Source organism: Canis aureus, chromosome 33, assembly GCF_053574225.1.
Source record: "Canis aureus isolate CA01 chromosome 33, VMU_Caureus_v.1.0, whole genome shotgun sequence".
NCBI lineage: Eukaryota > Metazoa > Chordata > Mammalia > Carnivora > Canidae > Canis > Canis aureus.
This window is the reverse complement of record NC_135643.1, coordinates 6,612,125-6,734,020: the sequence shown is the minus strand read 5'-3', so window position 1 is coordinate 6,734,020 and position 121,896 is coordinate 6,612,125. Positions and strand designations below refer to the sequence as shown.

Below are 121,896 nucleotides of genomic sequence, written 5' to 3'. Positions count from 1 at the left end.
TAAGGAAATGGGCTCTCACCAGACAGTGAATTTGCCAGCACCATGACCTCAGACTTTCCAGCCTCCAGAACTGTGAGACATAAAATTTTGTTGTTTATAAGCCACCCAGGTCTCTGGGATTTAGTCAGAGCAGCCCAAACAGTCTACAGCACTTCCATCTCAATTCTCTATTGGCTACACACTGAATACCCTCCTTTTCCTTTAATTTTTCTTTCTTTTCTTTTTTTTTTTTTTTTTTTTTTGTTAAGTAGGCTCCATGCCCAGCACAGAGCCCACCATGAGACTCATAACCTTCAGTGAGATCATGATCTGAGTGGAAATCAAGAGTCGGACACTTAATTGACTGAGCCACCCAGCCACCCCTAATTCCTTTTAATCTAGGCTCTGCTGCATAATTTTCTCTCATTGCTTCCTTATTTTTCCAATTATTCCTTTACTGGCATCAAGAGACACCTCTTCTGGGATGCCTGGGTGGCTCAGTGGTTGGTTGAGCATCTGCCTTAGGCTCAGGGAGTGATCCCGGGGTCCAGGATCAAGTCCTGCATGGGGCTCCCTGTGGGGAACCTGCTTCTCCCTCTGCCTATGTCTTTGCCTCTCTCTCTGTCTCTCATGAATAAATAAATCTTTATTTTTTTTAAGATTTTATTTATTTATTCATGAGAGACACTTTCAGAGAGAAAGTAAAGACACAGACAGAGAGAGAAGCAGGTCCATGCAGACAGCCCGATATGGAACTTGATCCCGGGACTCCAGGATCATACCCTGGGCCAAAGGCAGGCACTAAACCACTGAGCCACCCAGGGATGCCCCTGAATAAATAAATCTTTTAAAAAAAGAACACCTCTTCTATCATCTTCCCATGAGTTTTTTCAAAGAAAACTATAGGAAATTCATTCCTTTATTGCCATTTATAGCTTTATGATTTATAAATTACTACCGTTTCTAAGATTTACTTAACTCATTTCCTTTTTACTATTACTATCCTTCTATATTTTCATAATCCTCAGATTTTTTACTTACTAAAGATAAAAATTATCAACATAAACTCTTCTATATTCTCTGTCCTCTCTAATCTGCAATACTTCTTCATACTCAAAGCATCCCCAAAATTATTCCTTCAAGGTTCATTACAGCTTTTCTTGATTAATTAAGAAAATTAATTGCCTCCTTCAAACACTATATATCTCAAATGTAAGATTCTCAAAAATCTAAGAAATCCCACTCATAACATGAATGCTTCCTATCCAAGTGAACTAATAACCACTCTATATGCATATATAGAGAGGTCATATATGCATATATAACTCTATGTCAATGATTTTCTACTGGCATTGTATTAAAACACACACACACTCACACAAGATTAAGGCAAAACTAAAGTTCTTATTTTCTCAATCTCTCTTCAGTTTGTCTTTTGCTAATGACAATAGGTGGTATGGTTCAGGAACCTATGTAAAACTGAGTGAGGAAGAAAAAGTTTTTATTAAGCACAATGTAAAACTGACATAACATTCCATTAGGATTGAACCAGGATAAATAATGCTGTTATAAAATTTACACTCTTTGCATCCATTTCAGAGGAAAATATTACATTATTAGGGCTCTTCTAGAAGGATCTTATGGAAGGATTTCAGTAAATCTTTTGTTTTTCAATAGTAAATAGCAACATATATTCTCAAACTGTGCTAAAAAGTAGTTAGAAAGGCAACTATAAAATCTATAATGGTAACAACTGGCAGGATTAGGACTATTCCATTAAACATTAAGAATCACATTCCTATTTTAGTTGTTATATCAATGCACCATTTTCATTGGTAAGGCAACCACCGCTTGCTAGGGGTGCCATGATGATTATTAGCAAGTTTCTTTAGTAATAGGTACTTGCTTCATCAAGACTCAAATGAATTTCTTTTCCCAATTTTGCTCTCTTTTGGAACAGAAACAAATAGCTTTGTCTATTGTACACCGGGAGGCTAAGATTTTGAAATTCAGCTGTCACAATCTTCTAACTCATAATTTAAAAGGAGAATGAATTATTAGGAATAAGTCTGTGATATACTTCCAGTTTTTAAAATAACAAGGCTTCTGAGTAACTTCTCAAACCTACCTTTCCATTTTGGTACACAACTTGATAAACCTAACACGTGTGACCTGAATTGAAGTAATTCTTCTATCAGCTTTGTTTTGCCCTCAGTAAGGGTTAGAGTCATGGTTTCAATCAATTTCTATGTAGAAAGTATCTTTAAATAAGTTTCCTTTTCACTGAACAGAGATTTTTTTTTTCACTTGTGTGCCTGTGAAAGGCAACTGAAACACACCGATATATACACTTGCATACCTGTGTGTGTGTATATATATATATATTTTAAAGTAAGTTACTTTCACCATTAGAATAAAACTAGACTATAGAGAGAACTCTGCGAGGATAGGCTGGTCTTCCTTCCAGCGCCTGCTCTAGCTTGAGGAGGGCAGGTACAGCTCGCTGAAGGATGTGATGAGGCTGTAGTAAGTCTTCTCATCATCCGTCAGCCCTGCATTGCCAGGTCTCACCACCACAGCGACATGCACGTCTGCTTCCTCGGCAGCACTGGCCTCTATGAAAATCAAAGTATGTGTCAGATACATCAAAATGTGATGTCTGAGATTTGCTTCAAAGTAATCCGGGGGATGTGGGTAAGTAGAAACCCATTTAGCCCCAACTGGATCATTGCTGAAGCTAGAAGATGGGCACATTGAGGGGAGGGGGGGGGGGTCTGACCACATTATTCTTAATGGAAGCATAATTCTTCCATTATGAAAAAAATTTTTTAAGATTTTATTTATTTATTCATGAGAGACACAGAGGAGAGAGAGAGAGAGAGAGAGGCAGAACATAGGCAGAGAGAGAAGCAGGCTCCCTGCAGGGAGACTGATGTGGGACTCAATCACAGGATCCCGAGTTCATGACCTGAGCCAAAGGCAGATGCTCAACCACTGAGTCACCCAGGTGCCCCCATAATAAAAAATTTTTTCAAATACATTAACTGTACCTGACAGACCAGAATGGTCTGGACTTCCCTCCTAGTGTAGAGTGTATAGCATATCTAAGACTTCTGAGCATTTATTGAGTACTTATGAATGCAGAAGAGTCAGTTCTGTCCACAACCCTCCTCCATTCTCTCCTATCAATCCCACAGAAAACTGAGTGTTTCCTAAAAAGTCAGGCGGTCAGTAATGATATCAGTTACGGAGAGATGGGACAAATGGAAGCCCATGATCGAACCAGGCCAAAATTCCTGCTGTCACATCAGGAGCCCAAATACGTCATACTCCCCTGGCGAAGAGTGTCCATCTTTTTTGCCTGGCAAATCCCTACTCTTCAAAATTCAGCTCAAATATCTTCCAGAACTACTGCCATGTGTATTACAGCATCCTATGTGCTCCTTTAACACTTTGTATTTAGCTCTGTCACAACTATATGAATTGACACATTATTACCTGTTGTCTCTCTTCTCATTAGACTTTGAGAGCCTTAAGATCAATGACTGCAGGGCAGCCCCAGGGGCACAGCAGTTTAGCACCACCTGCAGCCCAGGGTGTGATCCTGGAGACCCGGATGGAGTCCCACATGAGGCTGCATGGAGCCTGCTTCTCCCTCTGCCTGTGTCTCTCTCTCTGTGTGTCTCTGCCTCTCTCTCTCTCTCTCTCTCCTCTGTGTCGCTCATGAATAAATAAGTAAAATCTTAAAAAAAAAAAAAAAGATCAGTAACTGCATGGTGGGTAAAGGAAAAATAAGACTAGTAAAATTAAACTAGGGAAGCTAGGGATAGCAGGGGTATCTCTAATATGCCTTGGGTTACAGTCTTCTCCCCATTCTGCTTCCATGTGAAAAATAACAGCTAATACCTCATATTACTTTAGCATCTACTATGTGCCAGGTATTACTTATTCTAGGAATAGACATATAAAACCAAAGTTCCTGCCTTCGTGGAGCCTTCATTCTCATTTAGATCTTCACAACAACCTTGAGGTAGTTAGTATTACTATCCCCATTCTATAGAAATGGAAGGTGAGCGAGCTGGTGAGTGGTTGAGCCAAAGTTTTAAAGTGTCAACCTGACTTAATGTCTGTGCTCTAGAATAAGGGTGAGCAAATTATGACCTGCCATGTGCTTTTGTAAATAAAGTTTTATTAGAATACAGCCATGCCCATTCATTTGTATATTGTCTGTGGCTGCTTCTCCACTGCCAGGACAGAGTTAGAGTTGTGACAGAGACTGGAGGGCCTGCAAAGCCTAAAATACACTATCTGGCCCTTTACAGAACAAGCTTGCCAGCTCCTGCTCTAGAACAATACTATTCCAAATACGACCTATGGACCTGTAGCAGGGGAATCACCTACAAGCTTGTCGGAAATGCAGAACCTCTGGGGTACCTGAGTGGTTCAGTAGGTTAAGTATTTGACCCTTGATTTCAGCTCGGGTCACGATCTCAGGGTTGTGGGACTGTACCTCACATCAAATTCTGCACTCGGGAGTCTGCTTGAGATTCTCTCTCTCCCTCCACCACCACCACCCCCGAATAAATAAAATCTTATTTTAAAAAATGCAGAATCTCAACTCTCCAACATGGAACTACTGAATTAGGATCTGCAATTTGACACATGACTTCTCAGCACAGAAGGTAAGTCTTGACTAGAAGTTTCAAGGGGAAAAAAAATGGCAAGAGAGGAGGCATTCTGGGCAGACACAAAATACATGTATAAATATTGGAAGAATGGAGCGAGTGAGAGTGGGAGACAGGACATGGGTCAAGGGGGCATATGTGAACAGAGCAAAACTGCAAAGACTCTGAAACACTTTCTATGGAGTTTAGACTTGGTGTAATAAACCTCCGTGGCTTCCTAACCTTTGGAAAATAGTCACAGCATCCGAATGGGTTAAAGAGCAGCAGTGCTGAGAGAAGTGAGTTCCCAGAGGGAGTTAAAGGGGCAGCAGTCTTTTCCACCACCCAAGTGTGTATGTAGCTTCTGCTCTTCCTGTGAAAGAGCTGTCACCTTCCCAGGCCAAACAATCCCCTGTTCCTGTGGAAACCCCATCCTCCAGGCAAACTCTGCAGGCACCTTCCATTCATCCCTAGCTCCCAGCCTGACTGCCTCAGGCACAGCTTTCCTCCTAACTAGCAACCTTGGATCCCAACCAAGTTGAGCCATCACAATCCACATGGACTGGACACTGCCTAGTGGCTCTGCCACATTCAACCCCAGATAACCAGCAGGCAAGTGTTGCTTCTAAGCATCTATTTGCCCTGTTGGCATAATATTGACTTAAAATCCTGGACCTCCTTCCTTTCCTCCAAGAGCATGAAGTCTTTCAGGTCTCTCTTCATACTTGGATGTTATTTGGGATCTCAACTTAGTCTTCCATTCTGCCTTGGCAAAGCAGTCTGGGCATGTGGTATCAAAAACTCAGGATCAGAAATAATAGGGAAGAACGTAGCACGCAGCCAGCCGCCTGGCCCCAGCCTAGCTACCCATGAGCCCAGTTCTGGCCCTGCCACCTAGATGGGTGTACAGCTGGCAGAAGACGAGGCGCAAGACAAACCTCCATGCAGAGACCTTGGAAAAAGCCAAGTTTGTTTTGAGGCCCATCTGGGGATTATCTCTATTCACAAAAGTTAAGAATAGTTTCTGGGACTAGAGCCCAAGGAAGTGGCTCAAGTGAAAAGAGGAAGACATAAAATTATAGATGTGCTGTGTTACTAGAAAAAGAAAGCGTGGTTAAAGACAACAATATAAAGAACCTGTCGGTGATCTTACTAGAGCAGAGACTGTAATTATTAAAAGTAACCAAAAAGTGAGGAATGGTGCGAAGATCTGGGCATCACAACACATTTGATCCCAGAACACTCGGGACAGGCTAAGTACATGGGGAGCTCCAGCCACAAAACCGTTCTGTGACTCTAAGCCTGCAGAAATTTATCATCCAAAGTGCTAGGAAATCACAGAGAGGGCAAACCACGGATTTGCATCTCCAACAGCCCCTCTCATATGAATGATGACACAAAAGTAATTCACAGATTAAAATTAAAGCAGCTAATCTCAGCAGAGCGAGGTCTATCTCCTTTCCATAAGGAACAAAACTAAGTGAAAGGTCTTCAAATTATCCTTCCTCACAGAAACTTCTGTGGCCTGGCTACCTTGAAGTAGTGTGTCCGTGCAACTGTCTATCTGTTCCTCTCCTTCGGTGCAGTCAGAAAGCAAATGTATCAAGCTTTCTGGAATGTAGAAAACCAAGACCACAGTTTGTAGAAACCCTTGGACTTTGAAACTGACCCAAGCCAGGACATGTAAGACATACAATCTGCTGAGTTTTCAAAACTCAAGATAACAAATGGCTGTGATTTGGCACCATCTACCTGGATCAGAAATTTCAGTCTACATTCACCGTGGCCTGAAATTTAACAAAGACGTTAACAATTACTGGATATCTACTGTATGTCAGGTAAGTCTTTCTTTCTCTAGAAAACATTATTACACTTTTTGAAGGCATTATATGATCTGTGCCGGTTAAGATTTTTTTTAAAACAACTTAACAAATCAGTACTTGCTTATATACCTGAAACTCTTGCCTAACATAACAGACCAAGAGCCCAAAGATCAGCAGCAGAGAAAGAATACAATTCATACACATTACTTCTGGTAAGATCTTTGTCAGCAGCTTGGATATGCCTTTGGGCCCTATATCTGAAAGTCCCAGTGGTTGGGGGTGACTCTAGTTCCCTGACAAGATAGGAAGGACCAGAGAGAGGGATATGGCCTACAGGCTCCAACGGGCCCAGGAGTCAGTGGAGCCAACCAGGCAAGAGAACATCCAGCCCTCCGCCTCCTTCCCTAATGCCCTTCCGCAGTCTACCAGCCCAGACATAGTAAGTCAGGGCAGCAGCACAATACACGAAGTCCTGCTCTGAGGTATGCAGAAGATGAAGAAGGTGAGCAGAAGAAACAGTAATATAAAGAACTGCCCTCAAATACACATGCAATTATAAACACACCAAAAGCAGGCGCCCCCAGGAGATGCACAAACTCTAAGGACAATGGGCATGCCACCCAAAGCCAGAGCCAGGTAGGTGTGTGGGAAAGCCTTCCCAAGTAGAGGCTGTCAGAGAAAAAACAGAGCCCAACTTTCCGCCAGCGCCAACCACCTCTTCATCTGCTGCTGCTTCTTTCCTCATTCGCGATAGTTTCCTGCTATCATTCTCTAGAGGGTCAACATTCTTACGTAGGAGCTGGACTGTGAGTTTTACATTTGGTCAAAAGTATTCTTGAAATCACTTAAATTACCAACACAGTACAGTATGTGCTGTTATGTGCGCTCAATCTTTAATAATGCATCTGCTAATGTACCATATGTAATAAAGACAGCCATTCTAGGTAAAAAAAAAAAAAAAAAAAAAAAAAGATGTCTGTCTTTAAATAGGTACACCCTGCATGACAAGGCAAGAGGTTCAGAGCATGAGTGGTGCCCAGGGACTGAGATCACCTGAAGGAAGGTGGAGAAGAGGCTCCCACTCACTGTGCAGCAGTGCTCAGAAACTGGAAAAATGAGGCAAAAGTGCTCTGATCATTTAGAGTTCTCCTCCCCTACAGTTTTTTGTTTCTTTTGTGCTTTTTTAGCTCATCTCACTGTTAAATACATACGATTGGTCCACTATAACTTTATGTCCCTAGCCAACCATGCACCTACCCTCCTTTGTTGCCTGCATGCTCCTTCCCACAGTGACACCCCTTAAACTGTCCTTTGTTATTTTATAATTTCATCCGTGTGTGTGTGTATGTGTGTGTACAGAAGGATGGGTAGGGAAGCACAGATAAGAGTTACAGTGAGAAGATCTAGTCTTTCCAGGGCCACTCCCCCACGCACAACCCCCAACGATAGGTAAAAGGAGAGAAACCTGAATCAGCTGACTCATGGCTTCTTTTTATAAACCTGTTTCATTTTTCAAAGGTCCACACAAACTTTCTTTACAGAGGTCATGCGTCTGCAGTCCCAGGAGTATCACCTACCTGCCCTGGAATATCCAATATAGGAAGTCAAATTACTCACCTAGAGTAACGTCTGTCAGAAACAAGATGTTGTTGGTTGAGCACCCAATGCTGTTTGCAATCTTTCGGTAACTCTCACTCTCCACTTTGTGTCCAATCTTGGTATCAAAGTGACCATCAACAAGCTGCACACAGGGAAAGAAAAGACTGATGTTATAAATACCCTTGCCACCCAACCTCTTTGCCTCTCCTCCATTTGCTCTGAAAATACTTGACAATCATATAGTGATTTCATCCCCTCAATAAATAATCCCTGAAAGTGTACTTAATAGATAACGATGCAAGCTACACAAAATAAAGATTTTATAGAAATAAACATTTGGAAGAAAACTACCAATTCAATGTATATAAAATCATGTTACAGTTTACTTCGTTTTTTCTGTGATTAGCATTAATTTTATTTGTTTTTTGTTTTTTTTTAATTTTTTTTTATTTATTTATTTATGATAGTCACACACACAGAGAGAGAGAGAGAAGCAGAGACATAGGCAGAGGGAGAAGCAGGCTCCATGCACCGGGAGCCTAACGTGGGATTCGATCCCGGGTCTCCAGGATCACGCCCTGGGCCAAAGGCAGGCGCTAAACCGCTGTGCCACCCAGGGATCCCCTAGCATTAATTTTATATTCAAAATCTTTTAGGGCAGCCTGGGTGGCTCAGGGGTTTAGTGCCTGCCTTCAGCCCAGGACGTGATTCTGGAGTCCCAGGATTGAGTCCCACATCGGGCTCCCTGAATGGGGCCTGCTTCTCCCTCTGCCTGTGTCTCTGTCTCTCTCTCTCTCTCTCTGTGGGTCTCTCATGAATAAATAAATTTAAAACTCTATAAAAAGGGCAGCCCCGGTGGCATAGTGGTTTAGCGCCACCTGCAGCCTGGGGTGTGATCCTGAAGACCCAGGATCGAGTCCCACATCGGGGTCCCTGCATGGAGTCTGCTTCTCCCTCCGCCTGGGTCTCTGCCTCTCTCTTCGCTCTCTCTGAATGAATGAATAAATAAATCTTAAAAAAAAAATCTATAAAAAAACAAAATCTTTTAAAATATACATATCCTGCTTTTTATTCTTAAAACCCTATTTGCATTCAAACTACTTATTGGACTGGGTTTCACTCCTAAAGACAGGTCCTAAACATTGTCCTTTTGATCCCAGAATGAGATTTCTCTAACCTGCCTCATTAATAAGCTGCTTAACTTTCAAGAAACTTTAATTTAATTATTATTATTTTTAAGGGTTTTATTTATTTATTCATGAGAGACACAGGGAGAGAGAGAGAGGCAGACACAGGCAGTGGGAGAAGCAGGCTCCCTGCTAGGAGCCTGATGTGGACTAAATCCTGGATCCTGGGATCATGTCCTGAGCCCAAGGCAGACGCTCAACTGCTGAGCCATCCAGGCGTCCCAAAACTTTTAAATATTTTTTTTTTTTTTATTTATTCATGAGACACACACAGAGAGAGGCAGGGACATAGGCAGAGAGAGAAGCAGGCTCCATGCAGGGAGCCGGGATGTGGGACTCGATCCTGGGTCTCCAGGATCACGGCCTGGGCTAAAGGTGGCGCTAAACCGCTGAGCCACCTGGGCTGCCCCGAAACTTTCATTAAAAAAAAAAAATTTAGGGTCCCTGGGTGGCTCAGCAGTTTAGTGCCTGCCTTCAGCCCCGGGGCATGATCCTGGAGTCCAAGGATCGAGTCCCACATCGGGCTCCCTGCATGGAGCCTGCTTCTCCCACTGCCTGTGTCTCTGCCTCTCTCTCTCTCTGTGTGTCTCTCATGAATAAATAAATAAAATCTTAAAAAAAGAGATGCCGGGTGGCTCAGCAGTTAAGTGCCTGCCTTTGACCCATGGAGTGATCCTGCAGTCCTGGGATCAAGTCCCACATCAGGCTCCCTGCATGGAGCCTGCTTCTCTCTCTGCTTGTGTCTCTGCCTCTCTGTCTGTGTCTATCATGTATAAATAAATAAAATCTTTAAAAATAAAAAAATCTTAAAAAAATAAAAGTATTTTATTTAAATTCAATTAATTAACATATAATATATAATTGGTTTCAGAGGTAGAGGCCAGTGATTCATTAGTCTTACATAATTCCCAGTGCTCATTACATCTAGTGTCCTCCTTAATGTCCACTGCCCAGTTACACTGTTCCCTAACCCCTGAAACTTTCATTTTTTTATTTATTCTTATTTTGTTTTTGTTTTTTGAAACTTTCATTTTTTAATGAAAACATTTTGAAATTCTACTCAAGAGCTAGTATATAACCTTGCTGTTTTAGAAATAACTGGGATCAAATATGTAACTTGCTTATTTACTCAACATTAATTAAAATAAGTCCATTTTTAGAATCAGCTATTACGATGTGATCTTTTGAATATTTTCAGAACTTTCACAAACCAAAAACAAGCCTAAAGATAACTCAAAAACAAATTATGGTAACATTAATATTATAGATTTAACTTTTAAAAAGTTAAGATTGGTTTTATATATTCTTTCTTTCTCAAGTCTGCCTCTCAGTACATTTTTATCATTGAATTCAGTAGTTATTATTGTATAATCTATCACCTTATTGTCTGTTCCATTAGAGAGAACAAAAAAGTGTTTACATCTGTATTCAGAGGAGATACAAATATTTGTACACCAATAGTTAAAGGGTTTTATTCCTGATTTAAAATTTGATTTAAGCTAAGATAAAACACAGGAAAATACTAAAATGAGAATATGACAATCTCCAAAGCCAAAGTGTTCTCTGTACATGGCAGAAGTTCAATAAATATTTATTTAAAAGATAGCTGCCTGAGTGACCTACTGTACATCACTTAGTTGTGCCTGTATTTGGTTGGCATTTCTTCAAGTCCTAAATGCCTTCCCTTTTTGCAGTGCCTGCCCCATCCTCCAAAGGGCGCCACAATGGTGGGACAGAGGAACTAGCAGGAATTTTTTCATCTATAAGATTAACAGGTGGCCTTAACGTATCACCATTTAATAACCGCCCCCAGTGCTCTTGTAGAAGAGTGAGGTTTCCACTAAAATAAAATTTGTTCTCTCTCCAAAATCTCAGAAACAAATGAATCTACCCTGTACTCAGCTTCATTAAAGAAGTTTATGTGTGCATGTTTGGATGGAGTATGTGCCACTACTGTACTGCTAACCTGCTACTTTAAACAACCAAAAGAAGTGGGCCACTAGTTCATCTGAGTTGACAATTTTCTAATGCTGGCAAGACAGCTGATTTATAAGCCAGTTCATATCTTATTAGCTGTATTACATATATCTATATGTACATATATTACATTTACATAGACACACACATATATATTCCTGACCCTGCCCCTCCTCCTGCCATTCCCAGACCTGCCAATGCAGCTTTGCTAGGAAGCAAGACCCAGGGAGCTATACTTTTAACACACTCCCCAGGTGATCATTATTCACAACGGCTTAAGAACCGCCAATGCCAAAACTAAACATTTTACCCTTCTCCTTCAATGTATTCCCTAGTTTATTTATTTCTCTTTACCACCTCCTTAGCATACATAAATGCAATGATCTGAATGTTGATTTGGCTTATAACTGTAGGATATCCCTTTAAGATTCATTATTTCATGCTTTGATAGCGTCAGAAAAACAAAGTAATCAGGTGACCTACCTCAAGAAGATCTCCTTCCGTAGAATGCCCAAATAATAGCTTCTGGGCCTCTACACTCCCTGAAGAATAGATATACACCTTCATTCCAGCCTCTCTCCATTTCCTGACTGCTGGAACTACATCTTCAAAGAACCTAGAGGAAAGACCACCAAGTTCAAATGCAGGAACACGTTATCTAGCCAGGTGAGAACCAGTCAAAATAGTTCTAACAGGGTTCTTTTATTTGTGCCCAAAGGGTGACCATGGGAAGCACCTCCAAGAGACTGCAAACTGCTGCCTATCGAACAAGCTTATCATCACTGGAGTTCCAGGATCCCCGCAGATTAGAAGCAACAATTTAGGTGGAGGGGAGAACAGTTTTTGACAGGCAGCCACACTCATGACAGTAAAGAGTGGGTCACAAATAAGAGATGAAATAAGTGGTTATTGAAATTCCCACTAGAAAAAAAAAAGTAGCAATTATATAATTTTCCATGTAATTCATGATAAGAGGTTAAATTATGTCTGGTGTGCCTTCAGAAAGCATGGAAATACCTTTAAAAAGATTTCCTCACAGACAATGAAAAGAAAACCATTTGAGGGTTCAAAGCTATTAATGTTTGATTAGCTAGAAAATGGAACTACATTTCTTGAGAACCAAGAAAACCTAAAATTTTACAATACAGAAATAAATGACATAACAAATCTATTAGAACACTATGTCATCTCGCATTAGCTTACCAGCAAACAGGGTCTAGCTTTTCTGACTCCTGACACTAAGGCCTGCTTCCCAGTTCTACAGGGTCTTCCATATTTGGTGGTGAAACTGTCGCAAAACAGGTGAAAAGAGAAGCACAAGGAACTTGGAATGTGGAACCAGTCATCTTTAACAGATGAACTGGAAAATGTCAGCAAAGTCTCCTACTGGCTAAAATAGCTTAATATATTCCACTAATTGAAGGAAAGAAATCAACTAGTTTGAAACCAGCACATACACCTGTGGGTTACTCTGTGCGTTTTCTGCAATCACAGACAGGATTCTTCCACGTTGAACTGTGCAGATTTTTTTGTTCCAATGCAGGGCTTAGAAGTCCCTGGTTTTGTGATTAAGGAAAGTCTGAGAGAAGGAAGGACTGACTAGTCCGAACATCCTCTCTTGCCTCCACCCTTTTGTGTTTTACAAAGTAAACTAGCAGATATTACCAGATGACTGGCCTATCCTGAAATCCTAATGCAGCCTTTAAAAAGTGGAAGCCCCCTAGGGCGTGTGGGTAGCTCAGTAAGTTCAGGTCACCCAGTCCTGGGATGGAGCCCTGCAGAGTCAGGCTCTGTGTTCAGCAGGGTGTCGGCTTATCCCTCTCCCTTTGCCCCTCCCCCTGCTCGTACATGCGCATCCCTCGCAATCTCTCTCTAATAAATAAATAAAATCTTAAAAAATATATATATGTATATATATTAAAAAGGAAGCCCCTTGTAAAGTACATAAAGGAATGGCATCTCATTTGACAGGAAAAGAAATGCAGCAACTAAAAGTAGTCTTGAATCTTAGGGTGTACATCAGGCAATGGCTTAAAATACTTAGTGGCACTGTCTTATTAAGAATTTCTGAGGGATCCCTGTGTGGCGCAGCGGTTTGGCGCCTGCCTTTGGCCCAGGGCGCGATCCTGGAGACCCGGGATCGAATCCCACATCGGGCTCCCGGTGCATGGAGCCTGCTTCTCCCTCTGCCTATGTCTCTACCTCTCTCTCTCTCTGTGACTATCATAAATAAATTAAAAAAAAAAAATAAAAAAAAAATAAAAAGTTTAAAAAAAAAAAAAAAAAGAATTTCTGGGCAAAAAAAAAAAAAAAAAAAGAATTTCCGGGCAGCCTAGGTGGCTCAGCGGTTTAGCACCCCCTTCAGCCCAGGGCATGATCCTGGAGACCCGGGATCGAGTCCCACATCAGGCTCCCTGCATGGAGCCTGCTTCTCCCTCTGCCTGTCTCTCTCTCTCTCTCTCTCTCTCTGTGTCTCTCATGAATAAATAAATAAAATCTTTAAAAACAAAAATTCTTAGCAGGGCACCTGACTGGCTCAGTCAGTAGAGGATACAACTTTTAATCTCAGGGTTGTAAATTTGACCCCCATGTTAGGTGTAGAGACCACTTAAAAATAAAATCTTAACAAAAAAAATTCCTTAGCAATACAGGACCCATGAGTTTCCTTCAACAGGAGGGCTCCCAGGAACACCACAACCAAGAGTCAGAGGGTCTGTGGAAGTTGCTGTAACAGCACAGGACAGTGATACCCCTGACATTTTGAGTAACCCTAAAAGGACACGTAAATAATTTCAAAGCATTCTTACTTCTGCAGCAGAGCAGAAAGCAGGTAATCTGACAGTTCTGAGAAACAGCTGAACAGTGCTGTCACTTGGCTATTAAAGATCAAATATGGGCAGCCCCGGTGGCGCAGCGGTTTAGCGCCGCCTGCAGCCCAGGGCGTGATCTGGAGACCCTGGATCGAGTCCCATGTCGGGCTCCCCACATGGAGCCTGCTTCTCCCTCTGCCTGTGTCTCTGCCTCTCTCTCTCTCTCTCTCTCTCTCTCTGCATCTCTATGAATAAATAAATAAAATCTTAAAAAAAAAAAAAGATCAAATATGACCAAGCTCAAAGAAGTCGCCATTTTCTAGGTAGCTGTTTTAAACCGGGCTAAAAGTCCTCATCCACCCCACAAAGCCAGGCACGCTGCTCTGGGGAGCTTAGCTGGGTGGAACGCTTTATCCTGGCTTTGAAAAAAAAAAAACAAACACCTGCTTATTAAAATAAAAAGAATGTTGATTTTATCTATTTTACTAATCACACAAACAACATTGGAGAGAGCGAGCCAGTGGAAAAATGTATTTGGTTTCAGGGCTGGTGGAATGTTTAGAGTTACTTGAGCAGCTACATACTCTGCTTTCATGCGTCCAGCTGCGAATGCTGCCCTCCACATGTGGCCCTGCAGCTGTTTCAGTGCTGTGGTCTTTCGGTCCAAAGACATCTGCCAGCACACATTATCCACCACAGCCTGGATCATCTGCGGCAGGTCATCTGCTCCATTCCCAGATGCGGCAGGGATGGGAACAGCCCCATCCAGGTGGGAATCCTCTTCAGCCTTTAAGTCACAAACAACACGAAATTTGTTTACTTGTTTTTTATAAAGATCACTTAAGATCTGAAAACCCAGCCGATCAACTTTCTCCAACTATCATTAACATCTAGCCCTGTTACTTACATTTTGGGGGGCTGATATGAATGCTTCCTAAAAGAAAGTGACTTATAATTAATAAATTACTTTGCTTTTCCTATATTGTTATAGCTGAAATTTAAATGGAGAGGCAGGGATCCCTGGGTGGCGCAGCGGTTTGGCGCCTGCCTTTGGCCCAGGGCGCAATCCTGGTGACCCGGGATCGAGTCCCCCGTCGGGCTCCCGGTGCATGGAGCCTGCTTCTCCCTCTGCCTGTGTCTCTGTCTCTCTCTCATCTCTCTCTGTGTGACTATCATAAATAAGTTAAAATAAATAAATAGGCATGTTGTACATGAGAAGAGACAGCATACAATGATAAAATGATATAGTAAGACCCAGTGTGTCGATTCACTTACTAGGATCAACAAACCAGGACTTTAATTAAATCTGGTCATTTTCTCTGTCCTATAATGAACTGAGGAATAAACAAAGAAAATGTCAAATCAGTTTATGCCAAAGATGGCAGAGGAGTAGATCTTAGTTTCGTCTGGTCCCAAGAATTCAACTAGATAGCTATTAAATCATTCTGAACACCTGCAAACTCAACCAGAGTTCTAAGGAAAGAATAGCTGCAACTCTACACATAGAAAAGAGACCACTTTCGGCAAGGTAAGAGGTGTGGAGAAGTGAATCCGAGGCGATATATGGGAAGATTAACTGCAGGTGGAAAAGACTCCGGCAGCTGGCACTGAAAAGTGACAGAGCAGTCGGGGTGAGGGATGTCCCTGCCAGAAAGGTGCTCAGGTGCCAAGCGGAGCAAAATCCTAGGTGGGACAGTGTGGCTTCAGGATCCTCGGGATCACAGGGGGGCTGGGAAGGGGGGAGAGGGGGAGGGAGGGCGCCTGAGTGTGGCATCGCAGAGTTCCCAGGCATTGGACCAGGGAAGCCAGCTGCAATCAGCGAGCCCAGGAGTGGGCCCTCAACTCCAGGTCTCCATAAACATCAAACCACAGCAGGGTTGGCGCAACTGCTCCCAGAGCAAGGGCCCAGGCAAGTGGCAGAACCTTAAAACCCTTCCCTTCCTTCTCTGGGAGGAGCAGCACAGCAGCATGCCAGAGTTTGGACACCTGAAAGGGGGTTGCGCATCCCTGAGACAGAAACGCTCAGTCACAGGCGAGGTGAGCAAGGAAGGTGGACGGGGAACACGCAGACAGGGGCAACTGATTCCTTTTCCTAGAGGGTGAATTGAGGGGTGGGGGGTGCGAGCTTTCAGCTCTGGGGCTGGAGAATGGGAGGCCGCCATTTTCACTCACATCCTCTAAAGTGGGGTGGAGAGCCTTCAGGGAACCAAAGGCACTGTAGAGCAATCTGAAGCAGATTACAGAGCCTGGCCCCTGTCAAGCGCAGTTTCACATGGGGCAGACACCTGAGAATCAGTGCAACAGGCCCCTCCCCCAGAAGATCAGTAAGAACGTCTGGCCAAGACCAAGTTTACCAATCACACAGAATTGCAAAACTCCAGCACTAGGGGAAAATAGTATACAGAATTAATGTTTTTTTTCTCCATGATTCTTTAGTTTTTCAGTATTTTTTTTCTTCTTTCTTTTTTCAACCAACTTATTTTTATCAACTTTTTAAAAAAATCTTTTTTAATTTTCATCTTTACAGTTACATTTATCTTTTCACTGTATTTAATTTTATTTTTGTATATACATAAAAGTTTTTCCTTCTTTACAATTTTGGGATGCAGTTTTTTCTAACAGACCAAAATACACCGAGAATCTAGTATATGGCTCTGTTCTCTTCACCTGTCATTTCATATCGACTTTTTTTTCCCCATTTTGTTAGTCTTTTTTAATTTTCATCTTTACAGTTATATTCTAACCCTTCAATGTATTTATTTTTTTTCTTCAATGTATTTAATTTATATTCCTTTATTTTTGTCTCTTAATTTTCATTTTTACAGTTTCATTTTATAGTCTATCCATTCATTGTATTTTATTTTTTTTGTACATATATGTTTTTCTTTTGTTACAATTTTGGGATCTAGTTTTCTAACAAAAAGACCAAAATACACAGGATACAGTATGTTGCTCTATTCTGTTCAACTGTCTGATTATATTCTCGCTCTCTTTTTTTTATTTTTTGGTTTCAGGTCTCTTCTGATTGGTTTAATGTATATTTCCCTGGAGTCCTTTCCATTTTAGTATTTTGTTCTGTCATTCATCTATTCTTCTCTGGACAGAATGACAAGACAGAAAAACTCATCTCAAAAAAAGAGAAAAGAGGAAGTACTGATTGCCAGAGACCTAGCCAGTATGGACATAAGTAAGATGTTGAAACTAGAATTCAGAATAACTATTATAAAGATACTAGCTGAGCTTGAAAAAAAGTAAAGAAGACACTTGAGAATTCCTTTCTGGAGAAATAAAAGAACTAAAATCCAATCAAGTTGAAATAAAAAAGGCCATTATTAAGATGCAATAAAAAAATGGAGGCTCTAATTGCTAGGATAAATAAGGCAGAAGAGCAAATTAGTGATATAGAAGACAAAATGATAGAGAATAAAGAAGCTGAGTAATAGATAAATAACCACTGAATCACGAGGGGAGAATTCGAGAGAAAATTGATACCATAAAGCAAAACAGTATTAGAATAACTGGGGTCCCAGAGGAAGAGGAAAGAGAGAGAGGAGCAGAAGGTATATTGGAGCAAATTATAGCAGAGAACATTCCTAACCTGCGGAAGGAAAGAGGCATTCAAGTCCAGATAGCACAGAGAACCACCAATAAAACCAATAAAAATAGGTCAATACTCCAACATATAATAGTGCAAATAGTTACAAATCTCAGAAACAAAGAAAATCCCGAAAGTAGCCTGGGAATAAGAGATCTGTAACCTAAAAGGGTAGAAATATTAGACTGGCAGCAGACCTACCCATAGAGACCTCGAAGGCCAGAATGGACTGGCATGATATATTCAGGGTACTAAATGAAAAAAATACACATCCAAGAATACTTTATGCAGCTATGATGTCTTTCAAAACAGGAGAAGAGATAAAAAGCTTCCAGTACAAACAGAAAGAAAAGAATTTATGATCACCAAACAGCCTTACAAGAAATATTAAAAGGGATCCTTCAGGAATCCCTTGGGTGGCTCAGTAGTTTAGCACCTGCCTTCAGCCCAGGGTGTGATCCTGGAGTCCTGGGATCGAGTCCCACATCGGGTTTCCTGCCTGGAGCCTGCTTCTCCCTCTGCTTGTGTCTCTGCCTCTCTTCTGTGTGTCTCTCATGAATAAATAAATAAAATCTTTAAATAATAATAATAATAAAAGGGATCCTTCAAACAAAGAGGGAGCCCAAAAGTTACATACACCAGAAAAGTAGAGATAATATACAGAAACAGTGACTTTAATAAGTAATACAGTGTGGGATCCCTGGGTGGCGCAGCGGTTTGGCGCCTGCCTTTGGCCCAGGGCGCGATCCTGGAGACCCGGGATCGAATCCCATATCAGGCTCCCGGTGCATGGAGCCTGCTTCTCCCTCTGCCTGTGTCTCTGCCTCTCTCTCTCTCTCTCTCTGTGACTATCATAAGTAAATTAAAAAAAAAAAAAAAAAAAAAAAGTAATACAGTGGCACTAAATTTGTTATCTTTCAATAGTTACTCTAAATGTAAATGCACTAAATGCCCCAATCAAAAGACATATGGTATCAGATTGATATGCTGTCTGCAAGAGACTCACATTAGACCCAAAGATGCCTCCAGATTGAAAGTGAGGGGGTAGAGAACCACTTGTCATGCTAATGGACGTCAAAAGAAAGCTGGGGTGGCTTTTAGATTTTAAACAAATTAGATTTTAAACCAAAGACTGGGGATGCCTGGGTGGGTCAGTGGTTAAAGCATCTGCCTTCGGCTCAGGGCGTGATCCTAGAGTCCTGGGATTGAGTCCCATATCGGGCTCCCTGCATGGAGCCTGCTTTTCCCTCTGCCTGTATCTCTGCCTCTCTCTGTGTGTCTCTCATGAATAAATAAATAAAATCTCTTAAAAAAATAAATAAATAAATAAACCAAAGACAGTAATAAGAGATGAGGAAGGATACTACATCATAATTAAACAGTCTATCCAACAAGGAGATCTAACAATTGGGGCAGCCCCAGTGGCCCAGCAGGTTTGGCGCTGCCTTTGGCCCGGGGTGTGATCCTGGAGACCCGGGATCGAGTCCCATGTCAGGCTCCCTGCATGGAGCCTGCTTCTCCCTCTGCCTGTGTCTCTAACTCTCTCTCTCTGTGTCCCTCATGAATAAATAAAATCCTAAAAAGAAAGGAAGGAAGGAAGGAAGGAAGGAAGGAAGGAAGGAAGGAAGGAAGGAAGGAAAAAGAGGAGAGAGCACAACCAACATCAAAGAAATACAAACAATTATAAGAACATATTATGAGCAACTATATGACAACAAATTGGGCAATCTGGAAAAAAATGGATACATTCCTAGAGACATATAAACCACCAAAACCGAAACAGGAAGAAACAGAAGATCTGAACAGACCCATAACCAGTCCGAAAATTGAAGCAGTCATCAAAAACCTCCCAACAAACAAGAATCCAGGGTCAGATGGCTTCCCAACAAAATTCTACCATTTATTTTTTTTAAGATTTTATTTATTTATTCATGATAGACATAGAGAGAGACAGAGAGAGAGAGGCAGAGACACAGAAGGAGGGAGAAGCAGGCTCCATGCCGGGAGCCCGACGTGAGACTCGATCCCGGGACTCCAGGATCGTGCCCTGGGCCAAAGGCAGGTGCTAAACGGCTGAGCCACCCAGGGATCCCAACATTTATTTTTTTATTCATGAGAGACACACAGAGAGAGAGGCAGAGACATAGAGGGAGAAGCAGGCTCCTAACAGGGAGCCCAATGCGGGACTTGATCCCCAAACCTGGGATCACACACTGAGCTGAAGGCAGACACTCAACTGCTAAGCTATGCAAGCATCCCTCTACCAAACATTTAAAGAAGAATTAATATCTGAAGTTGTTTCAAAAAACAGAAATGGAAGGAAAACTTCCAAACTCTTTCTATGAAGACAGCATTACTTTGATCCCCAAACCAGACAAAGACCCCCACCAAAAAGGAGAATTACAGACCAATATCCCTGATGAACATGGATGCAAAAATTCTCACTTAAATACCAGCCAACAGGATCCAACAGTACATTAAAAGGATTATTCACCACAACCAAGTGGGTTTATTCCTGGGCTGCAAGGATGGTTCAACATCCACAAATCAGTCAACGTGATATGCTACATTAACAAAACAAGAACTATATAATCCTTTCAATAGAGGCAGAAAAAAGCATTTAACAAAGTACAGCATTCGTTCTTGATTAAAACTCTTCAGTGTAAGGAGAGAGGGAACATACCTCAATATCATGAAAGGCATCTACAAAAAGCCCACAACAAATATCATTCTCAATGGGGAAAAACTGAGGCCTTACCCCTAAGATCAGGAATATGACAGGAATGTCCACTATCATCACTGCTGCTCAACATGGTATTAGAAGTCCTAGCCTCAGCAATCAGACAACAAAAAGAAATAAAAGACATCTGAGTCAGCAAAGAAGTCAAACTCACTTTCTGCAGATGACATGACACTCACTAAAGACTCCACCCCAAAACTGTTAGAACTCATACAGGAATTCAGTAAAGTGGCAGGATATAAAATCAATGCACAGAAATCAGTTGTGTTTCTATATACTAACAATGAGACAGGAGAAAGGGAAATTAAGAAATCAATCCCATTTACAATTGCACCCAAAACCGTAAGATACGTAGGAATAAGCCTAACCAAAGAGGCAAAGGATCTGTACTCAGAAAACTACAAAACCCCTGAAAGAAATTGAGGAAGATACAAAGGAATAGAAAAACGTTCCATGCTCATTGGTTTGGAAGGACAATTATTGTTAAAATGTCTATGCTACCTAGAGCAATCTATACATTCAATGCAATCCTTATCAAAATAGCATACATTTTTCACAGAATTGGAACAAATAATCCTAAAATTTGTATGGAACCAGAGAAGACCACTAAAAGCCAAGATTGTTAAAAAAGAAAACCAAAACTGGTGGCATCACAATTCCGGACTTCAAACTCTATTACAAAGCTGTAATCAAGACATCATGGTACTGGCACAAAAATAGACACATAGATCAATAGAACAGAACAGGGAACCCAGAAATGGACCCCCCGACTCTATGGTCAACTCATCTTTGACAAAGCAGGAAAGAATATCCAATGGAAAAAAGTCTCTCCAACAAATACGGCTGGGAAAACTGGACAGCTACATACAGAAGAATGAAACTGGACCGTTTCCTCACACCATACACAAAAAACAGACTCAAAATGGGAAGAAAGACCTAAACATGAGACAGGAATCCATCAAAATCCTAGAGGAGAACACAGAACGCAACCTCTCTGACCTCGGCTGCATCAACTTCTTGCTAGGTATGTCTCCAAAGGCAACAGAAACAAAGGCAAAAATGAACTATTAGGAACTCATCAAGCTAAAAAGCTTTTTGTACAGAAACAGTCGACAAAACCAAAAAACCAACAGAATGGGAGAAGACATTTGCAAATGACATATCAGATAGAGGGCTAATATCCAAGATCTATAAAGAACTTATCAAATTCAACACCAAAAGAACAAATAATCCAATCAAGAAATGGGCAGAAGACATGAACAGACATTTCTCCAAAAAAGACACAGAAATGGCCAACAGACACATAAAAAAAGTGCTGAATATCACTTAGCATCAGGGAAATACAAATCAAAAGTACAGTGAGTGGGGCACTTGGGTAGCTCAATGGTTGAGCGTCTGCCTTTGGCTCAGGTCATGATCCCTGGGTCCTAGGACCAAGTCCCACATCAAGCTCCCCACAAGGAGCCTGCTTCTCCCTCTGCCTATGTCTCTGCCTCTCTCTCTGTGTCTCTCATGAATAAATAAATAAAATCGTAAAAAGAAAGTACCATGAGATACCACCTCAACCAATCAGAATGGTGAAAATGAAGAAGTCAGGAAACGACAGATGTTGGTGAGGATACAGAGAAAGGGGAACCCTCATTCATGTTGTTGGGATCACAAGCTGGTGTAGTCACTGTGGAAAACAGTATGGAGGTTTCTGAAAAAATTGAAAATGAGCTACCCTACAACTCAGCAATTGCACTACTGGGTATTTACCCCAAAGATACAAATGCAGTGATCTAAAGGGGCACCTGCACCCCAGTGTTTATAGCAGCAATGTGTACAAGAGCCAAATTAAGAGCCCAGATGTCCATCGATAGATTAATGGATAAAAGATGTGGTGTGTACACACATACATACACACACACACACACACACACACACACAGAGGAATACTACTCAGCCACCAAAAAACCAAAATCTTGCCATTTGCAACAACATGGATAGAACTAGAGGATATTATGCTAAATGAAATAAGTCAATCAGAGAAAGACAATATGGTATCACTTATATGTGGAATTGAAACAAAACAGAGGCTCATGGGGGCAAAGAGGAAACATAAAACACAACAAAATCAGAGAGGGAGACAAACCATAAAAGACTCTTAATCATAGGAAACAGACTGAGGGTTGCTGGAGGAGAGGGAGGTGAGAGGATGGGGTAACTGGGTGATGGACAATAAGGAGGGCACGTAATGAGCACTAGGTGTTATATAAGACTGATGAATCACCGACCTCTACCTATGAAGCTGATAATACATTATATGTTAATTAATTGAATTTAAACAAAAATTTTATTTTTTTTCAAGTTTTTATTTATTTCTTAAAAAAAAAATTTTATGCGATCAAAATGGCTCCAGGGAGAGGCAACTATAAAGACAGTAAACTGCCATGATCTTGTCGTTTAATGAAGTAGTGTGAATCCCTAAGCAGGTAAGTCGCTACCACTTCCACGTCCTGTAAATCCAGAATGCTTATTTTACAATATGTTTAGAGCACATTCTAAGTCTCTAGGCATCCTCAATTCTCAGACACATGGGAATGTAGAAGCAATGGAAGAGAAATGGCCCAACCTGTTTCCTCAAAAGACTGACATCCTGCTGGCACTCCTCTTCTTCCCAGTGTGTCTGCAGATACTCTTTAACATTTTCTTTGATGTAAGGAAATAAAATGTCCTAGATAAACAAGTTAAAAAACAAAACAAACGATTAGCTTTAGTCATTTAAGTTCAACAATCTCATTTTTGCTAACTGGAGCAAGTAAGCCACTGAAAACTACATTGGGAATATGAAATATCTGCTGTGCATATATGAGTGAAACAGAATCAAAGGGCAATAAACAAATGAACTAGGTCAAGAGTCAGAAAACTATGGCTTGAGGACCAAAATCAATCTACCTCCTGCTTTTGTAAATGAAAGTTGTTTTTTTTATTTTTTTTAAAGTAAGCTCTACACCCAATGTGGTGCTTGAACTCACAACCCTGAGATCAACAATCACATGCTCTACCGATTGAGTCAGCCAGGCATCCCCTATAAGTGAAGTTTTACTGGAAACAGCCACACTCATGTGGTTACAGCATCAGTGGCTACTTTGGGGCCACAATGGTAGAGTTGAATATTTGTAACCAAGACCACACGGTCCATAAGTCTATTTGTTTAGCCCTTTATAGATATAATCGAGACTCCTAAACTAGGTTGCTAGACCACAGGTCCTTGAGGGCTGGGATCAAGTACACCTCGCTCATAGCTATATCGTTGATACACACAGTATTTGGCATAAGGACATGACTCAAATATCTGCAAGAGTGGTGTCCATGCACAACAAATGCTTTAAAAAAAATTTAGCACCATGATTCTTTCTTGTTAATCAGACTACCTATAGAACACATATAAGACAGTGACGGGCAAGACAACTCAAAAATAAATACCCTGTCAGTAATCCATACATTGGCAAGGTGATTTCTTTTAGGTCAAAATTTTTATTTACTTACAATTGAGCATATGTACCTTTTCAGATCAAATGTGGCACACTCAATAATTATTTCAGTGTCCACTAGAGGGCATGGAAAAGAGAATCAAAAAGAAAAAAATAAATCTGAGTCCCTTTTCTCAATAAGCTTAGGAATCTAGTGGGGGACAAGAAGATGGCAGGCAAATGAAGACTTGCAATGTGGTGCAATGGGTGAGACAAGCAGAGGAGGAGCAGAATGTTGTACAATCCTAGAGTGTGATGACTGCAACAGTCTTAGCAATAACCCATCTAAAAAAGCAGAAAATGAATACACTAGGAGTGTAGACCCCAAGTATACAACTCAGAGGTCTTATATTTTAAGGAAAACCATATAATCAAGTAGAGCTCAAGGAATCTGTGTATTTAAACTCATTCACTTATTTATTTATTCAAATATTACTGAATGCCCTTTATAACTTCCAGTTACAAAATAAATAATTCACAGGGATACAAAGTACAGCAAAGAGAATATAGTCAATAACACTAATAACTTTGTATGGTTATGGATAATTAAGCTTATTGTGATCATTTCCTAATGTATATTGTATATGTCTCAGGTTCCAATGTCCACCTGAAACTAATATAATAGCGTTTGTCAACTATATATCAACAACAAAAAAAGAAAAATGAATGAATAAATAGTAGGGCTGAAGCATTTACCTCTCTTCATAATACATTATTCAAATTTCACCTGCCCTAGTAAAAATAAAGAAGTCATTCAATTTTGCTGGTTCTCATGCGGCATCCCAGTAAGTAATGGATCATTCCCCATGTTCAATAGTATACAACAAGTAAACTGTTCGGCGTACTTGACAGAAGAGTCTTGTTTAAGCTCAATAAAAACTCATTCCTGATCTCAAAGAAGGAAAATGAAGAGCTGAGACTGACAGCTTGCTTTTTCTCTAAGACATTCCTTTTCCATACTGATATACTTCTGTTTTTCTTTAAATACTTGGTTTTCTCATCCTGCCCTACATCGTTACCCTCCTTATCCTTCCTTTCACCTACTTACTCTGCCCCACTCATGTACTGTGGTAGGATGAAAGCTGCTCCCCCTGCCCCACTCAAGCATGCCCTCTGAGAGGATGGAGAAAAACTGAAGATTTTGTGCACACACAGCCAGTCCTCTCCTCAGCACATACCACAAACTCTAACACATGTGCACAAAAAGTAAAGTAGAAAAATGTTTATTGCAGTACTGGGTGTAACAAAAATCAATGGAAGCAACTTAAATCTTCATCAGCTAGAGAACAGATAAACTCAGGTATATTCATTCATATTCTAAATCAATATATAGCGGTTAAAAATCAATGTACTGAAATTATAATAACAAACATGAATATAAACTCTAATATAAATAAACTAACAAAATGAGAGGTACTCAAGAATCTGCTATATCTAATATTTCATTTCTTTAAGATCTGAAACAAAATAATATAAAATCTAATTAGCTTTGTGGTGGGTTCATGGTCATTACATTAATCCTTTTTCTTCCTTATTTAAAACGTCTCACAATTAAAAAACAAGCCAACTTTGATCCCTCATCCTCTACCTGCTTCTTTCTCACTTGGTCATCCTCCTCCAATGTCCTATCTCCATTCCCCAACTCTCAACTGGAAACATTCCAGGGAGTGGGGGATGTTGGTTAGACTCAGGGCCTCCCAATAACTGAAAAGTTGAAATACTCAAAAGGTATAAAAACACAATGGGGCATCTGGGGTGGCTCAGTGGTTGAGCATCTGCCTTTGGCTCAAGTCATGATCCCAGGGTCCTGGGATCGAGTTCCACATTGGGCTCCCCACAGGGAGCCTGCTTCTCCCTCTGCCTGTGTCTCTCCCCCCCTCTCTATGTCTCTCATGAAAAAATAAATACAACCTTAAAAAAAAATTTTTTTTAAAGAACCTTAAAAAAAAATGCATGCAGTGCTACAGACTACCTTGTGCTTCACAAAGCCCAACTTCCCATATCCAGTTTTACTAGTCCCAAAAACAATTTATGAAGAGCCTGTGAATCCTGAGAGCCCAAGTCCTTCACCTCTGGGGGAGAAGAGAAGAGTACAGACTCTAGGCAGTATGCTAGACTGGGTCCTACCTTTTGCCTTCTATTGCTGTGTTCAACTTAACTTCTCCAAGCCTCTGTTTTCACATCTGCTAAATGGGAATGATAGTACCAAGCATGGTCATTGTAGCAATCAGAGATAGAAAGCACCTAGATCTTACCACTTACTATATTCTCCAGCACAAACAAACATTTAAACTGGGCAAGGATCACCTTTGACCCAAATTTAGTAATAAATAATAGCAGAGAAGTTCCCAGAGGATAAATCACAAGGACAATCAATTCATACGTTCAACTTTTACTGAGGACCTACTGAGTGCCAGACACCTCTGATAACTAAGTTATGAACACAGCCTCTCTCCTCAGAGGACTCACAGAAATAAAGGGTGCAAGGTTTTAAATAATTGTAAACTTTTAGGAAAAGCTTTAAAACTTAGAGATTAAGGCAGCCTGGGTGGCTCAGTGGTTTAGCACCGCCTTCAACCCAGGGCATGATCCTGGAGACCCGGGATTGAGTCCTGTGTCAGGCTTCCTGCATGGAGCCTGCTTCTCCCTCTGCCTGTGTCTCTGCCCCCTCTCTGTGTCTCGTGAAGAAATAAATAAAAATAAAAGTTAGAGATTACTTTAGAATTCCTGATCATCCAATTTGCCCCTTTCCCCTAGACCTAAAACTACCATCTGCACTGAGTAAACACACAAGCTTGGCAATGAAGGCAGAACTTAGTATAACCTGTGGAGTATCAAGACTACTTGGGACTGACATGATAGCAGACTTCGACTTTAGTGCAAAAGTGTTATTGCATCATATAAAAGTACATGGCGCAAATAACTAAATCATGAAGATTTTATCCTCTTCTTTCAACATACTTTTTGAGCAACTTTTTTTATAAGATAAATAAAATGCCTTCAAGTTGCTTATTTTTTAAAGAACCAATAATTATATGAATTGTATGTGTTTTGATAATGCATAAGAATGCTCTAATAAAAACAGACTTTGTAAACCTAATGTTTATCACCCAACCCTACCCATTGAACATTTTCAGGCTTTAAAAGTAATTCCAGGGAACCCTGGGTGGTGCAGCGGTTTGGCGCCTGCCTTTGGCCCAGGGCACGATCCTGGAGACCTGGGATCAGGTCCCACGTCGGGCTCCTGGTGCATGGAGCCTGCTTCTCCCTCTGCCTGTGTCTCTGCCTCTCTCTCTCTCTCTCTCTGTGTGTGGGACTATCATGAATAAATAGAAATTTAAAATAAAATAAAATAAAATAAAATAAAAGTAATTCCAGAAAAAACTGTGACGACAAATGTTTTAACTTCAGTCATAAGCCATCTATGGGTAATTCCAGAATATTATAGTATTAAAAAATGCTGCAATAAACCCAGGGTTCTATAAATGTGTGAAATACTTTGGTCCACCAAGCACCTAAGGCACTGATATGGTTAAGTAGTACACATAACAAAAGACCATAAAACTAAATAAGAGTATTCATCTTTCAGGAGACTATGGTCAAGGTCCACTAAATGCTGGAGGGGATACTATAGAAACAGGAATTTTATTATTCCACGTAGCTCACTGGTAACTTTCTGAAAGAGCCCCATTAAGGCTCCTGAAGGGCCACAACATTTCTGAACATCTAATTAAAGAAGGCACCTCATTAATGTTTAGAAGTCCAAATATGGATCTGCTCTACGGTCAAGTGATTGTTTCAATAAAAAGGTCATAGAATCAATAAGAATAAAATAGTTGCTGTAATGTTTACCCAAGTCTCCTTTGAGGAAAATGGATAATAATAAAAAGGCAATGGGTAATACTTAGAGTACTGCTATTTAAAGAAACTATTTTAAAAGCCTTCCACCGAACCACTACAGCATAACAAATGATTTCAAGTATTTGAGAACTTCAAACTTTTTTATCCAGGGGTGCCTGCCTTATTTCAAATAAAAATGAAATAAAATATTTTTAAAAGTAAAAATAAACAAATAAAACTTTTTCAGCCAGAAGATTAAACAACACAAAGGCAGTATTGATGGACTATTTTTCTATTAATCTCAGAAGTAGAAAGCAAAGGAAAATTAAGTGGCTTGATGGGTCTTAGAAACAAATCACATTCTCTAAATAAGAAATAAAACAGGTTACAAATATACTACATAAACCCATCCTAGGGAATATCTAATGCACAGAACGAAATCGAGGGGAACATGGCTATTTACAAAGTTTCTCGCTGGGTCAGGAAATTGCAAGGAAAAAACTTTTTTGCATGACTATTTTCTGCAATGACAGTATATAATCTTTGTAATTGAGGTATAACTGACATATATTAGTTTCAGGTGTACAACATAGTGATTTGTTATATGCATATAATATTGTGAAATGACCATAAGCCTAATTAAACATCCATCACCACAAATTTTTTCTTGTGATGAGAACTTTTAAGATCTACTTTCTAAGCAACCTTCAAATATACAATAACAGTATCATTAACTATAGTCACCATGCTGAACATTACAAGCCAGGGCTTAATTATTTTATAATTGGAAGTTTGTACCCGCTTGGACACTTTCAATGATGGGAATTTGCTACTTCTTGGAGTGGTCCAATGCCATCTGTCAGACACCTTCAGCAGTTGTGGTATTAAAATTGCTCCTTAAATATCCTTCCTGAAGACCATACTAGCAACTACCAGAAGTTTCGTGCTCTCATTGCTATATGGGGCCACAGAGGCTCTATCTTCAATGGGGCAAGTAGGGACGTAACCCTTCCCCTTGGAAAGCAGAAGCTTTTAGGAATGAACATTAGATTTCATCATCTACATTGAAATTGAATTAATAAATGCATTGCTAGATAAGAAAAAATTATCTTCTAAATCCTATTAAGGAGATCAATTTAAGAAAGATAAACTATAATTAACTGCAATGAATCACATCACACAAGGAAAGGTTATCATTACAAGGGGCTAGTAGCTGGGATATGGTTTTAAAAAGAGGCACAGGGACACCTGGGTGGCTCAGCAGGTGAGCGTCTGCCTTTGGCTCAGGACGTGATCCCGGAGTTCCGGGATCGAATTCTGCATCGGGCTCCTGCATGGAGCCTGCTTCTCCTCCCTCTGCCTGTGTCTCTGCCTCTCTCTGTGTGTCTCTCATAAATAAATAAAATCTTTAAAAATAACAAATAAATAAATAAATAAATAAATAAATAAATAACGGGGGGGATCCCTGGGTGGCGCAGTGGTTTAGCGCCTGCCTTTGGCCCAGGGCGCGATCCTGGAGACCCAGGATCGAATCCCACATCGGGCTCCTGGTGCATGGAGCCTGCCTCTCCCTCTGCCTGTGTCTCTGCCTCTCTCTTTCTCTCTCTCTCTCTCTGTGACTATCATAAATAAATAAAAATTTAAAAAATAATAATAATAATAATAATAATAAAGAAACACAGAGACAGATATCAGTATCTCTGGAGTTTCAGAGAAGGTAACCTGATTGCCCTAGAGTTCTAGCCCCTAAGCAGTGGAAGGCAAATGGAAGGAACTGACTTGGTTTTTTTTTTTGTACCCCAGAAAGAGAGCAGGGAGAGAAGCTTAAGCAGGCTCCACGTCCAGCAGAGAGCCCAACGCAGGGCTCAATCTCATAACCCTGAGATCGTGAATCATGACCTGAGCCAAAACCAAGAGTCAGAGGATTAACCATTGAGTCACCCAGGCACCCTAACAATTACCTTTTTGAATCCACCTGCCATCCCTATGAGGTGACCCCTCTGAACACATGAAGAAGCTGAGGTCCAAAAAAGGTTTCACTGCTGGTATAGAAGTAAAGGCAGGATTCAAATCCAGGCTATCAAAACCCATGCCTAAGCCTATCCAACTCTGTGGATGGATGACTTCAGGGAGCACTTCTCACTGGGACCACCCAATTCCCTGGATCTGGTATTCTCTACAGAAATTTCTAATAAACCTTTGGTTTCTCAAATACATTTGTATTAAGAAAATGGGAGATTTGGGTTTACGGGGCAGTTCTGTAACATTTATAATAAATAGTAGCAATAATACAAGCAGTTATAGTAAGAGTGGGAGTAACTGCCAACATTTACTGAGCCTGTTATTCCAGGCACCTCTATCTATAGTCAATCTTTAGTGACTTCATCTAATCTCAAGATTTTAAAAACTATCTATTGCTGATGATCCTCAAATCCATAGCTTTAGCATGGACCTTCTCCCTGAACTACCAAGCACTCTAAATTTATTCAATGAATTGATTAATGAATGGTCTAAAAGATCTCATTTCAAATCTCATAACCCTATGAAACAACTGCTATTATTTCTTCCATTTTTATACACGCATATAAAGGTTAAATACAAACAGACTACAGTAACAATTTATCAATCGGGTCTTTTTTTTCTTTTTTTTTGATTTGAAGAGCCAGATCCCGGAGTTTCATCCTCCTGGCTACAGGGATCTAATGAGCTTAACTGAACCTACAAGGCCTAGCCCAGGGGTCAGCCAGCCTCTTGGAGCATACCAAGTGAACTGCCCAACACTGGCCTGACCATGGCTCCTCTCCAAAGTCCCACCCAGGTCCCACTGCCATGATTACCACTAGTTTCCAAATTATGAATCTTAGTGTCTCTTTACTCAGTGAAGGGTGTCAGTCGCACACTTTTTAGACTTAAAGAACTTGTTAGAAGGTCACATAATCAATTATTGAAAAAAATAATCAAGTTAATGCAGCCCTCATGTACACACCCTCAGGACAAAGAATCCTCCTTTTCTGTATTGAAGACTTCTGTCTTTGAAAAGAAATCCACGCTTCTGAAATGGAGTCCCCTGGGAAGAGGTCCCGGGAGGCCCCAGGAAGGCCTCTGAAGACAGGGCTATTGACTATCCACACATACTTTACAACAGGAGTGATGGAGAACTGGATACAACAGGCTCACAGAAGGCTGGCTTCCTCATCCCTGACTCCCTCCCACCTCCACCAAAGCCAATTTTGAAAATTAAAAATTGAGTTAATAAATATGAAAATCCAAAGTATCACACAGAAATAAGCTTTTACTATAAAAAGAATGTCTTTCTTTAGTTAAGGGATAACATGGGGGTAAGCTGTAAGAATGGAAAATTTTAAGAATCATCATACAAGGGAGGACTTCTCAGAGCTAAATACAGGTTGTCCTTAAAAAGTTTATCTGGGGGCAGCCCGGGTGGCTCAGTGGTTTAGCGCCGCCTTCAGCCCAGGGCCTGATCCTGGAGACCTGGGATCGAGTCCCACATCGGGCTCCCTGCACGGAGCCTGCTTCTCCTTCTGCCTGGGTCTCTGCCTCTCTTTCTCTCTGTCTCTCATAAATAAATAAAATCTTAAAAAAAAAAAAAAGCTAAAAAAATAAAAAATAAAAATAAAAAAATAAAGCTTATCTGAGCAAGAGAGAGGCCTACCTACATATTTAAAAAGTGCTGTATATTATAATTGGTGCCTGGGGAGTAGATCAGACTACATTTCTTTGAATAATCTCAATTATTGTATGCATTGGAAAAAGTCAGAAGGAACGTTCACCAAATTCTTAATGGTCACTCTAGGTGGCAGGAGCAAAAGAAGACATTCACTCTCTAAGCTATATTCTTCTGTAATATTTGCAATTTATAATTCCTCTATCCTCACAGTAACAGATATAAGTTTACATAGGTTAATAATTTAGCTTTTCAACTTAATTTTAGTTGTTAATAAAATTTCTATCTGTCAGGGTGCCTGGGTGGCTCAGTGGTTGAGTGTCTGCCTTTGGCTCAAGTTGTGACCCCAGGGTCCTGGGATGGAGTGCTTCTCCCTCTGCCTCTGTCTCTCTTCCTGTGTCTCTCATGAATAAATAAATAAAACCTTTAAAATATAAAAAATAAAACTTCCATTTTTCATGATTTTTTTTTAAGGTAAGCTCTACCCTCAACGGGGTTTGAACTTAAAATCCTGAGATCAAGAGTTGCATGCTCTTCTGGCTGAGCCATCCAGGCACCCCTCTTTCATAGTCTTTAATGTCCATTTTTAGCTCATTTTTTCCTTTGGACTTCTAGGTTTTAGAAATGTTGGATTATGGGATCCCTGGGTGGCACAGCGGTTTGGCGCCTGCCTTTGGCCCAGGGCGCGATCCTGGAGACCCGGGATCGAATCCCACGTCGGGCTTCCGGTGCATGAAGCCTGCTTCTCTCTCTGCCTGTGTCTCTGCCCCTCTCTTTCTCTCTCTCTCTCTGTGTGACTATCATGAATAAATAAATAAAATCTTTAAAAAAAAAATTTTAAAAAAAAAGAAATGTTGGATTAATAGAAATTCTAATGTCACCCTGGAAACACTGCAGTTAAGTTGCATGTGTTCAAATAAGTAGCATCTTAAGGAATTCTGAAATAGCAAGGATAGCAGAGGCTAGGAGAAACTTAATCTCAGCCATGCCCATTCTGGAATGCATCATACCACCATCACAAAGCATCGACTGAATGCCTTATGTGATTTTGAATTTCTAGGTTTTAGATTGTACGGGGTCCCAATCAATTCATATGTACAAAGTTTAGCTATATAACTGTAGGCCATTACCCTAATAACCTACCAGGCTTTCTATCTTATAAGGAAATTAAACAGATGCTATTAAAATTTTAAAAAGGGGTGCCTGGGTGGTGCAGTTGGTTCAGTCTGCCTCCGGCCCAGGCCATGATGATCCCAGAATCCTAGAAATGAGCCCGCATCTGGCCCTCTGCTCAGCGAGGGTTTGCTTCTCTCCTCTGCCCCCAGCCTCCACTCATGCACGCTCTCTCTCTCTCTAATATATAAATAAAGTATTTAAGGACACAAATACAACACAAAACAAAGGCAGCACATGCTGCAGTGGCAAATGCATGGCCCCATAAAAATGTGAGGACTCTAAAATTCCTGCCTAAACAAAGTTCTTTAAGAGCAGAAGTCAAGTCTTACCTATGTATTCCCATGACCTAGCACAATAAATATTTAAGTTAATGAGTACATGGAACCAACCTGCACTTGGAGAGGAAAAAAGTATTACATTCCAAGCTGGAGGAACAGTAGTGGCATAAAAGAACATGACCTGAATAGGCATGTTTAGCTATAAGTGTAACAGAGCACACCCGGGTGGCTCAGTGGTTGAGCGTCTGCCTTCGGCTCAAGGCATGATCTTGGGGTCCTGGTATCAAGTCCTACATTGGGCTCCCCATAGGGAGCCTGCTTCTCCATCTCCCTGTGTCTCCACCTCTCTCTCTCAGTGTCTCTCATGAATAAATAACATCTTAAAAAAAAAAAAAAAACGTGTAACAGAATAGTGGGATAGGAAATTGGAAAACCCTGTTCAAAAAAAAAAAAAAACCTGTTCACTGAAGTTCAGGAATTGAAACTTTATCTCTTAGCCAACAGGAAACCACAAAGGAATTCCATGATGCAAAGACAACTCATTTATATACCTGTCTTCCTTATTGGTTCCATGAGGATGATGGCTGGGTCTTAAGGATTTTGGATCCCTAGCAGAGCCTGGCACATGATAGGTATTCAAATAAACGTGACAGAGGGAAGGAAAGATTATGCAAGTGCTGTGACACAAAATGATCTGGAATAAGAGACCAGAAATTCAGATCAGTAGTGCTTTCCATCCACTTTTTTTTTTTTTAAGATTTTATTTATTTATTCAAGAGAGACACGGAGAGGCAGAGAGAAACAGAGACATAGGCAGAGGGAGAAGCAGACTCCATGCAAGGAGCCCAATGCGGGACTCAATCCCAGGACTCCAGAATCACACCCTGAGCCAAAGGCAGATGCTCAACCACTGAGCCACCCAGGCATCCCTCCATCCGTTTCTTGATATACTCAGACCCAGTACAGTGATTCTCCAAAGGCTCTTCCCTTTGCTTCTGGTTGAACCAACAAAAATCCTCTCACATACCATTATGGGTATATCTCCCTTTGGGAAACAGTACTAAGCAATAGGGAAAGTTTGGAGGAATGTTAAACAAACCACCAACAGCTACTTTTCAAGAAAGTCCTGCCATTCCAATGCTTCCACAAATTATTTGAGATTAGACATGTTTTGGGTCCCGTTCTTACCATATTTTTGACTTGGGTCATAAGCAAAGGTGGAGGTAAAAAAAATGGTAAAAAAATGTGAAGCAGGTGGGTTTCAGTAAAGTCACTTTTCCTTAGTGACTCTTCACAAGCGCTTTCTGTATTAGTCTGGCACTTCTTGCATTACTCTGTTTCTTTTATTTTTTTAAGATTTTATTTATTTATTCATGAGAAACACAGATAGGGAGGCAGAGACATTGGCAGAGGGAGAAGCAGGCTCGGATGTGGGACTCGATCCCAGGACCCCGGGATCACAACCTCAACCAAAGGCAGACACTCAACCACTGAGCCGCCCAGGTGCACCTATAATCACTGTTTCTATGGAACTTTATAATTTTCAAAGTCTTTTGCATTCCACTTCATTCAGTCTTCATCACCACCTTATAAGCACAACAGATCCTATTACCTCATCCCTGCAGGTGAAAAAGCCTTAAGTTCATAGAGTGAATGAAGACAGGGAATATGACTCAATTGGAGTTACTGGTGTCAATAATAAACAGCACAGACAGAAAGAGTTTCTAATTTGCTGTGCCTTGAGGGTTGTCTTTTAGTAGCTTCCTATTGAGGGCAGAATGGGCATCATATACTTCTCATGCTGAAAACATGAGAAGCAATAATACTTCAATGGATGTTAAATAATTCAAAAGGATGTTAAACTGAAGTTGGGATATACTATCAGACGACACGAGCTCTCTTCCTGGAAAGACCATAAACTTAACATAGCAGTTTTCATGAGAAAGAAATGTCAACTTCAACATTTCCCAATTATTATCCCCTAAAATATACTGCTGAAATATAAAAGAACATAAAAGAGTAAATTACAACCATTGTTAAATAATCAAGAATACATTATCCATTTCTAAAAGTGTTTTAACATAAAATATATCTCAAAAAAATTTATTAAACACCAGGAAAAGTATACAAGCAGGATTACGTTTTTAAAGGGAATCAAGAGGGCACCTGGCAGGCTCAGTCTGTGGAGTGTGCGAATCTTGATCTTGGGGTTGAGTTCAAGTCCCACAATGCAGGCACCTGGGTGGCTCAGTGGGGTAAGCATCTGTCTTTGCTCAGGTCATGATCCTGGAGTCCCAGAATCAAGCCCCGCAACAGATTGCCTGCTCAATGCAGAGCCAGCTTCTCCCTCTCCCTCTGTCCCTCTGCTCCCCACTCATGTTCTCTCTCTCACATAAATAAATAAATAAATATCTTCAGGACTTATATTGGGTGTAGAGTCTGCTTAAAAATAATATCTTAGGGCAGCCCCGGTGGCGCAGAGGTTTAGCGCCACCTGCAGCCTGGGGTGTGATCCTGGAGACCCAGGATCGAGTCCCACATCAGGCTTTCTGCGTGGAGCCTGCTTCCTCCTCCGCCTGTGTCTCTGCCTCTCTCTTCGCTCTCTCTGAATGAATGAATAAATAAAATCTTAAAAAAAAAAAAAAAAAAAAAGAAAGAAAGAAAGAAAACAATTCTTTAGGAAAAAAAAATAATATCTTAAAAAATAGGCGCTTGGGCCTAGGTGGCTCAGTCAAATGTCTAACTCTTGGTTTCAGCTCAGGTCATGATCTCATGGGTCCCGGGATAATAAAAAAAATTATTTTAAACAAATAATCTTTAAAAATAAATACAATTAAAATCTTTTTATCATTTTGACTTTCAATTAAATCGGTATCTGCTATTTCAAATAAATATTATTTATAGGATCAAGGATTTGTCTAATTCATATTTCCTAACATATAAAGTTTAGTTTGAGGGATGCCTGGGTGGCTCAGCAGTTGAGCGTCTGTCTTTGGCTCAGGGCATGATCCTGGAGTCCTGGGATCGAGTCCCACTTTGGGCTCCCTGCAAGGAGTCCGCCGCTTCTCCCTCTGCCTGTGTCTCTCATGAATAAATAAATAAAATCTTTAAAAAAAAATAGTTTAGTCTGAGATCTTTTCTTCCCCTTAGTCTAATTCAAAACCTTGCCAAATATCTCATTCTCTAAGGTAAAACTCCAGCCCCTACACTGTCTTTACCAACCTCCATACCAGCACAATCCTTAAACACCAACAACAATCTTAAAAAGGTCACATCTTAAATATTATAGATTTCATCCAACACCATTACTGATAAATTTCAAAACAAAAGTGGAGCCATTACAAATTTTCATTCCTATGTAGCCTAGAACCTATAAAGGCATCTATTAGAAATGTTTGTGCTATTCAAGTATGGTAAAGGGGAAAATTCTCCCACTCTCAGATATCCATATCCTAAACCTCAAAACCTATGAATGTTACATTATATGGCAAAGGCACTATAGACATGATTAAATTAAGAATCAATGGGCAGTCTGGGTGGCTCAGCGGTTTAGCGTCACCTTCAGCCCAGGGCCTGATCCTGGGGACCCAGGATCGAGTCCCGCATTGGGCTTCCTGCGTGGAGCCTGCTTCTCCCTCTGCCTGTGTCTCTGACTCTCTCTCTCTGTCTGTGTCCCATGAATAAATAAAATCTTAAAAAAAAAAAAAAAAGGAAGAAGAATCAAGACGGGAAGATTATCCTTGGATTATGCGGTTGGCCCTAATACAATCACAAGGATCCTTAAAAGCAAAAGGAAGTAGGAAAGTCAAAGTCAGAGAGTGAGAGACTGGCCTGAAGATGGTATGAGGTTGGCTCTGAAGACAGAGGAAAAGCCCATGAACCAGGAAATGTGGGTAGCTTCTATAAACTAGGAAAGGCAGAAAAGTTTTTCTAGAATTTTCAGAAGGGACATAACCCAGCCAAAACCTTGCTTTGAATTCCATGAGATCCATTTCAGAGTTGAACCTCCAGAAGTGTAACATGATAAATCTGTACTGTCTTAAACCACTAAGTTTGTGGTAATCTTGTTACAGCAACCATGAGAAACTAACACAACAGGTTTAGCAAAGCACTATTTACCTGCCCATTTACCAGGATACTATCCCAAAGGCTTATTACATAGGTCCCTACTGTACATACATATTCAATTAAATAAACATTTAAGTGTACTATCTAGTCAGTCCTGTAAGTACACATAACTCCTTGCTAACATTCTATTTGTCCTTTAAGAACGGTGCTTTTGCTTTACACATCAGTTCTGAAAGACAATTTGCAAAAACTGGGAAGTAGCCACTTGCATAGTGCTTTGGTGTCTACTAGGCTTATTGCATTACTTTGCTCTCTTGTATACATCCTTACTGATCCATAACCAATTTGCTTAACTCTTTGAGAGATTGTGGTTCTGTTAATGATGACAGACCTTCTCTAATTCATCTATACTCTCTTGCTTGATCTAGTTTATTGTATCAAGCCATTAGAAGAGAGCAGTGCTAACAGGCCTACACATAGGTATAACTTAGAAATCTGTATGAAGCCTAAATACTTAAAGTGTGATACACAGAGATCAGTAGCAACATCACCTGGGCTCTGTGAGAAATTTTTTTTTAATTTTTATTTATTTATGATAGTCACACAGAGAGAGAGAGAGAGAGAGGCAGAGACATAGGCAGAGGGAGAAGCAGGCTCCATGCACCGGGAACCTGACGTGGGATTCGATCCCGGGTCTCCAGGATCGTGCCCTGGGCCAAAGGCAGGCACTAAACCGCTGCGCCACCCAGGGATCCCCCTGTGAGAAATTCAACATCAAGTCGAATACCAGATCTTCTGAATCAGAAACTACATTTTAGCAAGATCCCTAAATGATTTGTATACACACTGATGTCTGAGAAATATAGATATCAAGAGCCTTTGGCTAGGGTACTCACCATGCCTCACTTAATATTTTTAGGGGCAAAAATCCCAATCAGATTCATATTTTCAGTTAATGGGATCTTCTTAATTATTAACAGGATTTTATTCTCAAGCACAAAGTTTTCCAAAGACATAAATGGAAAACATGTCCCCTGCCCACTATTCCCTAACAAGGTTTGTTAGGATGGTAGATGAAATATAGATGTAAACAGATTCATTTATTTTACAAAAAATTTTTAAGGGCTAAACACTCATTAAATGTCCACATTAGCCTTATGCGGTAGATATCCTCACAATACATATAGCTGAGGAAATATGTACCTTGACTCAGAGTTATTAACTAACTTGCCATAAAACAGAGAGGAGCCAGAATGCTAATCCAGACCTGTTCAGTGCTCAAGCCCATCCGCATAAATACTACTCGATACTATCAATCTTCATTATTTGTGAATTCCATACTTGCAAATTTTCCTAATACTAATCAAAACATATTTGTAACCTCATAATCAATACTTGCAGCAAGGTGGCAAAAATCTGTAAACACTTGATCATACACATTCCCAGCACAAAGTGACAATCTGCTTTCTTATTTCACCTCTCATAGTTTAAACAAGCATCCTTTTCAGAGTCTGTTTAGTGCTGTATTTTTTTTTTTTTGCATTTTGTGTTCTGTTGATGATTTTGCAGTTCAAAATGGCCCCCAAGCAAAATGCTGAAGTGTGACCTACTGTTCCTAAGCACAAGAAATTGTGTGCCTTAGGGAGAAAATACATGTGTTTAGATAGGCTTCATTAAAGCAGGAGTTACAGTACCACGGGCTGTGAGTTCAGTGTTAATCAATCAACCATATACATTAAATAAGAGAAACAGAAACACACATAAGACAAGGTTACATATTGATTAGCTGACAGAAACGTTGTGATTAGAGGCCCACAGGAACCTAGCCCTGTATTTCCTTTAGGGGCAATGAATGATTCATTATTTGCCAATACAGGGTTCTCAGTGACTTTGTAGAAATCGTTATCTTTTTTTTTTTTTTTTTTTGCAGAAAATAACTACCTCAACTGTTATTACATACACATGTTAGATGTACATGTCAACACATAATAGGAAAGCCACCAAATTAAAGATTATTTTCAGAAATAAGAGGATAATTTTCTCCAAACCCACAAACAATAGTTCCTGACAGAATGACCACAGAAACTGGTGATGGTGTTATTTCATAGGCTAACAGACTAAAAACACTGGAACAATACAATATACAAAGTCAGAAAATAAATACTACAACACCACAGACAAAAATCAAGTGGTGACTCCATGGTGCATGCAAGATAATTCAATGCAGTAAGGGAAGAGAGCATAATAACATCTGTTCACATTTATTATTTTAACTCATCTTCAAATTCTAATGTATTTTATAACTTAATAGTATGTATACATAACACACAAATTTTTTAAAAGATTTACTTATTCAGGAGAGAGAGAAGGGAGGGAAAGAAAGAGAATTCCAAGCAGACTCTCTGCTGAGCTCAAAGCCTGATGCAAGGCTTTATTTCCCACGACTCTGAGAGATCATGACCTGAACGGAAATCAAGAGTCGGACACTCAACTGACTGAGCCACCCAGGAGCCCCCGCAATTTATAAATTCTGTTGGCAGTGCCTGCTCCAATTCTGTTGATGGTGTACATGCCCAAAAAATGTTAGGAGATCAGCACTATAAACGATCAAAATCAGTACCCGAAAAGAAAACCAACTCCAGAAGCATGTGTCCTACAGTGAGGAGCAGGACTGGAGGCTGAGAATTCAGATGCACAGGAAAACATTGAAGGGAAGCTGGGCTCTAGTGCTGCTCTGCCCCCAACAAGTTGTGATGATCCTCACATAGGACCTCCCTCCAGGCATCAGTTTATGAGAAGTTAATGAGCTGGTTCCAACATTCACTGCATGATCCTAGCTAGGAGCCTCTCTCATCCTAGAATTTGATAATTCTACAACTCGGAAAAAGATAGAACAGCTGGTAAATAAAACCAGTTTTTGTTGTCTGATGTGAGAGGCATGTTGTGATAGAGCAGCAGGCTGCCCAGAGAACACCACTTCCCAGACTGGCAGGAGTCTAGGGAATCCCATGAGATAGCATGACTTACTGAAAAATGGAAATCAATCTCCACTGATTCCTCAAAAGTAATGACTTCCTAAGGGTCTTTCTTTCAAGGGCAATTTTTGACAGTACACAATTTTCACAGTATACATGCACTATAGAACCAAATCTCCAAAGACTCAACTATCCTTACTGTGGTTCGGTTCCAGTTCACTCCTAAACCTCTCACCAAGAGGTAGTATAAACTGAACTTTGTTACAATATCCTTTTAAGGTACTTCTGGTTAACTAAAGTGCTCTCATATCAACTGTGTCATTTCACATACGCAGAAGCGCACAAGCCAAAGACACAGCAATCATTGTGGTTTCATTTTGGAGGTCAAGAGCAATAATCTGAAGAGTAAGAGTTTTTGAGTCAGGACAGTTTGGGTTCAAATCCTCCCAATTTTCAATTTTTAAGAACCTTAGTTTTCTATCAGTAAAATGTGGACAATGACGTGGACAATGCACACACCTCACAGTGTTCTCAGGATGAGTTAAGTACACAAGTTGCATATATATATATATCTCAATATTTGTTTCCACAGAAAGTAGGGCTGTATGTCCTACATACTTAATGTGACTCATAAAGTCCAAAATAGAACAAACAGGCACCTGGGAGGCTCAATCCACTAAGTGTCTGCCCCTGGCTTAGGTCATAATCTCAGGGTACATGGATCAAGCCCCAAGTCAGGATCCCTGCTCAGCAGGGAGTGTGCTTCTCCCTCTCCATCTGCCTCCCGCCCCAGCCCCTCACTCTTGCTCGCTCTCAAATAAATAAAATAAATCTTCAAAGTAGAACAAACATCTTCCAATTCCCACCTCCATGCTCAGAGGTTCAAGGATATAATTTAGTATCTCTTTAATAGGTGTTCAAAAGATTGGTCCTTGACATACTCTGCTGAAAGTTTATTGTTCAAGTAAATTTGTTAAATGTCACTCTCTTAAAGACGCATTAAGCATTTATGTGTGTATGTGTATGATATAAAAGCTCTGAGAAGTTGTGCAATAAAGAAACCAGTTGAACTTATATAGCCTAACATTTCCCAAAATGCATTTAATAACGAATCCTTTTTGCAGAATTACTATAAATATCCACAGACTTCACTTCTTCTGAATATACTTTTGGAAACATCAGATTTGATAAACTAATGTGTAACAAATTAATAGTAAGTTATTAAATTATAACAGATAATGTGAATAAAATAATAATAATAAAACTAAAATAACAACAAGACCAAGTACAAGAAACTATCCTTCATTTCAGAACATTGGGTGTTACGTTCAACTGATGAATCACTAAACTCTACGCTGATACGAATATACTAAGTTGAATTTAAATCTGAAAAATTAATAAAATTTAAGAAATAAACAAAACACCCTAGATCATTTTTTGCAGCCTTCCTTGACCTTACCTATAAGTCAATGTCAAACTAAAAAAAAAAAAATCTACTTAGGTCATGAAGGCATTTTAACTCTCAGAAAGATAGTAGAATAAGTCTATCACAAAGATTTCAAGAAGTGGCTCATAATATCATCTGGTAAAAGACAGGATTGGTTGGGGGGCGGGTTTGGAGAGGTGGGAGAGGCACCTATGTTTTGTTACAAAATTGATTTGCATAAGATATCCTAGATATCCTCTGCCTGCAGAGGCCTCTGGTGTGATTAAAAACTGAGGAAAAAATGTCAAACTAGATTTCCTAAGAATTTGTGCTAAGATGGTATTGTAATTCTCTAAAAAACTTGTAAGTGAAAAAAATAAAAAAAAAAAAACCTTGTAAGTGGTTGTTATATTGGAGTCCTAAAAGTGTACAGATTTTAATCCACAGAAGAAAATCCTTATCACAGGTAATTTTAAAAATAAAACTTTTAAAAATTTAAGACTCAGACTGCTCAATTTGTTGGAAGACGAGTTTTTCAACTACGTTGTCAACAGTATCCCTACTATTATTGTATGCAAACCCTTCTAGACAATGCTTTCATCTTAAAACACTAGAAGTCAAAGCGTAGATTAGACCTGAGAATTTTTTAAATTATATTAATATTTGATATCTAGGGGCGCCTGGGTGGCTCAGTGGTTGAGACTCTGCCTTTGGCTCAGTTTGTGATCCCAGGGTCCCGGAATCGAGTCCCGCGTCATGCTCCCCCGCAGGGAGCCTGCTTCTCCCTCTGCCGGTCTCTGCCTCTCTCATGAATAAATAAAATCTTAAACATTGTTTTGATATTTATTCTAATAGAATATAGGTATTTTTTTTGAAGATTTTTTATTTGTTCATGAAAGAGAGAGAGAGAGAGAGAGAGAGGGGCAGAGGGAGAAGCAGGCTCCATGCGGGGAGCCTGCTGCGGGACTCGATCCCGGGACTCCAGGACCACATCCTGGCTAAACCAGTGAGCCACCCGGGGCCGCCCGAATATAGGTAAAATTTTTTAAAGCCCAGCTATAACGCAGAGCTCGCGAATAAGCCTACGAAGTAGGTGTAGACAGTTGCTTGGTTAATAGTGACGCCCTAGGATAGAGGCTTTGGGCAAGAGCTTCACGTTTCCGTGATTTTCAGAGAAAAATGAACGGAATCTAGACCTTTTTGTGCTACAGGCTAATGAATCAGCGTTCCACAGTGATTAACAGTCCAATAACACGAAGAGTGCTACTCGGCCATTACCAGCAGGAGTGAAAAGGGGCGAGTCAGCCGGGCTACCTGAAAAGTCATCTTGAGGGGATCCCCGGGTGGCGCCGCGGTTTGGCGCCTGCCTTTGGCCCAGGGCGCGATCCTGGAGACCCGGGGTCGAGTCCCACATCGGGCTCCCGGTGCATGGAGCCTGCTTCTCCCTCTGCCTCTCTCTCTCTCTCTCTCTGTGACTATCATAAATAAATAAATATTAAAAAAAAAAAAAAAGCCATCCTGACACTCCCGTCCACGTCTTAGGGACTGGAAGCCTCCAGGCCCCCGCCGCCGCCGCCGCCGCCGCCGCCGCCGCGCCGAAGCCAGCCCAGAGCCCGGCGGACGCAGCGCACCTGGCGGAGGGGGCGGGGCGCCCCGTCTCCCCACGCGGGCGGGTCTGCCCGCCGCCGCCCCCCTCCGCCAGCCACCATCCCGTCCCCACCCGCGTCCCACCCATCGGCATCTGACCGAGAGCAGGGGCTGGCGACGAAGGGCCTATCCCCGCAACCTGCCGCACGGCAGCCTTTCTACTCCCTCCCCCCACGGCGAGTGCAGCGCCACGCCGCCTCTCCCACGCCTTAGGTCAGGTCTCTGGTCCAGGGTGGGCAGCACTTAAAAAAAAAAGAAAGAAAGAAATGTTTTTAATTGCTTTCAAGCACCGCTCCCTTCCGCCCCTCACCTTCACGAAAGCAATCGGGGTTGTGGTACCTTCGACATCTAACAGGATGACGGTGACTTCGGCGGGCACGGGAAGCACGACCATCTCCCTGCCGGATGCAAGCACCGGAATCGGCCTACTAGCGGGAGGGCGGAGGGCGGCGCCCACTGCGCCCCGACACGGTCCTGGGCGGCCCACGGCCCCGCGGGAACGTGCTGCCCGGCACCCGCGTGCGGCCCGGAGCACGAGGGGCAGGGCCGCGCCGCCCAAGGCGCACAGCACCGCGGCACGGGCGTCCGCCGCCACCCAGCAGCCCGGGCCCGAGGCCGACACCACGTGGGCGGGGGGAGGGGCGGCCTCGCGGAGCCCGAGCGGGCGGGGGCGGGCACAGGCGGCGACGCCGATTGGCCACCAGAGGGCCCCGAACGCGGCCCGTCCACATGGGCCTCGCGTGGGCGGGAACAAAGAAGCGAGCGCGGGAGCCGGGTGCGCGGGCGCGCGCGCGCCCTCCGCAGACTGGTGGAGCGAGCGGGAGCGGCCCGGGGCACGTGCAGACGGGAGCCCCGCGAGTGGCGCGCCGGGGATGTGAGTGCCCCTTGCCCCCTACGGCACCTACCCCCTCCCCGCCCACCGCCTCCGCTTTGGCGTGTTGACAGTAACCGGGCCGGGCTCGCGGCCCTCCTCCCGCCCGCAGCCTGCCGGAGAGGCCGTGCCGGGGCCGGGACTGGGACTGGCCGGCCTGACTGCGTGGGCCCGGGCTCCGGCCGACCGGCTGCGGAGGCCCCCGCGCGCCCGCTTCCTGCTCGGCTGGTTCCAGCCGGCTCGAGGACGAAACACGCGTGCGCGCGGCGGGCGGACGGGCGGGCGGACGGGCGGGCGGGCGGGCGCGCTCGCTGTCTCGGCCGCCGGCGCCGGGCGCAGTCCGCCTGTGTCGGGAGCAGCCCGGCCACGGTGCTAATCGAGAGCAGCGGCCGCCGCCGCCGCCGCCCCCGCCGCCGCCGCAGTCCGCACTGGGGGACCGAGGGCTTTGGGAAGAGGCGGGGCTGACGGCTCTTTGCTAGCAGTGGGCTGGACCGGACGCCAGAGACAAAGGCTCTCAAGACCGGAGGGACGGTGGCCCTGCGACGGCGCTGCTCGGACTCCTGAGCCCGGGACTCTTCGCCCCTTCGTTTTCCTCTTCTGACGCTTCTCTCCTCTTAAGCCCGCGCCCCCTCACCCACGACCTCGCTCCTCACCGGGAGGGCCGCGATGGAGGTCCCGCCCCGGCTCTCCCATGTGCCGCCGCCATTGTTCCCCTCCGCTCCCGCGACTTTAGCCTCCCGCAGCCTTTCCCATTGGCGGCCGCGGGCGCCGCGGCAGCTCGCCCCGCTCCTCCCTTCGCTCGCTTCCAGCTCGGCCCGGCAGGGGGCGCGCCGGGCCCAACGCCACGTCACCGCCCAGCAGCCCTCCCGATTGGCGGGCGGGGCGGCTATAAAGGGAGGGCGCAGGCGGCGCCCGGATCTCTTCCGCCGCCATTTTAAATCCAGCTCCATACAACGCTCCGCCGCCGCTGCTGCCGCGACCCGGACTGCGCGCCAGCACCCCCCGGCCGACAACTCCGCCGCCATGGAGGACATGAACGAGTACAGCAACATAGAGGAGTTCGCAGAGGGATCCAAGATCAACGCGAGCAAGAATCAGCAGGATGACGGGTACCGCACGCCTCTCTCTTCTTTTCCCCCTCCCCCAGCGCGCCGCACGCGCCTTTCGTCCCTCTGGAGCCGCGCGCTGCCACGGCTCTTGCCCCGAGTCGATTCCCCGCGTGCCCGCTGGGCCCCACTCGCTCAGAGGGAAGAAGAAAGTAGGAGACGGAGGGGGTGACTCGAGAGGCCCGCGGAAGGTGGGGGAAGGGCGGGGGAGTTGGAGGAGGAGGGCGGCGGCGTCCGTGTCCCGAGTGCGCAGGCGCCGCGTGGGGCCCGAGGGGGAGGGGCCGGCCTCGCTGCGCCACATGCTGCAGCTGCCGCCGCCTTTTCATTGTGTCTGTATCAGGGCCCCCGCACGGCTTCCCTGCGGAGTGTAGGGAATCCTTGCTTTGGGAATCCGTGTGTGACTGGTCCCCGGATCTCCTTCAGAATGCGTTGGGAGTTCTTGAGGTGGAACGTTGCTTTGACAGCTGCGGAAGAGGTAGAGTAGACCTAAGTTGTGAGGGATCAACTTTAGGAAGTTGGGTTTATAAAGCTGAAGCGATGTTGAATATGCTTTCTTGGCTTCGTTGAAACTTCGTATGACGAGGTGTGGTGAGCAAGCTGTCCATTCGTTGTTTCGAATAAGTGACCTCGATGGAATCTGAGGGGTTTTGTGGTCTTTTGTTCATACGTGATCTGTAGACACTGAATTATTTGCACACGCATTGCTTCTTCCTGTTCGTTTCGTAAACCTAATTCCACAACTGAGGTAATCCTGCGGGGTGCTGCTAATCTTTTTTTTTTTTAATAACTTCATTTCTAGTAAAATGTTTATTGGAGGCTTGAGCTGGGATACAAGCAAGAAAGATCTGACTGAATATTTGTCTCGATTTGGGGAAGTTGTAGACTGTACAATTAAGACAGATCCAGTGACTGGAAGATCAAGAGGATTTGGATTTGTGCTTTTCAAAGATGCTGCTAGTGTTGATAAGGTAGGAGCAGGTTCCGCATTGTGCTGCTTCTGTGTTTTTGCAAATTGTTTGGGGGTTTGGTTGTGTATTGTCAGATTAAACGCACTTGTCTTCTAGGTTTTGGAACTGAAAGAACACAAACTGGATGGCAAGTTGATAGACCCCAAAAGAGCCAAAGCTTTAAAAGGGAAAGAACCCCCAAAAAAGGTTTTTGTGGGTGGATTGAGCCCAGATACTTCCGAAGAACAAATTAAAGAATATTTTGGAGCCTTTGGAGAGGTGCGCTGTGTTTTTATATGTCTTTCATACTTGGAATGTTTATATACATGAGTGTTCGTCCCCAGCCTTTTACAGAATTGATTGATTTGTCAGGTGATGGGAAGAGGTTAAAATTAACTGCTTGAGTCCCTTCTAGTCACTGTACCTTAAATTACTGTTTTCTGTGCTATGATAGAAACCAACATCTAATTTATTTTGGCCAAAACACGGGTGCTTTGGAGGTGGTGGTCAGTATTTGGAATTAATAACCAGTGGCATCTCTTGGGTACAAAATGATAATAAATGAAGTTTTGCTCTCTAACTGCTTCACAGATGAAGCTTTGTGGTGTGATACTGATAATAAAATAGGTGTTTCTGTACAGAAGTAATCTGACTAGAGGAATAGACAACATGTTATACTGAAGTTTGAAAAGAATCTTTGGAATTCTAAAACACTTTGGTAGCTTTTACCATTACTGGATGATGTTGAATGTGCTTCTTGATTTCAGATTGAAAATATTGAACTTCCCATGGATACAAAAACAAACGAAAGAAGAGGATTTTGTTTTATTACCTATACAGACGAAGAGCCAGTAAAGAAATTGTTAGAAAGCAGATATCATCAAATTGGTTCTGGGAAGGTAAAGCCATTTTGTTTTTATTAAGTGAAAATTTAGAGGATGTTTTTTGTTTTCGAATGTGAGATTTCTCAATTTATGAGAATAGAATGGCTTGACCTTACAGTAAAAACTCCAGGTTTTTTTTTTTTTTTTTTCTTATGTGTATATAGTGTGAAATCAAAGTTGCACAACCCAAAGAGGTATATAGGCAGCAACAGCAACAACAAAAAGGAGGAAGAGGTGCTGCAGCTGGTGGACGAGGTGGTACTAGGGGTCGTGGACGAGGTGAGACTTAATCCTTTGGGACCTAAATCTTTGGATATGACTCCCCATGGTTTAGGCTCTAAACTGCTAAATAGGAATAAGCCCATAAGAAAATTCAGCCAGATTTCCAACATAAAAATGCTCTCATTGGTGGGTGGGTTTTTGTTTACTGGTTTCGCCTCCTCAAAGAATGGCCACTAGGACACTGTCAGTGTCCTTACTAATGGCAAGGTGATGACCATTTAATGTAGTTGAGATTACATGATACACCATGGCATGCTAGTTTTTTGGGGGACAGGAGTCCTTGTTTTGTCTTGATTTTCCTTAAATTTAGGAAGCTTGATAACTGGCACAATTGGACTTTCTGCCCCCTTTTTAACCACAACTAGAATAAAAACTTTCTCAGGTAACAATATAGCTGTCCATTACACCTGTTAAGGGTTTTCAGAGTGAGGGCCAGGAACACAACATTGTATTAGGATTGGGAGTCAGAAGTCGTTTCCTAACAATCATTGTGCATTGTTTCAGGTCAGGGCCAAAACTGGAACCAAGGATTTAATAACTATTATGATCAAGGATATGGAAATTACAATAGTGCCTATGGTGGTGATCAAAACTATAGTGGCTATGGCGGCTATGATTATACTGGGTATAACTATGGGAACTATGGATATGGACAGGGATATGCAGACTACAGTGGTAAGAATATTTAACTTAATCTCATACACCAATGGTATTAGAATTCCGTGTTAAAGTACATTCTCGTTCTGAAATTGGGGGGGGTCCATTCTTGAAGTGTTTTGGAGTTAAGTTTTTGAGGCATCTGATAGTCCTAGGTTGATTATCCTAATGTAGATATTTTGGTTGTTAGAAACGTTTTAGAATATGTGTTATGTGATTAGTTTATAATGGGCATTTAATATATCTGCTATTTTAATATTTGGCATGCAGAGTTGTACATTTTTAATAGTTTTCTAAAGTATTTATAATGAAACCATTTTGTGGAAAACTATCTTAATATAATTTTTTTTGTATTTTCAAAATAGGCCAACAGAGCACTTACGGCAAGGCGTCTAGAGGGGGTGGCAATCACCAAAACAATTACCAGCCATACTAAAGGAGGACATTGGAGAAAACAGGTGTGTGTAAGAGTACAAGAAACCAGTGGAAATATCTATAATTTAATTTAAAGATCAATAGACAAATGAAAAATAAGGAAAAACAAAATATTACGTAGTCTGTTTTTACTAAATTGTTAATTTTTTAATTGCTTTATGAGCCCGTTTTGCCTAAAGTGTCTATAGATCTTTAACTTTAAAAGTCTTATCTCACTTTCTTTAGTATTACAGAAAAACTTAAGAGTTTTTCTGTTTGCTTTGTGTACCAGGTGGTCTAGAGGAATAATTAAACTTTTTTAGAACTATTAACAGGTAAAGTACTGAAATGGGTACAACTTAAGGAAAACAAGAATGTTGTCTTCTAACTCTGACATTATACCTTGTTTGTACCCGCCAGCGGGAACTTCATTGCAGGCCGTGTGTCACCCTGACCACGTCTATCTCTGGGGGTCGCACGTTGCGGGCAGAGCGCAAGGCATACACCAGAAAACGCTGTCCTGTGGTATGGTCTCTTCCAACTTCATGTACCAGCGTAAAGATTAAAGTGGAAAACTTCAGACTTTGGCTTCTTTTTTAATCTTTTTGAAGATTAAGTGTCTAAACTTAACTTAAATGGTTTTTTACAGGAGTTAAAGTACATAAATGCCTTTTTACAGCTTAATCATTTTGGTCTTCTGTTTAGTGTTGTATTTCAATTGTGGAGCCTCATTTTAAGTGTTCATTCTTTAAGATTTAATGCTTGCTTTTTCTTTTTATAGCTAATAGTGAAATCTACAAACCAAAACAAGAACTTTAAAATCTGGAATATAAATTAAAGATCATATGCACACAGCAATTTGTTTCTTACAACATAATAAGCCTATTAGAAATTCATTTTTGTAAGTATGTTTTTTGGCTTACTAGAGATGCTTCTAGTAGACCTTAATCTAGCACAGTTGAACCTGTGAATATGGGAAGATTGTATTCCCCAATTTCTTTACTAAATTTAAATTTTGTATTATTTGGGAACACCAGGGTAAATTTATTAATTACCCAAATTACATTTTGCTATTGAATATGCATGTGATCTTTAATTATTGAAGAAAAGAATAAATTGAGGACTTAAAACAATTCATGAAAGTGGACCTTTGAAAGCTTTCAGAGTTGCACAAATCTAATTGCTATTTTGTTTTTGTTTTTAGGAGGAGATTGCTTAAAGTTAACCCATCTTGCAGGACGACATTGAAGATTGGTCTTCTGTTGATCTAAGATGATTATTTTGTAAAAGACTTTCTAGTGTACAAGACACAACCGTGTCCAACTGTATATAGCCGCCAATTAGTTTCCTTTGTTTTTACTTTGTCTTTTGCTATCTGTGTTACGACTCGATGTGGATTTGTGTTTATACAAATTTTATTTGTATGATTTCATGTTAAACCTCAAATAAATGCTTCCTTATGTGATTGTTTTTCTGCGTCAGGTACTAAATAGCTCTGTAAAAGTGTAATTTAAAATAAGCAATAATTGAGGCGCAGTTTATTTTGTAGGAAGATTTGGTCCATGAGGAAAAACTGTGGTCCTTTATGAATAGCCAGCTACAGTGTCCCCCTGTTCCCCATTTTTGTTAGATGTATACTATTCTCTAAGGCTTCATTTCCCTGCTGAGGTTTCCACCACACTTTTAATGTTTCTTCTCTGTGTATCTGGAGAGCTTGTCATAATGTCATTAGTGGAAGATTTCCAGCTGACCATCAATCTTCTGGACTGTATTTTTGGAAAAGTGCACCTTTTTGGCACAAGGCATGTTGGTAGCTCCTTTCATGAATAGGAAAGATTGGTTTGTTTCTGTCTCTGGGAAGCCATTTATTTTATGCTAAATCAGAATCAGTCTGCTAGGAAGAGCTTTGGCTAATCATAATACCATGACTTTTAATTCTCTTGATTAAAATGTCCAGATATACACAGGGAAAGGCACTGTTAAACTGTATATAGGAGCTGCAGTTTAAGAGTATCAGAGATGGTTAAATTTTAACAAGCATTTTTGGCAGATAGGTAGGTTGAAACTTTTTTTTTTTTTTTAGGTTGAAACTTGAGCAAAAGTTAGATTCAGTTACTTGGAAGTGTAGTGGCTGAGGAAATTAGTTGTATTCTGTTCCGTATTGTCACAGCAAGCACCAAACTGAACAAAACGTTTAATATTGGGACATTTTCAGGAAGCTATTTTGGGTATTAACTGTTAAGGTGGTGTGAGTTTAAGAAGACATGGTAGTAGGTTGCATCATTTTTAATGCATTAGTGCATGAGCTGAGTAGTTAAGCATACCCAGATTCAGACATAGGAAAGAGTAGTGGGGTGGGGAAATACACTTTAAATTTTACGTATGTCGGTGCAAATCTAAGTGACCAAGTTATTAAAACATCTTCCTGGTGCATCAAAAGGCAGTTTTAGCTTTAGATTTTGGAGAATTTCCTGGGTAATTTCAAGTTTTGAATTTTATGTTCAGTGTAGTTGGTACTAAGATAACAGTTTTGTTTCTGGTTCCACATTAGTCTCTAGCCTTGACCTACATGTTCACCTGTGGAATAGTTGATCTCACCTTCAAAATGTAAATTTTTCGTGTTGATGAACCTGCCTTTTGTTTTATTTGGTGCCTGCAACTTCCTTTGTTCAATGATGTTTGTACTTGCTGGCTATCAAGTTACAATGCACTTGGCCTCCTTTTGCTCTTGTTTTGCTATTTGACCTTAAACCTAGGCCAAGTACCAATCAATGTTGGTTATTGCAAGGGACTGTTTATTCTTTAAACATGCAACCTTAGGGAACAAGGGAGATTTTCATTTTAAGTTATGTTGTCAAAAGTCTGTAGGTGCAGTGTCTTTAGGGCAGTGAATCCTGTTAAGTTCAAATTTATGAATAGGTGACAAGTTGACATTGAGATTGTCCTTTCCCTGAGCAAAAAATGAATAAAGGCTTTTTAAACAAAATCCAAACTTTTCAATCAAGTCTTGATATATATGACTGAAGAAATACACTTATATCTAGAGATTGTTTGAGATTTACAAAAAAACAAAAAGAATGCATTTGTCTATTCTTCCTCAAGGGGCTTTGGACTCTAAAATTCAGATTTTAGTGTCTATGGATGCCAACTGATGTAAGTTTTTAATATGGCAAGGCTAAACTGTCCATACTAACTTTAGCTGAATGATAGTTACCAAGGTGTCATCCTGAAGTATTTTTAGAACTAAATAATTTGACTAATTTGAAAGGGGTAAGGATTGAAATTCTGAAGTCCACAAACCTACTCAAGTAACCTGTGTATCTTGTTAAATGTGCTTCCTGAATGGTTTTGAGCACGTTTTGTATGGTGTCACTTACCTAATAGAAACTTTTAATTTTGCTAATATTCTGTAGTCTCCTGTTGATTAGATTAAGAATATTTAAGAGTTAAGATGTCTGTTGGGATACTAACGTGGATAAGCAGAGTTTTTATCTATCCCATTCCCTGTTCCATCTTTCAAAATGGTGACAGGGGCTGGATTTTTGCTAATTGTTAATTTTAATAATTTTTAATATCTGAAAATTTCATCACTTTCCATTACGATTTTTTGATAGGATGTCAACCACAGGATGCTGTTTCACTGATTAAAAGTGATTCAAGGACATTGCAGGTGTACTGCAACTTTTGTTACCTTTCCTATGAAGTCATTCAAAAATACTGTCGTAAAAAATATGAGTTGTCTTAGGGTTATAGTTGGGATCTCATAGTTTTGTCTTGAAATAGTTGGATGTGGGATTTGAACAAATTTTGGTTGAATGGCAAATAAAAATTTCACCTTTGACTTCTCAACCACTGCTGTCTATAAACTAGGGTAGAAAATAGTGCTTTCCTGGGAATTACAGGCTAATGGACATTCTGAAGATGTGTATTTAAATGGCAGTTTAATCTCTGGTTTTAGTCTTTATTTAAAAGATGAGTACTTTAGTGGAGCGTGCATCTTGATCTCAGGGTTGTAAGTTTGAGCCCCATGTTGGGTGTAGAGATGACTTTTTAAATACGTTAAAAGTGTACCTCCATTTGGGGGGAGGTATATTAACCATCTCACAAGGTATTGGGACCGAGTCGTAGTTCGAAAAAGGATATTCAGTGTACCTCTTACTTAAAATATAGAAATTTTGAATAACGTTTAAAGTTCAGGCTTACCAAAGGCCAACGCAGCTGAGAAAAACGTGAGAAACACTGCTGCAGACAAGTTGACATAAGCTGTTCCAGTGGTTATCTCTTGGAAATCTGACCAGAAATTAATCCTGACTCCAAAAAATTCATGTCTATACATAAATATTTAAGTGTAGTTTCAGAAAGATGATATCTTTGAAAGCCATCTATTTTAAAAGGCTCATGAGGTTGTTGGCTTTTTTTTTTTTTTTTTTTTAAGATTTTATTTATTCATGAGAGACAAACCTAGGCAGAAGGAGAAGCAGGCTCCATGCTGTATATGGGACTGGATCCAGGACTCCAGGATCACACCCTGGGTTGAAGGCAGGTGCTAAACCGCTGAGCCACCCAGGCATCCTGAAGTTGTTGGCTTTTTTTTATAACTAAAATTTCCAGATTATCGATGAGGTTGCACTAAGGGTTTCTTCAGATGTTCTCTACTTTGTGTGTTGGCTGGTTAACAGTGTTGTCAAAGATCAGAGCAACCCCACAAAAGGCCCTTAGGCAAAATTTTTATTAACCCTGGTTTTTCAAATTGGAGAAATTAGCTAATTGGAAATAGCAATTCTGTACATTTTGGAATCTTGATTTCTATCCCATTAAGCCTCTGAGTCTTAGATTTTGAACAGAAGCTTTTGTCACCTCCAGGAATGACCTGTCAGCAGTCTTTAATACATTTTAAGTGCTCAGATCTTTGGAAAGTAAGGTTTTTGTTACAATTGACTTTTTTCCCTCTAATGACCAATCTGCAGCAAACTACTTATTCTCGTGAGAGGTCTGTCCTATGGAATTGACTGATAAAGTTGTCTTGAACCATGAGACAGTTGGGACAGTTTCTCCTAGACAATGCAATCAGAGGGATGGAAGAACAGTAATAGTGGGGGCTAAATGGTATTTTTAGGGTTCTTTAACCGTTTCCATAACTAGGACAACCTTTATATTCTTTCATAGACTTTAGGGGGGTTCGTTTTGCCCAATGTGAGCTTGATCTCAACCCTGAGATCATGACCTGAGCCAAAAATCAAGAGTCAGATGTTTAATTGATTGAGCCATCCAAGTGCCCCTGGACTGCATGTTTTGAACAGCTATAGTTACTGACTATATTGCTCTCATTATATGATGACATTTCTATTAAGGCTTACAGGGTGGCTGGCATCAAGCCCCATGTTGTAGAGATTACTTAGTACCTTAAGGGCTCATGGGTGGCTTAGATGGTTGAGCATCTATCTGCCTTTGGCTGGGGTCATGGTCTCCAGGTCCTGGGATCAAGCCCCACTTCGGGCTCAAGATATTTAAAAAATAAAATCTTAAAGGCATATAGCTGTCAGGATTTCCACATTGATAACTGGCATCATACCATATATATGATGCCATACCACCAAATACATAAAATGCCAGCTAAAATCAAAGAAATATTTTCATTAGTTTCTGCAGATTTTTTAAAATAAGTGATTTCTATCAGACATTTGAAATATTGAAAGAATTTTCATTACCACTTTCTAGGGCCTTAGCACTACACTTACATCATTGGAAATTAGGAAAAAGAAAAGGCATTTTTGCATATACATTACTTTCATATTCTGGGAAAAAGTGATTTTTTTAAAAAATTTTATTTATTTACTCATGAGAGACAGACACACAGGCAGAGGGAGAAGCAGGCTCCATGCAGGGAGCCTGACATGGGACTCGATCCCAGGTCTCCAGAATCACACCCTGGGCTAAAGGCAGGCACTAAACCACTTAGCCACCCGTGCTGCTCAGGAAAAGTGATTTTAAAATGCCTGCAGTATGGATACAATTCTAACTTCTTAAATCATGCATTTGAATGACTTCATCAGAAACAAAAAGACCTCCAAATTATACCTTTGATCTCATTTAAAATACATACTTTTTGTTTTTTAAGATCTTATTTATTCATGAGAGAGACAAAGAGACCGGCTTCATACAGGGAGCCCGACAGACTTGATCCCAGGTCTCCAGGATCACACCCTGGGCTGAAGGCGGCACTAAACTGCTGAGCCACCTGGGCTGCCCTAATATATACTTATATGTTTTTATATATTTATTCTTTAATTACATTCTATGTAAACTAGGACTTAGAACCTGTCAAAACTAAGAAAATCTTCACTTTGGCCTAGGTCTTCCCTTATTCTTTCAATTATATATTTTAGAACACTAAGATACAGATATCAACAAAAGGACTTTTATTTTTTTCTATTCCCAATCCAACGCAATGACAAATTCAGGGACATCATCTCACTTCCAGTTCTCTACTGACAGTGGGATTCTTTTACTTATTAAATTGATCCCCAAGAAAGGAGGTCTTGGTGTTAGTGGCAGGTGCAGAGACTTGCCATAGCCAAGATCCACAGTACTACCAGGCTAGTGTTGTTTAATCTGAATATTTTCAATTCTCCTGGGTATAAATATTTGCCCCTTGACAAAGTCATCCTCCACTAAGGACACGAGGGGGCCTATTTCTCTCCTCTACCTTTAACAGAAACAAGAGACTCTAAGCCAGGAAATATACAGGCCTTAATTACTGTTCTCTTGACAATTCTGGAAAAGGTATGCAAATTTTTAGTATAATTTGATTAAGAACAATGGTCACAGTTTATTAACTCATTTGTTAACCACGAGGAAACAAAGCCTTACATGAAGATGTCAGTGGTTCTTAAATTATTCCATAAAATGCTCCTAAGATCATATTGTTTATTTAGCAGTACATATTTACTATTTGTATTAGCACATTCCTACACAATAGGGTAAGAATATGTACTCAGGTATACATCTATATTAGATATAATTTTCAGGGATCCCTGGGTGGCGCAGTGGTTTAGCGCCTGCCTTTGGCCCAGGGCGCGATCCTGGAGACCCGGGATTGAATCCCACGTCGGGCTCTCAGTGCATGGAGCCTGCTTCTCTCTCTGCCTCTCTCTCTCTGTGTGACTATCATAAATAAAAATTTAAAAATAAAAAAAAGATATAATTTTCATTAGACATTTTTTCAAAAAATACTCTTCAGCAACTGTGGCTTAAGTAATTCAAATCAATCCTTCCAAAGACAAGCAGTAAAATATATTTTTAAATCTTGAACTAAAAGAGCTAAAAATATAATGAAAAATTCACCTGGCTAAAATCTAAGGGATGGTCAAAACCTAGAGAAGTAAGCCTGGTGCTCAAAGTTGGGTTTGATGGCCTTACTAGACAAAGGGCATAGAAGTTAAAAGCCTAGGCCATCCCCAAGTGGAGACTCTGATACCTCAATTAGTCCATTAAACTAAGGGTTTCCAAAAGACCTGAGCATCCAGTTTCCTCACCTGGGTAGTTAAGAGAACCTTAACCTCAGAATTTAGATGACAATAGTTCTGGTAAGATAAGGGGCCTCAAGAGCCTGGAAAAAGCAAATGAAAATCCTTTCTTCATCCTAGATTTCTGATGGTTTCCACGAGTGTTTTTGCAAATATAGTGACCAATACATAATAAATTAAAATCCACCATGAGTAAGAATCAACACAATGAACAAACCCAGTAGATATCAGACCTCCATGCTTACTATGTTGAAATAAAATCTAAGCTTGAAAATACCTCAGAGAAGAAGAAAGTATTAAAGCAACACAGTGGATCTGATAAAGCCTCAAACAGAACATGGGGCGCCTGGGTGGTGACAGTTAAGGGTCTGCCTTCAGCTCAGGTCATGATCCCAGGGTTCTGGGATGGAGCTCCCTGGGTCAGACTTCCTGCTTGGCAAGAAGCCTGCTTCTCCCTCTCCCTCTGCCCCTGACCAATTCTGTCTTTCTCTTTCTCTTCCTCTTCCTCTTTCTTTCTCTTTCTCTCTTCCTCTCTCTCTCTCTCTCTCTCAAAATCCCTTTTAAAAACTTATACAAATAAAACAAATGAAATTAGAAGCTAAAGATGGATGGGTCTAAATAAGACAGTAGATGCAACTTAATTAGTAAACTGAAGGATAGATAAGAATATCCAAAATGCAGCATGGAAAGAAAAACATGAAAATTGCCGTGGAGAACCAGTAACATAAAGATTATAGTAGTAGGTATAACCTGTTTAATTGGAGTTTTAGAAGAGACAGTAGCCCGCCTGAGAAGGCAAGTTCGGCACACGGGAGAGATGCAGAGGAGCCTTAGGCTCTTCCTGTGGGGTGGAGGGCACCCTCCCCCCCCCCCAAAAAAAATAAGTGAAAGATAAAATGAAGCAATATATGAAGAGAAAATGGCTGAACTTTTTCCAGATGTGATGAAAGGATAATCTACAGATTCATTATACCAACAAATTGCGAGTAGGACAAATACAGAGAAATCTATACAGAGATACATCTTGGTGAAACTAAAATGCTTAACAAAAAAGAGAAAAACCTGTGCAGAAACTTGCATCAGGGGGCTTCACTTCGCGTGGGCATCCGGAGAATACTGCAATTCCACTGTTGTACCAGATACTTTGTGAGTGACCTGTGTGTCCCAGATGCCTGTGGCTGAGGGCAAGAGTGTCCAGCAGACTGTGGAGCTCCTCACCCAGAAATTGGAGATGCTTGAGGCAGAGAAGCAAGGAATATTTTGTGTGGATTGTGAAACGTGCCATGCAGCTGCCTCTATTTTTGGCAGCCAAGGTCAGGCCAGAAAGCTGATGTAAGTGATGCACAACTCAGCGTACCCTTTGAGCTGCTTGGTCCTCTTTGAGAATGGCCCTCGCCTTATTGCCGACACCAACTCTGATGTGCTCATGGTGAAGCTCAAGGGCTTTTTCCAGAGTGCCAAGGCCAGCAAGACTGAGACCCAGGGTACCTGTTACCAGTACCGTGACTTCCTAGTGAAGGGGGGCACAGTCACCAGGGGACCCAGTTCCTGAAGCATCTCCATTGCCGTGGAGTATGGCCCCTTTGTGGTAGCTAGCGGCATCTGGAGCTTGCTGCTCAAGTTCCTACAGAGTTTTCTGGGCAGCAGCTATACACCAGGGAACGGTGTCTGGGAACAGATGCAGTGCCATCCATGGTCCAGCGCACAGAACTCTTCGGTAAGATTCCTAAGCAGCAGCAGGTGCCAGCGGTTGACATTCTTTAGTGGCTGACAGCTGCCCGACTGAGCTCTTACCAGGGGGACTGCACAGGAGGAACAGGTGCTGCTGCATCCTGAGGCCCCTGGACCCCAGAAACCCAGGGCAGACATGGAGTCAGTCTTCCCTCCCTCTTTCCAGCTGTGATATTTGTTCTGGGGCTCTGGACGACCCTCCCTAGCAGCTGCCCTCACCCCATGCCTGAGAGGACTTGGTCTGTTCTCAAGAATGGTAATTACGAAGAGTGGAGAAGTGTGGAGCTTTCCTGCTATAGGGCAGAAAGGTACGACAGGGCTGTCCCTGCCTAGTGTTGGTGGGGCAGGCAGTCCATGCCTCCAGTCCTATTGAGGATTTGGTCTAGGTCTGCAGTGGACAGCCTGGATATAATAAAGGCTCTTCTCCAGGGACGCAGTTGGCCCTCTCCTGGAGAAGGAGTAAGAGGCATAACTGTGTGATGCCTATCACTGTCTGACCTGTTTGCTGCGGTGAACTGTGAGTGGACTTTTCTAGGGTGTTGCCTGAGTTGGGAGTCTCCCTCTGGCGTCTTTCCATTCTGTTGTGAATGAGGTGAAGCCACAGGCTAAGCTGCTATAACAAAGAGAATCTAATGTACAGTGGCTCCTAGAAGTTTATTCTTCTCTTCTAATAGTACAAGTGTAATCAAGTGGTCTGGGGCAGGTTTCACTGTACAAGGTCACCAGGACCTCAGTTTCCTTCTATCTCGCTGTTCAGGCAATTCTGGGGTGTTGACCTTGCCCACAAGGTCAGCTCCGTGTATATAATACACTGGAGAAGGAGAGCACAAAGCAGTTTCTTTTTAAAGGATATGACCCAGGGACGCCTGGGTGGCTCAGTGATTGAGCATCTGCCTTCGGCTCAGGGTGCGATCCCAGGATCCTAGGATCCTGGGATCAAGTCCCATGTCGGGCTTCCCGCGGGAAGTTTGTTTCTCCCTCTACCTGTGTCTCTGCCTCTCTATGTGTCTCTCATGAATAAATAAATAGAATCTTTAGGGCAGCCCCGGTGGCGCAGCGGTTTAGCGCCGCCTTCAGCCCAGGGCCTGATCCTGGAGACCCTGGATGGAGTCCCACATCGGGCTCCCTGCATGGAGCCTGCTTCTCCCTCTGCCTGTGTCTCTGCCTCTCTCTCACTCTCTCTGTGTCTCTATGAATAAATAAATAAATAATCTTTAAAAAAAATAGAATCTTTAAAAATGAAAAAAGGTTATGACCTGGAGTCGCGCAAATCAATGTGGTCACACTTTGCTGGAAGGGATGCTGGGCCATACAGCATCTCCTACTTTGGTGTCCATGTGTCCAATTAAAACTCAGGGGCTTCTGTGATTTTTTTTTAAAGATTTATTTATTTATTTATTTATGATGGGGGGGGCAGAGACACAGGACGAGGGAGAAGCAGGCTCCATGCTAGGAGCCCGACGTGGGACTCGATCCCAGAACTCCAGGATTGTGCCCTGGGCCAAAGGCAGGCGCCAAACCGCTGAGCCACCCAGGGATCCCTGGCTTCTGTGATTAAAAGATGAAGGAGAAAATGGAGGTGGGGACTCAGTCAGGGGCCTCTGCTATATGGAGCTCAATGGATGTGCCCAGGAGTGCCCTTGGTTGTTATTTTGTGGAGTACCACCTGTAATGAAGCCATTTGTTTGTGAATTGCATTGAGATAAGGCAGATGCCAGAGCCACTTGTGAGATTAGCTGGCTTAGTCACACTAGGCAGTCAATTCTGCACCCCTCCCCTAAGGGTTCACGGTTTCTGAGCTCTTTGTCCTTGTCTCATTTGAGCCTCCACACTGCTCATTTGACTTAACACTGCCCGCCCATCCCACTCCCAACTCCAGAAATGTTCAGTTGGGCTAACACTGATATATACAGTCAGGGATGGTCTTAGGAAACCTGTTAATGTACATGCTACAGAGTTATCCTCAAGGGTACTATCCCTCATTGAAAGTACATAAGAGAAATTATTTTCAGATCTGAAGCAAAATCAAGTAGTGGTCATGTTTCTCTGGCAGGACGCCAGTGAAAGAAAATGTAATTTTCTTTAAGATTAAAAAAAAATTTTTTTTTAAAGATTTTATTTATTTATTCATGAGAGACACACGCAGAGAGGCAAAGACACAGGCAGAGGGAGAAGCAGGCTCCCCTCAAGGAGCCTGATGTGGGACTCATCCCAGGTCCCGGGATCACGCCCTGAGCCAAAGGCAGGTGCTCAACCACTGAGCCTCCCAGGCTACCCTCAATTTAATTTTCTAACTACAGGACCTGCCATCTGCATTTTTGTTCTCCTTTGCCCCTGGCTTTTTTGTGTTTTGTTTTGTTTTGTTTTTTGTTTTTTTGTTTGGTTTTGTTTTTTTATTTTTTTATGCCCCTGACTTTTTTGTTTCTTTGTTTTGTTTCTGCTTTTTAAAATTGAGGTGTCTTTTAAATGTCATTTACAGGGATCCCTGGGTGGCGCAGCGGTTTGGCGCCTGCCTTTGGCCCAGGGCGCAATCCTGGAGACCCGGGATCGAATCCCACGTCGGGCTCCCGGTGCATGGAGCCTGCTTCTCCCTCTGCCTGTGTCTCTGCACCTCTCTCTCTCTCTCTGTGACTATCATAAATAAATTAAAAAAATAAAAAAAAATGTCATTTACAAACAATAAAATGCATCAATCTTAAAAGAGAGAAAGAAAAACCTTAAAAGCAGCTAAATCTAGATCCAACTACCAGTAGGCAGGAAATGCAAGAAATAGAAATACATGTTAAACTATCATGAGAATGCAACCATCCAGGGGCACCTGGGCGGTTCATTGGTTGAGCATCCGACTTGATTTTGGCCCAGGTCATGATCTCAGAATCAGGAGATTGAGGCCCATGTCCAGTTCCACACTCGGGGAGGAGTTTACTGGAGATTTCCTCCCTTTCCTTCTCCCTGTGTCAGTCCCCCTGCTCATGCTTTCTCTCTCTCTCTCTCTCAAATAAATAAATTTTTAAAAAACCAAGAATGCAACCATTCAAATCTAGAATGTGGAGAATTCAACAGTTAAAATGTTTCATTTCTAAAAAAATAAATAAATAAAAATAAATAAATAAAATGTTTCATTTCTTCAATAAATAAATGAAAAGTGTGGAGTGAAGTGGTTCTAAGATTAAAGAAGACTTATGGAAAGCAAGATTTATTATGGTAAGCAAGCATTTTAATGTGCAAATCACTTTGCCTTCATTATGACATTGTATGGGCTAGACGGAAAATGAAGACAGCCTTACCATGTCTGGAGAATTCTCATCATATGAGTCTTGGTGGGAAACAAAGAGTAAAACTCAAAACAGAAATTTAATAATCACTTTCCAAACTCCCTTATAGCCAGAGCATAGATACTGATAGTGGCCTATCAATAAGAATTCTCCTACATTAGACTTGGAGACAGGAGCTAGTAAATCAAATTGATTTAATGGAGTTAATGCTAGGACAAGTGGCAGCCATGATGGCAGCTACTTTATTTTTTTGTTTTTGTGTTTTTAAAGATTTTATTTATTTATTAATGAGAGAGGCAGAGACATAGGCAGAGACATAGGCGGAGAGAGAAGCAGGCTCCACGCAGGGAGCTCAATGTGAAACCCAATCCCAGGACCCTGGGATCATGCCCTGAGCCGAAGGCAGATGCTCAACCACTGAGCCACCCAGGCATCCCGTCAGCTACTTTCTTAATAGAGGTACTTTCCTAAAGGTTCTAGCAGCAGCATCCAGTTTCTAGCATGGATAATGTCAATGTTGAAAGTAGCAACATCTCTGTACACCAGGAGCAGCAGCAGTTGAAACAGAAGCATCTTTACAGAACCAATTTTTTTTAAAGATTTTATCTATTTATTCATGAGAGACACACAGAGAGAGAGAGAGAGAGGCAGAGACATAGGCAGAGGGAGAAGCAGGCTCCATGCAGGGAGCCCGATGTGGGACTCGATCCCAGATCCTGGGATCACAACCTGGGCTGAAGGCCGACGCCCAACTGCTGAGCCATCCAGGTGTCCCTACAGAACCAATTTTGTGATGGGATTTGGAAATTATTGCAGGATGAGAGTTCCCAACTGTGGCTTTACAACTCTCTTAGAGGGTGTGAGGTCCTAAAATAGCCATTATTAAATTCATTTTTAGCTAAATATATATAGGTATAGATATACAACAGACTTATTGGGACACCCAGGTGGATCGGTAGTTAAAGCATCTGCCTTTGGCTCAGGGTGTGATCCTGGAGTCCCGGGATTGAACCCCACATTGGGCTCCCTGCATGGAGCCTGCTTCTATCTCTGCCCCTCTCTCTGTGTATCTCTCATGAATAAATAAAGTCTTAAAAAAAAAAAAAAACAGACTTATTAATCAGAAATACTTCCAGAACAGTGGAGTGAAGGCATCCAAAATTTCACTTCACCATAAAAGCAATGAGGCCAATGGCAAATAAACTGTCAAAATCAACTTTTTTAGAACTCTAGAAATAAAGTAACAATCCAAGGTACATTTTTTTTAAATGAGTCTCAGAACAGAGACCTTTATGATGTAACTTCCCTTTGAGGAAATACAATGAACAATTTTATACCAACAAATTAGATACCTAGGTGAAATGAACAAATTCCTAGAAAGATAAGAGCTACTAAAACTACATAAAAAGAAACAGACACACACACACACACACACAAAAGAAACAAATTGAACAAGAGATTGAATTAATAATTTTTTAAAACTTTCTATGAAGAGGGATACCTGGCTCGCTCAGTTGGTGGAGCATGCACCTCTTGATCTTGGAGTCATGAGTTCAAGCCCCACATTGGTAGGTAGAGATTACTTTGAAATAAAAAATAAAAATTGAAAAAAAAAAAAAAAAAAACCCTTTCTATGAAGAAAATCCCAAGACCAGATATTTCACTGGTGAATTTTATCAAAATGTTTAAAGAATTAACACCATCCCCACCAAAATGAATTAACACCAATCCTTCATAAACTTTTCCAAAAAACAAAAGAGAACACTTCCTAACTTATTCTATGAGACCAGTATTACCCTGATATCAAAACTTGACAAAAACAAACAAACAAAAAAACTGATAAAGATATAACAAAAACAGGGATCCCTGAGTGGCGCAGCGGTTTGGTGCCTGCCTTTGGCCCAGGGCGCGATCCTGGAGACCCGAGATTGAATCCCACATCGGGCTTCCGGTGCATGGAGCCTGCTTCTCCCTCTGCCTGTGTCTCTGCCTCTCTCTCTTCTCTCTCTGTGACTATCATAAATAAATAAAAATTAAAAAAAAATAAAATAAAAAGATATAACAAAAACATTACAGTTCAATATCCCTTATGGAGGGATGCCTTTGGCTCAGGCCATAATCCTGGGGTCCCCCATCGAGTCCCACGTCGGGCTCCCGGCATGGAGCTGGCTTCTCCCTCTGCCTGTGTCTCTGCCTCTCTCTCTGTGTGTGTCTCACATGAATAAATAAGTAAAATATGGGATCCCTGGGTGGCGCAGCGGTTTGGCGCCTGCCTTTGGCCCAGGGCGCGATCCTGGAGACCCGGGATCGAATCCCACGTCGGGCTCCCAGTGCATGGAGCCTGCTTCTACCTCTGCCTGTGTCTCTGCCTCTCTCTCTCTCTCTGTGTGACTATCATAAATAAATAAAAATTAAATAAATAAATAAATAAATAAATAAAATATTTTTTTAATAAGTAAAATCTTTAAAAAAAATATCCCTTATGGATATGCACACACAAACTCACAAAAAAATTCTAGGAAAGGGAATCCAGTAACATATAAAAAAAAAATTGTACACTGTGACCAAGTAGATTTTATCCCAGGAATGCAAGGTTGGTTTAACATCTAAAAATTAAACAAAAACTACATGATAATTCAATAGCTGCAGGAAACCAACTGACAAAATCCAATGCTCTTCCATGATTTCAAAAAAAAAATTCAACAAACTAAGAATACAAAGTATTAGGGACTAAATTGTATTCCCTCACCAAAATTCGTATGTTGAGGCTCTAACCTCTAACTGTATTTGGAAATAGGGCCTTTCAGGAGATTTTTAAGGTTAAATGAAGTCACAAGGATAGGGCCCTAATCTGATAGACCTGTTATCCCTATAAGAAAAGGAGGAAGAGACACCTGAGATCAATCTCTTCCTACACACAAAGAAAAGGCCATGTGAGGACATAGCAAGAAGGAGCACATCTGTAAGCCAGGAAAAAAAAAATGCCTCACCATGGGGCACCTGGGTGGCTTGATTGAGCAGTTGGCTCCTGATTTCAGCTCAGGTCACAATCTCGTGGTTCTGGGATTAGCCCCCACCCTCCTGCTGCTTGAGCTTCACACTCAACAGTGAGTCTGCTTGAGGATTTTTTTTTTTGTCTCTCTCCCTCTGTCCCACACCCCACTTGCATGCTCTCTCTCTCTCTAATAAATTAGTAAATCTTTTTTTAAAATGCCTCACCAGAATCCAACCCTGCTGACACCTTGATCTTGGATTTCTAGACTCCAGAACTGTGAGAAAATAAATACCTATTGTTTAATCATCCAGTTTATAGTATTTTGTCGGGCAGCCCAGGTGGCTCAGAGGTTTAGCGCCGGCTTCGGCCCAGGCCGTGATCCTGGAGTCCCAGGATCGAGTCCCAGGTCAGGCTTCCTGCATGGAGCCTCCTTCTCCCTCTGCCTGTGTCTCTGCTGTGTGCTCTCTCTCTCTCTGTGTCTCTCATTAATAAATAAATAAAATCTTTTTTAAAAAAGTTATAGTATTTTGTTATGGCAATCTGAGCAGACATATAGAAGGGAACTTCCTCAACCTGATTAAGACTCTCTAGAAAACCCCACGACTAACATCACACTTAAGAAAGGCTGAATACAGGACACCTGGGTGGCTCAGAGGTTGAGCATCTGCCTTAGGCTCAGAGTAGGATCCCAGGGTCATGGGATTGAGTCCTATCAGGCTCCCCGCAGGGAGCTTAATTCTCCTCTGCCTATCTCTGCCTCTCTCTCTGTGTCTCTCATGAATAAATAAATAAAATCTTTAAAAGAGGGAGAAGGAAAAAAAATAAAAATAAAAAATAAAAGAGGGAGAAGGAAAGAAAGAAAGACTGAACGCTTTCCCCCTAAAAGGAACTACACACGGATGTCAACTATGTCACAAGTTGAGCATCTGCCTTAGGCTCAGAGCAGGATCCCAGGGTCATGGGATTGAGTCCTATCAGGCTCCCCGCAGGGAGCCTGATTCTCCTCTGCCTATCTCTGCCTCTCTCTCTGTGTCTCTCATGAATAAATAAATAAAATCTTTAAAAAGAGGGAGAAGGAAAGAAAGAAAGACTGAACGCTTTCCCCCTAAAGTGAGGAACTACACACGGATGTCAACTATGTCACTTCCATTCAACAATGTACTGAAGGCTCTGGCCAAGCCAGTTAGGCAAGATTGAAAAACAAAAGCTATCTAGTTGGAAAAAGAAGTAAGACTATCTCTATTTGCAGATGACATAATCTTGTATGTGCAAAATCCTAAAGACTCCACAAAATATTAGTTAATAAATGAGCTCAGCAAGGTTGAAGGTACAAGATTAACATAAAGCTTGCATTCTCTGAGGTAAATTCCACTTAGTCACAGTGTATAATTTTTTTATATTAAATTAAAAATTTAAAAAAAAATAAAAAAATAAAATAAAATAAAATAAATTAAAAATTTTGTGCTGAGGTGCATGGGAGGCTCAGTTGGTTAAGCATCTGCCTTTGGCTCAGGTCATGATCTGGAAGTCCTGGGACTGAACCCCACGTCAGGCTCCCTGCTCAGCAGGGAGTCTGCTTCTCCCTCTGCCCCTCACCCTGCTCATGTTCTTTCTCTCTCTCTCTTTCTTTCTCCCAAACAAATAAATAAAAATCTTAAAATAAAATAAAATAACTTCTGTGCTTGGAAGGACAACATCAAATAAATGAAAAGGCAACACATAAAATGGGAAGAAATATTGCAAAACATACATGTGATAAAACACTCATATCTGGAATATGTAAGGAACACTCACTATGCAGAAACAAGACAAATAACCCAATTTTGAAATGTGCAAAAAATCCAAATAGACATTTCTCCAGAGAAGGTATACAAATAGTCAAAGAGTACATGAAAAGATGTTGAACATTGTTAATCATTAGGGAAATGCAAATCTCAAAACCACGATGAGATACTGCTTTACACACACTGGGATAACTAACTAAAAAAGACAGATAATAACAAGTTTCTGTGAGAATATGGAGAAATTAGAACCCTCATATATCATTGGTTGGAATGTAAAATAGGAGTAATGTTGGCTTCAGAAAAAAAAGGAGTAATGTTGGAAAACAATGTGACATTTCCTCAAAAAGCTAAATGTAGAGTTACCAGATGACCTAGCAATTTCTCTTTTTTTTTTTTACCAAAGATTTAAAAAATTTATTTATTTAGAGGGTACAAGTTGGGGGAGGGGTGGAGGCAGAAGGAGAGAGAGAATCTCAAATAGACTCTTTGCTGACTATGGAGCCCAACCTGGGCCTGGATCTCACAACCCTGGGATCATGACCTGAGCTGAAACCAAGAGTCAGATACTTATATACTGCACCACCCAGGAGCCCCCCAGCAATTTCATTCTTAAACTTATACAAAAAAAAGATGTTAACATGACTACACAAAAACTTGCACTTAAATATTCATAATAGCCAAAAAGTGGAAACAATCCAAATGTTCATCAATTGATGAATGGATAAACAAAATGTGGTATATCTATATGATAGAATATAATTTGGTTATAAAGTGTAATAAAGGGATCCCTGGGTGGCGCAGAGGTTTGGCGCCTGCCTTTGGCCCAGGGCGCGATCCTGGAGACCCCGGATCGAATACCACATCGGGCTCCCTGCATGGAGCCTGCTTCTCCCTCTGCCTATGTCTCTGCCTCTCTCTCTCTTTCTCTCTATCATAAATAAATAAATAAATAAAATTTTAAAGTGTAATAAAGCACTGATGTATACTACAACATGGATGAAACATGAAAACATCGTGATCTCAAGTGAAAGTAGCTAGACATAAAAGGTCACATATCATATGATTCCATTTATACAAAATGTCCAAAATTTGTAAATCCATAGAGAGGAAAAATAGGTTAACAGTTGCTCAGGGGCTAGGAGAAGACGTAGAGAATGGCTGTTATTGTGTATGGGATTCCTTTTTTGAGTGAAGAAAAAGTTCTAAAGTGCTGATGATTGCAGAACTCTGTGAACATACTACAAACCCTTAAATTGTACATTTTAAAAGATGACTTTTTAAGCTATATGAATTATATCCTTTTAAAGTTGTTACTGAAAAAAGACAAATCCATCCAATACAAATTATACGCCTCTATCTGAAACAGATTTGAACTATCAACTATGACAAGACAGTTTTAAAACACATTAAGGGGGCACCTGGGTGGTGCAGTCGATTAAGCATCCTACTCCTGAATTTGGCTCAGGTCATGATCTTGGGGTTGTGAGATTCATCCCCACCGTGGGCTCATGCCCTGGATGTGGAGCCTGCTTAAGATTCAATCTCTCTCTCTTCCTGTCCCCCATCCTTCCCTAAAAAACCACACACACATTAAGGAAAATTAAAATATGGACATTAGAATAGTATGTCGTTATCTTTATTATTTTTTTTATTTTATTTATGATAGGCACACAGTGAGAGAGAGAGGCAGAGACACAGGCAGAGGGAGAAGCAGGCTCCATGCACTGGGATCCCAACATGGGAATAGATCCCGGGTCCCCAGGACCACACCCTGGGCCAAAGGCAGGTGCCAAACCACTGCGCCACCCAGGGATCCCTGTCATTATCTTTTAAAGAAAGTTCTTACCTGTTAGAGATACATACAAACAACATTTATGCTAAAATGATATGATATGTGGTATTTACAGCATAAAAAGAAAAATGTAGAAAAAACAAGATAGGAATAACATTGATAATTTTTTTAAGTGGGAGGTGGGTACATGAGTCCATTATATGGTAATTTCTCATATAATGTATGTTTGGAAATTTTCCTTTAAAAACATAAAAAACAGGGGTACAGGGGTGTCTCTGTAGGGTATGCATCTGCTTTCTGCTCAAGTCACGATCTCAGGGTCCCGGGATCAAGCCCCACATTGGGCTCCTTGCCCATTCAGGAGCCTGCTTCTCCCACTCTGTCTGCTGCTCCCTCTGCTTGTGCTCTTTCTCACTCTCTCTCTCTGTCAAATAAATAAATAGAATCTTTTAAAAAATAAAATAAAATAGGATACCTGGGTGGCGCAGCGGTTTAGCGCCTGTCTTTGGCCCCGGGCATGATCCTGGAGTCCTGGGATCGATTCCCACATCGGGCTCCCTGCATAGAGCCTGCTTCCCCCTCTGCCTGTGTCTCTGCCTCTCTCTGTGTGTGTGTCTCTCTCATGAATGATTAAATAAAATCTTGAAAAAAATAAATAAAATAAAAATAAAAATATGAAAAATAACGAATAAGAGAGTAAAATAACAAGGAACTAGAGAAGGAAGTCCTTTTCCAAAGGAGCAACAGTAAGGGTTAGACCTGACTTCTGAGTGGAAAAAAATGAAAGCCAGTCAACAGCGGAATGATATATTCGATATGCCAAAAGATAATAACTATGCCTAAGAATTCTCTATCAGCCAAAAATTTTTCAAGATTGGAGATAAAATTAAGAGATTTTCTGAAATAATAAAAACTAACACTACACCATGAGGAAGTTTTCACTAAAGGAATTTTAAAGCTTAAACTCAATGCAGAGAATAAGTGATTCCAGAGAAAAAGCCCAAGTTACAAAAGGGAATGAAAAAAAAAATTAGTGTAAATGTGGAGAAATGTAAATGAATGTTGACTATGAAAAAATAAATGTTCATAAAAAATATATGTTCTTGTAGACATTCCACCATTTTTAGAAGATCATGGTTACAATTTGGGGTTTTTATGAAGACTACAAATAGCTTTACACCATATTTTTTATTCTGAATTCTGTTTTTATGAAGACTACAAATAGCTTTACACCATATATTTTATTCCTTTGGATTGGAGTAATTCTTTCTTGTACATTTCTCAAAGTACTATAATTGTATACCTATTGTGCTCTCCAAAAAGACTGAATAATATACAGGGCAATTTATAACATTTTTGTACTAATTCATTTTATTTTGTTTTGTATGCCAACAGTGGTCTTTACTTTTTTTTATCATTTAAGAGAGATCTAACACTAGCTTAAACTCTTTTAGTTCTTTTTTTAAATTTTTTAATTTTAATTTTTTTAAATTTTTATTTATTTATGATAGTCACAGAGAGAGAGAGAGGCAGAGACACAGGCAGAGGGAGAAGCAGGCTCCATGCACCGGGAGCCCGACGTGGGATTCGATCCCGGGTCTCCAGGATCGTGCCCTGGGCCAAAGGCAGGCGCCAAACCGCTGCGCCACCCAGGGATCCCAGTTCTTTTTTTTTTTTTTTTTTTTTAAGATTTTATTTATTTATTCATGAGAGACACACAAAGAGAGGCAGAGACACAGGCAGAGGGAGAAGCAGGCTCCTCGAGGGGACCCCAATGTGAGACTCGAATCCAGGACCCTGGGACTATGTCCTGAACTGAAGGCAGGTGCTCAACCACTGAGCCACCCAGGCATCCCCTTTTAATTCGTTTTTGCTGTAATTTTAATATGACTGAACTAAAATGCAAAAGAAATTTTATTATTTACCTTATAATTTTCTTACTGAAGCAGGATATTTTGACTCTGCCACTTTGGACATTCAGAATATTTCCATATACCACAATTTATTCTTTGTATTAGCCATACTGTGGACAGTTGTTATATCATAAAGAAACTGACATAAGTATGTGGAAAAATTTGATTGGCCAAATAATAGACCACCTAGTACAATGGAAGAATCCTGAATGATCAAAAAGTTCATAATTATAATTTTCTTATGAATTTTCTGAGAAAGAAATACCAATTATCAGTCTTTCATCAAATTTGAAATGAATATTACTGGTATGAATGACATAAAATAAAAGTGATTTCATCTAAAACTGTTTACGGTTAAATTAGTGATACATATTTTATTTTTAAAAATCACATCTCAGGGAATCCTGGGTGGCGCAGTGGTTTAGCGCCTGCCTTTGGCCCAGGGCGCGATCCTGGAGACCCGGGATCGAATCCCACGTCGGGCTCCCGGTGCATGGAGCCTGCTTCTCCCTCTGCCTATGTCTCTGCTTCTCTCTCTCTCTGTGTGTGACTATCATAAATAAATTTAAAAAAAAATTTAAAAAAAAATCACATCTCAGCGTTGCCTGGGTGGCTCAGTTGGTTAAGCAATGGACTCTTGGTTTCGGCTCAGTTCATGGTCTCAGGGTTGTGATATCCAGCCCCTGCACTGGGCTCTGCGCTCAGCTTAGAGTCGGTTTGGGACTCTCTCCCTCTCCCTCTGCCCCTCCATCCCACACTCTCTTTCTCTCTCTCAAATAAATAAATAAATCTTGTTTAAAAATAAAAAAATAAATCATCATAAGGCAGTACCATAACACATTTGTTACCCCATTGATGTATTTTTAAATCTGGCCTATTTCCCACCAGTAAAATAACACTGCAGGACACACAAGAGTGTCTTTGTTTGTTTTTAAGATTTTATTTTTAAGTAATCTCCACACCTATCCTGGGGCTCAAAGTCACAACCCTGAAATCAAGAGTCAGATGCTCCACTGACTGGGCCAGCCAAGTACCCCCAAATAAGTTTTTTTTTAACCTAAAATTATTCTGACCTCCCTCTTATTTACTGGGAGAAAAAATTATTAAATATCCAATCCAATATAAGCTTTGTCTAAATGATCCATTCAGATTCATTAAACCAGCTAGAAGAGTCCAATAGTAAAACAGAGTCTTATGCAAGGTAAGGTAATCATGGGAGTGAGATCTCACCACCTTTGCCAAATTCTGTTGTTTATTTTTGTTTTGTTTTGTTTTGTTTTTTTTCCAAATTCTGTTGTTTAGAAGCAACTAAGAAGTGTCATTCACAGTCAAGGGTAGATAATTACACAAAGGTGTGAATATGAAAAAAAGGAGATAATATGGTCCCACCTTAGAGTTTGACATAGTTGGAAAGAAAAAAAGATAATATACTTAGAAGATAAAACGATAAATTGAATATTCAGGTGGCTGGAGTAAGTCCAAACACAACAGAAACCATAGCATGAATGAATTAAGTTCAACTGATAAAAGAGAGACTGGATAAAATAAAGACAAATGTTGGATGTGCAATTTATAAGAAGATACACCCAAAAGAAAATGATACAAGAAAGCTAAAAATACTGACATTGTAAAACATACAGCATTACAATATTAATAATTCTGGTAATAGAGAAAAATGAATTTAAGGTAAAAATCAATAAAAGGTCATGTGAAATATTTCATATCAATAAAAGTATAAAATACCAAGAAGATTTACTAGTTTTGAACCTTTTTGAACCAAACAAAATACAATACAATTTATTTTTTTTTAAAGATTTTATTTATTTATTCATGAGAGTCACAGATAGAGAGAGAGAGAGGCAGAGACACAGGCAGAAGAAGAAGCAGGCTCCATGCAGGAAGCCTGAGGTGGGACTTGATCCCAGGACTCCAGGATCACACCCTGGGCCAAAGGCAGGCACTAAACCACTTAGCCACCCAGGGATTCCCCATACAATACAATTTAAAACAGAAATCGAGCCACACAATAAAATCAAAAGAAAATAAGGCAGCCCCCGTGGCGCAGCGGTTTAGCACCGCCTGCAGCCTGGGGTGTGATCCTGGTGACCCAGGATCAAGTCCCACGTCGGGCTCCCTGCATGGAGCCTGCTTCTCCCTCTGCCTGTGTCTCTGCCTCTCTCTGTGTGTCTCTATGAATAAATACATAAAATCTTAAAAAAAAAAAAAAAAGAAAGAAAGAAAATAAAACCACAAAGAGATGCAAAGATGTTGAAATTAAATAATGGGGATCCCTGGGTGGCGCAGCGGTTTGGCGCCTGCCTTTGGCCCAGGGCGCGATCCTGGAGACCCGGGATCGAATCCCACGTCGGGCTCCCGGTGCATGGAGCCCGCTTCTCCCTCTGCCTGTGTCTCTGCCTCTCTCTCTCTCTCTCTCTCTCTGTGACTATCATGAATAAATAAATAAAATCTTTAAAAAAAAAAAAAAAAAAAAAAAAAAGAAATTAAATAATGTATGGGGGCACCTGGCTGGCTTAGTCAGTTAAATATCCGACTCTTGATCTACTCTTGATCTCAGAGTTGTGAGTTCAAGCCCTGCATTGGACTGCATGCTGGGTGTGGAAAAGAAAAGAAAAGAAAGAAGGAAAGAAAGGAAGGAAGGAAGGAAGGAAGGAAGGAAGGAAGGAAGGAAGGAAGAAAGAAAGAAAGAAAGAAAGAAAGAAAGGGACGCCTGGGTGGCTCAGCGGTTGAGTGTCTGCCTTTGGCTCAGGGCGTGATCCTGGTCCCCGGATAGAGTCCCACATCAGGCTGCTTCTTCCTCTGCCTATGTTTCTGCCTCTCTCTCTCTATCTCTCTCTCTCTCTGTCTCTCATGAATAAATAAATAAATAAATAAATAAATAAATAAATAAATAAAATCTTAAAAAAAGAAATACTGTATTAAATGTACATATAGATTTAAGCTGTAGCCCAACTCTAGAAATCTTATGAAAAAGATCATCTTATGAAAAAGATCATCTTAGAAAAGACAACATACAACATATCTCTGGTGCTTAGAGACTATCTTTATGGACTCCTGCTCCCCTTGTGCAAACTGCTATCACTTTTTCCTCTTCTGTCAGTGAGGAGGAATACATCAGTGCCTCCAGGGTCCCCTCCTCCAGACTTTCTCTTACATTTCAAGGCTCTTGGGTAACATATTTTGGGGGACAGGAGCAATACTAAATATATGTACCTGTTAACCTCTTTAATTATTACACTAACCCTAATGAGAGAAATCCAGTTTAGAGAGTACAAAGTAACTTGCTCAGTGCAAGTTGACAAGAACTTCAGCAAGGACAACTAATTCAATCTCTTTTCCTTTTACAGCCAGGATCTCAAACATAAATGTGTAGAAACCTGTGCCCTTTTATGCATGCAACACTGCAGTTTGTGTTTAGAGGTGTTTTCCCCAGCGTAGGTCTTCATGGAAAAGTTTATCATGATCATCTATATACATCAGTCTCTACCCCTTAAGTGTATTAAACCAGTAAGAACTGATTTATAACATCTCAATCCTGTTTTTCTCCTGTTCTGAACAGTGTTAGAAAGAACATCACTTTTTCTGCAGGCTTTAAACTTGAGAAAGCATTAAATTGGCTAAACTGACAAATAAAAACATGCCCTGCTATGTATCACTCTAGGAGGACAGATAAAGTCAACTGCAAATTTTTTTATGGTATTTTTAGGTCTTCTATTCCTTTTTTTTTTAATTTATTTTTTATTGGTGTTCAATTTACTAACATACAGAATAACCCCCAGGGCCCGTCACCCATTCACTCCCACCCCCCCCTTCTCCCCTTCCACCACCCCTAGTTCGTTTCCCAGAGTTAGCAGTCTTTACGTTCTGTCTCCCTTTCTGATATTTCCCACACATTTCTTCTCCCTTCCCTTATATTCCCTTTCACTATTATTTATATTCCCCACATGAATGAGAACATATAATGTTTGTCCTTCTCCGACTGACTTACTTTACTCAGCATCAGCTGCAAATTTAACAAGGAATAATGTTTCCCCCAAAGACATGGTGCCCTGGTGAAGTATCAAAACAGCCTCTTTGTTGAGTGGTTATAGATTCTTAAAACCATAGACTAGAAACTTCACTGTTTGAAATTACATCAAGAAGAACAAAACGGGGATGCCTGGGTGGCTCAGCAGTTGAGTGTCTGTCTTTGGCTCAGGGTGTGATCCCGGGGTTCCAGGATTGAGTCCCGCATTGGGCTCCCTGTGAGGAGCCTGCTTCTCCCTCTGCCTATGTCTCTGCCTCTCTCTCTGTCTCTCATGAATAAACAAAATCTTTAAAGGAGGAGGAGGAGGAGGAGGAGGAGGAAGAGGAGGAGGGAATGTCCCACTCTTTCTTAGAGAATCTACAAAGAGGCAATCTTGAGTTCCAGTCCAGGTGCAAACCTTCAGAGAAGAGGTTTCTGAAGACAACATTCCACACTTCCTTTAACTTTGCAGTTTCCAAGGAAACAGGAGCCTATTCAGTTTTGCAGTCCAGATCAGACCTAGCCTCCTTTATGCATGACCCTGCTTTGCTTTGATCCTATCAAAGCAAATCCATTTATTTTTTTTTTAAAGCAAATCCACCTAAATTTAAATTTCACCTAAATGTCACCCTTCCCCCAAATCCTATAACTCATCTTTTCCTTTGTTTAGTGAGACATCTTAAAGTTTCTCCCTGGGCCCTCTTTCTTATTGCAGCAAGTCTTTGGCTGATTGTGCTGGAACAATCACCACTAAGGATGGCTAAGACCCTCCCTGCTAGGAACTCGCAGTAAGAACATGCACATCTAAGACCATTTGAGTTTCCCCTGCTTGAAGCCTCTCTCTCTCCTTGATTGCATGGATTTTGTGCTGTATCTGGACTTTTATTATCTCTTTGGCTCTCCAGTCATGCTGATTTCTTGAGTAAGTAGGCAGGGCCACTTATCCTTGGGGTTAGGACCCAAAACTGTGATGTTTGTTTTTGACCACCTGTCAGCCAACTTCTAAGGGGTTGCCTGCTAATGAGTTTGCACTGCTTGCTGACATGACTTCACAGAGGATGGTGTGGAATTGTAGTGGCTACTCTGTAGAATTTTGACATGAATAAGATCGTTTATTTTGGAGATGCCTTACAATGAAAGAGGTGGGGGGGAACCTCTCTTGAAGGGACTGTTTATCTTATCTGTCTACAAGAGATTTCATGTAGTTTGATGGAAGACTCCCTCCATCTTCAGACATCCTTCATTTCCATTCTTAGGAGATTAATAAATATCAGCCATTTCATTCTTTGACTTGGTAAAATTGCCAAGAGCCCGAGTTACTGTTTAATCCAGTTGTATCCACTGTATGGATGTGTATGTGTGTTGAAATGGGTTTATATATATATATATTTTTTTTTTAAGATTTTATTTATTTATTCATAAAGAAAGAGAGAGAGAGAGAGAGAGAGAGAGAGAGAGGCAGAGGGAGAAGCAGACTCCATGCAGGGAGCCTGACATGGGACTCAATCCCAGGTCTCCAGGATCAGGTCCTGGGCTGAAGGTGGCGCTAAACCGCTGAGCCACCCGGGCTGCCCGAAATAGGTTTTTCTAAAACTAAACTTTTTCCTTGTCTTGCAGGAGAAAGATTATTAGCCTTTCTCCAATGATATTTTATATTTGTCTAAAGTTTTTTCCCTTCTGTCCTCTCCTTCTTCCCCTCACTTGAGAAGATTTAAAGGTGAATTGACTAGAAAAAAATCATTCTGTTGCCATTGTGCACTCTAGGAATATCTCATCCACAAAACAATCAAACATTTCTAAAAGAAAGAAGAAGCAAACTGTGTTTTATTGTATAAAATTAATGCTAACACTGTATTTTAATTTTTATAGTATAAAATTAAAATTCACATGCTTTAAACTCTCTAAATTTTTTCTGTTGGTCTTATAAATCAAATAAATTTAAAAAATTAAAAAAAATCAAATAAATTATCCTTCCCAAAAATTGTTAAAGATTAAAATACAAAATGTTGCTTATTTTTTATTTTTTTAAAGATTTTTTTAAGGGGCACCTGGTGGCTCAATGGTTGAGCATCTGCCTTCTGCTCAGGTTGTGATTCCAGGGTCCTGGGATGGAGTTCCACATTGGGCTCCCATCAGGGAGCCTGCTTCTCCCTCTGCCTGTGCCTCTGCCTCTTTCTGTGTGTCTCTCATGAATAAAGAAATAAAATCTTTAAAAAATAATAAATAGGGACGCCTGGGTGGCTCAGTGGTTGAGCATCTGCCTTTGGCTCAGGGCGTGATCCCGGGATTCGGGATCGGGTCCCACATGGGGTTCCTTGAAGGAAGCCTGCTTCTCCCTCTGCCTGTGTCTTTGCCTCTCTCTCTCTCTCTCTCTCCCCTGCCCTGTGTCTCTCATAAATAAATAAAATCTTCTAAATAAATAAATAAATAAATAAATAAATAAATAAATAAATAAATAAAATATTTTTAAGAAAAATTTTAAGTAACCTCTACACTCAATATGAGGCCCAAACTCACGGATTAAGAGTCATATACTCCACCGACTGAACCAGCCAGGCATCCTTAGAGTTGGATTTTGTTTTTTTTTTTTTTAGATTTATTTATTTATTTTGAGTGAGAGAGAGAGAGAGAGTGGGGGGAGGTGCAGAGGGAGAGAATCTTCAAACAGACTCCCCACTGAGTGTGATACAGGGTTCCATCTCATGACCCATGAGATCATGACCTGAGTGGAAACCAAAAATTGGATGCTCAACTGACTGAGCCACACAGGCACCACCCCCACCCACCCCCACTCCCTGCTGAGATTATCAGCTTAAAATTTGTAAAGATCATCTAAATGTGCACTCAAAAATTAGGTAGACATTTCTTAGTTTACTGTCTTCTAGGCTTCTCTCTGTCTGGACAACTGAAAAGTTGGTTACTTTGGCTAGAGGTAGTAATAGATAAAATAATAGACTATACTCATAATAATTACAGAGAAATATGAATACATATACCAGATAATAGATATACCTTGTCTATTTTTCAACTTGTTGGTTTATTCAAATGTATATTCAAGTAAAAAATAGATTAATCTATTTTTCAGTGTATAACATAACAATTTGATATTTGTATGCCCTATGAAATATTCACCACAATAACTCGAGTTACTATCCATCACCATAGTTATAATTCTTTTTCTTGTGATAATGACTTTTAAGATTTACTCTTAGCAACTTTCAAATATGCACTATACAATTATTGACTGTAGTCACATGCGGTATGTTACATCCCCATGACTTCTTTCTTTCTTTCTTTCTTTCTTTCTTTCTTTCTTTCTTTCTTTCTTTCTTTCTTTCTTTCTTTCTTTTTTTTTGACTTATTTATTTCATAACTGGAAATTTCTACCTCTTGACAACTTTCACCTATTTTATGCACCTCTTAACTACCCTGCCTTTTGGCAACCACTGTTCCACTGTCTGTGAGTTTTGTTTCTTTGGTTGGTTTCTTTGATTCTACATTTGAATGAGATCATATATTATTTCTCTTTCTCTTATTTCATTGAGCATACAACTCTCAAGGGCCATCCATGTTGTCCCAAATCGCAAAATTTCATTCTTTTTTTTTTTAAGATTTTATTTATTTATTATCTCTGTCTTTCTGTGTTTTTCTTTTTTTTTTAATTTTTATTTATTTATGATAGTCACAGAGAGAGAGAGAGAGAGAGGCAGAGACACAGGCAGAGGGAGAAGCAGGTTTCATGCACCGGGAGCCCGACGTGGGATTCGATTCCGGGTCTCCAGGATCGCCCCTGGGCCAAAGGCGGCGCTAAACCGCTGTGCCACCCAGGGATCCCTGTTTTTAATTTTTTGACAAACCTTCATATTGTTTTCCATAGTAGCTGCAGCAATTTACATTCCCATCAACAATGCACAAGGGTTCCCTTTTCTCTACATTCTCATTAACACTTTTATTTTTTCCTTTTTATTTTTATTTTTTTAATATTTTACTTATTTATTCATGAGAGACAGAGAGAGAGAGAGAGAGAGAGGCAGAGACACCTGCAGAGAGAGAAGCAGGCTCCATGCAGGGAGTCCCATGCAGGACTCAATCCCGGGACTCCAGGATCATACCCTGGGCCAAAGGCAGGCACTCAACTGCTGAGCCACCCAGGTGTCCCCCTTTTTATTTTTAAGTAAACTCTATACCCAGTGTGGGGCTTGAACTTACGACCTGAAGATCAAGAGTTGCATGCTCCACTGATTCAGCCAGGCAGCCAAATTTGTGCCCCAATTTGTTTTTTTTTTTTAAGATTTTATTTATTTATTCATGAGAAACACAGAGAAAGAGAGGCAGAGACACAGGCAGAGGGAGAAACAGGCTCCATGCAGAGAGCCCCATGTGGGACCCGATCCCAAGACTCCAGGCTCACACCCCAGATGGAAGGCAGGCACTTAACTGCTGAGCCACCCAGGGATACCTCCCCCCCAAATTTGTTTTTAATTAGTGCTTCAATAGTAACATTTCTTAGATTTTTATTTATTTGTTTGTTTATTTGTTTTTAAAGCAATCTCTACACCCAACATAGGGCTTGAATTCACGACCTGGAGACCAAAAGTCCCATGCTCTACTGACAGAGCCAGCCAATGCACCTCTTGTCTTTTTGATAATAGTCATTCTAACAAGTGTGAGATGACATCTTATTGTGATTTTGATCTGCACTTCTCTGATGATTAGTGATGCTGAGCATCTTTTCTTTTCCTTTTTTTTTAAAGTAGCCTCGATACCCAGTGTGGGGCTTAAACTCAGGACCCTGAGATCTAGAGTCTCGTGCTCTATTGACTGAGCCAGCCAGGCACCCCATTTTTTTCTTTTTCGTTTTCTTTTAAAGTGATGCTGAGTGTCTTTTCAAATGCGTATTGGTCATCTATGTGTCTTCTTTGGCAAAATGTCTGTTCAGATCCTCTGTACATTTTAAGATCAGCTTGCTAGTTTTTTTGCTGCTGAGTTTAATTGCTTCTATATTTTGTGTATTAACCTCTTATCAGATACATGATTTTCTCCCATTCAGTAGGCCACCTTTTCATTTTGTTAATGATTTCCTTTGCTGTGCAGAGGCTTTTTAGTTTGATGTAGTTCCAATTGTTTATATATTCTGTTGCTTTTGATTTTGGTGTGAGATCTAAAAATTATTGCCAAGACTAATGCCAAGGAGTTTACTGTCTATGTTTTCTTTTTCTACTAGAAGTTTTATGGTTTCAGGTCTTATATTCATCTTTTTAATCCAGTTTGATTTAATTTTTGTGTAGGATGTAAGGTAGTAGTCTATTTGCTTTTTATTTATTATTTATTTATTTATTATTATTATTTAAAAGATTTTATTTATTCATGAGAGACACAGAGAGAGAGAGAGAGAGGCTGAGACACAGGCAGAGGGAGAAGCAGGCTCCATGCAGGGAGCCGGACGTGGGACTCGATCCCGGAACTCCAGGATCATACCCTGAGCCAAAGGCAGGAGCTAAACTGCTGAGCCACCCAGGGATCCCCTATTTACTTTTTATTTAAAAAAATTTTTTGTAAGATAGTAGTCTAGTATAATTGTTCATAGTAGTTTCTTATGAGCCTTTGTATTTGTTGTGTTTTCATTTTCATTTGTCTCAAAATAGTTTTTGTTTTCTCCTTTAATTTCTTCATTGACTCATTGGTTGTTCAGTAGCATGTTGTTTAATCTTCACATATTTGTGATTTTTCCAGTTTATCTCTTGTAGTTTATTTCTAGTTTCATACCATTGTGGTTTGGCAAAGATGTTTGATATGATTTCAAACTTCTTCAGTTCACTGAGACTTATTTTGTGAGCTAACATATTATCTATTCTGAAGAATGTTTCATGTGCATTCGAGAAGAATGTGTATTCTACTGCTTTTTTTTTAAGATTTTATTTATTTACTCATAAGAGACAGAGAGAGAGAGAGAGAGAGGCAGAGACACAGGCAGGTGGAGGAGCAGGCTCCATGCAGAGAGAGCCTGACGTGGGACTCGATTCTGGGTCTCCAGGATCAGGCCCTCCGCTGAAGGCAGCGCTAAACCGCTAAGCCACCGGGGCTGCCCTATTCTACTGCTTTTGGATGGAATGTTCTGTGTATATCTATTAAGTCTGTTTGGGTTAATGTGTCTTCCCCCTCACCCAAAGATTGATTGATTGATTGATTGATTGATTGATAGTCACACACAGAGAGAGAGAGGGGCAGAGACACAGGCAGAGGGAGAAGCAGGCTCCATGCACTGGGAGCCCGACGTGGGATTCGATCCCAGGTCTCCAGGATCGCGCCCTGGGCCAAAGGCGGGCGCCAAACCGCTGCGCCACCCAGGGATCCCGATTCATTTATTTATTTTAGAGAGAAAGCACACACGTGTGTGTGAGTGCAGGTAGGGGTAGAGGGAGAGAGAATCTCAAGCAGACTCCCTGCTGAGCATGGAGCCTGATCCCACCACCCTGAGTCATGACCCAAGCCAAAATCAAGAGCTGGATGCATAACTGACTAAGGCACTCGGGTGCCCCAAGTTTAATGTGTCTTTTAAGGCTTATACTTCTTTATTGATTTTTGTCTGGATGATACAGCCATTGATGTAAGTGGAGTATTAAAGTCCCCTACTATGATCTTATTGCTGATAATTTCTTCCTTTAGGTCTGTTAATATTTGCTTTATACATTTAGGTGCTACTATGTTGGGTGCATTTTTTTTTTAAAGATTTTATTTATTTATTGATGAGAGACACACACAGAGAGGCAGAGACAGAGGCAGAGGGAGAAGCGGGCTCCACGCAGGGAGCCTGATATGACACTCGAACCTGGGTCTCCAGGATAAGGCCCTGAGCCAAAGGCAGCGCTAAAACGCTGAGCTGCTGCCCTGTTGGGTGCATATTTACAAATGTTATATCCTTTTGTTGGATTGACCCACTTATCATTATGTAATGCTCATCTTTGTCTTTTCTTACAGTATTTATTTATTTATTTACTTACTTACTTATTCATGGGAGACACAGAGAGAGAGGCAGAGACACAGGCAGAGGAAGAAGTGGGCTCCCTATGGGGAGCCTGATAAGGACTTGATCCCAGGACCCTGGGACCAGGACCTGAGCCAAAGGCAGATGCTCAACCACAGGGCCACCCACGTGTCCCTCTTCTTACAGTCTTTTAAAAAAATCATTATTATTTTTGTTTGCTTGTTTTCTTTTCTTTTTCATTTTTTGTTTGTTAAAGATTTTGTTTATTTATTCATGAGAGACATACAGAAAGAGGCACAGACATAGTCAGAGAGAGAAGCAGACTCCCTGAGGGGAGCCCGATGTGGGACTCAATCACAGGACCATGTGATCATGACCTGAGCCAAAGGCAGCCACTCAAACCACTGAGCCACCCAGATGCCCCTGCAGTCTTTATTTTAAAATCTATTTTGTTGGGCAGCCCAGGTGGCTCAGTGCTTTAGCACCGCCTTCAGCCCAGGGCCAGATCCTGGAGGCTCTGGATCGAGTCCCGCATCTGGCTCCCTGCATGGAGCCTGCTTCTCCCTCTGCCTGTGTCTCTGCCTCTCTCTCATTCTCTCTCTCTCTCTCTCTCTCTTTGTGTGTCTCTCATGAATAAATAAATAGAATCTTTAAAAAAAAAACTATTTTGTTTAATATAAGTCCCCCAACTTTCTTTTGGTTTCTATTTGTATGGAATATCTTTTGCCATCTCTTCACTCTTGGTCTGTGGTGTCCTTACAACTGCAGTGAGTCTCTGGTAAGCAGCATATAGGTTGTTCTTGTTTTTATCCATTCAGGCACTCTATATTTTTTGATTGGGAATTTAGACCATTTAGCATTTAATTATTATTATTATTATTATTATTATTATTATTTTAATTTATTTTATTATTTTAATTTATTTTTTATTTATTAATTTATTTTTTATTGGTGTTCAATTTACCAATATACAGAATAACACCCAGTGCTCATCCCGTCAAGTGCCCCCCTCAGTGCCCATCACCCATTCACCCCCACCCCCCGCCCTCCTCCCCTTCCACCACCCCTAGTTCGTTTCCCAGAGTTAGCAGTCTTTACGTTCTGTCTCCCTTTCTGATATTTCCCACACATTTCTTCTCCCTTCCCTTATATTCCCTTTCACTATTATTTATATTCTCCACATGAATGAGAACATATAATGTTTGTCCTTCTCTGACTGACTTACTTCACTCAGCTAGCATTTAATTATTGATAGTTAAGTACTTATTATCATTTTGTTAATTGTTTTCTGGCTTCTTTCTTTCTTTCTTTCTTTCTTTCTTTCTTTCTTTCTTCTTTCTTTCTTTTCTTGCTTCCTTGTGTTTTGATGGTCTTTAGGGTTACCTTTTTAAGATTTTATTTATTTATTCAGAGAGAGAGAGAGAGAGAGACGCAGAGACATAGGCAGAGGGAGAAGCAGGCTCCATGCAGGGAGCCTGATGTGGGACTCGATCCTGGGTCTCCAGGATCATGTCCTGGGCTTGAAGGCAGAGCTAAACCGCTGAGCCACTGGGCTGCCCTACATTCCTTTTTTATTGTCTTCTGTGTATCTACTATAAACTTTTTGTTGTTACTGTTTTTAAAGATTTTATTTATTTATTTATGAAAGACATAGAGAGAGGGGGGCAGAGACACAGGCAGAGGGAGAAGCAGGCTCCATGCAGGGAGCCTGACGTAGGACTCGATCTGGAGTCTCCAGGATCACGCCCTGGGCTGAAGGCTGTGCTAAACTGCTGAGCCATCCGGGCTGCCCTCCCTTTTTTTTTAGTTTTTTAAAAAAATATATTTATTTGAGAGAGAGAGTGTGACAGAAAGAGAGAACACAAACTGGGAGAGAGGCAGAGGGAGAGGGAGAAGCAGACTCCCCACTGAGCAGGAAGCCCAATGTGGGGCTCAATCCCAGGACTTTGAGATCATGACCTGAGCTGAAGGTAGACACTTAATCAACTGAGCACTGAGACACCCCTCTACTATAAGTTTTTGCTTTGTCATTTCCATGAAGCTCACATATAACAGCTTATATATGTAAGTCTATTTTAAGTTGATAGCAACTTAGGTTTGAATGCATTCTAAAACTCTGCCCTTTTACTACCACTCCCCCTGTTTTATGTTTCTGATGTCATATTTTATATCTTTTTATTTTGTATCTCCCTTAATTGATTATTGTAGTTATAGTTATTTTTACTATTTTTTTCTTTTAACCTTCATACTAGCTTTATAAATGATTAATCCATTACCTTCACTATATATTTACTTTTACCAGAGAGATTTATACTTTCCTAAGTTTTCTTTTTTTTTTTAAATTTTTTTTTTTATTTAAATTTATTTATTCATGATAGTCACACGGAGAGAGAGAGAGACAGAGACAGAGACACAGGCAGAGGGAGAAGCAGGCTCCAAGCACCGGGAGCCCGATGTGGGATTCGATCCCGAGTCTCCAGGATCACGCCCTGGGCCAAAGGCAGGCGCCAAACCGCTGCGCCACCCAGGGATCCCTTTTTTTTTTTTTTTTAATTTTTTTTTTATTTAAATTTATTTATTCATGATAGTCACACGGAGAGAGAGAGAGAGAGAGAGACAGAGACACAGGCAGAGGGAGAACTAAGTTTTCTTGTTACCAATTAATGCCCTTCTTTTTCAGCTTAAAGAAGTCCCTTTAACATTTCTTGTAAGGCTGGTTTGGTGGTATTGAACACCTTTAGCTATTGCTTGTCTGGAGAACTTTTCATTGCTCCTTTAATTCTGAATGATTACCTTGCCAGGAAGGTATTTTTGGTTGGACATTTTTTTCCTTTTAGAACTTTGAATATATTGTGCCACTCTCATCAATCCTGCAAAGTTCCTGCTTAAAAATCTGCTGATAGACTTATAAGGGATCCCTTATATATAACAATTTATTTTTCTCTTGCTGCTTTTATGATTCTCTCTTTAACTTCTACATTTTCCTTATACTGTGTCTGAGTATGCATCTTTTTGAGTTCATCTTCTTTGAAACTCTGAGCTTTTGGGATCTGTATGTCTGTTTCCTTCCCCAAGTTAGAGAACTGTTTTTTTTTTTTTTTAATTTAACTTTCTTTTCATCTATTATTTCTTCAAATAAGCTTTCTGCCCCTTCCTCTCTCTTCTCCTTCTTGGCCCCCCATAATGTGAATGTTATTCTGCTGATGTTGTTCCATAGGTCCCTTAAGATACCTTCATTTAAAACAAAATTTTTTTCCTGCTCTGTTTAGGTGAGTTCCACTGCCCTGTTCCACTCCCCTGAATTTCCACTGCCCTGATCACATGCTGCTTCATCTAGTCTGCTGTAGAACTCCTCTAGTATTTTTTCAGGTCGGCTATTGTATTCTTCAGCTCCGTGACTTCTGTTTGGTACTTTCTTATATTTTCTCTTTGTGGAATTTATCTCTATTTTATCCATTCTTTTCATAAGTTCAGTAGCATCTTTATGACAATTACTTGAACTCTTTATTTCCTGTTTCTATTTCATTAAAGTATTTTTCTGAGGTTTCATTTTGTTCTTTTGTTTGGAGCATATTCCTTTGTCTCCTCATTTTGTTTGACTCTGTTTTGTTTTTTTTTTTAATTTTTATTTATTTATGATAGTCACAGAGAGAGAGAGAGAGAGAGAGAGAGGCAGAGGGATAAGCAGGCTCCATGCACCGGGAGCCCGATGTGGGACTCGATCCCGGGTCTCCAGGATTGCGCCCTGGGCCAAAGACAGGCGCTAAACTGCTGCGCCACCCAGGGATCCTGACTCTGTTTTTTTTTAATTTAAAGATATTATTTATTTAATTATTTATATGAGAGAGAGAGAGAGACCGAGAGAGAGAGAGCAGGGTGAGGAGCAGAGGGAGATAGGCAAGCAGACTCGACATGCTATGCATGGAGCCCAACATAGGGCTCAATTCCATGACCCTGAGACCATGACCTGAGCTAAAATCAAGAGTCAGACACTCAATCAACTGAACCACCCAGGGGCCCTCCTTTGTGTCTGTTTCAATGTATTAGGCAAAACAGCTACTGCCCCCAGTCTTTAAGGAGGGCCTTGTATAGTAGATGAATCTTATTGTTCAACCTCACCCTATCTCTTGGTTGTCTCTTGTATCTGATTTATTCTTGATAGATCCCCATAGTTGAGGGTATTCCAAAAGAAGGGATTTCAGTCAGCATCTAGTTTCAAGCTGATTGGAAACCAGAGCCTGAGGCAGCAATTTTAAACCATGCAAATATGAAATAAAATAAAATAAAATAAAATAAAATAAAATAAAATAAAATAAAATAAAATAAAATAAAATAAACCATGCAAATATGTACAGCAGCCCTATGAGACCACAATCATAAACTCTGCTGGTCTTCAGACCAGGGATCTGGAGGTGACAGTTGCAAGAATCAGGGCTTTAGACAAGTTTATAAATTCCTCTCTGGGAGGTACCAGCAAACTGTAGCAGGGCTGAGAGAGAGCTTACGTATGGTATCCCCTGGTCTATTCTACTGAAAGCCCCTCCCTAGCATCTAGATGTGGCAAAACTGAATTCTGCCCCCCCCCAAGTTAAAGTTCTAGTCAAGTAAATAGGCCTTTTTAAAAAAAGATCTTATTTTTAAAAGTAATTTCTACATCCAATGTGGGGCTTGAACTCATAACCCTGAGATCGAGTCACTTGCTCCATCAGTTGGGCTAGCCAGGTACCCTGGAAATAGGTCTTTTTTACAGAAAGACTGGGATGTGTTTCAGTTGGCTATGTGTAGTTCCCTAGGGGTGGCATCTGGTCAAGAATTCTCTCTCTCTCTCTCTCTTTCTCTTTTAAGATTTATTTATTTATTTGAGAGAGAGAGAGAGAGATTGATAGAAAGCACAAGTGAGGGATCCCTGGGTAGCGCAGCGGTTTAGCACCTGCCTTTGGCCCAGGGCGTGATCCTGGAGACCTGGGATCAAATCCCACGTCGGGCTCCCGGTGCATGGAACCTGCTTCTCCCTCTGCCTATGTCTCTGCCTCTCTCTCTCTCTCTCTCTGTGTAACTATCATAAATAAATAAAAATTTAAAAAAGAGAAAAGAAAAAAAAGAAAGCACAAGTGAGAGGGGGAGAGGGAGAGGAAAAGAGAATCTGACATAGCCTCCATGCTGAGTGTGGAACCTGATCTGAGCCTGATCTCACGACCCTAAGATCATGACCGCAGCTTAAACTAAGAATCAGATGCTTAACCAATTGCACCATCCAGGTGCCCCAAGAATTGTCTGTTAATAGTCCATGGCATCCAGGAATGCATGCCCCACCACCACCACAGCCATCAGAACCAGGTGATAAGGAGCAACCCCTGTGTGGACTGCATATGCCTGCCAGTTTTCACAGGGACCTGGGAGAGCACATGGCTGGGGCATGACCGCAAGCATTTTAAGATATAGGGAGAGCATAAAAATGATGCCTCCAGTATAAGGCCTTGGAGAGAGCCCCAACAGAACTCTGCTCCTCTGGCAAATGCTTTAAGATTAGCAAATGAATCTCCTTCACATATAGTCTAAGTGCTTTTCAAACTGTTTCTTTTGTGCTTGTCCTTGGGGGAAGTGCATTTGTGCACAAGCTCTTTAAGAGAAGTATCTCATTCCCCTCCAGTCTTTTGAGTCTTCTGGATGGAAACTGCATTGATTATCAAAGCCAGACATTTTGGGAATTTGCCTCTCTGTTGCCAGTCTCAAGGGTTGGGGTGCCTGATATGGAATATAAACACCTGCTTCTCAGGGAGAAGCTCAGGTTTGTGAAATCTGTCCTGATTGTGGGGTGGGGATTTAGGCAAAAGTACATCCTTGCCTCTCCTACCCTTCTCAATGTGGCCTTTTTACTGTTTGTTGTAAATGAGCTCTTTGGCTAATTTTCACGTCTTTTTCAGAGGTAATTATTTCATATGTAGCTATAGATTTGATGTGTCCACAGAAGGGAAGGAGTTCAGGAACTTCTTATGATGTCGTCTTGCTACAATTTTTTTTTTTAAGATTTTATTTATTTATTGATGAGAGACACACACAGAGAGAGAGAGAGAGAGAAAGAGAGAGAGAGAGAGAGAGGCAGAGACACAGGCAGAGGGAGAAGCAGGCTCCATGCAGGGAGCCCGACATGGGACTTGATCCCGGGTCTCCAGGATCAGGCCCTGGACTGAAGGCGGTGTTAAACCCCTGAGCCACTGGGGCTTGCCCTGTTTCTGCTTTTTGTTTGTTCATTTATTTTGTTTTTCAGATACCACATATAAATCAAATCATATGTTATTTGTGTTTCTCTGTGCAACTTACTTCACTTAGCATAATACCCTCGAGGTCCATCCATGTTGTTGCAAATAGCAAGATCTCATTCTTTTAATGGCTGAGTAATATTTCATTGTATATATACACCACAGCTTCTTTTTTTTTTTAATTTATTTTTTATTGGTGTTCAATTTACTAACATACAGAATAACCCCCAGTGCCCGTCACCCATTCACTCCCACCCCCCGCCCTCCTCCCCTTCTACCACCCCTAGTTCGTTTCCCAGAGTTAGCAGTCTTTACGTTCTGTCTCCCTTTCTGATATTTCCCACACACTTCTTCTCCCTTCCCTTATATTCCCTTTCACTATTATTTATATTCCCCAAATGAATGAGAACATATAATGTTTGTCCTTCACCGACTGACTTACTTCACTAAGCATAATACCCTCCAGTTCCATCCACGTTGAAGCAAATGGTGGGTATTTGTCATTTCTAATAGCTGAGTAATATTCCATTGTATACATAAACCACATCTTCTTTATCCATTCATCTTTCGTTGGACACCGAGGATCCTTCCACAGTTTGGCTATCGTGGCCATTGCTGCTATAAACATCGGGGTGCAGGTGTCCCGGCGTTTCATTGCATTTGTATCTTTGGGGTAAATCCCCAACAGTACAATTGCTGGGTCGTAGGGCAGGTATATTTTTAACTGTTTGAGGAACCTCCACACAGTTTTCCAGAGTGGCTGCACCAGTTCACATTCCCACCAACAGTGTAAGAGGGTTCCCTTTTCTCCGCATCCTCTCCAACATTTGTTGTTTCCTGCCTTGTTAATTTTCCCCATTCTCACTGGTGTGAGGTGGTATCTCATTATACACCACAGCTTCTTTATCTGTTCATTTATCAATGGACATTTAGTTTGCTTCCATATCTGGGCTATTGTAAATAATGTTTTGGGGCATATTGCTGGCTCTGTCAGAAGTGCATACAACTCTTGACCTTGGAATTGTGAGTTTGAGTCCCACAATGGGTGTAAAGATTAATTAAAAATAAAATCTTCTAAAAAAATTATGTTTTGAAAAAAAAAATATGTTTCGGGACACCTGGGTGGCTCAGCAGTTGAGCATCTGCCTTCGGCTTGGGTTGTGATCCCGCAGTCCTGGGATCGAGTCCCACATCAGGCTCCCTGCATGGAGTCTTCTCCTCCCTCTGCCTCTGTCTCTGTGTGTGTGTCTCTCATCAATAAATAAATAAAATCTTTTTAAAAAAATTATGTTTTAATGTGGATATATTCTTTTTTTAAAAAAGAGTCAAACTAAAAAAAAATTAAAAAAAGAAGAGTCAAACCAGAATCTGGATTTTCTTTTTGGAAAATGACCAATTTAATATGTGTATAGATATCAGATATTCTTTTTAATCACCAAAATATTCTACTAATTATCTGGTCTTCTTCCTAACACTTTTGATAATTTTGACCAAAAATTCATTCCTAGCAATCACTGTTCTTTATTGCTGTGGCTTTTAAATAGTTATAATAAATATATCTTGTATTTTAAAAATGACTTCTATACATATATTGCCTCTTCTGGCCAATTCTTCTTGGTCCTGTCTTTGCCATATTAGGCTGTCTATTCAGAAATATTAGAATATGTTTTGTTCTTAAAATATTTTAGGGATGGGACACCTGGGTGGCTCAGTGGTTGAGCATCTGCCTTTAGCTCAGGGCGTGATTTTTGAGTCCAGGAATCGAGTCCCACATCCGGCTTCCTGCATGAAGCCTGCTTCTCCTCCCTCTGCTTCTGTCTCCGTATCTCTCTCTCTGTCTCTCATGAATAAATAAAATCTTTAAAAAATAAAATAAAATAAATAATAATAAAATATTTTAGGGAATTCTTGGAATATCCATTGGATAACAAAAATTTGTTCCTTCATCTTACAAAAAGGAGGAAAAATTGGCCATAATTTTCTTTATGTATTCTTCACATTTTCCTTACAGTACAGTGAGAACTTTCCCCCCCACAAAAGAGCAAATACAAAAAAAAAAAAAGGAGGAAAAAAATGGAAAAATTCATACTTTTTTCATTCTTGTATGCTATCAATATTTTCTTTTTTTAACTGAAATTTTCTTCTTTCAAAAGTTTTTATTTAAATTCCGGTTAGTTAACATGCAACGTTATACTAGTTTCAGGTGTACAACATAGAGATTCATCAATTCTATACATCACCCCATGCTGATCACAAGTGTACTCCTTAATCCCCATGACCTATTTCACCCATACCCCACCCATCTCCTCTTTGGTAACCATTAGTTTGTTCTCTTATAGTTAAGAGTCTGGGTGGTGCAGCGGTTTGGCGCCTGCCTTTGGCCCAGGGCGTGATCCTGGAGACCCGGGATCGAGTCCCACGTCAGGCTCCCGGTGCATGGAGCCTGCTTCTCCCTCTACCTATGTCTCTGCCTCTCTCTCTCTCTCTCTCTGTATGACTATCATTAAAAAAAAAAAGCATACCAATCCTTTAAAAAAAAAAAAAAAGAGTCTGTTTCTTGGTTCCTCTCTCTCTCTCTCTTCTTACCCCCTTTTTTTGTTTTGTTTCTTAAATTCCACAAATGAGTGAATCATATGGTATTTGTCTTTCTCTGACTGATGTATTTCACTTACCATTATACTCTCTAGCTTCATTCAGGTTATTGCAAATGACAGGATTTCATTCTTTTTTTTTATGGGTAATATTCCATTATATATATATATATATATATATATATATATATATATTCCACATATTCAATTTTCTGTAATGTATGCATATTATTTTTATTTTAAAAGAAGTAATTTTAAAAGAGATATTAGTTTTTCAATTAGAAAGTTAAGAATATGAGTCAAACACATACTTAATTTAAATTGCTTTGTCTGAGTCTGCCTTGTTAAGCCAACAGTTGGGAGACACCCAATAAGAAAATCAGAGTCACTCTGGAAAACTGTGTGGAGGTTCCTCAAGGAGTTAAAAATAGACCTGCCCGACGACCCAGCAATTGTACTGTTGGGGACTGACCCCAAAGATTCAGATGCAATGAAATGCCAGGACACCTGCACCCTGATGTTTATAGCTTCAATGTCCACAATAGCCAAACTGTGGAAGGAGCCTCGGTGTCCATCGAAAGATGAATGGATGAAGATGATGTGGTTTATGTATACAATGGAATATTACTCAGCCATTAGAAATGACAAATACCCACCATTTGCTTCAACGTGGATGGAACTGGAGGGTATTATGCTGAGTGAAGTAAGTCAATCGGAGGACAAACATTGTATGTTCTCATTCATTTGGGGAATATAAATAATAGTGAAAGGGAATATAAGGGAAGGGAGAAGAAATGTGTGGGAAATATCAGAAAGGGAGACAGAACATAAAGATTCCTAACTCTGGGAAACAAACTAGGGGTGATGGAAGGGGAGGAGGGCGGGGGGTGGGGGTGAATGGATGACGGGCACTGAGGGGGGGGCACTTGACGGGATGAGCACTGGGTGTTATTCTGTATGTTGCTAAATTGAACACCAATAAAAATTAATTTAGTATTAAAAAAAAAGAAAATCAGAGTCAGTTGGTAGGGATAATTTTTTGACTGTGGAGAAATGGCTGGAGGAAGGTGGGGCTGTGGGAATCTGTTTTCATAAAGTGTACTCTAAGCTGTAGAAGGTAGTGGATGTTAGGGAAAATAAAAGATGGGAAACAGATTTTCACAGGCAAATGAATCAGAAAAAAATGCTCTGGATACAGCACAGAGCAAGTGAACAATACAGTACTTTTGGGATGCAAGGGAAGAAAAGAAGAATGTCTGGGGGTTGATGCATAGAATAACTTACCCAGCAGTTTTTCTGAGTGTGCTCACAATGGCTGGCTAGGTCTTTATGAATTAGTGTGAGAAGCTGAGCTAGAAATGCCAGCAGATTATTTTACTTCTCAGAAATCAAATTTCCACTTTTTTTTTTTTTTAAGCTCTATGTCCAATGTGGGGCTTGAATTCACAACCCCAAGATCAAGACTCGCATGCTCCACTGACTGAGCCAGCCAGGAGCCCCTCAAATTTCTACTTTGATTTTGAGTTTTGGAAGAGTGATATGCTTAATATCGCTGAAGTCTCTGGGGCTTCTTAATGTACAACGTTTTATTCTAAAGGAGAACCTTTAATCTCAGCTACTGGTATAATGTAGAGGAAAAGGGATAGAAATGTGCATAAAAAACATTAGTGCAAATATGTATATGCATTTTTCTCCCCAGCACAGATGTAACTCCAGTCAATTAGCAATCGTGACACACATTCCTTAAAAGAAAACAGCTGATTCAATAATTGGAAATATGAACTTTATCAATAAAAATCATATTTTTTGGGTGTTCAATTTTCTTCTTCATTAAGCTAAGTTAACCATATTTATCTCTGAAGGGTAGACTTTAAGAGACAAAAAAAGAAAGGTATGATAGGGTTCAGGGCAGGCCACCCCGAAATATGCCATTTTGGCATGTAGATTATTTTGAACTGAGGACGATTAAGGCCCAAGACTCAAGAAGAGCCTTTACTTCACCTTTAACTGCCTAATAAATTTAGATGGGGGCCTCTGAAAGAGGAATTTGGCTGTCTCCATTTTTACTTCAAACTTTCTACTTGTGTTGTCGAAAAACAACCTCCATGCTTCAGAGTCAAAATATAACATGGAGACAGAGTTTGGGATAAAGAGGAACAATAGCTTTATTGCTTTGCTGGGAAAGGAGGCTGCAGCAGGCTTTGGCCTTCAAAAACTGCAAGACCACCCAGAGGAAGGGAGATGGAATGGTTTGTTTTCTAGGGAAATACAGGATCTAGCCAGTTTTCACAGCAATTGTGAACGTAAAGCCAGCCAGCCTAGTTACTTGTGTCCTCAGCGGCTGGTATGGGGTTCCTGAAACAAAAGGCCAAGAAGGGAGGAGGGGAGGTTTGTGAATGAGAGGTAAAAGGTTACTTTAAGATCAAGCTTCTGGACGCTTGGGTGGCTCAGGAGCTGAGCATTTGCCTTAGGCTCAGGTTGTGATTCCGGGTCCTGGGATGGAGGCCTGCATTGGGCTCCCCTCAGGGATCCTGCTTCTCCCTCTGCCTATGTCTGTGTCTCTCACGAATAAATTAATAAAGTCTTAAAAAATAAAATAAAATCAAGCTTCACTGAAGCATCAGTGCAGCCATTTGATTTTTGTTCAACTTGATGCTTTTAAGCTGTTTCAGTTGGGTTCTTCTTTCTGGCTAGTCTCTTGGCTCAGCATCCCCTCCTGGCAACTGAAACTACCCTTCAAGCAGCAAGGACTGCCCTGGGCCAGCAAGACCCCCACCTGCCCCTGATTGACCCCAAGACAATGATTGACTTGACCTTCACTGCCTACTTTTGTCCCACATTTTCCTTATCTAAACCTGGAAGTATTTTCAGTGGTTTGGAGACAGTCTTTAAGACACTAGATTCCTGTCTTCCTGGTTTGAGCCTCACAAATTAAATTCCTTTCTTGTTTCAGCACCACTTGTCTCTCTGCCTTTGGATTTTGTCAGTGGTGAGCAGCCAAATCTGGTCTGTTTAAGCCCCTCAGAGTCAGGTGCTCTTTCACCCCTGCACCGTAGCACAGTAAAACACCCAGCTGGTATCCAGAGTATCTGAGAATTCTTTGGTGTTGGGAAAAACCCACACACAGAAGTGCTGTGAATGTGAGTGAAGGAGAAATGTTTTTTTTTCCTTTAGAGTTTGTGTCAGAAGTGTTGTGAGGTGGAGCGTTGTAAGTGTGAGTGTATTAGTAGCAGAGGGGAGGAAAAACACAAGGAGAGTTTTTCTTCCCTTTTTTTTTTTTTTAAGATTTTATTTATTTATTCATGGGAGACATAGCAAGAGAGAGGCAGAGACACAGGCTGAGGGAGAAACAGGCTCCCTGCAGGGAGCCCTATTCGGGACTCAGTCTTTAAAAAAAAGAAAAAAACATTATTCAAAAAAATCTACTCTTATGTGGCAAATAAATAAATTTATGTTATACAATCAGGCTCTCAGCTTCTAATTCTTTTTTAAAAATGTTATTTATTTATTCATGAGAGACACACAGAGAAAGGCAGAGACATAGGCAGAGGGAGAAGTAGGCTCCCTATGGAGAGCCCGATGCAGGACTCTATCCCAGGACTGGATCACAACCTTAGGACCTTAGCAGAAGGCAGAGTCTCAACCACTGAGCCATCCTGGCGCCCCAGCTTTTAACTCTTTATGTGATATTAGACACTCAAGCATCTGAGCTCAGAGCTGTGATTATGGGAAAATTTACAAAATATCCTAGAACATTCTCTATCAGAGACATTAAGAAGTCACTGAAGAAACTTTCCCAGTATAAGAAGAATGAAAACTGAAAACTGTGTAAGGACGTAATTTTTATTTTTTTAAATTTTTTTTAAAGGTTTTATTTATTTATTCATGAGAAACGCAGAGAGAGAGGCAGAGACAGAAGCAGGCTCCATGCAGGGAGCCCCATGTGGGATTTGATCCCTGGACTCCAGGACAATGCCCTGGGCCAAAGGCAGGTGCTAAACCACTGAGCCACCCAGGGATCCCCAGGATGTAATTTTTAAAAACTAAAGCCATTATTTATTTACTTACTTACTTATTTACTTATTTATTTATTTATTTATTTTTATGATAGTCACACACACAGACAGAGAGAGAGAGAGAGAGAGAGAGAGAGGCAGAGACATAGGCAGAGGGAGAAGCAGGCTCCATGCACCGGGAGCCCGACGTGGGATTCGATCCCGGGTCTCCAGGATCGCGCCCTGGGGCAAAGGCAGGCGCTAAACAGCTGCGCCACCCAGGGATCCCTTTACTGATCTATTTAAAGATTTTATTTGTTTATTTCAGAGAGAGAGAGAGAGAGCAAGAGAATATGAGCTAGTAGTTAAGCAGACTTCCCACTGAGCAGGGAGCCCAATGTAGGGCTCAATCCCAGGACCCTGGGATCATGACCTGAGCTGAAGACATATGTTTAACCAACTGTGCCACCAGTCACCCCTAGGCATTTGCATCTAGAGGCTAGCAGTCTGGCAGTTAGTAGACCACTGTGAAAATCTGGTTATATATTGTACTAAGGTGATTATAAACCACATTGATCTTTAAGTTATTAAAATGAGATAATGTTTGAAGTTATGAGTATACCTCATCTGTAGATGAGATTACTCAGGAAGAGTTTGTAGTAAGAAGAGGACCAAGGAAAAAATTCTTAGAAAAAAACACAGTTTAAACAGAGAGTAGATCAGAATTATTTTATTTTCATTTTTTTTTAGAGAGGGAAGGGGCAAAGGGAGAGGAGAGAGAGAAGCTCAAGCAGGGTCCACATCCAGCTCAGAGCCCAAAGGTGGGGTTGGATCTCACAACTCTGAGATCAGGACCTGAGCCAAAATCAAGAGTCAGATGCTTAACTAATTGAGCCAACGGATCAGATCTTAATGGTAGGATTCAAGAATGGTGGTATCGCTGTAAGGTGTATGTTTGTATATATTTTTGGAGAGTGGGAATGAGTTAAGAGAGAAGAGGATTTTTTTTTATTTATTTATTTATTTATTTATTTATTTATTTATTTATTTATTTATTTATTGTCTCCACTCCCAACATGGGACTCTAACTCAAGACTTTGAGAGATCAAGAGTTGCATACTCTACCCACTGAGCCAACCAGGTGCTCCAAGGACTTTCTTTTCTTTACTCTATAAATTTGTTTGTCCAGATGGTTAGTAAAACTGCATCTACATTTTATTTGTGTACTTTAATAGTACCTTAAGGTAAAAATAAGAATATAGGACAAAATGAAATAATGAAACTTCACAAGGAGTAGAGAGTGTAAAGATAGGGTTACTAGACCTTGAGAGATCTGTTAAACTGTTAGATGCCTCTGTGGTAGGCCTGTAAAGCTGCTTGCTACACTAGAGTCCACAATGAACTATTAATTGAATGGTGTTTGGCAACTTCCTAAAAGGGCAGAGGCAACCTTAGTCCCTTCTATGGTCCATGGGGAGGCTGCCTTCCTGGAGTACCTAGCTGAAAAGTGATATATGGTGTACAGTCTCATCAAACTTGGCAGTCACTGTCTGCTTTTACTAATTTGTGGAGAAGATCATTCATCCCTTGCAGAGGAGACCTAGGATGTATATTTTGAAATGCTGGACCAAAAGATGAAGTACTTAGAAATACAAACAGCATTCTCATGAGTGTTTTCAATAGAAGGTTGGCAATGGGAAGGAAGAATGATATGGAATGCAGATGCTTAGGTGCATGGAAATAATCACATATTTGGATAATGAAAACTGGTATCTAGGCTAGGGATAGAGCATATCCCTAAAAGACTTGAGGGACACAAATTTTCTCAGAAATATGCCAAACTAATCAAGAGGGCTTTAAGTGAAATATTGGAGGACAGGAGTGAAAACCCAGATAACACTAAATCTGTATATGAGGGCAAGGCACTTAAATTAACATTGAATAACAAAACAGAAATCCAGTCTTAAAGTTATCAAAATGAGATGGTATATGAATGTAGACATCACTTTATCTTCTACTTGGCTACTTCTTGCAAATTACTCTGCAATTGCTTAGCTGTTTTTGTGGTTTCAGGTTTGAGATTTTCCATAGTCAATGAGGCAGAGCTCAGAAGACAGAAATGGGAATGAAGGAGGCTGGCAAACTTCCCAAAAAGAGCCCACAGGATGTAGTACTTAAGTACGACCACCATAGAAACCTGTTTTCAGGTATCTAGGTATAGATTATGCCACTGGTACAAACATAGAAGATGCCACTGCAAAAACCCAAATACCAATTTATTAATTTATCAATCTAAAATGTTAGGAACAGGGGAAAGTTTCCTTTCCAGTTGTCTGAACATGGTCTTTTTCTTCAGTTCATAACAGGTCCAAGAAAAAGGTAAACGATAATCTTGAGGGATGCAGGAAATGGTAAAGTCTGATTAACTATTCGCAACCCTACAAAAAAGAACTTCTCACGTGATAAAAATAACTATATTCACTAAGGAATTTCTTTTTGGAATTTCAGACTGGAGGGTACCAGATAATCACTGCCATGTTATTTTATTTTTTTGTATTTTTTTTTTTTTTTGCCATGTTATTTTAATAGTATATCTATTCAGGGCAGCCCCGGTGGCGCAGCGGTTTAGCACCGCCTGCGGCCCGGGGTGTGATTCTGGAGACCCGGGATCGAGTCCCACGTCGGGCTTTCTGTATGGAGCCTGCTTCCCCCCTCTGCCTGTGTCTCTGTCTCTCTCATGAATAAATAAATAAAATAAAAAAAAATAGTATATCTATTCAGTAGATTATTAGGCAGCCATTGCAAGTTCAGCTATGAAGACTATGCAACACAGGAAATATTATGGCATAATATCTAATGAAATGCAATTATATATATTTTTAAAGATTTTATTTATTTATTCATGATAGACACAGAGAGAGAGGCAGAGACACAGGCAGAGGGAGAAGCAGGCTCCATGCAGGGAGCCTGATGTGGGACTCCATCCCGGGTCTCCAGGATCACGCCCTGGGCCGAAGGCAGGTGCTTAAACCGCTGAGCCACCCAGGCTGCCCCGCAATTATATATTTTACTCTAATTTCATTGTTTAAAAACAAACAACATAAGGAAGGAAACTGACAATTTTTTTTAAAGATCTTATTTATTGATTCATGAGAGACACAGAGACAGAGAGGCAGAGACACAGGCAGAGGGAGAAGCAGGCTCCATGCAGAGAGCCCGACGTGGGACTCGATCCGGGGACCCCAGGATCACACCCTGGGCGGAAGGCAGGTACTAAACTGCTGAACCACCCAGGCATCCCGGAAACTGACTAAATTAAACACATCAAATGCTCACAGTGGTTGTATTAGAAAGATAGTCTTGGGATCCCTGGGTGGCTCAGCGGTTTGGCGCCTGCCTTCGGCCCAGGGGGTGATCCTGGAGACCTGGGATCGGTCCGCGTCGGACTCCCTGGGTGAAGCCTGCTTCTCCCTCTGCCTGTCTCTCTCTCTCTCTGTCCCTCTGTGTGTGTGTCTCATGAATGAATAAATAAAATCTTAAAAGAAAAAAAAGGGAAGTAACTTAAAAAAAAAGATAGTCTTAATGACTAATTTGTCTTTATTTTCATTGTTTTTCAAATTGAATAAGTTTTTTTTTTAAGATTTTATTTATTTATTCATAGACACAGAGAAAGAGAGACAGAGATACAGACAGAGGGAGAAACAGGCTCCATGCAGGGAGCCCGATGTGGGACTTGATCCTGGGTCTCCAGGATCACACCCCAGGCTTCAGGCGGGGCCAAACTGCTCTGCCACCGGGGCTGCCCGAAATTGAATACGTTTTGTAATAATTTAAATATATATAGCTGGATTGTATATAGTGACTACTGCTTTTCTCTTTCCAAGTCTCCCAAGAGTCCACACGGAGTCAGTAAATAATCATCCAGCCTCGTGGCACTTTATTTTTCCTTCTTACAAAACTGATTTATTATACTATATTAGCAATATGATATAGACACAGTATATCCTGATTTTAGCATAGCATTTGATATATCTTTGCTCTTGATCATGATTGTTTGGATTAAACAGTAACAGAAATGTTCTCAGATTTGCTTATGTAAAATGTGAATCTAGGGGAAGCAAGAACATTGTATATAACCCAAGGGAGGAAGTTCAGCTGAGGATAGAAGTAACTGCTTTGTCATCAAGAACCAAGGCAGATACCATCTGCATCTTGTCAATACCACGTGGTCTCTGGTCCCTGGTTCTTTCTACACATCTGCTTCATTCTTTGTCTCCCCCTTCACACTCAAGCCCACGTTCTCATCTTCTCTGATCTACATGGTGCAAAAAGGCTGCTCAGTCCTATAACCAAATTTCCCCCTAGGCTGGGCCCTCTGGGCAATCTCTTAGAGACCTAGAATTCCAGTTTCCATTCCCAGGAGGGAAAAGCCAATTGATTAGCTTGGGTCATGTGTCCACCCTGGACTTGGCTATGGCAATGGAGGTGGGGTCATGTAATGTAAATTTGGCTGCAAAGGGGTCACCCTTGGTAGTGGGGAGAGTTCAGAGATGGGGCTTGTGGCTTGGCAGACAACTCAAAAGGTATCTACTACCTGGATTTCTCTAAGTCCTCAGGGTCAAGGTAGAAAAACAGGAGTTGGTTGAATAGATTTCCAAAAGATAGATTGCAACTAGTTAAATGACCATACCCACAGAATATAAATCGGTGACTTCCTGCCAGAAGTTTCTGGAGGTAGTGGCTTTCAGATCTTACAAATAGATCTCTAGGGGCACCTGGGTGGCTCAGTGGTGGAGGAGCATCTGCCTTCAGCTCAGGTCGTGATCCCAGGATCCGGGGATCGAGTCCCACATCGGGTTCCTTGTGGGAGCCTGCTTCTCCCTCTGCCTGTGTCTCTGTCTCTCTCTGTGTCTTTCATGAATAAATAAAATCTTAAAAAAAAATCCAAACATTAAAAAAAAAAACCCAAAAAACAAATAGATCTCTAGTAATATCCAGTAAGTCTCTGTGGGAGCTCTATCCTGATCAACACATCTTATTAAAGTCTTGGATTCCCTGGGCTTAGTGAATTTGCACTCCCTCTTTCCCTAATATCCTAAGTCTTCTCTATCTCCATGCCTGTCCACATTGTCAGCTAATGACAGACATCTTAACTGGCTGAGAAAGAAAAAAGAAGGATTAAGGATTAAGAACTAATTATATGTTTATCATCAAACCTATCTACTGACCTATATCTGACTCAGAATCTTCCTTCCCTCTTATAAAACAGATGAACTGTCTCTACTCGATATTGTACATTGGATCCCATTTCCTCTCATTTACTCAAGAACTTGCCTTCTGACAACACAAAGAAATGGAAAGACAGGGACGCCTGGGTGGCTCAGTGGTTGAATGGCTGCCTTTGGCTCAGGATGCGATCCTGGGGTCACAGGATCCAGTCCCACATTGGGCTCCCTGCATGGAGCCTGCTTCTCCCTCTGCTTGTGTCTCTGCCTCTCTCTCTCTCTCTTTCTCTCTCTCTCTGTGTCTTTCATGAATAAATAAATAAAAATCTTAAAAAAAATGGAAAAAAAAATGGAAAGACATTCCATGCTCATGGATTGGGAGAACAAATACTATCAAAGTGTTTATACTACCCAAGCCAGTCTATAGATTTAATGAACTCTTTATCAAAATATCAATAGCATTTTTCACAGAACTAGAACAAACAATCCTAAAATTTGTATGAAACTACAAAAGACCTCAAATAGCCAAAGCAATCTTTTTTTTCTAAGATTTTATTTATTTTTAAAAAAGATTTTATTTATTTATTCATGAGAGACACACAGAGAGAGGCAGAGACATATGTAAAGGGAGAAGTAGGCCCCCTGTGGGGAGCCCAATGAGGGACTGGATCCCAGGACTCCAGGAATACACCCTGAACTGAAGACAGATGCTCAACCACTGAGCCATCCTAGCCAAAGCAATCTTGAAAAAGAAAAGTAAAGTTGGAGGTAACACAATTCCTGACTTCAAATTATATTACAAAGCTGTCGTAATCAAAACAGTATGGTACTGGTACAAAAATAGACACATCTAGATCAATGGAATCGAATAGAAAACCCAGAAATAAACCCACAATTATATGATCAATTAATCTTTGACAAAGCAGGAAAGAATAACCAATGGGAAAAAGGCAGTCTATTCAAGAAATGGTGTTGGAAAAACTGGTCAGCTACATTCAAACGAATGAAACTGGACTACACCATACAGAAAAATAAATTCAAAGCACTCCACAGTTCTTGTACCCTTTATTTCCATTATATTACCCTATTGCAGCAATTTCTTGGTCATCCAAGGTTCTTTAGGCAAGAGGAGAGGCTAATCTCCAGACAGATGGACCAGATTCCTACTCCTTAACCACAAATGTAAAGGCTTAAAACAACACAGATTATCTTACAGTTTTGGAAGTCTCACTGAACTAAATTAAGGTGTAAGTAGGTCTCCGTTTCTTCTGAAGGGAGGAATTTCTTTCCTTGCATTTTCCAGCCTCTAGAGGCCACAAGCATTCCTGGGCTTGTGTCCCACCCCACCTCTCCCCCAATCCCCACCCATTGCTTCATCCTAAAGCCAGCAATACATCATCTTTAAATCCCTCTGACTTTGACCCTCCTGCCTCTCTCTTATAAGGACCCTTGTGAATACATTGTACCCTCCTGGATAGTCCAGGATAATCTTTCCATCTCAAGAGCCTTAAACATATACGCACAATCCCTTTGCTGGGTGATGTAACACATTCACAGGTTTGGGGGAGTCAAATGTGGACATCTTTGGGGGCGATTATCCTGTCTGCCACATTAGAGGAAAATCTGTTTTTTATTGGCAAGGAAAGCTCCACAAAATTTCAGTGTTCAAGGTCTTCAGCTTCAATGAAATTTATCCAAATGTCCCCACCTAATTTTCAATTCCACTCTTTCGTGACCAGTACCTTAACTTGAAAATAAGAGGACATTGCAAATTAATTCAATTTACTTTGTAATTCATCCACTTTCATGACCAGATATTGTTTGTTTGTTTCAGGAATCTTGACCCTGTGGCTATATCAAGTATGGATTATTTTTTTCTCCAGGCAGGTAAGAAGCTTTCTGGTTCTTTATCCAAACTTTTTTTTTTTTTTTTTTTTTTTAATCCAAACTTTGAAGTGGGAATTCCAAACCTTGAGTTTATCATTTTCTTTCTCTAAATTCTCCAGTGTAACTACTCCACAGTCCTTGTACCCTTTACTTCCGCTGCATTATCCTATTGTAGCAATTTTTTGGTCATCCAGGGTGATACTAACTTAACCATTTGCCATTGTATTTTTTTTTTAAGATTTTATTTATTTATTCATGAGAGACATAGAGAGGGGGAGAGAGAGAGAGAGAGGCAGAGACACAGGCTCCATGCAGGGAACCTGATGTGGGACTCAATCCCAGGACTCCAGGATCACACTCTGGGCCGAAGGCAGGCACTAAACCACTGAGCCATCCATGGATCCCCCAGCCATTTGCCATTGTATGCTGTAACTACCAATGCTATTATCACTGGCAATGGGGTCCTTTATGTCTAATGGGATCAGAGAATCAATTCCAAATCCCTAAAGTTCTGCGCCTCCTGGAAACCACTTTTATTACTCATCACTAAATGTAGTGAGAAAAGCAAAGACACTGAAGTATTGTAGCATAAAGATATTTAATGTAAGAACTGAGGGTTAGTTGACTGAAGCAGAAGCTGGAGGCGTGAAAGGCTGGGAGTTGCAGGCAAAGGATTAAAGAACATTCAGTGATGGATTGAGGCGTTGGAGCAGATGAAGCCAGAACTCATGGAGAAATACAAGATAACAGAACTTGTAGAGGACTCTGAGAAGCTGCCATTTCTAGCCCCCTTGACTGCAAAGCAGGAGTTTGCACAGAAGTCTGAGAAGCCATCGTATTTTGCCGCCAGAAGTGCAAAGCAAGAGCTTGTGATGAGATCTGAGAAGCTGGAAACTGTCAGTCTCCTGGGAGAAAAGAAGTCTGTGAAGCTGCCACAACCTCCTGAGAGTGAAAGCTTCTTTTTTCTGCCTTTCTTATCTACTGTGAGTACCTCTCTTTGGCAAACTCTAACTCAGAACCATAAAGGGCAGGGGATTCTGGGAAATGTTCCTAGCTTCTTTTTTGCAATGCAGATAGTACAAGTGGGTGGTTGTAATGCAAAGTTGACAACCAACAGTTCAGTGTAGTTAAAATACTTCTGATTTTGAGAAATAAACTGGCAAGTTAAACTGACTTAAATGATAAAGGGAATTTATTGAGTCATGTAACTAAGTCTAGAGGTAAGGATAACTGTAGGTGGAGACAGATCTGGTAGCTCAAACCACATGAGCAGAACCTAGTATCCAGTCCCATGATCCTTGTCAACTCTTCATTGCTCTCTGCTTCCTATCTTCACGGGCATCTTTTTGTTGCAAAATGGATGTCAGTGATTCCCTCTCCTACATACTTCTCAGATTATGAATGAGAGTGGGTGAGTATTTCTTCACTCAAATATCAAGAGGAAATTCAATAAAATTGGATGTCTTAGGCCCTATGCTCTTCCCAAACCAAAGGATGGGACCAAGGGTAATGAGGATGATGAGTTCATTCTGATTAGCTGACTTGAGAAGGGACAACTGATAACTGATAACCACAAATGTCTACTATAGTTGCCAAAACATTCAGGACATGAACCAGTTAAATAGAATAAACCTACTATGGCCAGAGGGACTTTTGATTATGTGTCACTACTTTTGAAGTGTGACTTTTGAGCAATTGTATGGAATCTGGTACCTGAGAACTCTCAGCCTTGGTGAAAAGGAACAAAGGAAAATGCCCCAAACAGTTCCCAAACAAAAGATATGTTCTTAAACTTTTTTATTTTGATATTTTCAATAGTTCTTATTTGAACCTTAATCTGAAAACCCGAATTTTCCTGATTATGTTCTTATTTAGTAAATATTCTCTAGAACTGTAGCTTCTACAAACTAAGTCGGACAATCATAAAATTAGCAGCTAAAACAACTTTAAAAATATGTTATGAGGCAAAACCTGATACTATTTGGCTTCAGTCTTGGTACCTGGGAAAAGAAAGATGTCTAGTGTATCCCAGATGCCAGAACTGAGTTCAAGTCAAAATATTGTACTTATTGGGGCACCTGGTGGAAAAGTATGTGACTCTTCATCTCAGGGTCCTGAGTTCAGGCCCCATGTTGGGTGTAGAAATTACTAAAAAAATATAAGCCTAAAAAAATATTGTACTTATTGCAGTGCCTGAGGCAGGATTATAAAGAGGCTCTGGATAAAACCTGACTGCAGCAACTAACCAAAATTTCATCCTAGAACTGCAGAAAGGGGGAGAAAAAGAAGAAAAAAAATACTGATTTTAATGAAAACGCTGGTCTTATTCTTTATCGCAAATGTTATCAGTTACATTAATCCAATTCTTATTTTATTTATTTTTTTAAAAGATTTTATTTATTTATTTGAGAGAGAGCACAAGCAGGAGGAGGGGCAGATGGAGAGGGAGAAGCAGACTCCCCTCTGAGCAGGGAGCCTGAAAGCAGAGGCTTAACCTACCGAACCACCACGCAGGCTTCCCGATTATTTTAATGATCTCTTGTCATAAGAGCATGTTTCTCTTTCATTTTCTATATTTTATTTTAAATCCAGTATAGTTGGGACACGTGAATGGCTCAGTGCCTTTGGCTCAGGGCATGATCTTAGAGTTCCGGGATCGAGATCCACGTCGGGCTCCCTGTAAGGAGCCTGCTTCTCCCTCTGCCTATGTCTCTGCCTCTCTCTCTCTCTGTCTCTCATGAATAAATAAATACAATCTAAAAAACAAAGACAAAAACCAACAACAAAAAACCCCTTAAATCCAGTATAGTTAACATACCGTGCTATATTTGTTTCAGGTATAACATACAATGATTCAACAATTCTATACATTTCTCAGTGCTCATCAGGATTAGTGTACTCATAATCCCCTTCATCTATTTCACCTGTCTCTCTACCCCTCCCCTCTGGTAACTATTACTTTGTTCTCTATAGTTAAGAGTCAGTTTTCTCTGGGTGTCTGGATGGCTCAGTTGGTAGTGTCTACCTTTGGCTCAAGTCATGATCTCAGGGTTTGGAATTGAGCCCTACGTTTGGCTCCCTGCTAAGCAGAGAAACCTGCTTCTTCCTCTTCCGCCCTACTCATGCTCTCTCTTGCTTTCTCTCTCTAAAATAAATAAAATCTTGGGGAAAAAAAAGAGGCTATTTCTTGGCTTATCTTTTTTTCCCTTTGTTTCTTAAATTGCTTGAGTGAAATCGTATGGTATTTGTCTTTCTCTGACTTACTTCGCTTAGCATTATATTCTCTAGATCCATCCATGTTGTTGCAAATGATAAGATTTCATACTTTTTAAAAAATTTTATTTATTTATGATAGTCACAGAGAGAGAGAGAGAGGCAGAGACACAGGAAGAGGGAGAAGCAGGCTCCATGCACCGGGAGCCTGACGTGGGATTCGATCCCGGGTCTCCAGGATCGCGCCCTGGGCCAAAGGCAGGCGCCAAACCGCTGCGCCACCCAGGGATCCCCGGATTTCATACTTTTTAAATGGCTTAGTAATATTCCATATATATGTACATAAGTATATATATATTTCTCACATCTTCTTTATCCATTCATCTATTGATTGATAGACACTCGGGCTGCTTCCATATTTTGGCTATTGTAAATAACATAAATAATGAAAATAATGCTGCTATAAACATTGGGGTTAAAAAATAAAATAAACATTGGGGTGCACTTATCTTTTCAAATTAGTGTGTTTTTTTTAAATTTTTTTATTTATTTATGATAGTCACACACACACAGAGAGAGAGACAGAGACATAGGCAGAGGGAGAAGCAGGCTCCATGCACCGGGAGCCCGACGTGGGATTCGATCCTGGGTCTCCAGGATCGCGCCCTGGGCCAAAGGCAGGCGCCAAACCGCTGCACCACCCAGGGATCCCTCAAATTAGTGTTTTTATATTTTTTGGGTAAATACTTAGTAGTGGAATTACTAAATCATATGGTAGTTCTATTTTTGACTTTTTAAGGAACTCCATACTGTTTCCTACAGGGGCTGCACCAGTTTGCACTCCCACCGACAGTGCACAAGGATTCCTTTTTCTCCACATCTTCACCAACACTTGTTTCTTGTGTTTTTGGTTTTAGCCATTCTGACAGGTGTGAGGTGATATCTCATTGTGGTTTTGATTTGCATTTCCCTGACAATAAGTGATGCTGAACATCTTTAGAGCATGTTTTTCTTTGTTGAAAACATCATTCAAAGAAAAATGACCACATGTAAATAACACCCTATTTGTAGATTTGTCTCTTGCCAAAAGAAATCAACCGTGAGAGACTTTACGATAGTGGCCTTCTAATTCATTTCCCTGATAGCCTCCCTCAGTCCATGGTCTACACAACATTCAGAATTATCTGGATTATTCTGGCCACTTAAAATTTAAATCATGTTTTTCTCTGGTTCAAAACCTCTAATAGTTTCTCCTCACATTTAAAATAAAAGCAAAATGCTAACCACCACAGCTTACAAGGCCCTGGGTGGGGCAGCCTGGGTGGCTCAGCGGTTTAGCGGTTTAGTGTGGCCTTCAGCCCAGGGTGTGATCTTGGAGCCCAGGGATTGAGTCCCACATAGGGCTCTGCCTCTGCCTGTCTCTGTGTCTCTCATGAAAAAAAAAAAAAAATCTTAAAAAACAAAAACAAAAAACAAGGCCCTGGGTGATCTTGTTCTGGATACCTCATAGGTATGATCTACTACACTTTCTTCCCTTTGCTCTATTCAGCTACACTGGCTGGCCTCCATCATTCAAAGTGTCAAGCACACTTTGTCTTCCCTAAGTATGTGTATGTTTTTCTGTCTCACTTCTGTGAGGGTTCTACTGAAAAACTTCCCTCCTTGAAGAATCTTCTCAGACTACCCTACCTAAAACAGCAATCTCTAGTGCCTTACTCATTATTTTTCTTCCAATCACTATTATATATTTATTTTGTCTCTTGTTTATTTCTTACTGGAATGTAGCTCCTTGAGATTAAAGACCTTGCTGTTTTGGTGAGTTATATTCCTAGCACCAGAAATGTATCTGTGACATGTGGTACATGGTTGAATGTGAATGTATTTAACTAGGAATGGCACCACTATTTACGAAGCATTTAGATGAATCGAGACATATTTTGGAAGTACGATTGGATGGAGGGGGTGATACCAAGGACTCCTGATTTTTTCCAGGAGCACATGAGTGAGTGGAGATGTCATTTACTGAGAAAAGGAAGTCTAAAGAAGTTGATATGTAGGGAAAGTGGAGTTCAATTTTGAACATCTCAGGGTTGAGATACCTGTGGGATATCCAAGAGGAGACATTATGGAGGCAGTTGGATATGTAGGTCTGGAGTGGAATGATTAAATTTCCTTATTGTTAGAATCCTTGAGCTAGATTTCCTTTGAGTCTAAAGGCATCCTATTGACACCCCTGTGGTTAAACATAACTCAAGATTCTACAATAGATTTGCTGAAAATCTGAAAGTTCACAATGGTGGGGCCTCTATGTTCTCTAGGTGAAGGGAGAGCTTCTGGACAACCAGGACTGGTAATAGAGAATGTTCAGTTTGGGCAATTGGCTACTTCACTTAAAATCACAGGCTTGAATCTTACTGAGGGTGTTCTGCAAATGAGTAATTGGCTAAATGGTTGTAGAAGAGGCTCAAATATGATATCTTGTATAGGAAATGGGTTCTTTCTTTTTCTTCTAGACAGTTTATTCCAGGTTGCTGAATGGAATGCATGTTCCACTTTTAAAAATGTGAGGAAAGGATATGCTTTGTCCCCTGTAAGGAGTGTATTTAGCAGATTAAAACCATGGCTTTTATATATCTTGTTCTGGGTAAAAGTGATTCCAGTTTAAAATTCAAACAAACTTGTTTGCCTTTTTACAAGTACTCTTCTTTTCCTGCAGTTATTGCTTCACAAAGGCAGAATTCAATGAAGATCCAGTATTTCAGTGTGTTATCTGAAATACACAGGGAGGGGCACCTGGGTGGCTCAGTGGTTGAGTCTCTGCCTTTGGCTCAGGTCCTGATCCCAGGGTCCTGAGATCGAATTCCACATCAGGCTCCCTGCAGGGAGACTCCTTCTCCCTCTGCCTATCTCATGAATAAATAAATAATTAAAAAAAAAAAAAAAAAAGACACACACACACTGGGAACCCGAAGCAATGGAATATTTAATGCAATGGACATCGAGAGGAAATACTGCTTCCTTATAATGGCTTGGACCAGTCTTCAATATAGTCTTCAGTGACTTAAACACTACTACATTCTTATGAACGTGCAACACAATGAGTTTTTTTTTCCTTTTTAAGGAATTTCATGCATCAGCAAGTGGTTTTTATGCCTGAGACGAAGTGGGATGGATGGTGGGGAGAGGAGCCTTTTATGTCTCTGGAAGCACACCTAGTTTGCTTAAGAGGCTGTGAACCGGGATCCCTGGGTGGCGCAGTGGTTTGGCGCCTGCCTTTGGCTCAGGGCACGATCCTGGAGACCTGGGATCGAATCCCACGTCAGGCTCCCGGTGCATGGAGCCTGCTTCTCCCTCTGCCTATGTCTCTGCCTCTCTCTCTCTGTGTGACTATCATAAAGAAAAAAAAAAGGCTGTGAACCTAGCTACTTGGAAATAATCTTACATTTTCTCATTCAGTAATTCAACTAGCAATTACTAAGGGTCTGTTATATGTGTAAGTGTGTGTGTGAGGTACGGAGCACACACAGAACACATTATCTTTGCTCCCAAGGAATTCATGGACTAGTACAACTACATGTTTAGAATAACAGAAGTAAGGGGCACCTGGGTGGCTCAGTTAGTTAAATGTCTGACTTTAGCTCAGGTCATAATCTCAGGGTCCTAGGATTTAGCTCCCCTGTCAGGCTCCTAGGTCTGTCTCTCTCTGTCTCTCCTTCTGCTTGCGTCCTCTCTCCCTCAAATAAAAAAAAAAAAAAATCTTTGAAACAAATAACAGGGACGTCTGGGTGGCTCAGTGGTTGAGTGTCTGCCTTTGGTTCAGGGTGTGATCCTGGAGTTCTGGGATGGAGTCCCACATCGGGCTCCCGGCACAGAGCCTGCCTCTCTCTCTCTCTCTATCATAAATAAATAAATCTTTTTTTTTTTTTTTTTAATCTGCCTCAGAGCCTGGGAAGGCTTCACAGAAGTCATAACATTTGATTGGGTTTTCAAAGGATGAACAGAAGTTTTACTTCTGTAGATAAGGTAGGTAGATAAGGAATGTGAAAAGAATTAAGGTTGAAGTTAAGGAGTCCTAAGAGGATGTTGGGTGAACAGAAAAGCACAGAATGCAGAGATTCAGACCATAATAGTAAGGGTATGTGAGAATATAGTAAATGTGCTAGCTTTATTTTTTTTAATTTTTTATTATTATTATTTTTTTAATTTTTATTTATTTATGATAGTCACAGAGAGAGAGGCAGAGACATAGGCAGAGGGAGAAGCAGGCTCCATGCACCGGGAGCCCGACGTGGGATTCAATCCCGGGTCTCCAGGATCGCACCCTGGGCCAAAGGCAGGCGCCAAACCGCTGCGCCACCCAGGGATCCCATGTGCTAGCTTTAAAATCATTCTTAGGTTTTCTGGAATTTTCAATATAAATTCCAAGAAGTCCAGAAGCTTCAGGGGCTACATGTGAATTAAAATGAACCTTTGGGGAAACCCTATTACCAAAAGATGGGCATGTCTAAAGCTGTCTTAAAAATAAAAGGGACCCTGGGTGGTGCAGCGGTTTAGCGCCTGCCTTTGGCCCAGGGTGCGATCCTGGAGACCCGGGATCGAATCCCACGTCGGGCTCCCGGTGCATGGACCCTGCTTCTCCCTCTGCCTGTGTCTCTGCCCCTCTCTCTCTGTAACTATCATAAATAAAAAGTAAAAAAATAAATAAATTTTTTTTTTTAAAGATTTAAGAGAGGGAGCACCATGTGGAAGGTCAGGGGAAGGACAGAAGGACAGGGAGAAAAATCTCAAGCAGGTTCCAGGCTAAGCCCAGAACCTAATGCCGGGCTAGACCTCAAGACTCTGAGGAGAAACCGAGAGTCCCAAACTCAACTGACTGAGCCACTCAGGTGCCCTAGGAACTCTCTCTTAAAGACAGACAGTATTCAGGAGACCTCCTAGCTGTCTGTAAATTGAAATATTCACTTGAGCCCAATATCAACTTTCTCCTAGGTTGTTTTGAGAAGTGGAGACATACCTGAAGTCACTACCACTTGATTTAAGGCATGTTTGCTTAATACAAGAATTTGGTTAAGATTTATTTTTTAAAAAATATTTTATTATTCATGAGAGAGAGAGAGAGAGGCAGGGACACAGGCAGAGGGAGAAGCAGGCTCCATGCAGGGAGCCGGATGCAGGACTCCATCCCTGGTCTCCAGGATCACACCGGGGGGGGGGGGGGGGGGGGGGGGGGGGCGGAAGGCAGATGCTCAACGGCGGAGCCACCCAGGCATCCCCAGATTTTATTATTTATTTATTCATGAGCGACACATGGAGAGAGGCAGAGACTTAGGCAGAGGGAGAAGCAGGTTCCCCTTTGGGGGAGCCCAATGTGGGACTCCATCCCAGGACCGCGACCTGAGCCAACCACTGAGCTACCCGTGTGCCCGAGATTTTTAAGATAGTTTCAGAATTTACTTGTATTCCTTAACTTTAATTACTAAGGCAGATTGTGCTAGCTTAATAAAAAACTAGATATTTTAAGTCGTTTTCAGATTTTTGGATAGCATCCAGTTAATACATTTATTTAATTACATAGTGAAAAAATATTCATTCAGGGCTCTTCGCTGCATTTTGCACTAGTCTTTGTTTCCAGGTGCCTGGACACATGCTACAGCAGCGAGTAAGTACTTGTTGATTAAAGGAGCATCTAGAGGGGATCCCTGGGTGGCTCAGCGGGTTAGCGCTGCCTTGGGAGTCCCGGGATCGAGTCCCACGTCGGGCTCCCTGCATGGAGCCTGCTTCTCCCTCTGCCTGTGTCTCTCATGAATGCATAAATAAATAAATAAATAAAGGAGTACCTGGAAACCTCACTTTCTTCTAGGTGTACCGCAGGAAGCTGCAAATCACAAATCCCGAATAATCCAGCTTCCAGCCACGACATTTGGGCTTGGTCATAGGGTCTATAAAAGAACTTGAAGGTTACCCCGCATGAAACGCTTAGCGGTTCTTTTCAGAGCCAAACCCCCAAACACAGCAAGCTCAGAAACTTTGTAAAGATGATTCACAGCGTTTATATATTTTATTTAGTACAAGGACCAAAAAAAAAAAAAAAAAAAAAAAAAAAACCCACGAAATCAAATGAACCTCTCTGGCTGACCGAACGCACTCCTCGACTCAGTATTTTCCAAGAATCGCGGTAGGGCTCTAGGATCTTCAAAATGTGCTAGTTACCTGCTTCTTTTGACGAAAAACTTCGGGGGGAAAAGCAGACGAGCGAAACTCTTCCCTGGAAAGCAAGTTTAAGAGAAAAATAAAGAGCCCCGAATGCCAGCGGCCTCCTCGGCCTGCCCGCCCGGGGTCGGTACGCGGGGCGGCCCGAGGAGCCTCAATGTCACCCGGCCGCGGGCGACGGAGCTGCGACAGCCCGTCCAGGCGCTCGGGGCCAGCGACACGGGGCAGCACCCACGGCAGCCTCTTCCCCAGGGATGGGCGCTCCTGGACGGAGGCGGCCGCTGGGCGTGCGCCCCTCCCCCCCTCCCCTCACCCCCCCCCCCCCCGCGTTACGCCGCAGGCGCGCGGGACCCGGTCGCCTCCAGGGAGGCGCCGCCACGCCCCGGCCTCACGCCGCGGCTCCCGCCGCCTGGGGGGCCGGTGGCTGGGCCGACTCCGGGATCGCTCGGAAGGGCGGGGGCGAAGGAAGGGGCGCCTCTAGCTGCGCCTTGCACACGACGTTCCTTGTTCTCGATGGTCCCCGCGCGGCCGCCTTCTCGAACGCAACTTCCGGTTCCTTTTAAAGGCCCCACGCCGTGCGGCGCGGCGCGTGAGGGGAAGGTAGAAGAGGGAACGAGAGGGCGGGCCCGAGCAGGAAGAGGAAAGCAGCTCGCGGTAGAGGGGGCGGGGAGGCGCAAAGGGCGCGCTCTCGCGTCACGTGACCGGGACGCGCCGTTCTTCCGTCGGCCATTTTAGGTGGTCCGCGGCGGCGCCATTAAAGCGAGGAGGAGGCGAGAGCGGCCGCCGCTGCTGCTTATTCTTTTTTAGTGCAGCTACAGAGAGCGGGAGTGCGCGCTGCGCGAGTGTGGGAGGCGAGGGGGGCAGGCCAGGGAGAGGCGCAGGAGCCTTCGCAGCCGCGCGCGCCTTCTCTGTCTTGTTGTGTGCTTCGCGCGGTGGAGCGGGCGCGCGGCAGCGGCGGGGATTACTTTGCTGCTAGTTTCGGTTCGCGGCAGCGGCGGGTGTAGTCTCGGCGGCGGCGGAGGCAGTAGCACTATGTCGGAGGAGCAGTTCGGCGGGGACGGGGCGGCGGCGGCGGCAACGGCGGCGGTAGGCGGCTCGGCGGGCGAGCAGGAGGGAGCCATGGTGGCGGCGGCGCAGGGGGCAGCGGCGGCGGCGGGAAGTGGAGCCGGGACCGGGGGCGGAACCGCGGCTGGAGGCACCGAAGGGGGCAGTGCCGAGTCGGAAGGGGCGAAGATCGATGCCAGTAAGAATGAGGAGGATGAAGGGTGAGTAAGGGGCGACCCGGGATAGTCAGGCCCAACTAGCCCCCCTCCCCCTCCCTGTCCCCCGCCATTAGGCCTCGTTCCCGCTCTCCGCCTGCCCTCCAGCCCCCATGCAGCCTCCTCGCACAGTGCTCCCCTTCTCTTCGCCGGGTCCCCCGGGGCTCTCGTTCCCTTCTCCCCCTGCCCGCTTACCGCCCCCTCCCCCATCACACACGTTTCCACCTTTAGCCGTCACCATGCTGCTCCCTGGCCCGCCCTCTTTCCCTCCCTCGCCCTGGGTCTCCTCCCACTGACTTAGCCGCCAGGATTTTTTCCCGCCTGTCTAGGGGCACCTTTTTTCTTGCTCTCCTGTCCTCTCCCTTCCTCGTTTTATTAAGGTCCCGAGCATAAAGGTCGACACAGAAGCTTTTATGCCGAGACCACTAAGGCTTATCTGGTGCTTCCACTTTAGCGTCCCGAGACGATGCGATTCTTTATAAGCACATGCTTTGGGGACCGCGTAAGCTGCTGCCCACTCTGCTCCTCTCCCCCCCCCCCCCGCCCCCCCCTCGGCTTCAGGCCGAATGTGTTTTGTATTTCGGAGAAGTTTGGCCTCGATCTCTTTTTTTCCCACAATACACTGTCGAACCACTTGCGTACTTAAGGCCCTACTTTTCAGCCTATGGAACATATTGGGCCTGGTGATACTCCCTGAGTCGCCTGTTGTTGCGTTGGTTTTGCTCCATGGGCTTTCGTTTAAGTTCCTCGTCGGCGGGGCCTGCACTTGACTGTGGAGCTGTTTCTACCTCCAGCTTGCTGGCTATGGCCACCCTCCCCCCATCCCGCGGAGTTATTCTATCCGCGCACCGTTTTCGCGCCCTCAGCTCTTGGTTTCCCCAACTGTTCTTACAGATTGTAACCTTACTTTTTATGTGCAGCTTCCATTTTTTTTAACCCCACCCCCGTGCCTAGGATCCTTTTTGGTCTCTCTTGATTTCTCCTTCCCGCTCTCTTACCCACTCTTAAAGGAGGCCTACCATCCGTCTTTGATAAAATGAACAAATCCTTTATTGTGGTATGGCATGATTTTTTTTTTTTTTTGCAGGTTTTTAAGTACTGACTTGTTCCCTCCAATTGGAATAAGTTGTATATGCCATTTAAGCTGCATTTGGTATATTAGAATGCAGTATTTGGGAGCGGGAGCATAACAACAGAGGAGTTACCAGGAGGGACTAAATCGGGGCTCTTGGCTAGGTTTTCTTATTCCCGTTACTGATCGCTGATCTTGGATTAACGCATCCATTCCCTTTTGTAATGTGGGGGTGTGTATGTGTGATTCTTCTTTTCCTTCACTATTAACAAGAAGAAAGGTGTGGAAAAGCAATAAAATGTCGCTTTTATCCAGTATTAGAAGACGATTTCCTTTATTGGGAAGGAGCACAAGATTTAGAGGGTGGGAAAGGGAAGCACTTTAGAATGTCGAGTTTAATCTCAGCCCAGGCCGACTTGTCAGGCTGATTGCGCTGGCTTTGGGAGAATGGCGGTGGGGTGGGAAACTAGCTTTACTTAATTTTAAATTACATACAGTATAAGAAAAGAATGTGTTAAATATTGGGAAACTTAAGCCTTCAACATTTTGGTTTTTCTTTCTGAATTCTGTTCTTTGGACAGAGGCACCAAAATGATTAATTGTATAATCATTGCTGTTTGGGGCAGGCTTTAGCCCTGTTTTTTCAAATCACAAAGCTGCTACCCTTATAGTTTCCTACTGTTGAACTGAAGTGTAAATGAATTAAAGTTTTTAGCCCTAACAATGTCAAAAACTAAAACTAGAATTTTGATTGGTTGCTGTACCGGTTGTTAATTCCCTAGCCATTCAAACTCCTCCCCACGACACTCTGAAGCAGCGACGGCACAGCGGGAAGAATGGTAAAACTTTTAAATTTTATTTCTGTATTTTAAAGGTTTCAATAGTCATAACGTGCAGAGGCTGTGTATTGATTAGTTGCCCATTGATCCCCAGGAAATTCTAGACATAGTACAGTAGGATGTCTTGTGCCTGGGATATAAAATCTTTTTTTAGGCATGTGTGTGATCTTTGGGCAAAATTGATGCCATTACATGGGTTTTGGTCTGTGGTAATGCATGTAATTGTGATTTGGTTAAATTAAAACAATAAAGTTAGTAACATGTATTTGAACAAGAAAAAATATTACCATGATTTCAGATTTGATTTTTTTAAGACAAATATTTTTGTTGAAATTCTAAGTTTAATGTTAAATTTGAAGGTTACTTGATAAAAACTCTTGTGTGTTTAAAATGTCTTGCATGCTATACAGAAATATTCTGGATATGTGAAAAGTAGAACAATTTTTAGAGTAGTGTTTATATATGCATTATGCACAAGTGTATTTTATCTCCCAACCATATTTGTAAGTGGAACTTTAATAACAATTGGATATGTATTATTCAGAGGCGGGCTGGTGTGGCTTTTCACTACAGCTTTACCAGATTTTTAATTTTCAGTGTGCTGTTTGCAATGTTAATTACAGTTGGTTGGTTCACATGTCTCTTAAATTTCATGACTTCTCTATGGAAGGATGGTAGATTATTCTTTTTATCCTTCCTTTCCCCTAAATGTCAGTCTTTTTGCTTTTAGGATTGATTACGTTTTGAGTTTTCCAGGAGTTTGTGTTCTCCATCGTTGGGAGTTTAGAGGGCCAGTAATAATTTGTAGAAAGTTGACTTAGCTGTACAAACTACGTTCTGTTTTAAGAGCCCAATTGGGATAACATTTAAATTTTACACAGTATTTACTTACTACTGTATTCTCATCCACTGAAATCTGTCCGGTTTTATATTGCAGATAAAGCAGACTTGGAAATAGGCAAAAGGGAAAAGTAAAAAGAAGACTGGGGTCAGAATGTGACATACAGAATAAAATGTTTTTCATGAAAATTAATCCATTTGGCACTGTTACAGTTCATTTTCACTGCTAGCTAGTCGTGGCAAACTAAATCAGATTACACTGTCACTATACCTGATTCTTTTTTACTCCATTACATATTTCAAATCTTATGTAAGAAAGCATTTTCAGTGATTAGAAGGGACCATAAACTTAAGTTTGAGATCACTGTTAACGATTCTTGTAGAATTATTTTTGCTCTGTTACTACCCAATAATGTAACCTTAAAGTTTTTTGAATGACCTCTTAGGAAAAATGGTCAATTGAATATTTATAAGTTAGCGAATGTTTTAGATTGTGACCTATTTTCATTCACTGAAAATAGGATTTAACTGAGGTTCATTTTAAGTTAAGCAGGTTCACATTTAAAGTGTAATATTTGACTTTTTAAAATTACTGCTTAATCACCCAGCCTTGTCCTGTTACAGATATTCTTGTTTTTCTTCTTGGTGTGTGTGCACTTGTCACTCTATCTGTTCCTTTTTCTGTCTCCCAGTTTGAGGGAAATTGTGCAGCAGTTTGATAACAGTCCCAGGAGTGAGAATAAGACTGGCTTTACTAGATACAAAGTCATCCGAATTGAGTTTCTTTAAACACATTTCTGTGTGCATTCCTTTTCACGATTTTAACTTGAGATTAAAGTTATTAGAATATGATCATTAAAATTTTAAAAATGAGTTTGTTGTGCACCCAAGGTTTTTTTTATGTTGGAATATAAGAATAAACAGCTATTCTTAGGGTATGCCTGTTATATATCTTCGTGGATGTTTCCACAGTTCAGACCTTTGGAATACTTATTCATTTCCATAATAAAATGCTTTCCTGAGTTCACCTCATATTAATGTTTCCAATTTTAACATTGCTAGTTTTTTTTTTTTTTTTTTTTTTACTTGTAAGCAGTTGCACTGGAATTTCCCATTTTTGTGTGGATTCATGTTCTTTCCAGGGCTGCAGTTCTTTTAGGGTAGGTAATTTAAAGTTATTTTGTGTTGGGCAAAATATACATGCCATGTAGCAAACTACCTGGAGGAGAGTTTTTTAAATATCAAAGATAAGTGGAAAACTATAATACTGTGTTAGCTTTCAGACAGTTTATAAAGTAACTACATTGACTTGCCTGCATTAGATTGTGCAGGAAGCAAAATAATTCTGTTCAGTTACCAAAGTACAGCAGTACTTTTCTAATAACAGGGCAGTAGATCTAGTGTATAGTAAGCTCCTGTGATTTCTTCCTGTTTGGGAATTTTGTGAGTTAATTTTGCTGCGGGTTGAGTGCTCTCTGATTTCTAAGAAATGGGCATACATTTGTTTTAAATATTTAAGATTATAATCTATACCCAAGTGCTTTTGGGGCATTCTGAACTTTGCTTTATAAGCAAACAGCTTTTAGAGTCTCATACCTAATTTACTGGCCTTTAATTCAATAAAGTTGGGTTTACTGTAAAGTCGAGACCCTGAGTAGATGGTCTGAATTTTAGTGTTCTTTGGAACCTTTGACAAGTTTCTAGTGTTAAAATTGCAGAAATAGATGCTCCCAGGTCTCAAGATGTTGAACATATAAGGGAGGAGGAGTGTTAAATTCTTTTCATTTCAAAGTATCTATTATGGAAGATACTAAAAAAATCACCTGACCTTAGGATTTGGAATTGGAGAAAATCATTGCGCTTTTTTTCAGTGCTGCCTTTTGAGATAAATATACGTGGCCTTAAGCCTGTTTTTTTTTTTTTTCCTTCAAGTCATGTGACTTCTATAAACTATATTTAATGTGTATTTTTAATATTGCCTGAGTGTTTTGTCCTCTGTAAGGCTGCTCTAATTTAAGAAAGATTTGAATCTACTATTGGGGTGTGTGATTTGTGGCCAGTATGGAGGATGATTAGTTTCAGTCTTCAAGTGATACATGTTATGCTTGAAAGCATTTAAAAAGGAATAGAATCATAACCTTTTTCCTATTCCACTTAAAGCTGTGCACCTCAAATGTGTGTGCAGCTTGACAAATGGAGTGAAACATAACTTCTGTTAGTCCAAGATTTATTTGACTTTAGTTCTGCTTCAACATTTTAGTAGATAGGGCACTGAACTGGATGCTGGAAGCGTGGGATCTGTTTCTGTTACTTCACTTCCAACAGTGTGGTCTCAGGTAATATAACATATTTGTTACTTGGTTTGCTGATCTATGTGTTGGAAACAAAGCTCACCGCAGGAAGATTGACTACATAGCCTGCTTTCATAGCTTGTGTGTGTTTATCCGGTGCCTTAATAGTTGATACTGCCAGTGATTTACTCCTGTGGAGTAAAGGTAAGCATGTTTTAGTTTCTGGAGTATTAAATTGTGTATATTGGAGCTAGACATTTAAGACTTACTTGGGGGTGGGGAGACTCGTATTGCTGGTAGTGTTTGGCCAATAATCAGCGTGATAGTTGTTAAGTATTGGGTCATGTCCTGTAAACTCCTGCCTATCTAGACTTGAAACTACCACACAGTTCAAACAACGAGGAAATTCTCTCTCCCTCCCTTTAGTCTTGTAAGAAAAATACTGAAAAACTATCTGCAAATCTACTCAGAAAGCACTAATAGGCAATGTCATGGAATCAAATCTTCTGTAGTTTTTCCTTTATACTGTTAAAAAATAATGTGGTTTTAAAGCATTCTAAGATTTTATCCAGAAAGGTAAAAATCATTTTCTAAGTTTATTATTCATATCTAAAATGATTACCAGTAGAAAACTACAGAACTGTGAATGAGTAGTAATCTCAGTTAACCAGAACCTTAACCTCTAGGTTAAGGAAACCTCATTCCTTAACCTTCAGGTAGATGGGAGTTTACCTTCTAAAGCTGATTGAGTTTATTTTAAAAGTGAAAATCCAGGAAGTCATTTTTTCCTTGGAATGAAAGGATAAAGGGGAGATTTGGGGGTTAAACATTTAAAGTTTATTTAAAGCCTGTCATTTTATTAGCTGTTATATTTTCAACCTAATTAATTATCATTTTTAGTCACTTAGGTTCATTCTAAAGTATGAAGTAATGAGATATGCTAGGATGGAGGAGTTAATCTTTATTGACTCGTTAAAAGCTTGTCAGTCTATTTCCAAAGGTATTTTTAATACAGATTCTTAAATGATTAACCTTCCATGTGGTACTATCTAGTGGTAAAAAGTAACCCCTGCTCCCCATTACAGGTAGTTACTTAACTTTGTATTTTCTGGCAGTTCTTTCTGCCCACAAGTCCTGTCCCATGCTTTAATAAAACCACCTTTTGCACCAAAGAAGTCCTCAAATCTATGGTTTCTAAGGAAAAATACTGATTTCATATGTATTGGTGGGATTTTCATGATATTTTGTCATTTGGATTTTAAAGGAATAATATTAACGATAAAATACTGAAAATTTAAAATGAATTGGTGGTATGCTTGAATAATCTTACTCCAAAAGGTGACAGTGATTGGCCAGTCATGTAATGTACTTGAAGTATATACCAGATTGACATTCTGTTGTGTTTTTTTTAAACTGTCAGAACTTGTTATGAAACTACATATGGAAAATCATGAGTTGTCAGGAAGTGTTTGAAAGTTACAGAATATTTTTTTGGCCCTATTTCAAAATTGGGAGGTAGTGTAATGTAATGGTGTTTATCATTTTACCTTGAATAAGGTGTTTAACAGAGACTTCTAAGGAGAAGTATCTTTAAATAAACTACTATTGACCTTAGGAGTGCTAAACCTAGTGATCTCAATAATCAGAGAATACTTTTTTGGGGTATGAAAAAAACAGGAGTATTAACCTTTCCAACAGCCAGCACTGCTCCATATATATTTTTATATTTTGAAATTCCTCACTAAATATTGACATTTATGTGGAGTACAGACAAATCATAAAGATGGTTTTTGTTTATTTTTTTTTTAAAGGATTTTAGTTAGTTATTCATGAGAGACACAGAAAGAGGCAGAGAGACACACAGGCAGAGGGAGAAGCAGGCTCCATGCAGGGAGCCCCATGCAGGACTTGATCCAGGGTCACGCCCTGGGCTGAAGGCGGCACTAAACCACTGAGCCACCTGAGCTGCCCCTCAAGATGGTTTTTAAACTATATTTAAGAGATTTTTTAGGTAACCTATTTTCTAGTCTGTATATTTTACATGGGATATTTAAACACTTTGGGTTAAGTTTATGGTATTGAAAATAATCTTAGGATCCATTTATATAAAACCTCATTCTGGCCTTTTCCTATAATGTTGGTGACTTCATATAGTCTATGCAGATTTTAAAAAAGGCAATGAGTAAATGAAAACATTGCTTTATTAAGTTATACTTAACTTGTGCTCTTCTCCTTCTAAGTAACTTTTTAATGTGCACTTGGGGTGTTTAAGACTGTTTTGTGCCACTTAAGTATATTTGCTCTCTTATTTTACTATTTTTTTTAAAAGCAAGGTCTGTGCTCAACATGGGGCTTGAACTTGACCCTGATTTCAGGAATCAAATGCTCTGTGGGCTGAGCAGGCAAAGGCCCCTGTGTTTGTTGATTTCATCCTTACCAAAGAATCAAAAGCTACTCTTAGGCCTCTGATTTACAGCTATGGAAACAATCTTGGGTTTTTGTTTTCCTGAAGGTCATACAGTTGGTATGTGGCAGAAGTAGGATTTTAAACTGGTGCTTTGGTTTACTTCCTCTAAATTTACTTTAGAAGAGAATGTCCCACTAAATGTCCCACTAAATGTCTAAATTCCTGAATGACATTGCATAGCATTTGGAGAGTTTTCCGCACTGAGTTGTATAATTTTATGCATAGTTTAATATTATGATATGGTATCACATCAATATCTGTAGAAGCAAGGAGATTTCAATTGTTAAGTGTTTTATTTATTATTAATTTTTGTAAATATTTTATTTATTCATGAGAGACCGAGAGGGGCAAAGACACAGAGGGAGAAGCAGGCTCCACGCAAGGAGCCTGATGTGGGACTCCCTATGAGGGATCACGCCTGCTGAACTGAAGGCAGATGCTCAACTGCTGAGCCACCCAGGTGTCCCCATGTTAAGTGTTTTAAAATTGAATATTATATTGCCTCTGGGTACTAAATAGCGTATAGATAGGATTAAGAAGTTAAACTATCAATAAAATACTGTAGATGAAGTCCTGTGTTTTCTTTAGGATTGTTGATTGGCTTACAACTAGGGACCAATTTTTAAAGTTTTAGGGTGGGAGCGCATTTCTGTTGCTACTCGAACAAGTCTAGTGATGTAGTTGTAACTTGGCTGGTTAGGCTTTTTTTGAAGTTCTGTCTCTACCTCACTGTAAGCGTTTGCATATCTCTATGAGAGTGACAGCAACTTGAAATTCAGTCTTGGTATTCAAGGCAGCAGACGTAATCTGGATGGACAATAGGTATCCTTTAAGCAAAATACAGTAATGTAAAAAAATTGTATGCCATCTCCTAATATGAGGAAAAGCGTGTCAGTGCTAGTGTTCTGAGAGACTAAGATAGTTCCCATTTATCCAAAATTAAGATAACAGGCCTTTTCTTATTGTATTATACTATTGTATCTTGGTGTGTCCACTGAATTAAGATTTGATGGATTTAACATTTTCCATTTCTTAAAGATGGAATGGATTTGGAACAGTTTGTATTCATGGTACTATTTACCTGTTACCAGTTGTGCAGCAGCCTGCCTTGTTAGCAGCTAAAGCTTTAGCACTTTTGGGCTGTCAAAATGGCAGTGCATTTGTCTGAAAGAGCTTTTGGGCTCTTGCTCAGAGACTGTTTACTTAAAATTTGCAAAGTTCAAGTGCTGGCTATCCACTCTACAGAATGGAAGTTGTGGGGTAGATTAAACAGCAACTATCATGAACCTGGCAAAAATGAGAAATAGAACTTGTTAGAAGAACTAAGAAATGAGATGTAGTGTATTAATAGTTCTCTCATTTCAAGAGAGACTTGGGCATGTACAGTAGCTTAATGTATATAAATTAATAGTGACCGACCTATACAGTGTTTAAATCATTATTACTGTATTTTAAGAAGGCAGAAGTGTGTAATGTGTTGTAGAAAAATTACCCAAATAAATGAAGGTTAAAAACAACTGGGGGGAGGTATCAGAAAGTAGGCAATGGCCTTTTTTTTTTTTTTTTTTTTTTTTTTTTTAAGGTGAAATACTTGGCTCATTCTCTAAAGGTGCTGGTTAGCTGAAGTTTTACTATGTATTTTGCTCTAGTTTTTTGAGAAATAGGAATCATTCTGTGGAATATGTGTAAGTCATAGTTGACCAGACTTTTCAATCTGTCCAAAGGGGATTTGATTGTTAGTTTAGGAAAGACAGCATCTTCAGTGACCTAGCCTTAAGGTAGGCACATTTAACAACTTCTGTACTAATGACTGTATTAAAAGTGGGAAGTTTGTTTTGAGAGAGTTCTTTGCTGGGCCAGTTAATGAGTTAGTATGCTTACCCAGTTTTAAAAAGACTGACTTCTATGCTGTGAAAACATATGGGGCTTATGAATAATAATAGGACATGCCTCATTCATGGAGTTTAAATTTATTTCTTTGTAATTATTTTGTTTTTAAAATAATTTTACATCAAGGACATTTAATCCAGTATAAACTTTGCCTTGGTTAAATAAAATCAAAACTAAATCTGTCTTAGTATCTGAGGAACAGTTCAGGCGAAATATTCTTGCCTTTTAACATTAGCTTTTTTATTTATTTTTTATTTTTTTTTATTTTTCTCAACATTAGTTTTTTAAAGCAAGGCTTTTGTTCCTGTAGTCTCTTCAGGCTGAAGTAATTTCAAACTGTGTTAAAAATTGATAGAAAATTTTTGTAAGTACAGAAGGTGGTAATTCAGTAGTCAACATTTTCAACTTAATTGAAGCTGTTTCTGTTCTAGAATTGCCATGGATACCTGAGCAAGAGGTCATTGCTTTATAGTTTGTTCTTTCTCATCTTTAAAAATACAGCAGTGTCCTTACTTTGGAAGGGTAAATGTTGCTAATGAACTTTCAACTATGAAGAAAGTGCTCTGGATCTTTAGGTTTTAAAAGTAAAGTGATTTTAAGGCATAAATTTAAGTGACAAGGATTGGATTTTAGAAGGTACATTATTTGAATGAAAAAACAATTGAGGATAACTTTTCCATGAAATTGACAATAAACATTAAAAATTACCTATAGAACATTATGGGTGTTTTTGTTATGTTCATTTGATTATAAATACAAAAAGGATTAATAAAGGTTACTTTAAGCATGGAGATTTTATTAAAGAAGTCCTGAAGGTTAAGCATATAAATATCCCAGCTTTACATTATGATACATTTACTTAACTTACTGAAAACTTAACCTGAAATGGGAAGCACAGTATATACTGAAAGTAGGGCTTCGTTTATAATGTAAGTTAATTTTGTCATTAGAACTAAAAATAGGTCTAAGATAGTAAGATCAGTAACACCTCAGTTAATCTGGCATCTTTAGGGGAGAAGCAGAAAGAGATCTCTTTCTAGGGACACAATTGGCCTCTTGTGGAAGAATTGGCTTCAATGGCAATATCCCAGAAGCCCACAAGATGGAGATATTTCCTGCTTTAATTTTCTATCTGGAGCTGAAAGTTAGTAACACTTTCCCATCCCTACCCCAGTTACAGAGATGAAAAGAATCATTGAGCAAGCATGATTTTATTCCCGTAAAATTTTTAGCTTTCACATAACAAATTCTGACAGTTTATCCTTAAAATAAAAATCTCCAGTCCTGTCTCTTTAAAGGGTAGGAGGTATGTGTAAGCTCTTTGGGGTGGTCTTAGGGGGTGGTTGAGGGGGCAGATGTAAAAGCAATCAGTTGCCAAGTCTGAGCTTTATGCCATTTTGCTGTAATAAAAATAATCTTTCACCTGAATTTTTTTTTTTTTTTGAGTATATATTTTTGGTCTTAAAGTGTTCTGGTGGTTTCTACTTACCACCTGTCACTTTTAGCATCTTCAAGGTTTAAATATTTTATTGCTGGTTAACTGAGGTTCTACTGTAAATAAATCCTATAAATTAGTGGATTGTGCGTCTGTGGGTATTTTTTGTTCACTAAATTATTATTGTCTTTATTAAAGACCCATAGCACGTCAAAAAGCTTAGCTTACAACTTAATTGTGAGACTTAGAATT

The 121,896-nt window shown here is 40.8% G+C and overlaps 4 protein-coding genes and 1 pseudogene across 22 annotated transcripts in view; 3 read left to right on the top strand and 2 right to left on the bottom strand.

Annotated features, from left to right (window-relative positions):
* Window positions 1–1,463: 1,463 nt before the first annotated feature.
* ENOPH1 (enolase-phosphatase 1) lies at window positions 1,464–43,568 on the bottom strand. Of its 5 annotated transcripts, XM_077882697.1 has the most exons (7): window positions 43,275–43,568; window positions 42,652–42,802; window positions 22,989–23,090; window positions 14,624–14,826; window positions 11,713–11,845; window positions 8,084–8,207; window positions 1,464–2,594 (listed from the first exon to the last, which is right to left on the bottom strand). In XM_077882697.1, the coding sequence occupies exons 1-7, from the start codon at window positions 43,376–43,378 to the stop codon at window positions 2,455–2,457; spliced, it is 957 nt and encodes a 318-aa protein (XP_077738823.1). In that variant the 5' UTR covers window positions 43,379–43,568; the 3' UTR covers window positions 1,464–2,454. The 5 variants fall into 5 exon arrangements, with proteins under 5 accessions (XP_077738823.1, XP_077738824.1, XP_077738826.1 ...); XM_077882698.1 differs by lacking the exon at window positions 42,652–42,802 and having other exon boundaries at window positions 43,295–43,559; XM_077882700.1 differs by lacking the exon at window positions 42,652–42,802 and having other exon boundaries at window positions 43,324–43,553.
* A 781-nt stretch (window positions 43,569–44,349) lies between these two features.
* On the top strand, window positions 44,350–49,615 carry HNRNPDL (heterogeneous nuclear ribonucleoprotein D like). Of its 4 annotated transcripts, XR_013371158.1 has the most exons (9): window positions 44,350–44,964; window positions 45,761–45,929; window positions 46,026–46,187; window positions 46,676–46,807; window positions 46,957–47,071; window positions 47,579–47,749; window positions 48,097–48,189; window positions 48,566–48,670; window positions 49,350–49,615. XR_013371158.1 is itself a non-coding variant. In XM_077882695.1 (8 exons), exons 1-7 carry the CDS (start codon window positions 44,522–44,524, stop codon window positions 48,165–48,167), a joined length of 1,263 nt encoding a protein of 420 aa, XP_077738821.1. In that variant the 5' UTR covers window positions 44,350–44,521; the 3' UTR covers window positions 48,168–48,189; window positions 49,350–49,615. The 4 variants fall into 4 exon arrangements, 2 of the variants coding, with proteins under 2 accessions (XP_077738821.1, XP_077738822.1); XR_013371159.1 differs by lacking the exon at window positions 47,579–47,749; XM_077882695.1 differs by lacking the exon at window positions 48,566–48,670.
* A 6,976-nt stretch (window positions 49,616–56,591) lies between these two features.
* Window positions 56,592–58,039, top strand: LOC144304217 (mediator of RNA polymerase II transcription subunit 20 pseudogene; annotated as a pseudogene).
* A 38,891-nt stretch (window positions 58,040–96,930) lies between these two features.
* Window positions 96,931–121,896, bottom strand: part of LOC144304205 (uncharacterized) — a 78,231-nt gene continuing 53,265 nt past the window's right edge. For 4 of the 7 annotated variants that reach the window (XM_077882686.1, XM_077882693.1, XM_077882691.1 and 1 more), the window contains 2 exons: window positions 109,552–109,606; window positions 106,310–109,280 (listed from right to left, as the gene is read on the bottom strand). In XM_077882686.1, the coding sequence (XP_077738812.1) occupies window positions 109,198–109,280; window positions 109,552–109,606 (138 nt within the window). In that variant the 3' untranslated portion in view covers window positions 106,310–109,197. Of the gene's footprint in view, window positions 97,948–100,159; window positions 101,034–106,309; window positions 109,281–109,551; window positions 109,607–121,896 lie in introns of those variants that run through there. The other 3 variants (XM_077882687.1, XM_077882688.1, XM_077882689.1) reach the window with 3 other exon arrangements.
* The window catches only part of HNRNPD (heterogeneous nuclear ribonucleoprotein D), a 17,846-nt gene continuing 6,211 nt past the window's right edge, over window positions 110,262–121,896 (top strand). For 2 of the 6 annotated variants that reach the window (XR_013371151.1, XM_077882682.1), the window contains exons 1-2: window positions 110,263–110,816; window positions 112,665–112,721. Coding sequence is in view for 4 of the 6 variants with exons in the window: in XM_077882682.1 (XP_077738808.1) it covers window positions 110,584–110,816; window positions 112,665–112,721 (290 nt within the window). In the remaining 2 variants the exon portion in view is untranslated. Of the gene's footprint in view, window positions 110,817–112,664; window positions 112,722–121,896 lie in introns of all 6 variants that reach the window. The other 4 variants (XR_013371150.1, XM_077882684.1, XM_077882683.1 and 1 more) reach the window with 4 other exon arrangements.

Coding starts and splice junctions, on each gene's coding strand:
- ENOPH1 (XM_077882697.1), bottom strand. CDS start 43,378: ATGGTCGTGCTTCCCGTGCCCGCCGAAGTCACCGTCATCCTGTTAGAT. Junction 14,827..22,988: donor TCAGTCTTTTGAGGAAACAG/GTTGGGCCATTT, acceptor TGTGACTTAAAG/GCTGAAGAGGATTCCCACCT. Junction 11,846..14,623: donor GCTGGACGCATGAAAGCAGA/GTATGTAGCTGC, acceptor TCTTTCCTCTAG/GTTCTTTGAAGATGTAGTTC.
- HNRNPDL (XM_077882695.1), top strand. CDS start 44,522: ATGGAGGTCCCGCCCCGGCTCTCCCATGTGCCGCCGCCATTGTTCCCC. Junction 46,188..46,675: donor ATTTTGGAGCCTTTGGAGAG/GTGCGCTGTGTT, acceptor TCTTGATTTCAG/ATTGAAAATATTGAACTTCC. Junction 47,750..48,096: donor GGGATATGCAGACTACAGTG/GTAAGAATATTT, acceptor TTTTCAAAATAG/GCCAACAGAGCACTTACGGC.